The sequence below is a fragment of the Saccopteryx leptura genome, chromosome 1 (assembly GCF_036850995.1).
Source record: "Saccopteryx leptura isolate mSacLep1 chromosome 1, mSacLep1_pri_phased_curated, whole genome shotgun sequence".
Lineage (NCBI taxonomy): Eukaryota > Metazoa > Chordata > Mammalia > Chiroptera > Emballonuridae > Saccopteryx > Saccopteryx leptura.
The window spans coordinates 148,362,633-148,505,276 of record NC_089503.1 but is presented as its reverse complement, the minus strand read 5'-3'; the positions used below and the strand labels follow the sequence as shown (position 1 = coordinate 148,505,276).

The 142,644-nt window shown below is 46.3% G+C and overlaps 1 protein-coding gene across 2 annotated transcripts; it reads left to right on the top strand.

Annotated features, from left to right (window-relative positions):
• Window positions 1–30,760: 30,760 nt before the first annotated feature.
• RAB3C (RAB3C, member RAS oncogene family) lies at window positions 30,761–123,093 on the top strand. Of its 2 annotated transcripts, none has more exons than XM_066377465.1 (5): window positions 30,761–30,831; window positions 51,250–51,477; window positions 79,008–79,126; window positions 108,242–108,366; window positions 115,279–123,093. In XM_066377465.1, exons 1-5 carry the CDS (start codon window positions 30,814–30,816, stop codon window positions 115,464–115,466), a joined length of 678 nt encoding a protein of 225 aa, XP_066233562.1. In that variant the 5' UTR covers window positions 30,761–30,813; the 3' UTR covers window positions 115,467–123,093. The 2 variants fall into 2 exon arrangements, with proteins under 2 accessions (XP_066233562.1, XP_066233552.1); XM_066377455.1 differs by lacking the exon at window positions 30,761–30,831 and adding an exon at window positions 31,564–31,685.
• The last annotated feature ends 19,551 nt before the right edge of the window (window positions 123,094–142,644 follow it).

The following is a 142,644-nucleotide window of genomic DNA, read 5'->3' as shown; positions in this document are numbered from 1 at the left end:
ACCCCGGAGGGGCAGAGCATCACCCCCTGGTGGGCAGAGCGTCGCCCCTGGTGGGCGTGCCGGGTAGATCCTGGTCAGGCGCATGCGGGAGTCTGTCTGACTGTCTCTCCCCGTTTCCAGCTTCAGAAAGAAAAAGAAAATAAATAAATAAATAAATAAATAAATAAATAAAAAAGTCTCAAATAAGAAGTTTTTTGCTGGAATAATCAATACCCATGCCTACCTAGCACCCAATCATAGGCGCCAAAGTAGGCAGACAGAGACCCCAGCGGTGCCTGTCCTTGGTCGGTGCTGGGAATCAGCTGGGGAGAGCAAGGGTTAGCACAGGGCAGCTGAAGGGAAGGATGAGTGTCCCTAAGGAAGTGACCAGAGAGGTGGGCGAGAGAAGCAGCACCAGAGGTTGTCGGAAGGGTTTTCAGTGGCTTAAGCTGGAGCCCATTCAGTGCGGGGTCAGTAACAGTCTGGGGCAGATTGTTGTTACTATGCACAGAAGGGTAAGGCAGATGGAAGGGAAATGTTTGAGGGTAAGATGCCAGGTGCTGGCCGTGGTCTCGGAGATGAGCTCCAAGTCACAGGATGGAACAGCCTGCGTTTCTGTGAGGACTCAGCAAAGCCACACTGGGCGTCTTTTCTCCTCTGCCCACCCCCAACATCCTTCCTCTTAATTGTGGTGCATGTGGTTACTTTTACTAATAACCTAATGCAAAAGCAAACAGACTTTGTTATCTTCTTCTCTCAAGGATAACTATTACTTTGAGACTTTGGAAAGGCAGGCAAACATTGTAATAACAGATGCAGACTGGAGATGGAAATTTGAAGGGGTGCAGGGAAGAAAAGGGAGGAGAGGTGATGAAGGGGGCGAGCATGAGGGAAGGAGAGGAGAAAGAACAGGACACAGGAGAGAGGAGAAAGGGTGGGGCACGTGTACAGAAAAGAGAAACTGAGTCATGTCCATCATTGTCCTCTACCCCCATAACTGCTAGTAAGGTATGGAGTTGTAAAAAGTAGGGTGAAGTGGTTTGCATTTATAACCTGGTTGAATGCAGATAATAATTGGCTGCTAGCACATAAATTGATCATTGCACGTGACCTTGTCCTGAAAGTGTACTTATCACTGACCTTCCTGCCAGTCCCCAAACCTGCCGTAACTCAGCCTGGGATACTCTCCTCCAGATCTTCACTTTGTGAACTCATTCCACTTAGCTCTTCGATCAAAGGACTGCTCAGGGCTGTGAGCTCAGCCTGCGTCAGCCCTTACCACTGCCCCCCGACCCTTCCCTTACTTTAGTGACCACTATCGATAAGCACGTGAGTGACTTACCAGCTGTTCTCGCTCCATTGAGCTGGACCTAAAAATCAAAGTTTATGAGACTATATCATGAAAAATACCCAGACCAGGGATTTTAGAATTTGTCCACTTTGAGTGAATGGATATCCACTGTAAATTCAGTTGTGATCCCACTGATCGGAAGTTCTGCTTGGTAGTTATAGTGCAACATTGTTGAAAATTTCAAAAGAAATTATTATATAACAAAGGAAATTTATTTTACTGAGAAAAATACTTCACAGCACAAATTCTTTGAAGAAGGATGGCTCATGTCTTGAACAAAAGCATCTTTTGGAAATAGACAAGAAGTTGTAGAACACCAAGGTCATGAAATTGATGACTAGTGACTTGAGTGACCCAGGAGGGCCAGGTGATGTCGGTGTGTGCCTGTCTCTCAGGACAGGGGATCCACAGAGGGAGGGGGCTGGCGCACGCTGACACTGTGTTAGAGAAGCACCTGATACAAGGACGCTTTCCTGTGGAAAGTGACACTTAACCCGAGACTGATGTACAGGAGGAGCTAGCCAGGCAAAAAGGCTGCAGGGACAGTGTTCCAGAAAGAGGGGACAGCACGTGCAACTCAGAGTTCAGGAGCAGGGATACAGATAGCTGGGTTTTACCTATTAGCATAGGATTTTAAATATCAAATCAGGAGATCTGAAACTCATCACGCTAATACACACAAGTGTCCTGTCCGGCGGCAGGGGAGGGCCTGGGAGCTCTCTCCAGTCTTTGTTTCTGGGAAATAGCAAGGAGAATATTGAGAGGTACCAGAGCAAGGGAAAATCTGACATTGCTTCTAGAGGAGAGAAACCAGAAGATTAAAAAGCAATAATTACCTTTTAATTTGCTAGATCGACTAATTAAATCTTAGAGCAAGCATTTGGGTGAGGACAGAAAAGGTGTGTGGGGGAGAAAACTTGGAAAAAGGAGGAAGGAGGAGATGCACAGAAAGGGAAGCCTGGATGGGGTCCCCTAATCCCCTCTGTCATAACCAAAGGGGAGGAAGTCCTGTAAGAAGTTGAAAACGCAGACATCTGCAAGGGCCAGGCAGGGACTGACAGCTGTGACTTGGGCTGCTCAAGGATTGGGTTCTGAGAGTCTGGATGCTGAGCAAGAGAAACAGCTGCCTGAGTCCTATTGCCTTTTCAGGACAAACATTGAGGCAATTGCTCCTTAGCCTCTAAATTAAAATGTAGCTCCTTGTTTCTACTGTTTCTAATGTATCCTGCAGGTCTGTGGAAGAGGTGAATATGGCTTAATTTTACCTTTGAGTAAAAAGTCCTATTGAAACATTTTTATAGTACAAGGATACATAGTATAAAAGGAAGTTGGAAAGGAAGTGGGACTCTATTCATTTAAGAGTAATTTTCATTTCCTCTTTTAATTAGCTGTGTTGCTTAACATAGTGACAATGTCTTCACCCACAAGTGTTAAAGAAGACTGCTGTAAAGCTTAAGTTAGGGTGCATCTCCCTGACTGCCCTGACAGAAAATAATTAAAGCTGTGATAGAGATTGTATATTTCAACATGTGGGTTGAGGTCTTGCTCTTGCTCCCTTTTCAAAGCCCAGATGAAACCCCAGGTCATTTATGAAGCCTTCCTCAATACTAGCAATTCAAAATGGCCTCTCATTTCCTGAGTCCCTTCCTTTATCTGTCCATCCATCCATCCATCCACTCACCTACCCAGTTATACACGCATATGTAATATACATACATACATGTATACACATACAGCCATTCACATTTATTCAACAAGCATTTATTGAGGGCCCCTTAGTTGTTAGGCATGGTGATAAGGACAGAGGACTCAATGGTGAATAAAATCATACAATGCTTACAGTCTAGATGAAATACAAAAAAAAAAAAAAATCACACAAATGAGTAATTGGAAACATAAGTAAATGCTATGAAAGAAAGAAACATGATGATATTAAAGCTTATAATAGATCTTGAACTTGACTTATTCAGCCAGGGCACACTGCTTACCCTGGATTACTAATATACTAATTGCAATAAGCAGAACTGACCTAGAAAGAAAACAAGAATTAATGACTGCCTTTCTAATGGCCTGTTATTATAGAACATTATCATTTGTATTACAGCTTGTTTGTGTAAAAGAAAGGGCAAAATCTCAAATTGCTTTGAAGGGTTTGTAAACTGCTATTAAAAATAATTAGAAGGAAACAAAACTATCAGTTGAGGAAATTTCATGGAGGTTTCTTTCTACACAGGTCTGGCGCACAAACAAACATTTCTAGGCAATAATAGAGTGGGAAAAGTAGATGCTAGCACAAAGGAGACCTCTGTTTGTAACACAGTTGTGATGAATATTAGCCCTTACAAAGGTTATTTATCTTCTGAGCCAGAACATCCACAGCTAAGAAGTGTAATAATAAGGAACCTGCAAGGTTATTGTGAAAATTGATTAAGATGATGTGTGAAAACCCCTCAAACATCATGTTATTCGTTGCCTGAGGTGCACGTAAAACATCACTCTGCTGGGTCACTTGTCTCAGTTATGTCACCTGCATGTTGTTGGGCTTTTCTCCACCAAGGACGGCTCCTGGTTTCTTTCTTCAAAGACTTGGTGCTTTGAAGCATTTTCCTCAATAAAGTAAACTTCCTGTGTTATATAATACTCTTTTAAAATTTCAAACAATGGTGCATTATAACTACTAATCAGAACTTCCAATCAGCAGGATCACAACTAAATTTACATATTTTCAAATTATAAAACAAACAAACAAAAAAAACAGCTGCCTGCACCATTCATTCCACTGTGGGAGGGGGACTATATTTCTTTTTTTTCTTCTGCTCAATAATTTTAGTTACCTTTGATGTACAGTAGTATATTAGTTTCAGGTGTACATCCCAGTGGTTAGACATTTATATATCCTAGGAAGTGATCGCCCTGGTAAGTATAGTAGCCATCTGACCTCACACATAATTATTTATACTCTATTTATGATGTAAGGGTATTCATCTGATAGGATCTCTGCCTGTTTCCAATCTGCCACCAGGAGGTGACCAGCAGTACCCACTCACATCACTGTGGGTGTGAGACTCCTGAGCTCTGATCATCACACTCAGCTGACACTTCCAGGAAAACATGGACCGAGTCAGTCCTTTCTCACTTTTAATGTCTGTCCCCTCTCCCCTATTTGTCTGTTTCCTGTGCTAAGGATGTGAGCTCATTCACTGGGACTTATTCCCCTTTCTCTTTCGTGAATCTGACCTTCACTGCAGTTGTCAGTTTCTCCTGCTCAACCTCGGCACTGCTGTGGGGACCAGGGACAGGAGACGGGCACAGCCGAAGCAGACGCACCAGGTTAGCGCTGACACCTGGGAGGTGACATTCCTTCTGCAGGACCGTGGCACAGGAGGTAACCCCTCCTGTACTTGCAGAGGTGTAGGGTCCAAGGAACCAGAACTTCCGACAAACACCAGAAAAGAAAGTTTTGACCCTGAAGTGCACAAAATAAAACTGCCAGATCAAACTTAGTAAGTGCTAATTAAATCTATGTTACATTGACTTAAATGCTATTGTTAACAATCAGAAAAATTTCATTACGTCTGACTATAACTTATAAGTTAGCTCTTCCTGGCTTCGCAAGAATTCCCAAATGTATGTGATGATTATAGTGCTGGGAATTATAGCCAAATGTTATTTAAATGTATTCCCCATCACCAAAAAATTTAAAAAATGAAATCATAAAGCTTATTTAAAATTTTTAAATGAAGAAATGTGTTTAAGGTCACAGGGACCAACTTAAAGTGTTCCAAGTGACCCAAACTAAAACAATTTGAACAATGCAATAGAGTATTATTTAAGTAGGTCATTGAATTTAAAGAATTAAGTATATTTAATGCAGCATTTGAGTAATTTTTAAATGTTTAGAACACAATGGGGCCCTGGCCGGTTGGCTCAGTGGTAGAGCGTCGGCCTAGCGTGCGGAGGACCCGGGTTCGATTCCCGGCCAGGGCACATAGGAGAAGCGCCCATTTGCTTCTCCACCCCTCCGCCGCGCTTTCCTCTCTGTCTCTCTCTTCCCCTCCCGCAGCCAAGGCTCCATTGGAGCAAAGATGGCCCGGGCGTTGGGCATGGCTCTGTGGCCTCTGCCTCAGGCGCTAGAGTGGCTCTGGTCGCATTATGGCGACGCCCAGGATGGGCAGAGCATCGCCCCCTGAGGGGCAGAGCACCGCCCCTGGTGGGTGTGCCGGGTGGATCCCGGTCGGGCGCATGCGGGAGTCTGTCTGACTGTCTCTCCCGGTTTCCAGCTTCAGAAAAAAAAAAAAAAGAAAAGAACACAATGGGAACTCTATCAAACTTAAGAATGCTACATCTTCTACTGCCTTAAGACGTCCGCATTGAGTAAACCGCCATTAAGTTCCCGTCAGCGCTTTAACAAGTTAGGAGCTCGCTCGGGTGACAGCTGACCTGGCAAACACGGCTGCTCTGTCACAGGGCGGTTTCGTGGTTTAAAGCGGTACCTCCTGCAGCACCCCGTAACTGATGGAGGATGTAAATGAGACAGGTTACAAGTGGGCAGTGGACACTGATACCGACGGGCAGCAGGTGGCGCTGCCGCCCAGCGCCGTGGGAGTGGGTCAGCCCCGTCCCGCGCCGCCCCGCGCCGCCCCGCCCCGCCCCGCGCCGCCCCTCCCCGCCCCGCGCCGCCCCGCCCCGCCCCGCGCCGCCCCGCCCCGCCCCGCGCCGCCCCGCGCGGGGTGACAGCTCTGTTTTACCGCCGTACCCGCCGTACCCGCGTCTTCGGGAGAAGGATTTCCCGTTCCGTCTCAGCGCTGCCCATCCGTCCCTCCTCCTCGCGGTCTGGTGCCTTCTCCTCCGACTCAGACCTAAATGCCAGCATCTTCGTTCAGATTTCTGTTTGCCACCAAGGGGTCACCTGCACGTGAGAACTCAAGCTGTGGGGTTTGAACGTAGCTGACAACCTGACAGGGAGCTAGTTAGCAAAAGAAGAAGAAAGGGGTGTGTGTGTGAAAGGATTTGGATTGTCTTACCAACACTTATTGGTTATTACCTACAGCATGATTGCGTTAGGCTGAGCCTAAGCCTTGCTAGACTCACTGGAGGATAAATGGAGGACATCGCCATACTGTACTTGTGCTTAGAACACACCATTGACATATTTAATGTAAAAGTCCACAACTGAGTTTGTTATGCAAAAAAAAAAAGCTTTGCATAAAGTTGAGCGGGCTGTGCTGTTGTCCTGATTAGTTTCTTGTATGTTTGTTTCAGTTCGGACTGAAGCTCAGACTTTGTGTCCACCACCTTCACTGGGTCCCCTTGTCCATAGTTACTGCAGGTTCCGTCTGGAGAGGGACATGTCTTCTTCTGACCACCTATTCTAACCCACGGCACTTTTACTTGCCTTTTAAGTTCATATCATTCACTAGAAAGAAAAATCGTGCAAACAAGCCCCTTTGGTACAGTGAGGGACATAAGTTTAGAGGTTAGGAGCTCTGGAGTGAATGTCCAGGCTCAGGTACTGGCCCAGCCCCCCACCTCCCCGCAGACCTGCAAAGCCTCAGTCTTATCGGTGTGAAGTATGCTGTGACCAGTGCTGCAGCCATTCTCTGTCACCCTCAAGACAATTCCAAGTCACTAGGGAAATCTCCAAAATCTACCTAAAAACCCAGAGTTATGCAGCACAAACTGTTGCTGAAGATAAAATACACCCCAGATTCCTTGTAATTACTTTTTTTTTTTTTTTTTACAGAAGCAGAGATAGACAGGGACAGACAGACAGGAACGAAGAGAGATGAGAAGCATCGATCATTAGTTTTTTGTTGCGCGTTGCGACTTCTTAGTTGTTCATTGATTGCTTTCTCATATGTGCCTTGACCGCGGGCCTTCAGCAGACCGAGTAACCCCTTGCTGGAGCCAGCGACCTTGGGTCCAAGCTGGTGAGCTTTTTGCTCAAGCCAGATGAGCCCACACTCAAGCTGGCGACCTCGGGGTCTCAAACCTGGGTCCTTCCACATCCCAGTCCGACGCTCTATCCACCGTGCCACCACCTGGTCAGGCCCCTGTAATTACTTTTGACCCCCCTGCACTATTTCATCCTGAGGTGTAAGCTTGCTGAAGGCAGGGGCTGTCTGCTGGTCCAGCCAGTTTCTACATGGATCCGAATCACCAGTATTATTCTTTTCTTCTTCCTGACTTCCTGCTTTCTGCCTGTGGATCTGGAAATGGGAGAGACAAGGAGCTGAGAGGGGAATGAGAGGTGTGGACAGCAGGGAGGTTGGAGCCAAAGGTTGTTTAACCAAGATGGGTCATTTGTTTAAATTATTTTAATTGTGGAAACTGAGTAATGGGTTCATGAGTTTGTTATACTATTTTCCCTTTCTTTTTTGTATAGATTTGAAGTTTTCCATTATATGTAATTTATTCCTATATATACAATGTGTGTGTGTGTGTGTGTGTGTGTGTGTGAGTGCACGCGTACATGCACGTGCATGCATACTCAGAAAGGAAGGACGGAGAGTGAACTGTGTGTACAACCTGAAACAGGAACGGAACATCAGGAACAGCAGGGATAAAAAGAAATGGGCAACCTAGTGTATAATTAGTCTCATAGTCTCTGATTGTATCATCGGTGCCACACAGACCCTCCAACAGGCCAACCTTACTGCTTCATCCTGTGCCCATTCAGTGGGAGATTGTTGCACGGTGTTGAGGGAACCCAACACATATCAGTTCTTTTCCTCACCCAAGTTTGCATTAATTATCGGAGTCAGAAGAGCAAAGAAGATGACAAGCACAGCCCATCACTTACTAGCGATATTGGTCTCCTGGGAGGTGTCTGCTAGGCACAGGGGCCAGCCAGCACTGCATCCATGAGCTGGAAGAGTCCCACACTCCATCAGTCACATGAACATCTGGGTATCCACATCCCATCCTTGTGGGAGCCTGTCCCTAGGAGACACTGGGTTTGGAGCAAAGTAAAATATGTGGGTCTCTGAGTAACTGGGTCTCAAGAGAAAAGAGAGACAGGAGCAGGCCATGGACACATGCCCAGTGCCTTGCTCCTGGCGATTGAGGGGTGGCAGGGAGGATCGGGATCAGGGCATATAGGAGCCTCCTTAAATGAGCAGAGAAGCTTCACTTGGGAAGTCCACCACCAGTGTGACTGTTTCACTTGTATAGTTGCAGCCATTGTAGTTAGCTTTGTGGTTAGAGCAGATGTTCTGTTTATTAGGATTCTTTGAAGACTCCTTTGTTGAACCCAGTAAAGTTACCTTAAGCCGTGAATACTTAGAATATGGAAGAACTATAGCCTAAGAACAGAACGTACCCAATGTACGTTTTTTGGTGCCTGGTTAGAGCTGAATTTTGTTTCTGGTTCAACCAGATTCATTGGATGTGTCAAAGGAAGATTGTTCTGTTATATTGACTGTGGTTCTTGGAAGGGTGTTTGAATTTCCACAGACATGTCTGGCACAGGAACTACCGTTATCCATTATTTTAGCATGTGTTTTCCTTTTTTTTACTAAGTGAGAGGTGGGGAGGCAGAGAGACAGACTCCTACAGGCTCCTGGACTGGGATCCACCCAGCAAGCCCACTAGGGGGTGATGCTCACCCATCTGGGGCCACTGCTTCATTGCTCAGCAACCAAGCCATTCTAGTGCCTGAGGCGAGGTCACTGAGCCATCCTTAACGGACTTCCACATGCAGGGCTGATGCTCTACCACTACGCCAGCCGGCCAGGGCCCGGCATGTGTTTTCAAAATGAGTGATCATGTGGATGTTTGCCTTTAACTTGCCCCTGCCTGTTCTTCAGGTACGGTGAAGGACTGAGGAAGGCACACTTGCTCACAGAAACGGTTGGCTGTCACGTGACTGTCTTGTCTTGTGGTGTCTCCTTCCCTTCTGTGTCACATAAGAGATGTGACCTTCTTTTGAACGCTCCCAACTCTTTTGGGATTTTTATCCCCTGGCTTGTCTTATGCTTCCTGGGGACTATTTTTACCAACCTTGCAAGATGAAATGTTCCCAAAGGGCTGTCATCACGGTGCCAGGCACCAAGTGCACATCCAGTGCCTGTTTCTGAGCACGTGAATGATCTCACAGCACAAAGAATGGATGTCCTGTCCTTCATATTCCAGATTGTTTGCTGTGACTTTCTCTTGCTATTCTTCTTTCCTGCACTCTGCCTTGGCATATTTTTTCTGATGCAATTTTTTCTAACCACATGTGGTCTTGCTCCTTCTATTTCTGTATCTCCAGATTGTCTGGGTTTAAAATACAGCCTAGGGCATTGGGCAGAGAAAATAAACTAAATTAGAATTTGTTTTTACTTCTTTGGAACATCTCCTTTATCCAAATAATACATGCACAGCAGTATTTTTAAAAAATCAGATAGCAGAGAAGACATTACAGTACAGAGAAAACTAACTGGCCCTAAATGTCACCAGTCCAAATTCCCCTCTCTACTTGCCCCCACTTCTCATAGGTATAAGCTCTTCTCATAGATACTTGCATTTCTAAATAAGACACTTGGCCCACAGTTGACTGGCTCTTCATGCGATTGACAGGATGTCTCCTCACTTGGACATGCTCTCTCCTTCGTCTGCACACACAGATGTGTTTTCTGTGACTGCCATTGCCATATTAAATAACAAGCTTTTAACCTTTATGCCATCACATATAAATAGTATCACCTAACATTTTTAAGGGCCTGCTATGAACTATTGGTGTCCCCCCAAAACTCGTATGTTGAAACCTGTTGCCTGAGGCTATGGGATTAGGAGGTGAGACCTTTGAGAGCTGATTAGGCTGTGAGGTTGGGGCCCTCATCCATGGGGGCCTCATCCATGGGATCAGTGCCCACACAAAGGAGACCCTTGAGAGCTCCCTCACTCCTTCCACCACGTGGGGACACAGCGCAGATGTGGTTCTCCATGAACCAGAAATTGAGCTCTCACTAGTCACTGAATCTGCCAGCACCCTGATCTTGGACTCCAGCCTCCAGGACAGAGAGAAATAAATGCCTGTTGTTGGTAAGCCCCCCAGACCATGGTGTCTGTCACAGCTGCCTGGACGGACTGAGATAGCGCCCCCATAATTATTTACACCTACGTCCACCTGTTAGCAAGAAGCATGTTTATGTCAGGGAAAGATGCTTCTTCTGACAGCCTTACCCTGCAAGGGCTGATACCCCTTCTCCCAGGTTGAGCTTAGCTTCAGGGCACAGTGGGCACCAGCAGGTCAGCCACACCCACCGCCCTCAGCCCCGCCCTCTCCGCCCGTCAGGAAAGGTACTTTGCTTTCAGTCTTCTCATTGTATTCTGTAGCAATACAGTTACGTGACCTTGGTATACAGGTTGAATATTAATAGAAAGCATTATTAATATTTCTGTGCCAACTGTTATTAACTGTAGGAAAAAGTTATTACATTTCCTTTCTTCATATACCTTTTTGTTTTCTTGAAATTGCCATTTTTCATTCTCTCTCCCCCTCCCTCCCTCCCTCCCTCCCTCCCTCCCTCCCTCCCTGCATGTCGCTTGGGATCCTCCTTCCCTTACCCTAAACTATTTGATCTTACCACCTGCTGCATGCAGGGTTTTTTAATTGTTTTCTTTGGTTGAAGTCATTATTTCCTGGAGCCCGTGTCTTTTTTTTCTTTCTTTTTACTGCTTGATTTACCAGGTTGGAGCAGAGTCTGAAGTAACTACCTACAAGAGAGATAAAGTTTCACATTTCTTGCACATCTAAATTGTCTCCTCTTTGCCTTCAAATTTCCTTGATGATTTGGCTTAGAAACACATCTCTAGATAAACTGCCATTCCCTCAGAATTTTCAACCCCATCCACCCGTGTCCAGGGTGGTAGGTGAGATGTCTGTCCTCAGTCAAATCTCATTTCATCTGGTTTTTCCTCCCGTTTCATCCACACACGTGTTAGCAACGCCCTCTGTCCTTGGCGCCCTGAGATTCACAGTGATTGTCCAAGTATCGCTCGTTTTAAAACCGACTCTTGTGGCATTCTAGTAAGTCTTCTCTCAGCTTCAGGACTTCCCTTTCAAAATGTATTTGGTGGTGTCTTCACTCCATTTCCTCTCCTCTCTATCTGAAACCACTCCAGTCAGATATGTACTAAATTGCTGGTTGCAGACTGTATCTTTAGCTTTGTACTTTTAGCCCCTTGTGGGTTAGTCAGTGCGATAGGTTAGGGACCAAGACCACACGGATTTGAGTGGCAGCTCCCAACTCGTCTGTGTGACCCGTCTGTGTGGGTCTGTTGACCTTACACAGTTTTTTCTTTAGAATGGACAGACAGTGCTGGGCTCATAGGCTGGTTCTGAGGGCAAACATGGTGTCCATCACAGAGTAAGCTTTTGAAAAACTTTTACCTGTTATTTTTGAAAATATTATACCATAGCAGTTAGCTTCATGGGCTCTGGAGGTGGACTAACTCAGTTTTAATCCTGGCCTATTAGCTAGTGGCCTTGAGGAAACCACTCAATCTGTATCTACATACCTGACCCAAAAAGGGCAGCATTCTGTTACCTATCTCTGCTGGGCTCGTTGTGTCTGTTAACACAACACAGGCTCAGAACAGTTCCTAACTTTTTGGAAAATGTTAGCATGTATTTTAAAAAGTTCTTTGACTTTGTCTTTCAAACCTGAGAATGACTTTTATGATTTGTAGGTCATGTTTTTAATTTTCAAGACCTTTTGTGTTCTCCTGTCTCCTAGCAACCTCTCGTGGTTTGTGGACACCCTATCGTCTTACGTTTCTCTTAGCTATCTTGACATTCTGTTCCCATAAAAACCTTAACTTCTCCCTGAGCGACCCTTAAAATGTGCATATTTTCTTATTTTTGTTTTCACTGAGAAGTTTTTCTTAACAGGCCTGGTGAATGCAGTGGGCCATTTTGTGTTTCAGAGCAAGACCAGGGGAGGCTGTCCTGGGACCTGTGAACCGGAGTGGTAATTGTAAAGGTTTCTCTTGCTTTGCAGGGGTGGACAGAAGTGGTCACTATGCTGGAGGTCCTGAGCTTGCTTTGTCCTGACACCTCACACTGTGTACGGGTTCTCCTGGTGGTTTCTGTTCACTTTGTTAGGGAGGAGCCCTGTGTCTCCCCTCGGGAATCGAGGCCTCTCTTCCATCTGTCAGGTGATGGGGAAGCCAGCCGTTCTGGGTGCAGGCCTCCCTTCCTCTCCCATTTTCTCTCCCTCGAAGCCCCAGAGGCAGTCTCGGCCTCTGTGGAGGCCACGTGTGCGGCATGATTCCAGGCTGTGGCTCCTCCCACCGAGGCCCTGGGTCACCCTTGTCTGTCTGCCTGCCTGCTGGAAACATACTGAATCTCCGTTCATCTGAGTCTCTCTCTCCCTCTATCTGTTCTGATGCATGATATTTACATATGTGCATTTTAAAATTTCTTTTCTATGGATGGAATGGGAACCTGGGAGGGAGAGGAGATCAACATAGATGTCCGAGGTTGGAGTGTATTTAAAAGGGTCCCTTGGTTTGTATACGCCCCATTTGACACTTTGGTTTTAATGAATTAGTCCCACATGTTTTAAGATACAAAGTATGAGGTGTGAAAAGGAACATTTAATGTGAAGGCATTTGTCCTGAGTTTGTAGATTCTGGGGAGTGAGGGGGCCTCACCCCTCTCGACAGCCACAGCTCTAGGCTTCTGGGTGCCATGACACCCCATTCCGTCTCATTTGGATTACTGCTGATTTGGGGAATGTTGGTGATACGCACGTTGCAGTTGCTAACGGACACCCCCACCCCCGCAGCCCCGTCTGGTCTCTCGCCCTGGAACTACAGGGTTGAGGACAAAGAGCTTCCCAGGGCACCGCTGCATCCAGAACAGAGCCAGCCGCAGGAAACTCACGCAATTCCTTTCATTTTCTTATTGAAAAAAAGTGGTTTGCATATTTTCCATGTGTGACGCACAGGTCGTGGAGAACAGACAGACGTGGCTCTCCTCATTAGTTTCCTTCTCTAGGAGTCTGGTTACCCCAGCCTGCTTGTTCTTGTCAGCTTTCCCTGAGCACCTGTCCACCGAATGCAGCGCTGTCCCTCTTCTTCTTCCGCAGGGAGAAGAGCCAGCGGGCGTCACATGGGAGAAAGTCTGGATCAGTTTCTCATTCCCACCAAAGGCTGTTCCCACTCTCCTCTTTCGGGGTCTCTGAGCAGGGAGGGATTGTTGGTGGGACATAGGGAGAGTGTGTAACCAGAGGTACCTGCTCAGCCTTTCAGGTTGGATACAGAGGAAGTGGACTCACATTTCCGGGAACAGTATACATGGGCCGTCTCTCTTGTTTTCACCAGGAAACTGGCTCATATCAATGGTGTCTCTGCTTCTCTGTGAGGGATTCCACTAACCTGTCAGACACTCCAATCTCCCTGTCACAGCAGCCTTATAACTGTCACACTTTAAATCCCAGGCACAAAACTCTTCAGATGACACAGCAGTTGTCCTCAGTTTTCTAACAAGGCTGACAGCACCTAGAGGCCCTCCAAGTCCAGAACTCAGCAGAGGGTCTGGGATGCTGGGCAGCTGTCAGCCACGGTCAGCCCAGGGTGAGAGTGAACGATCGTCCTTCTGACGGCCTGGCTGCCAGCCATGGCCACAGGTGCAAGGTTAATGCCTCGACTTGGTTACACAGGTCCATCTGCTTGCTTTTTGTTCCTTTCCACAAGCATATTCTTTTTTTTTTTTTTTTGTATTTTTCTGAAGCTGCTCGTGACCAGAGCCACTCTAGTGCCTGGGGCAGAGGCCAAGGAGCCATCCCCAGCGCCCGGGCCATCTTTGCTCCAATGGAGCCTTGGCTGCGGGAGGGGGAGAGAGAGACAGAGAGGAAGAGGGGGTGGAGAAGCAAATGGGCGCTTCTCCTATGTGCCCTGGCCGGGTATCGAACCCGGGTCCCCCGTACGCCAGGCCGACGCTCTACCGCTGAGCCAACTGGCCAGGGCCCACAAGCATATTCTTAATAGTCTTCTGCTTCAAGCAGACTCTCGGGGCTTACCCTCTTGTGACGGAGCTCTTGAATGCAAAGACAGTTTTCTCTCCAGGGCTGACAATACTCATTCTGCGGAGGGTCCACAGAGGACGTGTCCTTCCAACCCATGAACAGTGATGCCTGCCGAGCTTTTGGTGACTGACTGGTGGGTGGGGCAGGTGGAGAGGCTCCTCCCTGGTCTGATTTGCCAGGATCTGGGGACCCAGCAGCCCAGTTAAGGGACAGTTCAGAACGGAGTTTCCTGGCCTGTCTCATTCCCCACATGGGCCCCATAGCACCAGGAGACTGCGGGGTCCTTCTGAGGCTGGGAGCCAAGCAACCCACTGGACACGACAGGGGTGCCTGTGGCCCAGAGGACCCTCTTCAACCCAACTCTTCCAGGACAGCAGTAAGAGGCTACAGACCTGTCCACTACAAAATGGCGTCTTTTTCATCATATTTAAGGTTCCCCATTGTTTTTTCCCCAGTCCAACTTATCCTTTCTGGACCCTTTAATCCAGACACTCATCTTTGCTGGCAGCTCACATGTTTGAACTTCTCTAACAGGTTTCTGCATCAAGGGCTCCAGGCAGTTGCAGGAAATTCAGTGGAACAGAGCTGATGAGTCTTCGGGTAGGAGTGGCCTGGAGCCCACAGGAGGATTGCTGGCCTGTGAGGGTGAGTCCATCCTTCACCCACTTCCCCACGAGGCTCCACAGGCCCAACAGCATGGCCAACAGACACTTACTTTCTTGGGACGGGGCTCATATTGGTGATCTGTCCTCTGAGAAACAGGCCTAGAGTGTCAGTGAGTCAGGGAACTTCTCACCTGTCTCATCACAATGGAACCCAGGTGAGTCACATGCAAATTGTCATGTCAGGAAATGCCACTATTAGCAGTTAATTTTAACTTCCCTAAAATGCAGCAACTTATAAGTATCTCAAGAAAGGGAAGCATAGTAGAAACTGTGCCTTTGCAGTTAGTTAGAGATATTGACTCTGTGGTTAAACACATTGTTCGTGTTGTGTTTGAGATGTGACCAACTGTCCAAGTCACTTGAAAGAATAATCTGTTCAGAACTCTTCCGGAGAAGAGGGATTTACATGTTTTGATTATTTAATTCTGCTTCATAAAATAATATTAATATTCTGATATTAAGCAAATGACCTTTTTACTTTATACCAGAGAAGTACCTAGTTCTGCTTTTGTCCATAAAGTTATACTTCTGGTATGCCACTTTCTAAATTCAAAAGAAAGCAGTTGATTTTAGAATTTTGACCTTGATTTGTAGAGAACTGACCTAGCCATTTGACATCCTGGATCTTATGCTAAGTTCTTACTCATTAACTTTGATAAACTGCTCCCTGTAATTGGCTTTATTTTTATTTCTGAAGTGAAGGGTTAAAATGAGCTCTTCTCTACCCCGTTCAGGCATGGTGATCTCAACAGGACCTGGAAGTCTGTGTTGTCACCTCCCTTCACCACAGGGATTATTTTGAGAAACCGCACACTCGGGAGAAGCTCTGAAAACAGTAGAGATGCCCCCCTTTTAAGGGAAATCTATATTTATACTGGACATTTACAATAAAACGGCGCCGTACCGGGGAGAGATATACCCGAGGTAACTTTTTCACTGGGGAGACTTTGCTGAGTCAGGGCAGCCTTTGTTTATCGAGCATGTCCTCTCTCTCCTTCCAGTGAATCGTCCCTTCCACCCAAATCTTCCTTTTGTCTTTCCCTGAAGCTGGTGTTTAGGATGGCGGCTTGGTCATTTCAAGGAATTACTCATTTTTCCTGGGTATCTCCCGTGTATACATGAAGTATGCATGTTAATAAACTTCTGTTTTTCTGTTGTTAATTTTTATTACAGGGGATCTCAGCCAAGAACTCAGAAGGGCAAAGGGAATATCATTTACTACTGCACAATGTTTAGGGACCACGAGGAAACACCTGAGGACAGAAGTAACAACCAGCGCTGGCCGTGGGGCGTGACCTGGTGGACCCGCTGCTGGGAACCCTAGTGGGAGGGACCAGAGAGAACCAGTGCTTTCTGCCTTTGCAGACTCAGCTGTGGAGGTAAGGTCGTTTCAAGGGTTTGGCTCCTTCTAGCTTCAGTTAATTTAGCTGATTGTGAGACAAGGAAACTGCGTCCTTGCTTTGAATGATCATCAGCATTGAGTGATATTTTCGGCGATGATTTATATTTAGAGCTCATAATCTGCAAAATTATTTAGAGATTTACCGTCGGAAAACACGTGCACACACACTCACATAGTCACACACACACACACACACACATTTTCACGCACACTGCAAGATCTAAACTGTGTAGCATTTGCCAGGAAGCAGAGCTATAACTCAGTAAAACGTGAGCTTCAAACCTTGGCTACCAGCATGGAAAGGCCTCCTTGCTGAATCTTAGATGCCCAGAGGTGAAGAGATCATTCATGTAAATTGCTTTTTTCACTATGTAAGTGATTGCTCAGGTTCCCTGCTTCTTTAGGCTTGATAATGCAAATGTTTTATTTAGTGAGAGTCACCATGAATTTATCAAGTGATTAGCTAAAAAGCATAGAGTCATAGATTAATTTACACTAGAATGCGTTTAGAGTTTAGATTAAAGTCACCTGGGAAGTGTACACTAAAAAATGGACAAACTCATAATTTTGTGTAAGGTATATTTTGGCACAATGATAAAAATCACCTGGAGAGTATTAAAACAAATGAAAGGTGGCCCTGGCCGGTTGGCTCAGCGGTAGAGCGTCGGCCTGGCGTGCGGGGGGACCCGGGTTCGATTCCCGGCCAGGGCACATAGGAGAAGCGCCCATTTGCTTCTCCACCCCCCCCCCTTCCTCTCTGTCTCTCTCTTCCCCTCCCGCAGCCAAGGCTCCATTGGAGCAAAGATGGCCCGGGCGCTGGGGATGGCTCCTTGGCCTCTGCCCCAGGCACTAGAGTGGCTCTGGTCACGGCAGAGCGACACCCCGGAGGGGCAGAGCATCGCCCCCTGGTGGGCAGAGCCTCGCCCCTGGTGGGCGTGCCGGGTGGATCCCGGTCGGGCGCATGCGGGAGTCTGTCTGACTGTCTCTCCCCGTTTCCAGCTTCAGAAAAATACAAAACAAACAAACAAACAAAAAAAAACAAATGAAAGGTAAGCACCTGAGCTCCACCCAGATGTTGGGATTTAATTGCTCCTGTGTGGAAGGCATAGGTATTCCTTAGATGCTCTACAGATCATTCTGACGTCTTGACCAGGTGACTCCTTTCTCTATCAGCCTCTTTCCTTGGCAGGTTCACCTTGCTCACTGGTGTGACGCCCGGACACAGCTCTGTCTCCTCACTCCCTGTTCCAGGTCCTCACTTGTTCCCCATTATTGGGCCATTTTCAACTGTTTAAATGGTCACTTCTATAAATGGGAAAGGCTTCATTGTGTCTCATACTCAGTCCTTAGTATTAATGCTGGGAAATTATTTTAAGTTTTAAAAGACTGACACAGAGCATGAGATGTAACTCTGATTCCCAGGGTCAGAACCAGGTCTATAGTTTGCAGAAGAAGTGGTTACCCATTGGGATGAAGAACTTCTCACTTGGTGGATGAGGTCTAGGAAACTGAAATTCCAGATGCAGACTTCCTTCACATTAACGTGCAAATGTCAATGAGCAGCAGGTCTGACTCAGGGTTGTCTGTCTTTCTACCTGGAGCACTGACTCGGAGGAGGATGTGACAGGATTGGCAGACAGGCCAATCCTAAGGACACTGGGTGTCTCCTGGGTGTTTCCAACAAGTCCCAGAGGGAGAAGCCATGTAAGGAAAGGAGTGAGAGTCAACATTCCCTATGACAGTTCTGCCTTCAGGGTGTGTGTGCACTTCCGTGTGTGTGTGTGTGTGTGTGTGTATGTGTGTGTATACACATGTATGTGTGAGCATACATGTGCACTTTTGTGCATGTGTTCACATCCATCTGCGTGTGCATGTGTGTGTTTGTGTGTGAACGTGTGTCCACACATACTTGGGAACTATGCATAATAGAGTCGAACTATGCATAATAGGGGGAATATCACTTAAAACCGTAGTTTCCCAAGATCAGACAGTGTCATTTTAGATAGCAATCATTTAGTTCAAAATTTTCAAAATGAGCAAGGGGGAAAAACTTGCTTGATTAAATATTAAAAAATACTATAAAGATTCAAAAACTAAAATGTCATGAGAGTAGCTCTGGCACCTAGAGAGAGCTAAGTGAGTAAAGTCAATGAACATATATTGTTTGTTATATATACATATAAATAGATGTATATATTTATATACACATGTATAATTTAGTGAGTGATAGAGCTGGCATAAAATCATAAGGCCATTGGCCCTGGCTGATTTGCCCAGTGGTTAGAGTGTGGGCCCCGCATGCAAACGCCCCAATTCGATCCCCAGTCAGGGCACACATGAGAAGTGACCATCTGCTTCTCTCCCCCACTCCTTCTTTATGGTCAGCCTGCAGTCTCAAATATGTCTGCTCAGGCCCCACAAGCACATGACCAATTCCCTGCATGGGGAGAGAGAAACAGAGAAGACAGACAAAGACCTGGTCCTTGGCGATTGTTTGGTCTGGTGGAGATGGCGTGACAGTGGTCAGGCAATCACAATATAATCTCATGATGGTAGAGGCACAGAAAATATACTGGGAGTAATGAGTGAAGACTTCAGAGTGGAATGGGTAAGAAAAGTTTCCAGCATGATGGAAAGTTTAATTTGAGGGTTAAAACTGTTATGAAGAAAGTAAGTGTGTGTGTGTGTGTGTGTGTGTGTGTGTGTGTGTGTGTGTGTTGCGAAAAGATGTCCTGAGTCTTCCAAGCAGAAGTCTCCTGAAAAGTCAGCTATTAAATGCACTTGTCGACATTTGCCTCAGAACAGTGACTCAGCATTCCTGGTCTCTGGGATGTACCCTGATCCATAGAGACAGACCGGGAAGAGGCAGCCATGTAAGCTGTGATCATTCACAGGCTATAAGATGTAAATCTCAGAGCTTTTTCCTGCGTATCCATGTCACCCTGTTCCCAAATCATTTGAGCTTGCATGGACCAGACTCATAATTGTTCCCCGGATTCCAAGCTAAGGAGCTGAGTAGCTGCCACTTTCTTGGTTTCAACTGTTAGACCAGAGAGTTCTTCCAACATTATACATTCCACCCACCTCATTTCCTGAATAAGAAAATCTTTTCCTGCAAACCTTGTATACTTTTTACCTTTGTTCTAATACCCACTGATCCCTTTTTCTACAGGCAAAAACAAGGGACACAGTAAGGAAGTAATGCAGCGAATTTAACCAGAGCTGAATGCGCCTGGGTCCAACTCCAGTTGGGCTGCAGTGCTCAGGGACAGAGCTGTGTTTCAGCCCCGGTCCCTCTGAGGGATGGAGCTCACTCTCCCTCAGGTAGCTTCCGAGAGCTAAGAACAGCAAACCGACAACCACAGATCACTCCTCCGAATTGTCTATGATGAAACGTCTGAAGGGAAAGCTCCCTGCTGAGAGGTTCTCACAGCTAATGGGGAACTCTGAGAACCAATTACTGTATAGTGCTAGAAGCAGCACAACCCAACAGAGTGAAGAGTCTGGCCTCCCCGGCTGCTGTCAGCAGGGTGAGTGCTGTTCTGAGAAGACATGATGTTCCGTTCGTTAGTCGAGGGATGGAAAAGCAGGATCAGAAACAACACACAGCTCGAACACAACCTTGGCTCGGTTCACAGGCATAGCCGAGTGCACAGGAGTAGGGCCAGCTCCCCCCAGTTTACCTGGGACTCAGGGGGACCTCGCACTCAGAGCCCCAACAAGTTCTCCACCCTGGGCAAACCGAGAGGGTCACTCACCTGCCTCCCAAAGCAGGCTCATCCCACCCTTAGTTACAGCTGTATAATCCCAGGGTCCAAAAGCCATCACCACAAACACATCTTTATCAGCTTGAAATACAGCATTTGAGAAAAGGGAGGTAGAATCATATTCGTAAAATGATTATGGATATGTGGGGATCATGAACACATTCTCAGTTTAGTGCTAGAAGTCAGTAAGTGAAGCCTTGCACAGAGAAGGGCAGCCAGACAGGCACATTTCCCTGGGCTTCATGCAACCCCAGCAGCGGGCGTGGGGGACGGGTGCCCCAGAGTGGGGTGGGGGACGAGGACGAGGACAGGTCCTGAAGGCACCAGAGGGGCACAGCAGTCTCCTACAGAAAAAATGTCTCCCGTGATCATATTTGCCTTGGTTTCCTGTAGCAAAGACCTAGTCTCCTCTCAGGTACCCAAAGACCCTGTGCAAGTCCCCAGTGCCCCTCCCGCTGTGTCTGTGAAACCCTGTTTCTTCCCTCATGCTCCTCTGGGTGACTGTTGTCACAGAGCTTGCCCGGTCCTGTGACCTCCCTGGTGTTCGTCCTCTCACCCCTTACCCCCTCTACAGGGGGGCTGAACCTCTACATACCCCTGTGAACCTCAGTGTGTTAGAATACAGTATTTTATGTCTTTTTATTATTCAGTGATTCATCAAAACGTGCTAAGCACCACTGTATGCCAGGCACTCTTCCAGGTACTGGTTAAGAAGTAGTGAACAAGTCTCCTGCAAATACAGTGCTTTATGTTCTGAAGCAAGAGCAAAGGCCTTGACAGGTGCAGAACACATCACATGTGTGAGCCGTGTCCTCCATGGCGCTGAAGCGACGGTGCTCATGTCAGGCAATTAGTAAAGAGCCATCGACTTGAAAATTAAAATGCTGAGTAGTAGAATTGCTTGCATCAGCAAAAGACCATCAGAGCAGATGACAGAGGCTGTCTGTGGGGCTCCCCTATGGGGAAGCCAGTTCCCGTTCTCCTGTGTGGCCTGCAGATGTTGAGGACAAGAACTTTAAATGAGAGAAATAGAATTTTGGAAAGTAGTCATTATGATGAAAATATAAATACTTTCTCTTCCCTTTATCAAGCTCGATAAAGTTGTAAGTGCATAGAATGCAAAGAGAACAAGACAGATCTGAGATTAGATTCTCTTTGGCCTCCGTGTCCCACAGAAGTTATTGTTTCCTTTGATTCTCAATTTGTCCATCTTTAAATGAGTGGATATGTTGTTGCCTCTTCTTGGTCCTCCTCTACCCGACCCTGAGGATGCGGCTACTTCTCTGTGGTTCTGGTTCTGTTAGGGTCCAGCCGACAGGGAGCCGGGAGCGAGCCAGCAGGGATAGTGGGCAGGCAGGTTTCTCTCCCTGCTGCCTCATACTCTCCTGGTTCCAGGAAACGCTGTCCTCTTGGGCTTGGCCACGGGGCTGTCCCCTCCCTGGTTCCCTGTTTCCATCCCAGGGTACACTCCCTGCAGCTCTGCCAAAAGTCCCTGCACTAAATTTGGTCCAAGTGACCCCGGTTGGCAGTGCACCGCTCCAGCTGGTACAGTAGTCATACTTGCTCTCACTAAAGTGAGCGTGAAGTAGAACTCTGTGAAGTGTCTAGCACTGTCCTTAGTGAAAGGAAGTCTTAGATAAATACTGCTCTCACCCTCCTCCTCCTTATAGAACACTCTGGCCCTCTTAAAGACATAGTGCTAATTCTAGTGTGGAATCTATGCCAAATGTGGCTTTTAACAGCTTAATAAACTTCTCCTTTAAGAGGTCTTCGCTACTCTAAGGGGAAACTACCTATTCTTTACATCAGAGTTGCTAATAAATAAACTCAAGGAAACACACCTTTCAGAAAGCCATGGCAGCATAAAGAGAAGTGCACTTCAACGATAACTGCTTCACCAGGTTAAACGGGTGCTTTGTGGGATAACGTTCCTCCTCTCAGGAACCCATCCATGCTCAGACCATGAAAGAGCCAAAGGATCAGACAGACGAGAAAGATGTTTGACATAAAGAACACTTTTGTGGACAAGGTATTGCTTATAAAAGTTTTTTGGAGATGACAGATACTATTTCTAGTTTTTTATAAATTTTGAGGCAGGGGAGTAACTGAGAATAGCTGTGACATAGCAGATGTTGAGAACTGACCGAGTCCCCTTCGTCCCCACCCGGTGATCAAGAGGAACAAAAGGAGTCCCTTCCTTGGTGGTGAGGAGGCTGTGGCTCTTCTGTGCAGGAGTTCTTACCTCCACCCCGGGAGTGGTACGCAACCTGAAGGAGCAGCTGCGGCTGGGGCGAGCTGGAGGAATGTCCTGAGCCCATTTTTGTTGTTCAGGGCTTAGGTCCATGTCAGTAATGAGACTGATTTCTCAAAGGGAGAATCAATCAACAGAAATGCAGTGACTGAGGGTGGAAGAGAGCCTGTGAGGTTGACAGAAACACTGAAACCAGGAGGGAGGTCGCTGTGTCAGCAGCAGCAGGGGCCTCCCTGGGCTGCAAACCTTTGTAGGGAGGTGGGGGGCTGAGCCTCGAGGCAATGCTGGCCTGTGGGTAAGTTCTAGCAATGGCCACATTCTCCACACCCTACAGGGGTCCCCAAACTTTTTACACAAGGGGCCAGTTCACTGTCCCTCAGACGGTTGGAGGGCCACCACATACAGTGCTCCTCTCACTGACCACCAATGAAAGAGGTGCCCCTTCTGGAAGTGCGGTGGGAGGCCGGATAAATGGCCTCAGGGGGCCACATGCAGCCCGAGGGCCGTAGTTTGGGGATGCCTGCTAGCATCTGAGTGGTTTTGAAACATAACTTTGCAGTTCCTCTCAAGAAATCAAGTTTATTTCTCCACTTCTTGCATCTGAGCTGAATTGTGACTTCTAGCCAAAGGAATTCTATGCCGTTTTGATGCTGGGTCCCTAGAGGTCTGCATGTTTCGCCTCTTTCTCCTAGAGCCCTGAAAAACTGCCCTGTGTACAGAGAGCTGACCAGCAGACGAGAGACACGGGGCCGGACCCTCTGCCATCACTCATCCAATCACCCAGCAACCTCAAGAAGCAGAGCCATTGGCTGACTTGCTGGTGGCTGCAGAGGTATGTGTGAACCCAACCGAGACCAAGAGGCCTGCTCAACAAAGCCCCATCCCCACTGTCACCCACACAATCACAAACAAACAAGAATTGTTGTTTAAATCACTAATGTTTAAGGTTGTTTGTTAGAGAGCAAAGCTAACTGATACACTATGTGCTTGTGACCTTGGGGTTTTGATTTTGATCAGGATTTCTGAGGCTTGGCTTGCCTGCAAAAGGGCCATGCTAACCTGAAAAAGAACAACATCAGTGACCATCAAAGATGTCCAGCATCTACCATGTTCCTGTCCTGCCTTCCCCCAGGGTTCTCGTGTAATCGGAGGAGAAAAGAAGGAGAAACCTTGCCCCCAGTCCTGTCAATCAGCTGAAACTAAACTATATAACCACCTGAATAGGTGGGGACTTGGGTCAAGTTTAATTTTAATTAGAAAAATAATAAAACTCTGGTTCTGTAGCTTAATTATTGTCACATTTTAAAAATAAAAAATTAAAAGTATTTTATAAACCCTTATTTGAAGAAGTATTATATACTCCCAACTCTTCTTAGATTTTATACCCTGCATCTCAATCAGCATAGGAGAGATTACTATCAGACACATATCTTTTGGGAAAAGATTTTTGACTTCTCATTTAAGATGTGTTAATTTCCTGATTTTTCATCAAAAGTTCTGTCAACTTACAAGGTACAATTCAACCATCACTACTTTGAACAAATGTTGAATTGTATATGTACAAAGAACTCTGGTTTTGATGTCATGTGAACTGCCTATTAGTCCTGGCTATGGTATTAGTGTGATGTTGGGTGCGTCCTTGCCAGTCTTTCAGCCTTAATTTTTTACCTGAAAACTCAGAAAGAAGAGCTAAATCATCTTTAATTTCTTTGGAGGCCTGAGCTCTCTCATTCTGCCCCGTCAGTTGGACGACCGTCTAGTCCGGAGCCATTGCTGCCCCCACCGCCCCCGCATGGACTGCTCTCAGTGCGTCCTCGGAGCCATACTGACCATGCGCTGCGCCGGCCCTGGCCCTGCTCCGCCGTCTCACTGCGGCCTCTTGTCGGCTTCCTTCCTCCAGCAGGTCTCCGGGGCCAGTCTGGAGTCCCCTGGGGAGGAAGACAGAGGTCCTTTTTGGCTGTCCATTTTAAACTACAATATGTCAACCTAAAAATAATTCAATGAAAGTTATTGATACACATTAAAATTGATTACATCAATAACATACTTTCAGAATAGTCTTTTATCCAATATTTGTCAGAGCCCAAGAGCATCAGGTGAACTGTGAGGCTGTAGGCAGCTCTTTTCACTTTCCTGGGACCTAATTGGTCACCCACGAAGTGGGATTGAGCTGGTTATCTGTGAGATCTCTTCTTCCTGTGCTCATCTGTCCTGTCTTACAGAGATGTGTGTCATGAAACTTATTCCTCACTGGACGTGGTTCTGAGCTGTGCAAGGGGACTGAGGGCTTGCAGGGCAGCTGTCCCAGGTGCCTGCCCCACCTCCAAGTCTCATACACACACACATGCTACACACAGAGTACACACATGCACTCCATACACACTCCATAGACACACTCCACACGTGCACTACATACACACACTTCACACATATGGTACACACATACACTGCACACATGCATTCCACACACACTCCACACACATGCACTACATACACTACACACACACTTCACAAACACCCCATACACACACTCCATATACACTCCACACACATGCACTCCCACACACACTCCACACACATACACTACATACACACTCTACACACACATGGTACACACACGCACTCCATACACATACTTCACACATAAACACACACACTGTATACTTTTGCAAGTCTTCTGAGGGATTCTGTTTAGGGCCATCCTTTATTCTGTTTTGGTTGGAAGCCTAGAGGCAGAAAGTTAATTATCTAAACTGTACATGATTAAGTTGGGCCTTGATTATAAAATTGTTTTCAAAATTTGTACTCCTTTTAAGAGTGAGTAATGGTTCTTTTTTTTTATAAATAAAATTTTATTTTAATGGGGTGATATCAATAAATCAGGGTACATATATTCAAATAAAACATGTCCAGGTTATCTTGTCATTCAATTCTGTTGCATACCCATCACCCAAAGAGAGATTGTCCTCCATCACCTTCTATCTAGTTTTCTTTGTGCCTCTCCCCCTCCCCCTCCCCTTCTCTCTCCTTCCCTCCCCCCACCCCCCATAACCACCACACTCTTGTCCATGTCTCTTAGTCTCGTTTTTATGTCCACCAATGTATGGAATCCTGAAGTTCTTGTTTTTTTCTGATTTACTTATTTCACTCCGTATAATGTTATCAAGATCCCACCATTTTGTTGTAAGTGATCCGATGTCATCATTTCTTATGGCTGAATAGTATACCCTAGTGTATATGTGCCACATATTCTTTATCTAGTCTTCTGTTGTTTTTTTACAGTGATTAAAGCCTTTAAGCAAACTCTTGGCCAATACAGCAAGAATCCATAAAAGAGTAGTGTCCTTAACATGTTCACCAAGTCCAAGTTGGCCCCAACACCATGCCAAATCCCTGAAAAATGCAACCTAACCCCAGTTCAGTCTGTTAGGAGCTGTCACAAGGAGGAGGAGTCCAGGAAAAGTCCACACCCAGGAAAAGTCCGCATGGCACTGGAATTGTTGTCACCATTCTATACTTTGCAGCTCACATCCAAGTCCCAATGACCGCTGCTTCTAGCTGGTAATGATTCAGGTAGACTGGAAAAGCCATCTGCAGCATGTGTGGATATGGAGCTTCTGTTCTCCTCTGCCTGTAGAGATGAGACCAGGTTGCTTTTCCCTGGAGCTCTGTGACTGTGGCATGGTAAAGAGAACCTTGGGACACACTAAGCTGGGTGGCAAAGGTAGATTCATAATAGAAGTTGGCAAAAGGGGGAAAAAGAGCTTTAAATTAGGAGTAGGTCCCAGCCTGAAAGAGTGAGTAATGGTTCTTTAAAAAGATAATTAATGATATCTAGGCCCTGGCCTGTTGGCTCATCGGTAGAGCAGCGGCCCAGCATGTGAAGATCCAGGGTTTGATTCCCAGTCAAGGCACACAGGAGAAGTACTCATCTGCTTCTCCATCTTCCCCCCTCTCCTTCCTCTCTATCTCTCTTCCCCTCCCACAGCCAAGGCTCCCTTGGAGCAAAATTCGCCTGGGCCCTGAGGACGGCTCCATGGCCTCCGCCTCAGGCGCTAGAATGGCTCCAGTTATAATGGAGCAATGCCTCAGATAGGCTCAGCATCACCCCCTGGTGGGCTTGCCCGGTGGATCCCGGTCAGGCGCATGCGGGAATCTGTCTCTGCCTCCCCACTTCTCACTTCAGAAAAATACAAAAAAATATAATAATAATAATAATAATAATATCTATTCTTTGGAAGTACATCATGGCTTAATAAAGACAAGACATAGGTCCTATAACCTTTACCCAACATTACCAGTCTAAAACATGGTGCTGAATAATTACTTTTTATGAATGTGGGAATTATTGTTTAGTATTCCTCTATTTTTCTTATAATTTGTATAACTATCTGTTTATTCTAAAACAGTCTTCTCTGAACTGGAAATGTAATATATAGACTTCACCAAAAAATCTGAATTTGATACAAGCTCAATAACATTTCTAGTGCATCAAATGAATTGGTATTGATCTGAAAATGTTGACTGTTTTCAAATTAAAAAGTGTTGTATGAAAAGATATAAAATTAGTAATTCCATGAGAGGACTGTAAGTAATATCTTTATTCTGAAGCAAAGTCAACAACAAAATCCAGTAAAACTTCTTTGTAAGGGATTATAAAACATATTATTTTGAAGCAACATTACTTTTTATGAGAAAAATTATGAGGGGAAGTGTGGGCTTTGGAATCACATAATCTTGAGCTTTAAGTCCTGGCCCAACATCTTACTAGCTCCATGTCTGTAGGGACAATACTTAACCTCTCTATTAGTTTCTTCTTTATGTCTTTGCAATATTATTGAGGATTAGATGGAATAATATATATAAAATGCCTCCCACAAAATAGATAATGAAGAAAGGGAAGCTGTCATTCATTGTATCATATTCATGTCGTAGAAAGAAAACAATATTTCCTTTTCATTCAATTGGAGTGCATTTATTTTTTTAGAGCACCTTACTTATATTGATTATGTGTGGGTTGGAAACATAACAAGCAAAAATGAGTTAAAATGATTTTTCCTTTTAATTAAAAAGAAATCAATAACATCACGGGGATGTTTAATTTCTTCCAAAGAGAACATGAGACAATCAATAGCTTTTCTTTTTAAAAAAAATTTATTTATGGATTTTTTAGAGAGAGAGGAATGGAGAGAGAGAAAGAAACATAGACCTGTTTCTGTATGTGCCCTGACCAGGGATCGAACCCACAACCTTTGCATATCAGTATGATGCTCCAACCAACAGAGACATCCTGACAGGGCACAGTAGCATTTCTTGATACAACTGCTGCACAAAGTTGAAGTAAAAGCCAGCACTAACATCATGAGTCAGTCAGGGTGGCTCAGGCTGGAAGAACCTCCTGTTTGATTGGAAATGGTCCTGGATGGAGATGTCCAGAATTGGACACCAGCTGTATCCTTACTTTGTGGGTTTGCATAAGGCTTGCATGAGGGAGTGAATCCCCAGGGGCACCCTTATCTCATATATCAAGTCCTAGGTGTTTATTTTTCAGTGTAGGTCCTAACAGAGGTAGTAACACTGATGAAACCAAATGTCTATTTTCATTTTTTACTTAACCAACATCATTATTACTAATCAATACTAAAATAACTATCTTTGTACTTGGCTCTGTTTTAGTCAAATAAATCATACCCATTTGGCTCTACTTGGTAAAATTTCACTGTTTAATAGAGCTGACACAGACACAGACTGAGAACAGCAAAGTGAACAATAGGTAAACTAGGTAAATACAAAAATCAAAGTGAATATTAGTAAATATTAGATAAACACGGTCACAAAAAGCCAACCAATAATGACTAGTGATGTGGGACAAAGAAAAAAAACTGAAACCAAAGACAAAGTTTGAAGAGGTATCATCCCAGCTATCCCTCTAATGATCCAGGTGACTCTGGGTTCTTTCTGGACCTCAGGACTTGAAACTTGTTTTGCATTCTAATATGGGGAGGTGCTCATGTTGCAGACTCCGTGACACTCACTTATGGCCCCTTTGCTTTTCATTAACTATTATTTTGTCTTTAAAACCTTTTTTCTATCAACTAACCCCAAATTCATATGTAAGTGGAGAAGGCTTCCCTTTCTCCCAGCTCTCAACAAAAGCAGGAATATTTTAACTTTCGGGCAATTTCTTGATTTTAAGGCTTTGATTGTTGTTAAATTAGAGAGAGCCTTGGGAATGGGTAATTTTCTACATAGGTATTTACATGTCAATACAATAGCAAAGGTGGAAAAAAGAATCAATCTTTATCTTAGAGTTTCTGATGCCTGTGGTGGAGAGTACCAGCTGCCTTCAAATACCTATTCTTCTCTCTTTTGTAACAATTTCTGATGTTCAGCTGGACACACATTCACCCTAAATATGGACTACATCTTCCAGCCTGCCCTGCACCGAGGTGTGAGCATAAGGTTAACTTCTAGGCACTGTAATGTAAGAGTCCCACTGTACTTAAAAGGTGGGAGGATGCTCTTCATCTTTCTTCCTTCTTGCCACCCAGAAGGTAAATGTGAGAGCTGGAGCTCCAGCAGCCATCTGGTGACCTTGACTCATAGATGATGGCCTGATTTCCCACAAAACTAAAGTGCTCTTGCTTTTACTTCAGGGAGGAAGTCAGCTCTGGTCCATCTTTGTTGGTTTGGTTGATCCCTGGACAGAACTAAGTTCCCCTAAACCTCCTGCAACTCAAATAGTATTCTCAGAACTAAATTTTCATGGGTTCTTCCACAAATAAGAGGAGAGTAGAAAACTGAATGGGTATATATATCATATAGTAAAATGTCAAAAAGAGATGGACATTTCAAAGAAGAGTACACCTGTAACACTTCAACATTTGTAATATTTAGCAGCCTCTTGGAATTTTGAGAATTTCAGAAGGTGATGATAGTACCAACATTACAGGAAATTCTGAAGAAAGACCAATCATAAGTACCTGTGTGATTTTTTATTATTAAATGCCAAATAATTACATACATTTAAGTGTCAGTATTATTTTTTGGCACTTCTGGAAAAAAATATATAATGAGGTGCCAAAAAATATATAATATATATATAATATATATAATTACATGTATCTTTTAAAAATTGCAAAGTTCTCATTTCTAATAAGCTGCTACTATAAAACACTACACTGGAGTCCCTTTTACCTTTTAATTTTATTTTTTATTAGTTAATTTAAATGCAATTGATGTAACCATCATATCACCTCAACTAGGAGGGGAGCATTTTAAAATGTATTTTCTGAGTCATTATAAAAACAATTTACCCAGGTGATATCGCATTACATTCTCACTGATGTCAAGATTAGAAGACAGATCTTAGATTTCCTAAACAAAAACAAAACAAAACCCTGAATTAATGGGACATAGTAGGTTCCTAACTTAAAGTCTGTATTTTTAAAAAACTCCTACATGTAAATTCTTTTAAGGCAGTGTTTCTCGAATGATGGCAAAGGACCACTTGGATCAGAATTACTGAAGTGCTTGTTTAAAATGCTAGTGAATCAGAATCCCTATGCAGGCCTCGAGAATATAAATTTATCTCCCACCCCCATTCTCAAGCACATTTAAGTTTAGAACCTCCGTTCTACGCCTTGTGTAACGAAATAAAATTTCAAGCTGATTCAAGGTACTACTTCCATGTCTCTGTGCTGATATCAAGTTCATTCCTTTCCCACTCTGCCTAACAATCATTTGGACCACTTGCCAAAGGCAGATCATTACTGGACTGATGACTGTTTACTGTTACGGAGAGAGAACTGTCTGTAGAGTAGATGGTACAGGGAACATAGGCAGTCACACGTTAGGCAACTGAGGGGAAAGGTAAGTGTAATAAAAGTGCAGCGGAGAGATTGGAAAACCATTTGGACTCGTGTGGGAGAAGCAGGTTGTATGTAAGGCAGGACAGGGTAACGCAATGATGTCTCCGGTGTCATCCTGTGCAGGTGCCCCGGATTTGGAGATGGGCGGTTCCCTTGGCAGGACCTGCTTTGGGTGAATAACCCGGCGCGCCACTGGCTCCCGCCCGCGGCTGCGCCCCGCAGGGACGGGGGGACGCGGATGGGGCCAGGCTGGGAGGGGCAGCTCCGCGCGGCAGCGCCCGCGGCGCTGGTCCTGGGAGCCTTCCGCCCTTTCTGGGCGCTGCCGCCCGGACTTCACGCTCCTCCTGAAGGAAGAAGCCTCTGTCCCGGTCAGCTGTGTGCCGCATCCCGTTTTCTCCCTCCGCCACCACCTCCGCCCCCACCCCACCTCCACCCTTCCATTGTGCTGTGCGTGTATCTGCGCCTCCTGTGCGAGGAGTGGCACCGAGAACAGGGACCTCGCCTTGCCATGGAACTGTACGGAAAGGTGAGCGAAAGGCGGCCCCTGCGTGGTCTGCGGGGCAGCGCGCCGTGCGGACCTGGGTGCGCGCGTGTGTGCGTGTATGTATGCGCGCGCCCGTGAGACAGTGTGTGCACGTGCGTGCGTGTATGCATGTACGCGCGTGTGACTGTGCACGCGTGTGTGAGTGCGTGTCAGTGAGCGTGTTAGTGTGCGTGTATGTGTAACTGTGAACGCGTGCTCCCTCTTAACGCGAGTGTGCGGGTAACCCACTTCGCTCGTGTGTGTGCCGGCCGCTTTCTCCCCGCGTTTTGGGGTGACATTGCGGCACCAGCCCCTCTGCCGCGGGATAACTTTCGGGTTCCGGACGGCAGGTCTAGGGTGGAGAGTCGAGATGCCGCGCCGGTGTCGTTTTACTTGGTCATGAGCACCGAGCAGCGCATTTCCTAACCGGGAAATCACTGTGCGGCTTCGGAGGCCACAGGTGGAAACGAGAAATCTGCGCGGAGCACTGTTTTCTCTGGGGTCACGTCCGCCCGCCCCTGGGGAGCGATGGGTGACGAGGCTGAGAGCGGTCCCTGCAGAAAGAGGCGCCCGGGCCAAGCGCCGCTGGAGGGGTGGTGGCCTGGGCGCTGGATCGCCGGGAGTTGTAGTCGGCGGCTCGCGGGTTCGGAGAACGGATCCGGAGTTTGGACTACAATTCCCAGGAACACGCGTACGCCAGAGTGCGCATGCGCACTAAAGAACGGACAGCGCCGGTGCTGATTTCGGGCGGGTCAGCGAACCCGAGGGTGCGGAGCGGGGAGCGCGCGCCTGGCCAGCGCTGTTGTCCCCGAGAGCAGGAACCGCCGAGAACAATGAGACACGAAGCTCCCGTACAGGTGGGTCCTGACGCAGCGTGCGGCCGCGCCAAGGGCTGACAGACATGCTGGCACCTTTGGTCCAAGCGGCCACCGCGAGGAGCCGGCTCCGACGTGCTCCGCGGGCAGAGGGTCCCGCGCCATGGGCTGTGACCGGGCTGTCCCGACGGGGGGCACTTGTCATCTCCCGGGCTTGGCCGGGACGGGCACGCGCCTGTGTGTCCGGGCGCGGGGCATGTGTCATCGTCCTGGCTCGGTGACCGCGGGCACGCCACAGGCTTTGGGCGGCGGGACCAGGCGCCGGGCCACGAGCGGGAAGGGGCAGCGGTGTGCAGCCCCCACAGCCCCGTTCTCGGTCAGGGTCCGGTCGCGTCCGCGCACAGGAGCGAACACCGCGGGCTCGGCGCACCCTGGAGTTCCTTCACTTCTGACCCTGGCCAGCTCACCCCCGCCCTTCACCTCTGACCCTGGCCGGCTCACCCCCGACCCAGGCCGGCTCACCCCCGCCCTTCACCTCTGACCCTGGCCGGCTCACCCCCGCCCTTCACCTCTGACCCAGGCCGGCTCACCCCCGACCCAGGCCGGCTCACCCCCGCCCTTCACCTCTGACCCAGGCCGGCTCACCCCCGCCCTTCAACTCTGACCCAGGCCGGCTCACCCCCGCCCTTCAACTCTGACCCAGGCCGGCTCACCCCCGCCCTTCAACTCTGACCCAGGCCGGCTCACCCCCGCCCTTCAACTCTGACCCAGGCCGGCTCACCCCGGCCCTTCACCCCTGACCCCGGCCGGCTCACCCCGGCCCTTCACCTCTCACCCAGGCCGGCTCACCCCCGCCCTTCACCTCTCACCCCGGCCGGCTCACCCCCGACCCAGGCCGGCTCACCCCCGCCCTTCACCTCTGACCCCGGCCGGCTCACCCTCCCCTTCACCTCTGACCCAGGCCGGCTCACCCCCGCCCTTCACCTCTGACCCCGGCCGGCTCACCCTCCCCTTCACCTCTGACCCAGGCCGGCTCACCCCCGCCCTTCACCTCTGACCCAGGCCGGCTCACCCCCGCCCTTCACCTCTGACCCCGGCCGGCTCACCCCCCCCCTTCACCTCTGACCCCGGCCGGCTCACCCCCGCCCTTCACCTCTGACCCAGGCCGGCTCACCCCCGCCCTTCACCTCTGACCCAGGCCGGCTCACCCCCCCCCCTTCACCTCTGACCCCGGCCGGCTCACCCCCGCCCTTCACCTCTGACCCAGGCCGGCTCACCGCCCCCCTTCACCTCTGACCCAGGCCGGCTCACCCCCGCCCTTCACCTCTGACCCAGGCCGGCTCACCCCCGCCCTTCACCTCTGACCCAGGCCGGCTCACCCCTGCGCCTTCAAACCCTTAGCTCCCCTGAGCGTTGGACCCATTGCTGCGCGTTCGGCCCCTGAATCCCACTTGTTCCTGTCTGTAGACTCTGGTGCCTGAGCGTCGTGATGAACTTTTGTTCTCAAGGGTCTAAGATGCGGGACCTCAGCACCAGGCGTGTGGGGAGCAGTCCGCGGCCGCCCAGCTGGTGAGCCGGTTCTGGGGAGAGCTCACCATTTGCAGTGAGTCCTTCCTTGAGAACCTGCCTTTGCTGCAAGGCCGGCAGTAAAAATGCCCTTAACTCCCGCTTAAGCGTTTTTCCATGATCTTCTTTATGAATCAAGGACTTTAAATATAGGCATCCATTTCTTTTCATCTATTTTGTAGGTTACGTGCACTAATGTATACAGGAATTGGACTGTTAATGAAAAACAAGTCTGTGGAATTTGTTTGTTGACGGATTATACAATGGAAGCCCTCAAATCACCTTATGAGTTATTGAAAATTTGATTTGTTCCAGAGAGCAGGGATCCATTGTCTGTTTCTAATACCTCGGTTTGTGACTTGGCTTCTCATTCAAGTCTGATGTGGAAACAATCTGGACAGACAATAAAGGTACAGGCTGTTGCAATCAAGATATATTGGCTTATGGTAATTTTCATTACTGGAGATACTGCCAGGAGCCAACTGGCTAAATTAGTCATTTTTGATTATAAGTAAACATTGACAATAGAATTTAAAGGTAGATTGTTAGAATTTAAGTCAATACCGTATAGGCACTGAAGTCTTTCTGTCAAAATAGATTACTAAAAAAATTTAACCACACTGCATCTGGATTTTTATTTTTATACAAGACTTGCTTAGACTCTTCAGAGGGTCATTAAAATATTATAGAACTATATGAAATGAATGCCTTAGGAAATATTTTAAGTTATTTTATATCAACTACATAGTAGGCACCTTAATAAAGAAGTAATATAAAAATAGGAACAAAATTAATTTGCTCATGGATGGAATGATTTTCATATTTATGGTGCACTTTATTCATTTGACTAGATTTTTGAGGTTTAAAAATCTAAATGCCCAAATGCTATCATGAGTAATAGATACATTTTAAGGAATCAAAGACCATTTTTTGTAGTATATTTAATTAAAGCACATTCATTGATTCAATTTAACAAGTAAATTGTTGTTTTGGTGATCCTCTCTTATAATCAGGTTTTCAAACATCTAATGATAAGACGAATAAAAAATATAAACAGCTTTCTATTTTTTAAGTGGCAAGCCCTGTCTCAGCAACCACACTTCTGAAGCACAATCACATTTCAGGAGACTGGCACATGCAAGTGCAACAAAAGAAACAGTTGACATTTTTTTCTTCCATTTAAAGACTGAATGAACAACATCATCATTTTAAATATATGCTCCCAAATTTTACTTAGGTTTCTGGACAAGCAAAATCTCATTCTATAGCTGCATGATCCCAAGAGATTCTTTTCCCCATGTAAAGACTTAGTTCATTTATTGATGTGAATCAAAATTAGCTCTTTAATTGTTGATTTCCTAATTTACTTTTATATTTTCTTAAATCAAAGAAGGCTTTTAAAAATTATACAATGTCTTTTAAAAAGCATTTGTAGTGCCTGTGTCTTGGTGTTCTGTTCAAGGTAGTTGTTTTTGATATAGGTATATTTTTTAAAAATACTGCTCTCTGAGTTGGTGCAAAGTGAGGGATAATGAATGTTTTTATAGTGACTATTAAAATAATACACAGTAATAACATTTAGTATCTGTAACTAAATAACCAGGAATGGCATTTGGTAAATGTTCCAGATGATGGGCTAGAATTTTAATGCAGGAGATGGTCATTTTGTGCCTTCTAATTCAGTGCATCTATCAATCTCGAGGGCCAATGAAATGGGCAGTAGCAGTGCTCATGAGATGAGGGAAAGACTGATGAACAAATTGTCATTTGATTCAGGGGACAGACTGAACAGATTCCAGTTTATTTAGTGCTTTGTCTGTGTCAAGCACTGTGCCTTGCATTCAGGTGTGTGTGTATATATATATATTAGTAAAATATAAAACAATCCTAGGTGTGTGTGTGTGTGTGTATGTGTATTAGTAAAATATAAAACAATCCTAGAGGTCATCATTACTACTTACAGTAAAGATAACTGGAGCTTATTTAGAATAAATAACTTTCCAAACATGGTAGACTTAAGGTTCTCCCAGATCTCTGTCTAGAAGTCCTATATTCTTTCTTTTGTTATTTTGGGATTCCCCAAGAAGATATAGGAAGGGTGTTATAAAGAGTGAGGGTTCTATTGATATAAATTGATCCATTCATTTGGTTCAGAAGAAAGAGAAATTGTCTCTATTTTCTGTTTATAAAACAAACTTGAATAAACTAAACCAAATATTTTGGAAGGGCCAATGTTTTAAAACACCTGCTTTTTGTTTTCTGGATTTGAATTTTTTGCAGATTTGCCTACTCTCTTGCAGGACCAAAGTGGAATCCATTGTCTCAAGACTAAATGCTTATGGATAAGCATAAGCTTTTAGGTTATCTTATAAATGCAGAGTAAACTTCAAAGAAAAACATATGAAGCAGAGTGCCAAAAATAATAAAATAAAAAGAGGTTGTTTGGCTGAGAATTAGGAGGATTGAAGAAAGAATATAGATGTAGGCTGAAGATAAAGTTGAGGTGAAAAACTATAATTGATATTAAAAGCAGTCAAGCTGTATAGAAAAATGACTTACAAAGATGTGAAGTCTAAATATCATTGTTTCACTTAGCCATGAAAAGTACATGATGTTCTTGCATTTCATTATTGTTGAATTTCTGACAATGTCCAGCCTCGATGATGATCCCTATGTCTTTATAAGAAACAAATTTAGTTCCGGCCCTGGCCAGTGGTAGAGCGTTGGCCGGCGTGTAGATCTTCTGGTTTGATTCCCCGTCAGGGCACACAGGAGAAGCGACCATCTCCTTCTCTAACCCCCCTTCTTCCCCTCCATGGCTCGAATGATCAAGTTGGTCCTAGGCCCCAAGGATGGCTCCATGGCCTCACTTCATGCACTAAAATAGTTTGGTTGCCAAGCAACGGAGCAGCTGCCCCAGATGGGCAGAACATCAGCCCCAGACAGGGTTGCTGGGTGGATTCCGGTGGGGCACATGTGAGAGTCTGTCTCTCTGCCTCCCTGCCACTCACTTATTAAAAAGAAAAATTTAGTTCCCATCCCCTGTGGAAATGAGGAAAACCTCTGGTTGACATTGGAGAAACAAGAGCTTCTTTAAAGCTTTCTCCATTTGAGCAAATCTCTGACGTATCCACTTTTCCTCTATAAAGGACAGTGGAGAATAGAGAGGGAATTAACCTATAGCAAAAATAAACTTCTGTCGTGTTAAAATGGTTTTCCATTTCCACATTTTCAGTCCAAGAAATTGTGGATTTATTACATGTATAGCCATAATTTTCCCCTGCCATTTTAAGCTTATAGTGGAACTAGAAATTCCTTTCCTCACCATCATACTCCAGGAAGGAACAATTATTTTTGCTAAGGGATGGGTTTTTCTGCAATTGTTCTGACACCAAGGACACTCAACTGAGTATAAGCAGTTCTGCCACCTGAAAAAATGTTGTAGTGGTTAAACGTTTTTCCCTTTTTCATTCATTAATTTGGTTCAGAGGTACTAGAAGAACCATCATAATAGGTCACAGTTTATTACCAAGGGTACTGTGAACTGAAAAGTTAAGATAGGGATTCTTTTGTTTTTTTTTAGAGAGAGAGAGAGAGAGAGGAAGGGAGAGAGATAAGAAGCATCAACTCATAGTTGTGTCACTTATAGTTGTCCATTGATTGCTTCTCTATGTGCCTTGATGGGATTTGGTGGGGGGACTCAGGCCGGCAACGCTGCACTCAAGCTGGAGAGCATGAGCTCGAGCCATCGGATGAGCCCACACTCAAGCTGGCGACCGTGGGGTTTCAAATCGGGGACCTCGGTTGATATTCTATCCCAGGTTGATACTGTAGCCACTATGCCACCACCAGTCAAGCTATGAGCTGTGAGGTTTAAATCTTTCAGATTTCTTTGGAATTATATAGATTTTTAGCATTTTTCAGTTTATTTATAGTTTTTAAAAGATATTTACATACATTGAAATGCAACAATCTTAAGTGAACAGTTTGATAAACTTTGATAGATACACCTTGTAATAAATACCACAATAAAGAACATTTCTAATCAACCCCAAAAGATCCTTCATTTATGTCCTTTTTTCACTTACATCAGTTCTATTCTAGAACTTTCTGTAGTTCCGTAAAACATACACTGTCAACATATTGTGCAACATACAGTACGCACTCTAGACTCTGGCTAATTTTGTTCAGAATAATGCACAGAGGGTCATCTCTGTTGTTGCATTTCCCAGCAGTTCTGTTTCACTGATGACATTGTCCTGCTGTCTCACTCTGCCATGCTCTAAATGTGCTCCCCTGTTGGTGGACTTTGAGGTGATTTCCCCTAAGGCTATTATGGCGAAGGCAATAAACATGATCATCTTGGTCTTTTTGTAATAATATGTTTGTGGGTTTTTTTCGGGTAAATACCTAGAAGTAGGACTGCTGGGATGAAGGGTAAGTGCATGTTTAACTTCATGAGAAATAGTAAAATCTTCAGCCAGAGTGATAGCAGCCTTGTACGCTCCCACCAGCAATGCATGAGCTCTCGGCTGACTCTGCAGCCTCAGCAGAGTGTGCTGTCAGCGGCCTTTCCAGTGTTGGCCTCTTTAATGGGTGTTTTGTGGCACCTCGTTATGATTTGCATTTGCATTTTCCTGATGACGAAGTGATGTTTTGCATATTTTCATCTGTTTACTGGCCATCTGTGTATCTCCCATTGTGAAGTGTCTATTTAGCCTTTTGTCCAGTTAGGGGGCTTTTTACTGTTTGTTTGAAGGAGAGCTTTATAATTTTGAAACTAATTTAAAAAATAATTTCTGCCCCATCTGTGGCTTGAATACTCGTACTCTTCATAGTGTCTTTTGATGAGTTTTTTATAAAATCTGGGTTATTAAATACAGGGGTGATCCGTATCTGGACTTCACGTGTCCTTTGTTCTGTTTTTTTTTGGGGGGGGGTTGTTTGTATTTTTGTATATTTCTGAAGTGGGAAGCGGGGACACAGGGAGACAGACTCCCCACATGTGCCCGGCTGGGATCCAGCCAGCATTCCCACCAGGGCGCGATGTTCTGCCCATCTAGAGCGATGCTCTGTCGCAACCGGAGCCATTCTAGCACCTGAGGTGGAGACCATGGAGCGGGCTAACTTGTTCCAGTGGAGCCTTGGCTGTGGGAGGGGAAGAGAGAGAGAGAGAGAAAGGAGAAGGGGGAGGGTGAGAAGCAGATGGGTGCTTCTCCTCAGTGCCCTGACCAGAAGTCGAACCCAGGACTTCCACATGCTGGGCTGACGCTCTACCACTGAGCCAAAGGCCAGGGCTCCTTTGTTCCGTTTATGTAAGAAGACCTTGCTACATTTAATTGTTATTTCTGGTAGGTTTTTGTTTAATATTTTTAGAAATTAGTCTTTAAGAATTTTTACATACACAAGCATATCATTCGCAAAGAGAAGCAGTTTACTTCTTCCTTTCCAGGGATCTCACTTTTTTTGTCCTATATGTTATTCCACAGGCTAGGACAGGGGTTAGGAACCTATGGCTCACAAGCCAGATGTGGCTCTTTTGATGGCTGCATCTAGCTCACAGACATATCTTTAATAAAAAATAATAATAACGTTAAAAATATAAGAAACATTCTCATGTATTACAATCCATTCATTTCCTACCACTCATGTTCATGGTTGTGGGTGGCTGGAGCCAATCACAGCTGTCCTCTGGGACAACACCAAATTTTTATTGGATAATGTGTAATGTACACGGGTCATTGTGTGGCTGTCACGGAAGTACATTTTAAAATATGTGGCGTGCATGGCTCTCTCAGCCAAAAAGGTTCCCGACCCCTGGGCTAGGACATCCAGTATGATGTTGAGTGGAAGTAATGGGCTGACATTCTCACCTTGTTCTCAGTCTTTGGGGGAAGCCTTCCATCGTTCACCATTAAGTATGAGGCCAGTTGTTTTGTTGTTGCTTTTGTTATAGATACCCTGTCATATTGAGGACATTTCTTTTGAATCTTAGTTTGCTGAGAGTATTTGTGTTAGAAGTGGGTGCTGAATTTTGTAAAATACCTATTCTACACCTTTGAGTGATCACATGGTTTGTCTCCTTTATCCTGTTGGATGTTACTTGATTTTTGAGTGAGTTTGGCATTCTCTAGATAAATCTGTTAGTCATGATGTGTTGTCCTTTCTATGTACTGCTAGAGTCAGTTTGACTGTATGTGTTTGAGGATTTTTGCATTTAAGTTCATGATGGATATTGATGTATGATTTTCTTTTAATGTTTTTATGAGTCTATAATATTGTAGTCATGCAAGCCTTATACAACAAGATAAATGTTCTTTCCCCTTCTGTTTTGGTATATTGATAGATATACTTGGTATTAAAGTATTTGATAGAATTCATCGATGAAGCCAGTGGTACTGAGAGTTTTGCTTGTGGAATTTTTTCTTTTTCTTTTTTACAAATTCAACTTTTTAAATATGTATGTGTGTGTGTGTATATATATATATATCCATCATCCAACTATTTGTCCTATCTCTACTAACCTACCTACCAGCCTATCTACCAACCTACCCCATCTCTCTCTATATATATATCTATTCATCCATTTATGCATCCATCCATGATCTATCACCTTTAGTATATGATGATAGGCAGAATAGTACCCCCTCCCAAAGATACCTGTGCCCTAATTCCTGAAACATGTGAATAAATTAAGTTACATAACAAAATTTGCAGATGAAATTAACATTACAGACTTTAAAATAGGGAGATTAATTCCCTATTAATTAATTATTCTCAGGTTAATCCAATCTAATCACATGACCCCTTTGCAAGCAGCATACTTCCTGGTGCTGGATTCAGTGAGACGTGGCAAAGGGGAGGGCAGAGATTTGAATGAAGCATGAGCATTGTTGGCTTGAAAATGAAGACATCTATGTCAAGGAAATAGGGACCTCATTTGTGCAACCACAAGCAAGTGACTTCTGCCAACAACCTGAAAGAGCTTGGAAGTTGAATCTTCCCCAGAACCTCCAGGTAGTAACCCAGCCCAGCTAATAATACATATATATAAAATTTTCTGTTTCATCTTGGGTCAGTTTTAATAAATTATGTTTTTCACCTAATTTTTCAAATTTATTGATATAATGTTGTTCAGATATTTTCATTATCTTTTAATTTCTCCAGCATCTGTACTTATGTACCCTTTTTCATTATCAATATTATTTATCTTCATATAACCAACTTTTGCTTTTTTAAACATTCTGTTGTTGTTTTTTCATTGATTTGAGCTTTTAAAAAAATAAATGTGCCTGACCAGGCAGTGGTGCAGTGGATAGAGCATCGGACTGGCATGCGGAGGACCCAGGATCGAGACCCCGAGGTCGCCATCTTGAGCGCGGGCTCACCTGGTTGGAGCAAAGCTCACCAGCTTGGACCCAAGGTCGCTGGCTCCAGCAAGGGGTTACTTGGTCTGCTGAAGGCCCATGGTGAAGGCACATATGAGAAAGCAATCAATAAACAACTAAGGTGTCGCAACAAAAAACTGATAATTGGTGCTTCTCATCTGTCTCCATTCCTGTCTGTCTGTCCCTATCTATCCCTCTCTCTGACTCTCTCTCTGTCTCTGTAAATAAATAAATAAATAAATGTATCCCTTGTACTTAGTTTATATAACCTTTTTTTACTGAGCTTCTTGAGTAAAAATTTACATCTCTAAATTTAAATGTCTTTTTCTCTAATAAACATAAACATTTAAAATGTTTTTCTCTAAGCATGGCTTTAGTTGACTCCCACCAATTTCTGAGTAGTATTTGCATTATGTTTTATTTCAGATTGTTTGCCCCTTTTCTTACGATGTTTTCCTTAATTCATGAGTGTTAGAAGTGTGTTGTTCAATTTTCAAATACCTAGGTATTTTTAACAATTTTGTTGATATTGATGTCTTATTAAATTCTATTGCTACTAGAGAACATATTCTTTAAGATTTCTATCTTTTGAAAATGTTCAGACTTTTTTTAGGCCCGCATGTGGTCTCAGTTCATGACCTTCCATGTGCACTGTGTGTGGCATGCTGCAGTGGGCAGTGCCGTGGTCTGCACATGCCAGTCAGGTTGTAGTGATGTAGGCATTGCTGAGATCATCTCCATCCGTCCTGGGTTTGGTCCACATACTCTGTCAGTTACTGAGGAACGGTTTTAAAGTCTTTAACTGTGATTATCAACATACCTACTTCTTTTAGTTCTCTCAGTTTCTGCTTTATATATTTTGAGCTTATATTATAAGGTCTGACATATTTGTAATTGTGTCTTCCTGAAAAACTTTTTATTATTATGAAATGCCCTTTTTATCTCTGGTAGTACTTCTTGTCTTAAGGTCTATTTAGTCCAGTATTAATAAACACATTCTTGCTTTTTAATAGTGCTTTCATGGTATTTTATATATGATATATAGCCATATTTTTACTTTCAACCTAATATGTATTTTTATATTTAAAGTGTGAATCTTGTGGTCAGAATCTAGCTGGGGCTTGCATTTTAATCCAATTTGGAAAATCTCTGCCTTTTAATTGAAATTTTAATTCTTTTTCTTATCAGTATGGTTGGCTTTAAAGCTACTTATTTTGCTATTTGTTTTTTATTTCTCCTATCTGGGGTTTTTTTTTTTTTTTTTTTTTTTTTTTTTTCATTTTTCTGAAGCTGGAAACAGGGAGAGACAGTCAGACAGACTCCCGCATGCGCCCGACCGGGATCCACCCGGCACGCCCACCATGGGGCGGCGCTCTGCCCACCAGGGGGCGACGCTCCGCCCATCCTGGGCGTCGCCATATTGCGACCAGAGCCACTCTAGCGCCTGGGGCAGAGGCCAAGGAGCCATCCCCAGCGCCCGGGCCATGTTTGCTCCAATGGAGCCTTGGCTGCGGGAGGGGAAGAGAGAGACAGAGAGGAAAGCGCGGCGGAGGGGTGGAGAAGCAAATGGGCGCTTCTCCTGTGTGCCCTGGCCGGGAATCGAACCCGGGTCCTCCGCACGCTAGGCCGACGCTCTACCGCTGAGCCAACCGGCCAGGGCCTATCTGGGGTTTTTTGTTCCTCTGTTTCCCCTTCCTGAATTCTTTTGCTTAATTAAATACTTTAAAGTATTTTATTTTAATACTTATGTTGGCTTTTTTAACTATAGATTTTTTGCATTTTTTAGTTTTTATGCTAAGGATTATAATATGCATCTTCAACTTATTATATAGTCTACTTAATATTTTACTATTTCACATAAAATGTAGTAACTTTCCAATAATATAATTTTATTTACTTTATCATCTGTGAAATTGTTGGCATATATGTTAAGTCTACATTTATTATAAACCCCCAGTACAGTTTTATCATTTTAGCTTTAAACATAGATTTTTTTTTAATTAAAAGAAGAAATGAAAAATGTGTGTGTGTGTATTATGTTTGCCCACCACCTATTTGCCACATCTGGCCTGAGTTCTGTCTGGGGTTGGTCTTCTTCAGCCTGAACAACCCCTTCAGCATTTCCTGCAGGGCTGAGCTGCTGGCAACAAGTTCTCTCGATTTTTATTCATCTGATAATTTTCTTATTATGCCTTCAATTTTGGGTGCTGATTTTTCTGCATATAAATATTTTGTTGATTTCTTCTTTCAGCGCTTTGTTTCAGTGTCTGGGAACTACAACATAATCTGAAGTCAGCTGTTCTTCATATTAGTGTGCCCTTGTATGTCACAGGTCACTTTTTCTCTGTTTCCAGGATTTTCTGTTTACCTTTGAATTGGAACAGTTTGATTGTGATGTGCCTAGTTGTAGTTTTCTTTATAATTAGTCAATTTAGGAATTTGAATGAGCTTATAAGATAGGTAAGTTTATGTTTTTCATCATATTTTAAAAACACGTAGCTAATATATCTTCCAATATTTTTCCATCCCAGTTTTTTGTTTTTGTTTTTTATTTTTGGTGAGAGAGAGGGACAGATAGACAGGAAGGGAGAGAGATGAGGAACATCAATTTTTTGTTGTGGCACCTTAGTTGTTCATTGATTGCTTTCTCATATGTGCCTTGATGGGGGTGGGGGAGGTCTATTTAGTCCAGTGACTAAATAGAGCCAGTGACCCCTTGCTCAAGCCAGTGACCTTTGGGCTCAAGCCAGTGACCATGGGGTCATGTCTATGATCCCGCACTCGAGCCAGTGACCCCGCACTCAAGCTGGATGAGCCTGCGCTCAAGCCAGCGACCTTGGGGTTTCTAACCTGAGTCATCAGCATCCCAGGTTGATGTTCTGTCCACTGCGCCACTGCCTGGTCAGGCTTTCTCTCTTTTCTCTTCTGAGATTTAAGATATTTTTGCAGAAATCAGTGAGGCACTGCTCATTTTTTCTTTTTTTTTTTCTTCCCTGTCAATTTTGCAGTTCCTGTACAATTATCTTTGAGTTCATTGACTCTTCTGCCATCTGCAGTATGTTGTTAAAGCCCATTGAGAAATTGTTCATTTCAGTTATTGTACTTTAGACTCCATGTTGGCTTCTTTTTACACTTAGAGCTAGACGTACTCTCCGGGGATGAAAGGTTTGATTGAGGAGTGTGGCTGGAGGCATGGACAGTGTTGTGTAGACCAGGCAAGCACAGTGCGTTTCTTACATCAAAGGTGACATGGGAATGTGAGCTCCTTCGTACCCTGGTTACTGCTTATACATTTCTGGGGAAAGATTTATGTTTATGTTCTAATTTCTATCATTTAATTATATTTCTAAGATCATTGTTTTTGTGATGCTATAATTTCTTCATGTTTTTCAAATAGAATTGTGGGATTCATGACACTTTCAAAAATTTGAATAAAGTGAAAAATAAAATAATTTTGACAATTGCTTTCTTTTGCCAACTAACATGTTTCTTAACCTCTTGAACTCTGCAGAAACAAATTGCCTTTTCCAGTACCAAGCTGTTTCAAATTGGTTCAAAGCATTATGTCAGTTTTATTGGGGTCATGAAATACTTTTCTGTCTAACGAATGAAATCATAGGGTGAATTTTCTAGGTCTTCAGCCACCTAGTGAACGGGAAAGCACTTCCCTCATGCCCTTGCCAGTAGGCTGATTGGGCTGGGTCCAGTACTAGGAGTTTAGGCCTAGCATGCCAAAAAGAATCTCATTCTGTGCTTACTTGGCTTCTTAACTGAGAACAACCTTGATCAGAGTCTCTGTGCTCCTACGCTCTCCACCTTTATGGCCTAGAAATCCAAATCATAATGTAACTTTCAGAGGTGAGGCATTGAGCCTCTTATCACTAGTATGCTGCTTTGAGTTTAACTTTATCTCATCAAAGGGGTTTACTTATTAGTCATCCAGTGGCCCTGACGCATGTCTGAGTCTCATCGATGATTGATGAACAGTTTCTGATCCAATGGCTGCAACCTGAGGAGACTTTAAGAGCTTGAAGAAAGAATGTGCCAGTTAGCAAACTGTGACTCTTATCTGTGGTGTTAGTGAGAGATGATGGTTTTTCTTTTGAATGTTTGATTCACTGAACACCTGCCTGAGGGGCAGGGCTGATGGGAAGGGACAACGGAGAGCACATCTGTGGACTTGAGCATCCTCCTATTAGCTGCACAGCGCTTGTCCTCTGTGGTAAATAATAGCAGCAGCTTTTGGATGAAAAGCTGGGATGATTATAACTAGAAAAGTGTCGCTGTAAGTCATTCAGATTAGGGACCTGCGTAGTCTGGACATGCAAATACGCAGACTGCTCACCCACCAAGTTCTTCCAGAATGTCCAGGTAACTCCTCTGTGTCGTCAGCATGTGGACAGTGGGCATTGCTCTACTCATGGCCTGCCTGCGTGAATGGAATGAAGAAGAAAATGCCATGGTTTGGAAGTGTGGATGAAAAAGGACCACATGCTACACTTAACAAGCTCAAGGGGAGGATGCCAGGATCACCACATGACTTCAGAGTTGCTGGGAAAGACAAGTATGGTGTGTCCCCAGCTCTCTTCATTCCTGCTGTGACTCCTCTGCCTGACCCTGCAGTGGCTCGGTCCTGGTTGCACCCCAGGACTGCCCTGAAGGGAGGAGCTCCACCACAGACTCCCTTCCCCGCAGACATTTCTACCCTCTTCTCTCCAGGTCTGGGGCCCCATACAAAGCCCCATACCACAATCCGCTCTCGCCTCTGGGAGCCCTCAGTGGCCGCAGCAGGAGAGAGCTGCCCTGTGGCTGAGAACCCTGGACTTGGATACCAGTGGGTACTGTCTTCACACGGTCTGATGAGTTCACTTCCTTATACTCGCACCAGCAGAATGCATCTACCTCTAGGTGTCAGGAGATCCAACACCAACATGATGAACTTTCAAATGCTGCAGGTTTAGCTCCTGCGTCTCCTAAACAAGGGAATGGATGTTTTCTAGAAGCACAGAGAAGCCCTCTCACCTCATCCCAGTTCCACTCAGTGAGTGAATTGGAGGCTGTTAGTTTGGTGAAGAGCAGAGTGAACTCTCGGAGCCACATGTTCATGAGTCTGGGAGAAAAGCTCTGGTACAGTATCGGAGCTCAGTCTGCTGAGAGAAAGCAGGAGCACCGGGCCCCCTGCTCCAGCTCCCTGTCCACACCTTCATCACACCTGTTCCATGGGGTGAGCACGGGGGTTTCCTGTTTAATGTGTAGGGAGCTCAGACGTTACTCATCCTCACACAAGAAAGGAGCTGAGCAAAGTGAAAGGTAACAACTCTGCTTAGATTCATCCGAGAGCTGAGGTCACAGGGAAAATTGTTGCCCTCCCACCACGCTGGAGAGGCAGACAGGCGATACCAAGAATCACAACTCAGTGGAATGGAAACCTCCCTGGAACCAGTCGTGATGGGGACAGGAAAACTAAAACTGGAATTCATGAGTAGCTGGGGCTCCGTGTGGACATGGAGATAAAACTCCAGGGGCCCAGTTTTGGGGGTCCCACACTGTCGTGAACTTTACCTGCAGGAGCCCCTTCAAGTCCTCACAGTAAATTGAGAGAAAAATTCCCCACATGTCTGGCAGGCAGAGGGGAAGCAGCCATTTAAAATACACCCAGAGCAAAGTGTTCCTCTAACACTCAGTGACGCCTGGGGACAGGTAGGACGGGGTGACACCGCACACAGTGCTCATATGGCCGTTGCCTCAGGCATTTTCCATTCTGCTTTGTGTGAACTGAGAGTCCCATGTGAGAGCTGGAGGTCCAGAGACGGCAGCAGGAGTGCTGGGAGATGTCGTTGAGGGATACCTTGAAGACACGTGACTTGATCGTGAAGCTCTGCCAAATTTGGCATGCCATCCTGTGCATTCTCCTGTGAGCCCCATGAAATGGAAATGTGGTCCTCTGACAGGGAGACAGAAGCATGCTCTGCTGCCCGTACTCAGGGCCTCCTGAGGAAGCCTTGGCCCTTCCCGTCCCCTGCCGTGCCTCTAGGAGCGTTTTACTGCTTCTAATGGGCTCTTGCAGAGCAAACATGGAGAGACGGCCAGCTGCCGGAGAGCGTCCTGTTCCCACAGTCCGAGAGGAGCAGGGGCGCAGCACACTGCACAGACACAGACTCCACCAAGAGAGGCCGCCAGGACTGGATGGCAGATGCTTGGAAATCCTAATGTTTAATGTTTTCCTTCTTGCAAATCTTTGGAGCTCTCAGAATAATTATCTTTATTATATTTTCTATCCTTTTCCCCAGGTAACAACAACAGAGATTTGAAACTACTTTATGTATTTCTGCACGTCAAATGTATATGTTCTGTCAAAAAACTGCATTTCCCTTTCTGGGCCATTTACCCTCTTTCTTCCCATTGCCCCTGGGTTGTTATCGGTAGAAGAGCTGGAACACAGAACATTTAAAATAACTTATTTTTGTATTTCTCATTATAGCCACAAAATGGCTTAGATAAGACTAAATTCTTAAGTGCCCAGGGGTTCCTTGAAAATAATTTGCTGTTCCCATGATTTTGAAAAACAAATGTCAAAAATTCTGGAGTCATCTGTGGTTGCATCTGTTAGTCAGTGGTGGTCAATTTGGTCTCTAGTCAGCAGGACTTCTGGGGAAATGAGAATTGAAGTAGAACATGGTCCATCAGCCAAGTGCATGACCTGTCCCCCTGCCATGGAACCAGGCATAGGACGGGGACAGCACAGCACCTTCCACAGCCCCAGCTCCCAGGCTCAGGGTTTGCTGCTAACTGTCCACAGTCCTTAGTGACACATCGTAGAGGCCTCCGGCATAGATTTAGATATTCAACATGGTTAGAAATTCATTATTATTTGTCTATAATCTGAGTAGCATTTTGCTCAGTGTCTAAAATAAACATACGTATTAAATTCATATCTATCAAATTTAGGAATATCAATAACTTAATATTTTTGATGAAAGGACATAAAATGATCAGATCAGAATTAAATTGCAAATCAAACCAAATAAAATGTAATAGGGTCAATATAAAGATTGACACTTCCATTAACAAATAAATTGCCCAAATGTGGAGTGGGGATAGCAGAGACCTGTGTGTCTAACCATTAATGTGGAAAAGGTGCTGAGCCTTTCAATAGACTTCCTGTTAGGTCAGGTCCGATTGGATATAATAGTCTCATTTTACTCTGTGCTGACAAGGTAAATGCCTGGAATCTTGTGACCAATTGGAGAAGCCATGCATGGGACTTGGACACCAGGAGAATGTCCACTGTAACCTAGCAGTTGGGATTATCCAAGCCAGAGGAGAAAAAGCTTGTGGGGCCGTGGTTGGTCCCCAGGACCCCTGAGGTTCTCTCAGATGGGAGGGGAATCAGAGACAGAATCCAGAACACACAGGCAGAAGCGACAGGGGAGGAAATTCTCACGGAAAGCTAAGAAAAATCTGTAGCAGTTGCAGTTGTTTATCAATAAAACAGGCTGCTTCACAGCCCGGTGAGCTTTCTGTCCCTCCGTGAGCAGGGCCAGCCCCTGCTGAGAGGCCCTGTGCTGGGGGAGGCTCCCGGGACGCGTGGGAAGTCACGCTGCCTGGAGAGCCTTTTCAACTCTTTTTCTGGAAATGAATTCAGATTAATGCAATTTAAAGGGTTATCTTTTCTATATCTTTTATGAAATTAGATTTGCTCTGTGGGAGGTTACTTCATGCCTATGCATGCTTTCAAATTTCAGCTATATTTTTCTGTGAAAATTTTAAAAATCTTCACACAACTCAATATTCAGGCGTGTCAGTAAGTTCACACAGCAAGTGTCTGATTCCCTCTGAGGTTGCTGTCGGATTGCTTCATTTCTGTTATCAGCAAGATATTAGGGCATCTCTTTCTCTACCCTCTGAGCCAGGATTTATTTATTATTCTAAAGTTTAATAAAACATATACATTTCCAATGCACATCTTTTTGGCTCTCTGTGAACCTTATTGGGAATATAAATCAGGAAATAGTAAAAAAAAAAAATCTCCCTGAATAGTGGGTCAGCAACCTTCTCTGATCCATCCGTCAGAGATCTGGGCTCACACACCAGCAGCCCTTCTAACCTTGCCCTGGCACCTCTGTGCCCACCAGCTTCCCTGCTGCCAACACAGCCTCAGCCTGGAGGTGAACAGATTCAGTTTCTCATTGGAGAAAGCCCCACTGATTGTTCCATCCATATCTCCACAATTATATTTAAAAGTCTATATATTGAAGATGTCTATATTTCCACAGGTTTTGGAATCAGTCTTATTTTGGAATAGGACTTGGGATATATATATCAGCAGAGAGCTTATCACATTTTCTTTTGAGGCAACCATAACTCGGCAACAGGACTCGGGCATCACCAGCTTAGGGTCATGGGTGCTCTGTGTGGCCGGCTGGCAGGAGGGCAGGTGCGCAGCTGTGGAAACCTGATGATGGCTCAGCCAACTATTGTTCATCCAGAGCCTGAGGTCTGGCTGGTTCACAACAGAGAAGGTGACGGGCCTTCAAAAGGCCCGTTGCAGGCCTTGTTGAACTCAGTCGCTCCATGGGGGTGGACATTAATTATTTAAAGGACTGTGTCTGTAGGAATGTGCCAAACAAAGCAGTTACCTGGCTTTCTGGGACATCTGGCGTCATCAAAGCAAGACATCATTGTTCAAACTGAAAGTCAAGAATTGCAGTCCTGACTTTGTCCTTGGCTCGTACTTGTGTTGGGGGAGGTTCATCTTAGCACGTGGACTCCGGAACCAGAGAGGACAATGGTGCTGTCTGCCCATTTCAGTGGCCCAGTTTTCCCACAGGCACATTGGCAAACGCTTGTTACAGGTTGTGCCTCCTGAAGACAAGGTGTGGTCATGTGGACTAAAGACAGAAATGCTGAAGCTTGCACTTAATTAAGGAAGTGTGAAGTGCAAACAGAATTTTTATTGTTCTTAAATTCTATGATATAATATATACAGCTTTTCTTTGTGCTCTTATACATATAATTTTGTCCTCTTACTGGCAATTGGGACTTGTAGAAAGGAAACGTGTTATCTTACCATCTCCTTTTCCCATTTCCCTCTGTTGTCATACCCCTGACTTCAGCAACCAGTGTCTCAGGTGAGGCTGAGTGCTCTGACTGCTCCTAGCACTCCATTCCCTGCTGGGGCTTCTCTCTGTCTGTCACCCAACAGAAAAATTGAAATTATTAAGAAGGTTTTATGGGAAATGAAAAAAGGCCATCTAGCATACCCCCATTCCCTAGAACTTTTTATATTTGTGACAATGCTCTGTGCCTATCCTGTGCAGTGCAGTGACCATTGACCACCTGTGACTCATGCAACAGAGGAACTGACCACTTACCTTTATTTAATTTTAATTAAGTGTAAGTAGACATATGTGACTAGTGGCTACCTTACTGGACAGCATAGTGATTGCTAAAGAACCCCTTGCATCAGGACAGGTGTCAAGGAAGAGGCCTGTGACTTTTCTTTGTTGGGCCACGTGGCACTTAGAAGTGATGACGCATAATTGTTGGCAGATGTTAGGATGCTTATCAAAAATAATGAGAAATAAATCAACATCCACATAAAGCATTTATAATTAATAATAGAGATCATTCTCTATGCTATGCTAGGTCTTTTACATATCTGCTCCACATGACTGTTACTTTCTTTTTTTAATGTTTGTTGATTTTAGCGAGAGAGGAAGGGGGAGAAAGAGACAGGAACATTGATCTGTTCCTGTATGTGCCCTGATCAGGGGTTGAACTGGCAACCCATGAGTATTATTTTCACAAGCGTTCCAAGTTAGAGCATAATTTTTTCCATTTCACGTAAGAGAGGGAGGTGAGGCGCACCAATTAAAAATAAGAAACTTAAGCTTGCAACGCTGGTAAGCGGGGAGCCAAGGCCTGAATCCCAGCAGATTCCTCAAAGGCGCATCTCCCAGGGTATCCCTCACCATCGTCTTTCAGAGCAGATATGCAGGGTTCCCTCCTCGTGCGTGAGACAGGTGGAGGGTGGGACCAAATCCTGCCCCATGCATATCACTGTTTGCAACTGAGCACGGTGCGTGATATTTCTAAGCCTCAGTTTCTCCTTCTAATATGAAAATAACGCATCCACCTCAGAGGGTGTTGTGAGGGTCAAATAATTAACAGTTCCTGGCACAGGGTTTGAACCATATGTGTTTTCCATCATTATTCTCTTTAATTTGAAAGAGACTGCCACGTATGTTTGGATGTTGTTTTCATGTGATATTAATGGATGGAAGAGAGATATGCTTTGGGTGGTTGTCTGGAAAATGAGAGACTGATAATTCACATTCTTTAGTAAGAAACATCCTGCTGTTTGGACACTGGTATTTCTGTCACGAGGACTGGGAAGTTGCAGAGCCCACATGCCTAGCCAGTCCTCCTAGTCTGTTTTCATGTGACCCTAACAGATGCCCCTCTGGGGCTTTGTGTGGCTCCAGATGCTGAGTGGTGGCAGATCCCCACCCGCTGAGAGAGCTGGAGGTGTGCTGCCCAGTTCAGCAGGGAGGGAGGACGGGAGCCTTGTCTCGGTGGTCTAACATGTTTCTGGCTGGGAGCTTCACGTCGAGGGGTAGACTGATCCCTCCCTCTTTTATTTCCACCAGATGGCCTCTGCCCAAGATGCCAGGTATGGCCAAAAAGACTCTTCCGACCAGAACTTTGACTACATGTTCAAACTGCTCATCATTGGCAACAGCAGCGTGGGCAAAACATCTTTTCTGTTCCGCTACGCGGATGACTCCTTCACATCCGCCTTCGTCAGCACCGTCGGGATCGATTTCAAAGTGAAAACTGTATTCAAAAATGAGAAGAGAATCAAGCTTCAGATTTGGGTAAGTGACTCTGAGTGTGCTTCAACACACATGTGTGTGAGGGAGAGCATCCCCTTGTCTGTCTCTAGGCTCCATGGCCTCCGTTGCGGGGCCTTTGCTGGGGACATTCTGTGTCCGAGACAGTCCAGCGAAGCCTCTTTGAGGTGTGGGGAGTAAATCATCCCTTGTTGTCAAGTGATGCTTCTTAACGAGTCTTCAGAACAAAGAAAATCTGGAGATTGCTGTGTTGGTGGAAGTCTGGCTTGTCCTTTATGATCCCTGTGACCTTGAGTAGGGTTGTGAACCCTCCACACCGATTTTCTGACCCACAATGCAGGCTAAGTGGGTCTTGCTTTTATGCCACAGGAAGCAGCTGTCCTGGGCGTTAAAGAAGAAGATAAACAACCAAATGTAGAGAAAGCTTAAGTCTAGTCCCTTCCAAAAGCCCCAGATGTAACTTTGAACATGATCATTTGTACTAGACAGACTTTGTGTTCTCATTTCTAATAGTTATATTAATCTACATAAGTAAAGCAAAACAAGTGAAGCAAAATTCATATTTTAAAATAGGGTTTTCCCCCAAGCACAAGGTTCTCCCAGTAAGTTTTGAAACCGTTTGGCTAGCTTCCTGCATCTGACCAGCCCTGCAGAAGACCAGAGTCCTTAACTAAATTGCTTGGGATAAATTTAGAATAGCAAGTGAGAAACAGGAGAAAAATGTATGTGGCTAACAAGTTGAAGATAATTCAAGTTAATATGAGAGATGAAGTGACCGAAAAATTGATTACAGTAGATGATTGGGTACGAAGCATTCTATGTATTGTAGTAAAGTACAGGTCCACTGGTTGAGTATTGTCCAGTTAGTTTTTTAGGCCCTTTTTCCTGGTCATTTCACCTCCGCCGCTGAAGTTGATTTGAGCTGTAAAGAGGCATTTCCTAAGAGGTGAGACTTCCACCTTCTGAGACAGTTCTGTTGCCACCTGCTGCTGGTGCCACACTGATCTTGGACCAGTGATGAAAATCCCTCCTCAAATACGACAAGTTGAAAGAAAGACAGGCCTCGGGGTAAAGTTTCGTTTTGTTTTGTTTTAGTGACAGGAGGGGAGGCAGAGACAGACTCCAGCATGCGCCCCAACCAGGATCCACCCGGCAAACCCACTAGGGGGCAATGCTCTGCCCATCTGGGGCCCTTGCTCTGTTGCTCTGCAGTGGAGCTCTTCTTAGCACTTGAGGCAGAGGCCATGGAGCCACCCTCAGTGCCCACTGCCAACTCTCTTAAACAAATTGAGTCATCACTGCAGGAGGGAGGAGAGAGAGAGAGAGAGAGAGAGAGAGAAGGGGGTTAAAGAAGCAGAGGGTCGCTTCTCCTGTGTGCCCTGACCAGGAATCAAACCCAGGACATTCACATGCCAGGCCAACGTTCTACCACTGAGCCAACCAGCCAGGGCCTATTTTAACATTTTTTAAAATAAAAGAGCCCTGTATTAAAATATTCATATAACATGAATGACCTTTACATATTTTAAAGCTCCTAGGGGTAAAATTTAAAGATACAAATAAACAAGCAGGTATGCTCACAGGTGGTTTGCAATAGATTGTTACTGTTTGCTTATTCTGACTCTGGAGTCTTCCAAATCAAGTTACATCTCAAGTGAGAACTTGGAGAAGTAGGCCTAGTACCTTTGACTTTATCATTCAGAAGTATTCTTAAGTATAGTGCTATTTCTATGAGGATGGCAGTCTTACCAGATGCATTCTGGGATGTTGGAGGAGATGGAAGAGTTGAACAACCTCAGTGAACTGAGGTGTGCAGAGGGCAGGGTGGCGCGCCTCTGTATAGGTTCCTGTGACAGCTCTAGGACTTTGCTTCATGCAAAGTGAGTGTTCTGGAAATACTCAGTGGTGTGCAGCTTCTATTGTTTAACGACCTCAAAAAGTCATTAATGTGGGAAAGTATTTGACGTTGACAGTTTGTCGTCTCATTGCATTTTGATTGCCAAACAACTGTTTGACCCAGCTTATAGTATTTTTATTATCTTATATTAATGTGTGAATAAGTTATTAAAATGTCCACGGTCACCTCAGCCTATTCTACAGTCTCTTTCTACTCACCACACTTCTGACACCAAATGTGTGGGTTTGGCAGACCAGGCGATTCTTTAATTCTGTCGACACTAACTGGGAATCTTACGATCTGTTTCAGTTCTGACACTAGCTCCCTGGATTAGCTGAGACCCCACAGTTAAAGTCCTTAGTTCCACCACTTCCTCCTCCCCACACTTCAGAGACCAATCACAAGTCTGGAGGTCTCCACAACTCTACCCGTCATGGTTGATGATTTGCGAGAATAGCTCCGAGACTCAGGAAAACAGTTTGCTTACTATCTTTGGTTAATTGTAAAGGATGGAGCTCAGAACAGCCAATCAGAATAGAAGCATAGGAGAGAGTATGGGGGGTATGGGGTGCAGCCACCATGTCCTCTGTGGTTGTCACCTTCCCAGCACCTTGTGTGATCACCCACCCAGGTGTGCTCCACACCTCATCCTTTAGGACTTTTATGGACATTTCATTCCATGGCCTCAGTTGATTAAAATCAGTGACCATTGGGGATTAACCTGTTTTTCAGTACCTGTCTCATCCAGGAGGTTGGGGGTAGGGCTGAAAGATCCACCCTTTGATTACATGGTTTGTTCTGGCAAAAGTCTTCATCCTGGATCCTCTCAGGGGCCACCAGGAGTCACCGCAGTAGTGTGAACTCTGGAGTGATGGAAAGGGACTTAGGAGTAATCACCAACGATGACATTCCAGGGCTTGCAGGGGCTCTGTGCCAGGAACCAGGAGGAAGACCACATCCATATTCTCGTTCTGTCCTGATATCGCACTCAACTATGTGTTTCAAAAGGAGCAAAGCAAATGGTTTCACAGTAGAAAACCATCGTGACCTTCACCAGGATGGGCTGCAGACGTTGATATGGTTCTAATCATTTCTAATTTTACGCTGCCCACAATAGAACTACCTTCAGGAGAGGGAACCGAGGTGGAGAGGTTAAGTGACAGGATAGGGCAGAGCCCCAGACCCAGGCCTGCAGCAGGCCGGTGTGCTTGCTGACACTCCACGGCCCATGCTGTGTTATGACAGGGGTGGTACACCCCCTGCCAGGCTGAGGGGCCCAACCGGGCACAAGAGCATCCAACTTGAGGCCAAATTTCAAGTAGGATGTCTGTGTCCAGGGAGGAGCTGGGGGTGTCCCTACTTGATGGCTTGCTCCCCACATGTACTGCACAGGGTTTGGGGCCACAATCTGGATAACTGGGTTTTCAACAGTCCTCCTTCAAGTAAAGTGTTGTAATGGCTGCTAGAAACATGGCATTTTTCTCGGACAAGTCACCCTTCCTTCCTGTTGAAGGTCATTACTGCCTGGGAATGAACTCTTTTAGACATACCATCGCTCCTTTGGGTAGTTATACAGACTTTGGATCCCGTGAGTAGTAATAACTCTGTCCTCCTTTTCTGCATTAATGTTCTTGTTGCACTTCTGTTGTATTATCGTTTTTATGATACTCAGATCAAACGTTTTAAAATTGTAGAGATTCCAAGTATTTACACTGCTTCTTTTTTTATTTTTGTATGTTTAATGCTGTAATGAATATATTGGAGAGACATTTATGTGTGTGTTTTTTTTAATTATAAAAAAATATTTCCCAGCTGGGGACAATACTATTTTGCTTCTAATTTTAAAGTAGTTTAGCCTCAAGAATGGCTGTGTAGGACGATTCCTTCCCTGTGAGAAGACTGAGAATAACCAACACCATTGCTAAGAATGTCTTCTGTGTCCATTGTCAGCACAGCTGTCCGCCGCGTGCCTGGTGCTGGCAGTGGCTGAACGGACCCATGGACTGGGCTGTACTGGGTCCTGTTTTCTGTGGGTCTGCACTGTGCACGTCCGGAATCCATGTTGACCAGTGGAGGGTGTGCCAGGTCACAGTGAGCAGGGCCAAAGGCAGAGGGATTACTGTCTCCTCAGGATCAGCACCAACATTCTCTCGGTCTTCCGTCTCTCTCTCCACCACCGTTCTGAATGGCGGTTTTTCCTCTCTCATCCCATCTCTAGTTCTGACTCTGGCTGAGCTGGTAGGAAACGCATCCTCCATGCTTAGGGGCCAGAGCCACCACAGGCCGTGGGCCTTGCTGTGCTTGGGTTCTGTCAGCGAGGTGCCGTCTGCCTGTCTGAAAAACATTAATCTCCAACATAAAGGAAGCAGGGAAACTCAGAACTGAAACATAGAGCAGCTTTGAATGTTTGGATGAAGTAGGGTCACGCAGAATCGGGCATCATTCTGTGAGCGGTGTTTGGTTCCCCCGAGCTGGATGGTGTCTTTGCTTCGGAGGGCACATTACATTCGGTCGATACTTTGTCACTGTCGTGAAGGTGTTGACTTAGGCAAATCAGACCTGCTGAGAGTCGGATTGTCTCCTATCCTTTGTAACCTGCAGGATCTGCAGCAGTAGCAGCGACCCCATGCTATGATGTACCAACACCACCTCTCAGTGAGACTCAAATGCTGGCCTCTGCCAGCCCTGCTCTCAGTACCACTGACCACGTGCTTAATCATGACGGACACCACCTGCATTTTTCTAGGGTTTTCTGTCACTATTAAATGCGTCAGTACGTGGAAGTCTGAGTTGTGTTCAGAGCGGCAGTGCAATGTGGGAGGTGTGGGAGAAGGTCCAACGCGGGGAGTCGCTGTCCTGCCCTGGGGCAGTTGGCAAGGAGCACCTCAGGTGTCAAGCACGACTGAGACCTCGGGGTTCCATTTTTACGAGATTATCAAGTTTGCAGATTCTGTAACTTACCTTGAGATACAGATCTAGGAACTGGTGACCTTTTTTAAAAATTTATTTATTTATTTATTTATTTTAGAAAAGAGAGAGAGAGAGAGAGAAAGAGGGGGGAAGCAGGAAGCATCAACTCCCATTTGTACCTTGACCAGACAAGTGCAGGGTTTTGAACTGGCGACCTCAGCATTCCAGGTCAATGCTTTATCCACTGCACCACCACAGGTCAGGCTGGTGACCTTTTATAATCAATTATTTTCCCCCAGACAAATAAAAAAATCTATTGAGGATCCGTTATGTGCTAATCTGGGTCTCTGGTTGTGAAAGACCCTGTCCTGGGCGTGACAGCTCAGGGAGTGTTTACTGTACTGTGAGCAGCACATTTGTACCTGCCACACACTCTATATAATAGGCTACTTTTAATTTACTGTCACAGATCTGGCTTATTTTGATTCATAAATCTTTTAGTAGATGGATACTTCTCTTTGTCATGTAATTTTTATATGTCTGTGTTACAACAATTTAAAAGTTGTGAATATGGCAGCTGCACTGACGAGTGAAGACGAGTGAACCCCTGTGCCCTGTCCTGCGCTGTGTCTTCTCATCCCTGGACTGCAACACAGGACTGGGTTGTGAGGCTGTGCGCACTGACCCCACACGGGGCGCATGCAGAACTGACGTGGGCGTCACTGCTGCCACAGAGGAGGAATTTAAACGTGATCTGTGTGGTGGGCCTGTCTTGCCGCTCATGGGAGGGACACAAAGAGGGTCCCGGTTCTTCCCTTGGCCATCCTGGAAGGGTCTGGGACAGCTGCATGAATGTCTCGTGTTTCACTAGAAACTTGGGTTATTGAAATCCACAAGCAGCCTGACTAGGCGGTGGCGCAGTGGATAGAGAGCATCAGACTGGGATGTGGAGGACCCAAATTCAAAATCCTGAGGTCGCCAGCTTGAGTGCGGGCTCATCTGGTTTGAGCAAGGCTCACCAGCTTGAGCCCAAGGTTACTGGCTTGAGCAAGGAGTCACTTGGTCTGCTGGAGCCCCCGGTCAAGGCACATATGAGAAAGCAATCAATGAACAATTAAGGTGCCACAGGAAGAATTGATTCTTCTCATCTCTCTCCCTTCCTGCCTGTCTGTCCCTGTCTGTCCCTCTCTGTGTTTCTCTTTCTCTCTGTCTCTGTCTCTATCACAAAAAAACAAAACAAACAAACAAAAACACAAGCAAATGACAGTGTTTGATGGTCTCAGCTTTGGGGGTGAAATGTCATGCTCGTCCACGTTTCGTTGAATGATGTAAATTTTCATGTTTTATTTTAACAAAGCCATTGTGATTTGACACTGTTCAAAGCCAACAGTTTTAGAGTTTGTTTCTTACTTCTTTCGCTTTTCACTGATTTGCCACCTTTCATTTGTGACAATTGATTCTCTCCTCCTTGACCCTCCCTGGAGGCCGAGTGTCCACACCCACTGTCCTGTGTCCTTCATCTTCCTCTCTACATCTTGCCCCGTGCTGTGGGCTCCAAGTGGTCTTTCCCTGTCATCCCAGTTCCAGTGGGAGTTTCGGGCTCATTCTTCCATTCTTCCCAGCATTTCCTGAGCCCCCTCCTACGTGCCAGGTGCTCCTCTGCGCAGAACGTGGGAACAGGGAGCTCAGGACAAACGGGGAGCCTGCCACATCGCGCTGCCTCCTCGCGGGGAGACGGGTGGTGGTCTAGTGAGTAAGGCACACTCTCAGCACTGGAAGAACAGGACTCGGGAGCAGGTTCTTGTAGGTGGGTTACTTTTGAGAAGGGTGTGTGCTGAAATGCAGATTCTGAGAAGGAACAGCCTGGCGAGACACAGCCGAGCCTCAGGCTGGAGACAGGGCTGCTCCTGACTCCGTTCCACAGGGCCACGGGCCACTGTTCTGGGTCCACCTGGCGGGAATGAAGGGGGTCAGCCAGTGAACATCACGTGGGTTGTTGTTGATCATGAAAGAGTTTGGGTTGTATTTCAAGTTCAATGGGAAGACTGTAGTTTTAGAAGACTCGCTGCGGTGAACACACAGTGTGGCTGGCTCTACGTTCTTCATAAATGGACTGAGGTTTCTTTCTCCACATGGAGAAGAGCATTAACAAGCAGCGTGCTGGGGACACAGATGGTGTCTGCTGGTGCATACTGGCCACATCCACAGGGAAGGGGGAGGCCGGGAGAGAAGTAGGGAAGGGCGCGGGCACGTTGCTCTGAGGCCTCTGCAGACACTGGGCACTGACGGTGCAGGGACCACCCGACCCTCTAGCAGCCTCTGAACACACTGACGGAAAGGTGCAGATGGACGGGGATCGAGTGTGGTCTGCAGATGTGGTAGACATCTCAGAGACTGGTGTGCGTGGGGGCATCTTGGTACAAAGTGTCTTCCAGGGATCTGGCAGCCCCATCAGGCGGGCCTGATGTGTGTGTCCATCACTCCGCCTTGTGCCCAGCGCACAGATACTCAGGGAGCACACCGTGGATGTGTTATCTCAAAATATGTATTTATATTTATACAATTTCGTTTTGGACTAGATTTTATATCATCTCTGCTCACCTCTGATGTCAGTGGAAAAATACATCAGCGAAGTCCCAGTAACACCCTGATCACAAATACTCACTGCTTTCTCTCCTCTCTTCACAAATGCGATAGTGTGCTGGGGTTGATGGTGCATGCACATTCAGACGGGAGAATCACATCCAGACTTATGCTAACGTAGCACAGAGACACTTTTTCAAGGTCAGAGTACCCAGGGGCAGGCTGCTGCACTGCTCCCACTAAATAGTCACGTGTCACAGCCAGCATGGGAATGCACCCAAATGGTCGGACACTTAACACCCACCAAAGCCTGTGCAGTACGGTCATGACAGTCAGGTTGTATGTGATTTAAATCCCCAACTATAGACATTTGCCTTTTTATTGCAGTATTTTATAAACTCCAAGCTCAGCATTCGAAGTATGCTTAAATACTCAGATTATGCATATATCAAAAAGTAATAAATTGATGTATCATTTATCAGAAATGTGAGTTTATATTTGCTAGTTAGAAAATAATGTTCAGGGAAAAAGAAAGACTAGGCTAATGTTATGTTTGGAAATGAATCATAAGCTCAGGTAACACCTTTTGCTGGTTGTTGGGATTTTTGGGGGGGTTGAGCCAAAAGTTTAGCCACTGTCATCAAGACACATCCGCTGAAGTGGGGCAGCAATGTGGCCATTAGAACACGTGACATTTGTTCTTGTCCCAACACCAAGGTGACAGCGCCATTCCATCCAGAGACACGAACACCACCAGTGTCCGGTGACTCTCTTTGGGCCATTTTATAATAAGTCACATTATGTATAAGTTACATACACTACGTATTCATACATGTATAAGTTAATATTAGAATCTTTACTAGAGAATGACAGTGACGCTTGGCAAAGTGTGAGCTCTGCCATTGTCCCCATGGGGCTCTTGTGATTTCCTGGACCTCCGTCACAGCTGCAGAGCTTTTCTGACCACAACCCACAGTACGAAACATACTTTACATCATGACACACACAGCCTCAGACACACACTACAGTCTGCAAAAAGGGCACTTGTGTGATGCATTCTGTCATTTTCTGTTATATCCTATCAGTTTTTAAATGCTGGTCATGACCGACCTCACGGAGTTTCTGGCCCCCTAGTGGGGTGCAAGTAGTTGACACTGCTGCTCTGTAGGATTTGAGTGTGTCTGTGCAAACTCCCAGTCAGTGCCAAACAGGCCCATCTCCCACGCCCTCTGCCCTCTCCCTCCTCCGTGTGCTGACTCAGCACACTGCACTGCCTCCTTCAGAAGCCGCTCTGGACCTCCTCTTGCAGAGGGTGCCGCCCTGTGCAGCTGTGTGACCTGCGCTCCAAGCTCCCTCTCTCTCTCTCTCTCTCTCTCTCTCTCTCTCTCTCTCCCTCTCCCTCTCCCACTCCCTCTCTCTCTCCTCTCTCCCTCACTCTCTCTCTCCCTCTCCCTCTCCCTCTCTCTTCCTCCCTCACTCTCTCTTCTCTCCCTCTCTCTTCCTCTCCCTCTCACTCCCTCCTCTCTCTCTCTTCCTCTCTCACTCCCTCTCTCTCTCCGCGTACACACCCCATCGCCTCTAAAGGAAACATCATAAAAGAAGCAAGTCTCTATAAAAACTAAAATTACAGGAGAGTAAGCAGAAAATAAAACCCACTATAAATAAACCCTCCAGACATAACTGCTGATATTTATACATTTTGAGTTAATCTTCTTTGATGTGTAGATCTATACACTTAATTTTTTAAAAACTAGGATCATACCATAGAATTTGTAACCTGTGGGGAACAGTCTTGACATTGATCTGGATAGTGAATATAGGTTACAGCCAGAAATTTTTGACAGAAAATCCAGGGCAGCCCATTATGTTGGGTTTACAGATGTAGCATAGATAGTAATTAAAGGTGACTCCTACAAGGAGAAGAAACAGAAGGATGTTTAATGAGAGGAGAGAGGGGTGATCGGAGACTGGACACCACAGCCAAATTTCAACTCTGATGAATAGCATGAAGTTTATTCTTTCATAATCATTTTTCTGAGGGCAAAAGCAGTCTTTATTTTGAGTGATTATGTCTTTTTATTATTCAGTGAGAGAAAGGGAGGCCAAGAGACAGACTCCCACATGTACCCTGACAGGGATCCACCCAGCAAGCCTACTAAGGGGCGATGCTCTACCCATTTGGGGCATTGCTCCATTGCAATTGGAGCCATTCTAGCACCTGAGGTGGAGGCCATGGAGCCATCCTTAGTACCTGGGGCCAACTCACTCCAATTGAGTGAGCCATGGCTATTGGAGTCGAGAGAGAGAGAAGGAGGGGTGGAGAAGCAGATGTTTGCTTCCTTTGTGTGCCCTGACCAGGAATTGAATCCTGGGCATCCACACACACCAGGCCGATGCTCCACCACTGAGCCAACTAGCCAGGACCTGGAATGATTGTGTCTTAACCATTCTATAGAGCAGTGGTAGTCAACCTGGTCCCTACTGCCCACTAGTGAGCGTTCCAGCTTTCATGGTGGGCGGTAGCAGAGCAACCAAAGTATAAATAAAAAGATAGATCTAACTATAGTAAGTTGTTTTATAAAGATTTATTCTGCCAAACTTAGCGAAAATCCAACATAAAATACTTGGTAAGTAATTATTATTATATGCTTTAACTTGCTATAACTCTGCTTTATAAATTTTATAAAGTAAAGTTACTTACCTACTTTATAAATCACCATTACTGTGGAACTGGTGGGCGGTTAGGAAATTTTACTACTAACAGAGATATAAAAGTGGGCGGTAGGTATAAAAAGGTTGACTACCCCTGCTATAGAGGCACTTTTTCTAGGGAGTAAAGCCAGATTTTGAAGAAATGGCTTTATTTCTTTTAAGCCCCACATTCAGTCTCCTTGTGGCCCAAGAGCACCTGCGTTGGAATTTCCAGGGCTTCCCTATTGTCCTGTGCCTGTCCCTAAGGTGGGGCCCTGAAATGCCAGTTTCACTGGTTGAGATGCATAAAACATTTGAGAATCACTGCACTAAATTTCATAAAACTTTTAAATTTTGATGTGCCAAACAGCTTTCTAGGGGCCTACAGTATGTGTTCATATAAATTCTCCCAAGAATTCCTTAGAAAGACTCAACCTTAAGTCTTTAGAATCAGGAGCCATTACAGTTGAGCGATTCTGTCATGTCGCTGTACAAACAAGGACACTCGAAAGGAGATGGAAGCTGCCCGAAGTCTCAGGATGAGTGTGGGGAGGACGGAGCCTGGCCCTGACAGGGCTCTGACTCCAGGTCCAAGCTTGCCCTCCCCCATCCTGGAGTGTGATGCCTGCAGGGCGGGTCACTTACTCCGAGCCACGGTTCAATCACCATTCATGGCATTTTAATCCTTGCTTATTTACAGTGACACTCCCTGAAACCAGTTTCTTTATGAAAACACTTTTTTTTTTTTAAATAATTGTGTCAAGTTATTTTATTTTATTTTTTTACAGAGTCAGAGGGAGGGATAGACAGGGACAGGCAGACAGGAACAGAGATAAGAAGCATCAATCATTAGTTTTTCATTGTGCGTTGCAACACCTTAGCTGTTCATTGATTGCTTTCTCATATGTGCCTTGACCGCGGGCCTTCAGCAGACCGAGTAACCCATTGCTCGAGCCAGGGACCTTGGGTCCAAGCTGGTGAGCTTTGCTCAAGCCAGATGAGCCCGCACTCAAGCTGGCGACCTCAGGGTCTCGAACCTGGGTCCTCTGCATCCCAGTCTGACGCTCTATCCACTGAGCCACCGCCTGGTCAGGCTGAAAACACATTTTGATGTGTAAAGAGAAACATGCCAGACTTTAGCACGATTATGAAAACTGCAGAGCCATGAAACCTTGCTAACAGCCTATGGTTGAGTCTGCCTGTCGTGCACGGCCATGTTCCTGAGTCTGCCTGCCGGCGTCTGGGGTGCACGGAGCAGCAAGCTGCAGCGAGGGGTTCTGGTAGGATGAGCAGCATGGCCCTCTCTGTCTCCAGGGAAGGAGAGCCTTCTCTTGATTAGTGAGGTGAAAAGTAATCTAGTGTTATAGAGTAGCAGAATGTCACCCCAAACACAAAATCTGCAGAGCTCTGAGACCCGCCGTCACGACACAGACGCATGCTGTTTGCACACCAGTGTCACTCATGGGAGCCTGTAGGGAATGGATGGGACAGACTGACAGGCGCTTGCTGAGTGGGCCAGAGAACGGCAGAGCCGTGAGGGGGAGCAAACTTGCCGCTGGCCGATAAACCGGTTCTGGAGTCCAGCGCACAGCATAGAGGCATACAAGCAGCATTTATTGTAAACATAAGAGTTACTAAGACACAAGATACAATCAAACAAAACCATAGACAAGCCAGCTGTGCTGAGTGCATCTGTGCTGGACCCTCTTAGAGCTGCAGTCCTGAGAAAGGGGCACGTGAGCGTATGAAGGTACCCTCACTGGATCTGAACTGTTCTGGGTGCTGGCAATCAGCATCTGAAGGGGCAGCTCTCCCTCTCTTTCCTGCTGGAACCTTTCCAGTGTGACCACTGCACACACAGACAGCTGCTTTGCTGGACACGCTGTGCCTGCCATTGATTAACACTGTGAGAAACCATGCTGCCAGATCAGAGCCCAAGCAAGTGACTGCAGGAGGCAGCAGGTTCCCAGCGAGGGACGCGCAGCAGCGTGTTCAGAGCCAGCTTCATGGAAGCAGAGGTGGTTGTGACTTATTATTCTCACAGTCACCACGACCCTCACTCTCCCTTTGGTCTTCACTGTTCTCACTACTGGCTGTGACATCATGTTAGGTGAAAAGATACTTCTTCAGGGATTCTCTGCTCTCAAAGTGCTTTTAGACTGGAAAAAAGCTTACTGGTAAAATCACTGTACATCATAAAGGGTGTTTATTTTCTTAAGCTCTTACTTTGTAAGTAAGCAAAGCAACCTTTCTCTCCCAGAGGCAGTGCCATTGTGGGAATTGGGGAGCAGTGGTCCATCACATGTGACCAGACTCTTTTGTCAGGAGCTTAGCAACAGCGTGGTGGTGGTGGTGGGGGGGGTCACTGTACGTCTACAAAGAATTGCCTTTTTAATGAACTCGTAGACATTTGATAGTAAGTTTGACATTGTGGCATTTGGATTTTTTATTTATTAGGAAAGGAGGTAAGATGTACTTGAATTCAGAACCCAAGATAAAATAAATATGTGTTGCAGTGAAAGTTGATACGGTTGTAGAGAATCCTGTTTTGGGGGGAGCCTCAGTCTCTCGGTGCTAGGTTTCCGAAGTAGAGTGAGTGTCACCCAGACTCACGTTGGAGGCTCTTCCAGTGCAGTGACCTTCCCTCCAGCACCTTGGCCCCCCACCTGCCAGCTCGCTCTCGCTCTGTCTCCCTCACTGCCTGTGTCCGGAAAGGGCCCTCTGGCTCCTAAACTAATTTAACTTGTTTCTGGAAATGGAGCAAATCAAATCTTGCACAATCAGTGCCCGTGCCTGCAGACTTCCTCTCCCCGTCAGGAGCCTGGGCTGCACGAGATCCTGGGTTAACCACCTGCCCCTCTCGCCTCATGCTGCCAGGGGCCCACAGTCCACTCACTTCCAGGAGGAGCTGGCCGTTGTATCTTTGGTGCCTCCAACATGAAATCATGACATTGCAAGTCTTATAATGTTTCTCTAGTGGCTTCAGGTATGTTTGAGACAGATTTTTAAAAATAATCTAGTGCCAACAACTGAGTGATCTAGGAACACGTGTGAAGGAAATACCAAGTACAGAAACATTTTTTGTGTCAGGGGTACTGTCTCACTGAGTAAGAACAGTTAGTCCGTGCCAGCCGCAGGGTGTGGGGCAGTCAGTGATCATGGAAGGAGAGCTTGAGCATCTCTGAATAAGCATATTTTTAACCTTTCACTTTGGGTATCCATCCCAAATTTATAACTTTACTTATAGGTAAATGGCTGATCCCCCTTTGAGAACTGTTTAAACTTACATGATAGGAAAAGCAGAAAATCAGTCATCAAGAAGTTATTAGAAGAAAGAGCAGATTCTAATGTATTAAGAACCTCCTTACAGATTGTTGATTTCAGAGCCTCTCTGGGGCTAAAACACCACATGTCTAAAATCTGAGCTCCTTGTCATTTCACGGATTAGCAACTTCTCAACTTGTGGTTGTCAAACACTGGGCCTTCCAATACCCAGTGTTTACAGCTTTGATACCATCTACTGCTTCCATCCTGGAATCTCGTGGTTGTGTCATTTGACCCCTCTATCCAGGGCGGTCTGCATACAGAATGCAGACCAGCCTCAGTCACACTACCAGTGCCAGGACGCCCGCGGTGCTCGGAGAAAGCGCCGTCCCCAGACTGCACTGCCAAACCCTTCCGAGGTGAACGGTGAGAACCCGGAGCCAGGTGCCCCCTCCTCGCTGACCTGCAGCAGCCGGTGAGGAGGTGGTGGTTTTGCTTTGTGCTCACTGTTGTCAGCCAGTGAAACTAAACCCACCTGGAAAGAGAGGTGGGCGCTGAAGAGCAAAGCACACAGGTGCCTCAGTGTGCCAGGAAGGAGCGCATTCTCCTTGATTAGTGAGAGCACGGCACTTATAAATAAGCCAGCTAGGAGTCAGTCTCCTAAAAGTTCCCTGAAAGTGAGGGGCAGCCCTGCCCTGTGTTGGTTTCTCCGAGACCACTCTGCGCTGCATCAAAATCTATGGCTCTTGGTTCTGAAAGGGAAGACGCCCCCCACCCCAACCCACATCTGGTCCTCGGCAGCTGGTCTTCGGGTGGAGTCGTCCCTTTGTCCTGGGAAGGGTGATGGCTCTGTGCAAACCAGCCTCATGGCCTTGCCTTCTCCCTGCTCCTCATGCTGCGCAGCGACTTGTAGCTGGGGGGGGGGGGGGCGTGTGTGAGCGGAATGAAGAACACGGACCAGCCCCTGACCCTGCTGGCACAGCTGTAACCCTTGGGCAGGGCTCTCAGCTGAAGAAGTTCCATCCTTCCTTCAGGAGAGGGGTCAGCAGACGTAGCATCTGCTCAGTCTGCAGTCAAGGCCAGGGACCTGGAAGGAAAAGTGCTCTTGTCTGGCCCAGGCCATAAGGGACTCCTGGTCCTGAAAGTGGACAGCCACGGCTGGATGCTCACATGCAACCCCTCCAGCGACACCTCGTCAGTGAAAGTTAAAGTGAAGAGATGTGGTCATGGCCACCAGGCTGTTTGGCAAACACTCTCGGTCTGCTTGGTCTGTTTGTAATGCAGTGATTTGAGTAATGTTTTACTATGAAAAATAAGAACAGAATGTTGCTCTATGCATGGGTTTTGTTTCCCCAACAATAATACTGTTCTTAGGCCCTGGCCAGTTGGCTCAGCGGTAGAGCATTGGCCTGGCATGTGAAAGTCCCAGGATCGATTCCCGGCCAGGGCATACAGGAGAAGCGCCCATCTGCTTCTCCACCCTTCCCCCTCTCCTTTTTCTCTATCTCTCTCTTCCCCTCCCTCAACCAAGGCTCCATTGGAGCAAAGTTGGCCTGGGCACTGAGGATGGCTCCATGGCCTTCAATTCAGGTGCTAGAATGGCTCTGGTTGCAACGGAGCAATGCCCCAGATGAACAGAGTATCGCCCCCTGGTGGGCGTACAGGGTGGATCTCGGTCGGGTGCATGCGGGAGTCTGTCTCTCTGCCTCCCCCTGCTTCTCACTATGGAAAAATACAAATAATAATAATAATAATAATAATATTCTTAGTCCATTCAATACCTTTCTTCTTAAATCTCGAATGCTGATGTCTGAGCGTCTTACACACTCTGACCACACTGCCCATCCACCTTCTTTCCAACGACTCAGTCAGCTTGTGCCATTTGATCGGGGCATGATGTGGTTGGTTTGTTTGTCATGACTCCTAGAAATCTTTTTCTGGTTTAGAGGAAAATTTAATCCCCAAGTAGAATTCAGGTTGAATGGATTCTGTAAATGATATCCCAGGTTTAGATTCTGTCAAGTTCTAAATGAGTTTGGCTTCTTGTTTAGATTTTGTTCTCTTTGGGTTCTGTGGTTGGGTTTCCCACAGTAACAGAGTTAAAGGGCTGAGTTCCCACGGAGCTCCCTCCCTCTGCTGACCCTTCCGCTTCCGCCTCCCCAGTCCCTGCAGCCAGGGAGCTCCCGCATCAGTCCAGTCCTGTGTTGAGTGAAGATATATAAAAAGAGCCACATCCCGTTCTTTCAGAAGACTATTATGTCATCAGAGCATGTAGGAAGTCACTCTCCAGACTTCTGAGGCTTTATGAAGCCTTGAATTGATTTCCACAGGCACATCTCTCGTTAACCCCACAACCTAACTTTGCGCCTGGCCTCTGACCTCCGCCTCGGACTTCTGAGCAGAAATGGCGGAAGGGGAATCGCCTTAGATGATGCCTGAGGTATCTTTCAATGGATTCAGCAGAACCAAAAACGTAGGCAGAAAGCCAGAGTTTGTCATCTTCTTGGCCCTGTGATCATGAAGGCTTATTTGCAATTACTATAGACCTCAGGAGGCCTGGGTGACTCTGCTTTATAAAAAAAACTATAGAGTTTCATAGAGAAGCGTGGAGCCACAGTGGTTCCCCAGGCTGTGAAGGGCCTGGGTTTGCAGGGCATTTCCTGAAAGCCAGGCAGGGGGCTTAATATTTTCCTGCCAACTCAACAACTTGTAAAACACTACTGAGCACCTCACATTGCCCTCGATGTGTAAGTATTCCATTTGGATATAATATCTTATTATACTTTTTTAAATTATTTAAGATGAAATTTATTTATTTAAAAACTACCAAACATATTAGGCCATTTCCCAACTGCGTCCCTCAACTGAGACAAGTGCCCTGGGCACAGCCAGCGCCTGCATGAGCACCAGTGAAGTCCCTGCCCTGTTCTCACGGGCATCGGCTTTCTGCGTGGTCATCTCGCTGTCTCTCGTGCTTTTCAGAGACTTTACTCATTGGACATAATACATTCTGTGAAATGATTCTTTTCCCACGCATGGTGAGCTTGTGGGAATCACGGTGTAACTGTAGGCCTTTTGTCTCAGTGATGCCAACATAATCATAGAAACAAAGACTTGCAGAGACCTTATAACCAGGAGGTGTGATCCAGCGGCAGCCATGGCAGGGTGTCCTCGTGTGTCTCATCTCTGTCAGGGCTGTGGAGAGAGAACGTGAGGGTGCACAGGCTGTGGGTGATTCCGAAGGACACACATCTTTATGTCCTCTTGTCCCTAGGGGACGGGGTAAGTAAGGACCGATGTTCTACTGAGCAATCCAGGTGCACACGACAGCCACCTTCTCTTGGGATTTGACATGCGAGGCTCAGTTTGTTACTATCAGTAATGCAATTGATACCAAGGACACTACCCATAGCATTTTGTAGCTACATAGACCTTTTCTCATTTGCAGCACACAATTCAGATGGGCTTAGGTATTGATTTCATGTTGGCAGTCTGCAAACTGATGCTCAGATTGGGTAGGTGATACTTCTAGAGCTACACAACAGGTGAGTCTCGGAGCCAGAGTGGGAACCCAGATGTTCTGACACCAAAATCCTTGTTCTTAGCTCCACACATTGCTGCTTTGGAAAAGGAAAACAAAAGAAAAAAACCAGGAAGTCCAGTTTATTGCTCACCAACTATATAAAGAAGCCAACCATCACAACAGCCTTGGGGAGGTGGATGCTGTCATCCTTATTTTAGCTGGAAAGTGATCAGTCAGAGGGGTTTAATGACCTGACCCAGCTGGCCCAGGGCCACAGATTCCACTTGCTCTCTCCCATGACACACTGCAGACCCTACGCTGGAAGAAACCAGAATCTGTTCTGTCTCCCCCTCCTCCAGACACTGCAGCTGAGAGAGAAAATAGAGAATCCTGTGTCTGTTTGCATCACCTGTGAACCTAAAACTACTCTAAAAAATAAAGTGTGCTAAAAGAAGTTCAGTATAACACGGTGAACTGAGGAACAGAATAGAGACAGACGCAGGGCCACAGGGATCAGAGGGACAGCTGTCAGAGGGAAGGGGATAAGAGGATGGGGTCAGAGAAGGTGAAGGGATTAGTGAAATTATATATACATAACACACAGGTACAGACAACAGGACAGCAAATTCCAGAGGGATGGGGAAAGGGAGACAAGAAAGGAGGCAAAGGGGGTGTAATGGGGAACACATTGTTGGGAGGTGAGGGTGTTATATTGAGTTGAACACTTGAATCCATGTTAACACAATAAATGAACAATTTTAATTTAAAATATAACCAAAAAAAGAAGCTCAGTATTGTTGAGTCTAGTTTAAAATGCCCTTGTCATTGCCAATTTAACATTATTCTTCCCTTATCCTGAACATGGCTGCGTTCCCAGGGGTGGCCATGTCCTGGGGAGAGGGTTTCCAGTGGATGGTGGCCAGGAGACAAAGGGCAGACAGCTCTCCCCACTGGACAGGAGCCACGGCTCTCTTGGCTTCTCTGCCGACCCCCGCCAGCTCTGCAGGCTCAGACCCTGCACAGCACAGGAGAACAGCTCCATCGTCAACACAGACCGCCCTCCACCCACCCATGAGCACTAGCTCCCCTCTGTCAGGTCTGCGTGGGGTCCGCTGCCTGGTGTAGGGTGGTCATGACGATCCTCAAAAGCCACCACCCTGACAAACAGGGCACTTGATGCATGTGAGCGTTCTGAGTGCATCGATGAGAAAGCAGCCACCTGCCTGCCTCAGCTAGAACCCTGCTGCCGGGTGTGAGCACGCGTGCCCCAGTGTGACAAAGTCGAGCGTGACCAAAGTCCCACTGGGAAGAAGTGTGTCAGAAAGATTAATTAGGAAGGAAGCAAAAACAGTGTTTCTCTGCCTTTGTGTTAACCACTCTTAGAAAACAAACCCTTAAATAAAATGAATAAAAATCCTTCACACAGTTTTGACTGTAAATCTCATTAACAGTAATAACCTGAATATTTAGATAATGTCGACTGAAAAATGTCTCCAACTCTCATGAGCAGAAACACACAATTGTTAGGGTCTCACTGGCATTGGGGTCAAAGGTCCTGTAATAGCTTCACACGACTGCTCCCCTCCTCCAGGGTGATGGATTGCCATGGCAACACTGCAAGGAATAATAGGTCTTCTTTCATCCTTCTGCCTCAGGCTCCTTTCACTGGGGTTCAGTCAGAAGTGAAAGCCATTGTGCAGTGAAGGTCTGGGTGCTTCAAAGCTAAACATCATGACCAGAAAATGTGATCAATAAAATCAGCTGATGTGAAGAGGATGGATGAAGGACACCCACACTGATGGAAGACTGCTCAGAGGAGGTTTATTAATGCTCTTTTCTAAAATTTAGGCTGACTTACCAAATGCCCGTACACCTAAGTGTGTGTATGTGAATATAAACCAACTGCTTGCCCAAGATCAGTAGGGAAAAAGGTTTGATAAATTGTTTTAACGAAAGATTAACTGCCATAAGGAAATAAAGTTATTTCATTCCAAAAATAAATATGCGACAAGAAAGCATAAAATATGTAAGCATCCTGTTCAGCTTACTATTTTTATAAGACAACGTTCAGTGTTGCTTTATGCCTGCCTCATTATGGAAGCGAACAAAATAAAGGCACCTTCAGAGGAAGTAACATCGTACAAAAGAAGTGACGTGTACCAGTAGGCTTCCGTTGCTTCTGTGGGAGGTCTCGCCTCCACCCACCTGTACCAGAGCTCTCTGCCCAGCGTCTCGGTCATCTGGGGTGAAATCTCGGGGTGAAGCAATATGCAGTGTTTGTCCTGTCAACCAACATTGCTGTATTTCTAGTAACCACACATGTATGTATGTACAGATCTAATATATATGCACATCCATATATAGTATATATGTAAAGACCTGCTTTTTAAAACAGTAAGGTATATCACCTCACCTATTTTTGAACAGAATTAATTTTACATAAATGAAATATATTAGTGCATTTTAGCATAACACCTTTAATGAATTCACATAGTGAGACTAGGTTAGACTTGTGCATAAACTACCTTTAATTTTTCTACATTCTCTGATGAAGTGGTGAGCGGGTGTGTGGGAAGCTGTTAGGTCTATGTGGCTTCTGCCCTGACATAAAGATCACAGACTGGGTCATGACGGACACTGTTTCCTGGGTCTGCTGTACAAAGTGCCACAGAAGGGACAGCTCAGAACTACAGAACTTTTTGATCTTGAAGTCCTGGGAGCTCGAGATGCTGAGTGAGGGAGTTGGAAGGGCCCTGCTCCTGCTCAGGCTCCGGGGCAGGGCTGCTTCCAGACATGTCCCAGCCTCTGTGCCACCAGCCACCTTGGCCTGGGCTGCATTATTAGAATCTCTGCCTCAGCCATCGTGTGGTCCCTGCATGTCTGTTTCCCCCCTAGAGGGACCATAGTGGTAGGGTCAGGGCCCGCCCTGATCCAGTGTGAACTCCACTGTCTCCATCTGCAGAGACCCAACTTCCAAACCAGCTCATGTTCACAGGTCCTGAGGGTTGCATTTCAGCACATCTTTTCTTGGGACACAATACAGCCCATAAGAGTGTGAATCAGACCTCACCGCTAGGTTGATGGTGGTGTGGTATCAATTGCGATTTTAAATTGCTGTCCTGTCTGGTTCTTTAGAAATGATATTTTTACAATTTTACCTAATATTTTATAGACATGTAAGGAATATGATACTCTGATTAGTGAAATGCTTTTATGTGTAGAATTTTAAAATATACAGTAATGTGTCTAGAATAGAGAAAATGCATTTAACACAGACCCATCACAGTCTCTAAGTGAACAGGCATTCACTAAGGGTTTACTGAATGAATGAATAAATGAATCAGCCATTATATAGTCTACATATTGAACATGACTTCATCTTCCTTTGATAATTAAAATAATTCCAACAGGTAAATGTAACAGTGTGCAAGTGAAAGGGTTGCTTTTCGCTCAAGTGCTAAATGCCTGAGGGTTTAGTTCATGTCACATGCTTGTGCCTCTGGGCGCTCACTGGCCAGCGGACCTATCGCGTCAGGTAGCAGTCTTCGCATCCTCCCCGTCCAGTGACTTTCTGTGTGGGTTGTTACATCTCCTTTCCTTTAACTTATTTAAATTACTTTTGTGACCAGTTAACATCAATGTGTTTTGGTTTGGTTTCTCCAACTATGAAATACCTGCTCTGTCACATACAAGCATTGTCTGTCCTTCAGTCTGTTTTCTGTCAGTAAGTGTATTTCCATTGTGATGATGATATTTGAGTTATGCTTCTTTACTACTGGCTACTTCCACCTTCAGTTTGATCCAATACAGAGAAAAGTAGCCATCAAAACAAAAAAGCAAATTACAATATAATCTCCTAGACCAGTGATGGGCAATCTTTTGAGCTTACTGTGTCAAAATTTGCCAAAAAAAAAAAGCATAACTTGGGTGGTATGTCACTTCGAGAAAAAAACCATAATTTCATGATATTTAACAAAAATGTATAATTGTAATATATAACTGTATTTAATATACCAAAAACTAATTATTTAACTGACCTGCTTAGTGACTTCTTTGTTCATCTGTCAGTTGGCTTCCTTTGTTGGTCTTGATATTATTTAGCTTGTGTGGGGTGCCGTGAACTAAGATAAGTGAGGGGGAGGGGGAATTCTTTAACTAACCTGCCTATTAGTGACTTTTTTGTTGCTGAATTTCATCGGCTAAATCTTCAATTGAAGGTTGGTATTTTGTACACTTCAAGCCTAAGCAAGCGCTACTAACTTCATCTGTCAATCTGTTTCTTTTGTTGGTTTTGATATTATTTAACACTGAGAATAAGGTCTCACAAAAGTACCTAGAGGGAAAAATTGTAAGTAAAGCCGTTGCAATATTTTTCAGGGTGCTAAAAGTGTCTGGTAATCGGTTCCAGGCACTCCAAATTTCCTGTTCGTAGTGGCACTCCTCTTGATTCTCCAAGCGGCACCTTTCCAGATTCTCAAGCTTTGACCTCAGGTCGACAAACACCTGAGCCCAGATGCAGTCTTGAAATTCTGCAAGTTGCATCTTAGGTAAATTAAGATGGCTGCCGCTATTTCTAATGGTGGAAAACGGCACCCATAGCATAGGCCCTCGCTTCTCCCAGCCTCCCCCTCACTTATCTGAGTAATGATGGTCAATTAGAAATCCACAACACCCCAGAACAGTAGATTGGATGATGGTTGTTGTGGTTATGTGATTGCTGATAATGGCGACCACAGGGCCCCCAGAGATGCGTCCCCCCACGGCATTCCACTGCTCCCTCTTCCGCTGACAGGAAGTGAGGTCAAAGATCCCCTAATGGCCCCGGAAGTCCCAGAACTAGAAGCTCTGTGCTGGAGTTCTTTTGTTTTGGCCTACAGACCTCCAGCATAGAGTGTCTACACTACAGCAAATGTTTTATCCTCGGCTACTATACCTGGCCGTGCAGGAGCTGAGAATGAAACGTCCTTCTGGGCATGTGGCCCCATACTTCTCTGATATGCGGCCGCATGTCATCGAAATGGCTACGTGTGTCAGTGCTGACACGTGTGTCATAGTTCGGCATCACAGTCCTAGACCTTACAAATGAAAGTTATGTCCTCAGTATTGAAACTGCATCCTCTCTCTGCATGACTTCCAAAGGATTTGAAAATGTAGTTAATGCAGTTAAAAAGAAAAAAAATTATTTTAATTCAGTGAGAGCCGGGGAGGCAGAAAGACAGACTCTCACATGCACCCCAGCAGGGATCTACTTGGCAAGCCCACTAGGTGGCGATGCTCTGCCCATCTGAGGCCTTGCTGCATTGCTTAGCAACTGAGTCTTTTTTTTTAGTTCCTGAGGCAAAGGCCTGGAGCCATCCTCAGTGCCCAAGGCCAACTCACTCCAGTTGAGCCATGGCTGCAGGGTTGGGGAGGGAAGGAAGAGAAAGGAAGGGTGGAGAAGCAGGTGAGTGCTTCTCCTGTGTGCCCTGACCAGGAATCAAACCCAGGACATCCACACACCAGGCTATGCTCTACCACTGAGCAAACTGGCCAGGGCCAAAAATAAAGTGTTTTATAGAGAAAAAATTCAAGGCAAAGACAAAAATGCCAAACCTGAAACTGAAAATGTTTCTAGCGACTCCTTATAAAGCTGCTATTTTCAGTTTCACAGCTCTTTTCTTGACAGATATTCAAGTATTTGCTAATCAAACCAATTGTTAAAATCAAAAAATTTTTCTAAAAGCCTGATTGAATAATCAAAATATTTAAACCAACTAAAATGATCTTATTTTATTCAAAAGAAAGGGAGATGAGGCCCTGGCCGGTTGGCTCAGCGGTAGAGCGTCGGCCTAGCGTGCAGAGGACCCGGGTTCGATTCCCGGCCAGGGCACACAGGAGAAGCGCCCATTTGCTTCTCCACCCCTCCGCCGCGCTTTCCTCTCTGTCTCTCTCTTCCCCTCCCGCAGCCGAGGCTCCATTGGAGCAAAGATGGCCCGGGCGCTGGGGTGGCTCTGTGGCCTCTGCCCCAGGCACTAGAGTGGCTCTGGTCGCAATATGGCGACGCCCAGGATAGGCAGAGCATCGCCCCCTGGTGGGCAGAGCGTCGCCCCCTGGTGGGCGTGCCGGGTGGATCCCGGTCGGGCGCATGCGGGAGTCTGTCTGACTGTCTCTCCCTGTTTCCAGCTTCAGAAAAATGGAAAAAAACAAAAAACAAAAAACAAAAAAAAAAGAAAAAAGAAAGGGAGATGAAAACTAGCTCTCATGGAAAAAAGTTTTCTTTTTCAGTTACATTTTATCCGTGTTTTCTCTGTGAGAGATTCCCACTTGTGGTCTCCAATTTTGGAAGCCTGTGTTTATAGAAAATCATCAGGTTCCCAGTTATGGGACTCAGCCGGGAGGGAACAGCACAGCCAGGATGTGGAGCCACAATAAGAAGAGGGGCCATTTTCCTCCACTTCCTTCTCCCTGCTCCCATTCGATGATGTTGGCGGCAGTTGCTGTTATAAAATGTTCTTGTCTTTCAAATGGGACCTTCTATCATCATTATTAAGTACCAAATTTAGTGAAGTGTTTTTCTGACTTCTTTTTCTTCCTGGTATCATAGGAGAGAAATTGCTAATGAGTTTGTAATTGTGAAATTTCAATACCCAAACCTAATACAGAGCCAGGATGTTGTCTATTTATTTGAAACTGGGAACACTGGTGTCCATGCTGCCTGTCAGCACTCAGCCAAGTAAGGAGAGACAGGATTGACTTTATGGGCGCTTTATTCGGATGGCCGGCCACCTGCGAAGATAGTGGCTCTGTACCCTAAAACCTGTTTACACATTTCATTTCAAGCCAACCTTCTTTATAAAGGGAAGAAGAGGTTAGGCAAGGGGTTTAGAATTTAGGGAAAAGCTAGTTAGATAAAAGTTGCAGTCCAGAGATTTTTCTAGAGTTTCTTCATCTGCCAACCAATAATTCTTTGTCTACGTCCTCATCAGTGGACATTCTGTTTGGGACTTAGATACCATTGGGCGTCTCCTGGGTCTGGAGCGCAGAGGTGGGTTGCTTGCAACCTCGTGAAGTCATGTAGGCCCTTTCATGTTTCCAGCTCCTAGAATAAAGCTTTGTATTCGCAGTAATCATTAGGCCTATTGTGACTAAAAGTGGCCATCACTAAAGCTGAAACTTTAACTCTTAAGTTACTCTATTCTATTGGCTTAGTTTTACTCTTTTCCTTGACCTTTGGAGAGGAAATTTCTTCTGTATTTCTTTTAATTGACTGATTTTTTTTAAGAGAGAGAGGAAGACAGTGACAGAGAGAAAAAGGGAGAAGAGAAGCATTCAGTTGTTGTTCCACTTAGCTGTATGTTCATTGGTTGCATCATGTGTGTGTCCTGAATGGGATCAAACCCACAACTTGGCTGTTTCAGGACAGCGTTCCTGCTGACTGAGCCAGCCGGCCAGGGCCTCGTCTGTGTTTCTCACTGACTCCCCTGCTTGGTGCATCTTTCATTCCCCCTGAGAGCGGTCATGTGACCGCCACCTCCAGTCAGGCTGTGTTTCTGGGTCTTGCTCCTTTACGTGCCATCTGATGGCTTCTATTTATTTTTCTTAAAAGCTGTGGTTGTCCTCCTGTCTCTATCTTTAAATTGTGATACATGATAGCTATCCTGCCATGTTTTTTCCTGTAACATTTCAATCATAATACAACAGGACCTGATTTCTGCTCTTCCAAAGATAAATGTACTCACATTGTAGAATAGACTTGTGGGTAACACTGGCACTGGTTTCCTTACCATCAAAACGAAATTAACATTCTGAGACAGGAGCTACCACTGAGGAGGCCAGGAAGCAAGAGGCAACATCACAGCTCAGCACAGTATCAGCGCCTGCTGAAGGAATCCTGACAGGCCGTCTGGATCACCTGCGGGCCCTCCTCCCCTCTGTTGGCTGCGTTCTCGTGTGGAGGGACCGGGGAAACTGTCATGGTGCAGCAGGTCAGCAGGAACGGGGTCCTCACCCTGTCAGAACACTACTTAAACAATGCCAAAATGACGTTTTACCAGGACAAAGAGAAAGTCATTTAAAGTTAAACAACAATAGGGAGAAAGTTAAATTTATAGTAATTGGAAAATCTGAACTCAAGTCAAATGGAGGAAAGTTTTAAATTGAATGACTAGTTATAAGGGATCTGTTCCCCAAAGAGCTAAGATATTACACAGTCTCTGATGTACCTTGTTTTCTAAACACGCACAGCCTTTGGGAATTTGTTCTCTAGCTTTCCTCTGTAGTTCACAGTTGGATACACAGTTAACTGAATCCAACACACATCCAGGAATATCCAGATAAGCTCAAGATTGGCTTCTTCCTGCCTAATAAGTTTGTGTATTTGTCCCAATTACATGCAGTTTATGATATCTATGTTCATCTCTAGTATCTACACTTTCATGTTTATAGAATTCCAAGCTAAGAACAAAAACTATGTAAATAGTGGCTAGGTAACTTCTGTTATCTGGTGTGAAACTTCTCAGCATTGCATTTCTATTATTGTGCTTGGGGTTCAACTTTTTTACCAAATAATTAACTATGGGCCCTGGCCAGTTGGCTCAGTGGTAGAGCGTCGGCCTGGCGTGCAGAAGTCCCAGGTTTGATTCCCGGCCAGGGCACACAGGAGAAGTGCCCATCTGCTTCTCCACCCCTCCCCCTCTCCTTCCTCTCTGTCTCTCTCTTCCCCTCCCGCAGCCGAGTCTCCATCAGAGCAAAGATGGCCCGGGCGCTGGGGATGGCTCCTTGGCCTCCGCCCCAGGCGCTAGAGTGGCTCTGGTCGCAGCAGAGCGACGCCCCAGAGGGGCAGAGCATCGCCCCCTGGTGGGCAGAGCGTCGCCCCTGGTGGGCGTGCCGGGTGGATCCCAGTTGGGCACATGCGGGAGTCTGTCTGACTGTCTCTCCCCGTTTCCAGCTTCAGAAAAATACAAAAAATAAAAAAATAATTAACTATGTGCTTATTTACAAATAATTTTAAATAGTAGAATATTTAATATATTTCTTAATGATTTCTAACACCACTTAGTGTCTTAATGATATTAACCTTTGGTCTCTCTGTATAATGCAAATATGGTTCTCAGTTTATCATTTGATTGTATATCATTTCCATTTTATTTATGACATTTTTTTCTGTATTCAAGGAATTGTCAAGTTTGCATGTGGTGAAATCTATACTTTCCTTTTTTGTTTTCTGCCATTGGTGCTGCGTCCTAAAGGATTTCACCACTGGTTTGGCTCTATTTTTGCTATTTTGGGTACTGCCACATTTTCGTCTTGCCTTTGGAAGCTTACTTCCTTAATATTATCTAGTAAACCCCTTCTGACCAGGTTCGCCCCAGTGCAGTCGTAGCTCCCTTGTGAGAAGTTCGCCCTGGCCGACCTTCAGCTTCCATCTCACAGCTCCATGTTCTCCCCAAACCACCTGCAGGTTGCTTCAGTCTTCAGTCACCCACTCTGAACCACAGCGCCAAACAGACTACGCATCCGCAGTTAGGGGAAATGGAACAGTCTTAGATTCCCACTGTCAGAGAGGGTCCTGTGGGAGCAGAGCTGTGTACCCACAGGAGCCCGTCCCCAGAGTGGCCCAGGAGCCGCTCTATTCATCCAATGATAAAGGATCTATTCCTGGGCCACCCAGCACGAGAGCTTTCCCTTTAAGGTTGTTCAGTCTTACGGTGATTGGGGTGCACGCTGTGTACGAAGGAGGTGTCCCTGGGAGAAGGGGAAGAAAAGGGTCCAGACTGAAGTCCAAAGGAAGACAACACTTCTGTGCAGAGTGAGCTCAGAGCACCTGTGGTGCCGGGACAAAGGCAGAGCCCCGTCAGCGGGTGGAGTGCAGAGCCCAGGGTGTCCCTGGTCCTGCGAGGCTGATGGAGCCGTGGGGCAGTTTCTCGAGCTGCCCTGCACAGTGTCCGTGACACACAGGTGGTCTCAGGGGTGCTGAGCTGACCTGGGATGGGCCAGCTCTTCTGCAGCCCTGTGCCCGGTGTGCACGCTGCTGTCCACCTGCCCCATGTCAGCCTGGCCGCCCCAGACTTCAGGCACAGCCAGTATTCGCTGTTTACTGACCACTTTTGTGTGCCAGGCTTTTCACATGCATGTTCCATGTGACCCTGACAAGCACACTGGGCACACAGAGGTTTGGGTCCAGCTCCTGAAGCAACAGACAGGGACTCCGGGTCTGTCTGAATCAAACATCCTCACAAAGAAGGTAAAATGATCTCACCCTACAGTTGAATAAACTGAGACTAAATGCATTCTTTTAAACGCAGAGACCTTCTCCTAAACCTGTTGCCCCACAGGGACTTGTACTCAGTAGACGGACAGTAGACACGTGAGGGACGACCTAATGTGCTCTTCCAGTTTTCAACTGTACACAAGCCACAGGGTTTGCTATGTGTGGTCTTCCTTTCTGTTTTATTCCCTGCGGTGAGATGCTGCTTAATGGGAGGGAAACATGCAGGAGGGACTTTGAGCTGGATCTTTACCCCAAAACAAGATTTTCCTGGTTTGCAGAGCTGCCCTTTGAACATCACTAGGAACACAGGACTAAAGAGGAGATGTAGCTGTACATGGTGGTACAGCTAGGCTCTGGTACAGTGGCTTTGGGAATCGTTCATCACTTTCCACAGAGGCACTGCCTTATTTTAAAGAGGTTGTCATTGTTATTTCCAGGACACGGCTGGCCAGGAGAGGTACAGGACCATCACCACAGCCTACTACCGCGGGGCCATGGGCTTCATCTTGATGTACGACATCACGAATGAGGAGTCCTTCAACGCGGTGCAGGACTGGTGAGTGAGCGCAGGCACTGACTGGCACTGACCCTCGTGGTCGTCACACAGGTCTGATCTTCCTCACTGTGGCCACGCTGCCACGTGATGTGTCCGTGTCACATGCTCTTGCCCTGCTCGTCCTTCATGGAGCAGCGGTATGGCGTGCCACCACATAGCTCAGGGCTGGTCAGAAGTGACTGTGACTTTCTACACGTTGCTCATGTCAGTCTGCACCCTGTCCTCCTTGCTCTGTGGGGCCCATTGTGTGTGCTGTTTCACACATAGATGACGATGGCTGGGCAGCCTGTGGTCTGACAGGGACCTGGAGACGGAGCTGCAGGCCCATCTGGCCCAGGAACCCAGTCCCTCCCACCGCTAGTTGTAGATGAAGCTGAGCTGGCACAGGGCCAGGTTCACGTGCCCATGTCTGAACAGGAGTCCGCATGACCCCTATGGAGATGGGGCACAGGCACCCAGGGGCCTAGGAAGCCCACACTTTTTCCATCCAGCTCTTCACAGTAAACGTTTGTTGACCCCTTATTTAGATGTAAGTAGTTTTCAGCTTTTCTTTAAATTGAAATGTTTCAAAGGACTGGGATGAAGGGAAAGATCAAACCAAAATCTTTCCTGGCTCCTGGCTACATACGCTGAATGAAGGCCCTCTGCATGGGGTGCGCTGCCTCAGCCTGTGTGTCCAGCTGGGAGGTGACACGGGCAGCCGGTGGCTGTGCCCATGAGTCCAGCAGCCGGGCTGGCCATGGCTGGTCACCTGTGGGAGAGGCCAGGGTGTAGCTCGAACTCTGTGTGGTGCCAGGAGGAGATGGAGCTCCTGCGGGTGAGACCAGCTCCGAACAGACCCCACGCCGTCCCTGCAGTCACGGCCAGCGCTCCTTCACGTACGGAGCAGCAGCACGTCCTCACTGTGCGGTTTGACATGGAGTCCCATCCAGGTGGTGCTGTCACATGTAGTCAGCTCACCAAAGGTCTCATGTTGGTCAGAACTTGATTTGCTTTGGATTATTTTCTATGTTAATTTTTCATTTGAGAAAGTACCTACATCTTTCTTGTTTACACACAGACACGTTCCCACCCTCACACTTTCAGTGCAAATAGTAGTACCGTCGACAGTGGCAACTCGAAAGGGAGATACATAGCTACAAAGCAAAAGACAAGCCTGGGATGTATATGAAAAAATAACTATCTCCCACTGAGGGACATAAAAGAAGACTTAAGTACCCTTCTTTTTAGTAAAAAATATTGTAGAAATCCCAGTTCTTTTCAAATGAATTCATAAACTCAAGACAATTCCAATTAAATACCAACCGGTTTGGCACCTGAACGGACTGAAATAGTACAGATACAGACACACATCTAGAGGAAGATTTAGTTCATGATACAAGTAGCATTTCCAGTAAGTGACCACAGCTGTCTTCAGTTAGGAGTGTGGTGACACCAAGGCTCGGGCTTCCGCATGCCAGCGGGGTGGTCATTTCTCCTTGACACTGTGCTCTCTGGAGGTTCGGCTCCAAGGCAGGTGGGTGCCACATGTCAGGGTCCCAGAGGCTGTCTGCTCCCAGCTCTCGCCTGTTTCTGATGGGAGTGATGTGACCCCTGAGGATACACAAAGGTACCTTGAGCTCATTAACACCAAATGGGCCAGGCCCTGGGGTCAGGATGCATGTTCCAGAACTTCTCATTAGGATGTTAGGACGGCTCCTTGTTCTGCTTCCTTGATGTCACTCCCAGTGGGCAGACTCTCTGTGTCCCCTGGGCTGTGCCACCTACTCACATACGTCATCATCACTTGTACCAGACACTTCCAAGTGACATTTCCACCTGCCGTCCTGCAGGCCCCTCTGAATCACACAAAATTTCCTTCACATGAAACTGTTTCCCTTGTTGACATTATGATTTCTGTTCATGACGACCACGCGTGTTGTCACCCTGGGTGCAGCCTGAATCCAGCTCTGACGTCCAGCATCCCAGCCTCAGGTGCATTTTTTTTCCAAATATCCTCTGAACCCCCTCCTGCCTTTCCGATCCTCTGTGACTGTCACCAGTCAGTGTCTTACTGTCTTTTGTTTCTGTCTTCATAGGAACCTCTGCCTGATCTTTCTCCCTTTAGATTTCTTTCTGTACCAGGTCGTCCTGCCGTGCTCTAGGGCCTTCACATGCACCTGACAATCAGGGGAGACCCGGGCCCACAAGCCGTGGCTCGCTGCCACCTCATTAATAATGAAAACACACCGCATCACAGAGCCTGTCTCCACAGTCTTGCCTCCCAGGAAGACCTGTTTGTTTGTCTGTTTTCACGGACCCTCTGCTTTGTGTATCTTCTTTGCAATCTCCCCCTCCGGATCCCCAGACACCTAGATCTGTCAAACATCCATAAACTAACTCACTTACTTTTGTTCATCCACAATTGTGTGATACTTGGCTTATGAGGGTTTTCCAAATTCATAATGTGTATTGAGCACTTACTCCTTGATGGTGGTTGGTACCCACACTAGTGTTGACCGTCCCAGTACACGGATCCTGCCGCACCGGTGTCCTGGGTAAAAACTGAGACTACATCAGACTTGTTCCTCTCCCACCCCTTACAGCCCACTGATGCCATGTGCAGGAGTCTGAGATCTGTTTCTCTCCAGGGTCCCTATGCCATTGTCAACCAGACTGTCATGAGCTCTTTAGAAGCCTCAGCAACTTACTCTCTTGTTCTTACTGTCAGGTCCCCATCCCTGTTGCCATCACAGCTAAGTGAACCTCGATATGTTTCTCATCTTAAAAATGAAACTTTAATAACATCTTATTATCTATAATAGAGATTCTGGGAGCCCATCTGAATCACTCTGGGGTGTTGACAACGTGAGGAAGTGTACAGCAAGCTCCCTCTGGACGAATGAAACCACACCTCCAGGGACAGATACTGACATATATATATTTCAGAGCTGCACACGAGATGCTGAAGCCCATTCTGGTTTGAACCATTGGTTCAGAATGAACTCCAAGCTCTCTCTGTGGTGGACAGTGTAGCCTCCACACACATCACATGCATATCATCTTCTCCACGGGCCTCTTCCAACCACACAGGACTTTTCTCTTCTTACAGATGCTCCGCCCTTTCTCTGCCTCTGTGCCTCAGCCTGAAATACCTTCTGTAATCTTTCTAAATTCCTGTTGGCCTTTCAAGTCCAGTGCTAAGACCTCTGAAGCTCTGAAGATGTCACCACCCACCCACCTCCTCCCCTCACCGTTTCCTCCCCAGGACACAGCGTCCCTCACTCCCCTCTCTGCTCCCGCAGGGCAAGCCCGGCTGACTCTCTTCTTATGTGATCACATCTGTCCTCTGTATTGCACTGTGAGTCTGTTCATTTTTTCCAGTTCTGAATACAGTACAATCCTAGATAAATTTATTTTCTAAAGTTTTACTTTGATAAAATATACATAATTTAAAGTTTACAGCCTTAACCATTTTTAAGACCTCAGTTCAGTGGTATTAAATACATCCTTACTGTTGTGCACACATCACTACAATCCATTTAAAGTACTCAACATCTTGCAAAACTGAAACTCTGTCCCCATTAAGTAATGGGGGTAGCTTCCCATTCCCTTCCCCACTCCTGACACCCCTGTTCTGTTTCCATCTCTGTGAGGATGACTCTAGCACCTCACGTGAGTGGAGTCACATGTGATTGTCGTCTGTGACTGGCCTCTCCACTCAGCAGTGTCCTCCAGGTTCGTCCCTGTTGTAGCAGGTGTCAGAATCCCTTCCTTTTTAAGGCTGAATAATATCCACTGTGTGTATTGACCACATTGACCCAATGTGCAATGTTTTGATGATGCAGAGAATGATAAAGGATGGCATGGCTCCGTAATGTCCTCGCACAAATACAGAGTCACTTCAGGGACACAGTCTGAAGTTGATGATGCTACTCCCTCCCCCTCCCCCAGCAAAGGTTTAACCTTGCCCCTGCTGTGCTTCTGTGGCATTAAGTACATTCAAGTTTGTGTCACTCTCAATTATACACTTGTCTAAATCCCTAACATTATAAAGTGTTTGTAGGGAAAGGACTTGTATAGCCCACTTATCATGGTATCTGGCACAAAATGGGCATTTTAGACATTATTTTGATTGAAAAAAATCAACCCATAAGAAACCTTAAGAAATGTTTATGTAAGAAAAACAGAATTATACAGTCATTAAAAAAAGACCTGTTTGGAAAACTCCAGTTCAGCAGGTCATAGTTGCTGCACTTGCTACATAGTTATATCACTAGCAGGGGTGGGAGGGAGCTATTCAGGTGGCCATTATACCAAAAGACCTCCAGACTCCTTATTGAGCTTTTGAACACAGCAGACAAATCTTGCAGCAAGCAGGGCAGCCCCTGGGAGAGGCGTGGCAAACACAATCCAAGCATAGAGACCTCTTGTGGCCTCACATGACCCAAACCCGAATGGTAAACACTTGAGAGAGGGCCCAGGTGCGTGCTACCTCACTCTTCCCCGGGATCATTTTCTGTCTCATGCAGTGGGAGCTCCTGCTCTCTGAAAGGCCTCAGGGGCTTCTGTTGTGTCCACCCTGTTGGAGCCAGGTGCTGACCTTATGCTGTTATGCTCATAGAGTCCTCCCACTTCCTGAGCTTCTTTCCCTCGTGCCTCTGGGATCCCTCCTCTGGACACCAGCACTGCCTTCTGCAGGACACTGCCCCCTCAGCCCCATGGACCAAGCTCCTGTGTCTGCACCCCCATGCCTGGGCTGCTCTCCCCTGTGGTTAGTGTCTGGTGCCACATTCGTTCAGCTGCTCCTGTGGCAGTTTCTCGCAGCAGCACCCCGAACACACACCTCACATCAGGGCTGCGCGCTGTTACTTCCGTGTCCCTGTGGGGCCCAGGCTCCGGGGACGAGGCCCGGGCATGACTGAGGGGCCACTCAGGAAACCCTGCGGAAGGAGACACGCATGGAATGTGCACATCTCCGAGGTTATCTGGGTCGATCGCATGTTGTGATGTGACATGGGGAGTCACACTGGAAGCTGCTCTGAAGCCCCATGTGCTCCTGTCTTGTCCTGCTACGAGATGTGCATCGTCCTAGTCAGGTGTGTGGGCTGAGTCGCTGGGCCCGTCTGCTCACACCTGCAGAGTGCTCAGGAGAGAACTGGGGTTGCAAAGTGAAGATGAGTGATTTTGTAGCTCCATAATTTTGGGAAAATACACGTACTCTGAATACTTTTTTGAAAACAGTATTCTATGCTTTCAATCCTTGAATAGCTTTTAATTAAGAACTAAATTAAATGATTTATTAGAGAGACAGGTTCCAAGTAGATGTAAGTAGTTCTAGCAACATGATGTCACCAACAATATTGCTTTTACTGTTGTTGACATGCATCTCAGATGGGCTGTGGACCAGGAGCCCTGGTCTCAGGTGGAACGTGACCTGGGGGCGTGGAAGCTAGACTGGTTGTCCGATCTTTTTCCAAACTTCCAGCACCAAGACTCCAATGCCCATTCATGCTGCCACACACTTGAACCTGCCTCAGCATCTGCCCATCCTGACTTCTCTGTATTTCTGTCTAGTACGGCCTGGCCACTGGCAGCTGCACCTGCTGGGAGGATGTCTCCAGCCACGTCCCCACCTTCCATTTACATCCTACTTTTCCTGACACAACGAGGAACTGTAAATACAATGGTGCTTTTAAGGCAGGGAATCTGGTGAGCAGACTGATATTTTTAAAAACCAACAGACTGAGTCCAAGAGTCTGACAAAGGCTCCCACCAATATTGGATAATTTATATCTGTGATGTTCAGGGCACCATAGCCAGGATGGAGTTTCACCTTCAAATCTTCTCTCTTTTTTCTCCAAAAGTGTATAATGATAGTAAGAAAGGTGACCTCATGTTAAATGAGAGAGCGTCAGCCTGGCACTAACACCTGAGTGTGGTGAGCATGTCTGAGCCCTTGTCCAGGTGTCTTGCTCTTGTTTTAGGGTCCTCTCAGCTGCACACTCTGGTCTGTCACAGCTTGGAGGGGACAGGGACAGGGTCAGAGCACCGGCTTGTGGCCCCGAGTCTCACCACCACTCACCCTGGGCATCCAGGATTTTGTCCTGTCCCTGGAGCCTGGTGGCTGCATTTCTTGCTGCTGTTCTGACCAGGCACAGAGCACTTCCCTTAGACAGACAGCCCAGTGTAACCTCAAGTTCATGTTCAGAGGCAGATGCTCCTGCCCCACAGCTCCTTCTGGAGAGATCAGAGCACCGTTCCCTCCACACAGCTCACCCTGCACTGTCCTTTCCATCTGTAATCCCAGGTTGCAGAGATTCTTTCTTGGTGACCCAGAACTAGCACATGGTTTGAAGACTGAGGCATGACGCAGTGTTAGCAACTAGTGCAATGTTGTTCAGAGGGGAGACAGGGACCCTTTTGATTGTGGGCTTTGCAAATGGGAATTATACCCCATAGTGTTGGCACTGAAGGGAAGGCGGGAGCTGCCCCCTTTCAGGGGAGGCTGTAGGGAGGTCAAGGGCAATGATGGACTGGACTCTCGTTTTATAAACACATTGCTCTTCATCCTGCTTCCCTTGCTCCCTGAAAATAGACTCCTCTGTGCAGTTTTGTGTCACAGTATTTATTGCAAATGCTGGCAATTACTCACAGGATTTCCTGGTTTCTATTTATTTATTTATTTGTTTGTTTGTTTTTCTGAAGTTGGAATCGGGGAGGCAGTCAGACAGACTCCTGCATACGCCCGACCAGGATCCACCCGGCATGTCCACCAAGGGGCGATGCTCTGCCCATCCGGGGCATCGCTCTGTTTCAACCAGATCCATTCTAGCGCCTGAGGCAGAGGCCACAGAGCCATCCTCAGCGCCTGAGCCAACTTTGCTCCAATGGAGCCTCGGCTGCAGGAGGGGAAGAGAGACAGAGAGGAAGGAGAGGGGGAGGGGTGGAGAAGCAGATGGGCGCTTCTCCTGTGTGCCCTGGCCAGGAATCGAACCCAGGACTCCTGCACGCCAGGCTGACGCTCTACCACTGAGCCAACCAGCCAGGGCCTCTATTTATTTTAATAGACCTTCTTTTAAATTCGTTGCCTGTCTTTGGGGAGATTTGTTGTGAAGGATGATGATTTATACCTGTCACTTCAGTCCTCAGGGAAGGAGGTTGTGATTAGAGCTCATTTTTAATCCCTGGGTGTTCAGCCTAGTTCTTGGGTGGATTGTTGGTGGTTGTTTAGAAGCAAATCTGTGGGAAAGTGAGGATCCAATGTAAAAACAGAGTCTGGGCTTTGAAAATGCACAGTCATGCTCATGGCTCACTGGGCCCTTTGATATTTCCAGCTCCACCATCATGTGACAATGTGGCCTCCCCAAATCTGCTTTCCACCTCAGTGACTGCATTGAGTTCCTCCTGACACAGGTGACTGTCCTGTTTTCTAACTGCCCAGGCAGCACATGAATGTGCACTCAGCACTGTGTCATGAAATGCGCAGGAAGGCCGGCCCTCCCAGGTCTAAATCAATACGGTCCTAGTCCAATTTCTGATCCCTCTGGCTCTGTTGTCCGGTGAGGTCCCTGCTCTGGCTGCAGGGTTCTGGAGCCCAATTTGTTCCTTTACTGTTGAAGGGGGTAGACTTTGTCATCTGTCGTTGCAGTTCAATTCATTAAGATAATTATCTTAATTATCACTGGTAAACCACACCTCCAAATAAATAAATAGACATTAAAGGAAACTGTTCAAAAGAGAAAAGTAGGAAACAGCACATTAGAGAAAACCGGTCGTGGCGAACAGTGTGTGCTTCCATTAACTGTAGACAGACCCATGAAGCACTGTCACCTGCCTTTCCCTTCCTGCGTATGTTCCCAAAGCAAGGGCAGGGGCCACACCCTCAGAAGGAGAAGCTACATGTGCTGGCCAACTCCATGTTGGTCTCCAGGCCCTCAGGCTCACGTTCTTGATTCACAGTCCTCATTTCAAGTGTGTTGTGTCCTGTGGCCTAATTTTGTTTATAAATATCAGATTTGTACATACTTGTCCTTCCCAAAGCACAAGGAAAGCAACAGCCAGTGGATGGCAGGTGAGGGAAGAGGGTCCCAGGGCCTGAGTGGTTTCCTCAGTGGTTCCGAAACAACTTTTGAACCAGTCCTTCTAGCAGTTGAAAGTGTTTGCGTAGTCATCAAAATGTATGTCTGCCCAGAGTTAGCTGAGGTCAAGGGCACCGTCCTTCACAAGGCTGGCCTCACTTCAGACACAAGTTTAAGTTTGGGGTCCCCAGGGCCACCCTCACTCCTGACCAGATGGCTACAGATTCAGGGTTTCCCATGACTGCTTTCAGATTTGATTTCTCTAGAATGACCTACAAGTTCAAGAAAGTGTTATACTTACACTGTAGTTTTTGTTTGTTTTTTAGTGAGAGAGAGACAGACAGACAGGAAGGGAGAGATGAGAAGCATCAATTCTTTGCTCTGTCACCTCAGTTGTTCATTGATTGCTTTCTCATATGTGCCTTGACTAGGGGGCTCCAGCTGAGCCAGTGACCCCTTACTTAAGCCAGCCTCCTTGGGCTTCAAGCCAGCGATCATGGGATCATGTCTATGATTCCACGCTCAAGCTAGCGACCTCAGGGTTTTGAACCTGGGTCCTCTGTGTCCCGGGCTGACATGTTCTATCCACTGTGCCACCACCTGGTCAGGCTGTAGTTTTATTATACCAAAAGGATACAGATCAGAACCAGCCAAAGAGAGACATACGGCACAATCTGGAGGATTCCAAACAGGAAGCTGCTGTCATCCCCAAGGACACACTCTGCTCCTGACACATTGATGTGTGACTACGCAGAGTACTGACAACCAGGAACGTTCACCCATCTCTGCTGTCCAGCATTGTCCCTGGGGCTTCACTGCCTGGCAGGATTGGTCGCACCATTGAGCACATGGCTGATCCTCCTGAGGTGGCTGATATCACATGACATGAAAAGCCAACCATGTAACCACACGGTTGGTCTTCCTGGCACTGCTACCCCTCTGTATTCTGAGTCCTCAGGAGCATAAATAACCAGATGTGCTCTGTGAGACCCACCACGCGGAACAGCCACTGCAGTCACTTGGGAAGAATCAAGGGTTTAGAGGTGACTTCTCAGAACTGGGGACAAAGACTAACCAGATTCTTGATTGTACGATATTCATCTATTTATTCATAAATAATCACACATCATTGTGCCAGTCTCTAGTGCACATCACAGAACACAGGAAACCGGATGCTGAAGAATATGGATTGACTAAATAGAGCTTCAAATACTGTATTGTGTTGTGTTCTGTGGAGACCACTTTGTGGAAACATTCCTGAAACCCCATCAGGAAACCTGACAGGTGAAGAGAGGGGTGTTCACCTGCCACACTGACACCCACCGGGATCCCTGGTCTATCTCTCCCCATGCTCCCTTGCCCTTGGCATCCTCCCCACTTTTGCCCTTGTTTGCTCCCCAAATGCAGCTGTTCAAATCAGTTTCATGCCACTGGAGTGAAACATACTGATAAGGCCAATGTGACAGGGTCATGTGGATGCAGCCTTCATCAAAATGCAGACGTCAACATGTCAAAACACTCTTCTTTTTCGGAGCAAACAGTAGAACAACAAATATTCTTGCATCCTTTTCCATCCCTGACCCTGTCTCTGATCAGATGCCTTCTTCCCTCAATCTGAATTCTGTGGATTGCACTGGGCTTGATCCAAAACATGACATTTTTGATGGAGTTATTATCTGGCATTCAAGGAGTTAAGTGCGGCAGGCTGTGGCCCCCACCCAGCACGTCCTAATTGCTTGTCAGATTTAAGCAATGTGAGAAAATGGAGCTCTGTTGGAATTGAAATTATTTTCTTATCTTTCTGTTCTTCACAAACTGGTAACTTTAAAATGTGTATTAATATGGTAATTTATGTAAATCTTTGTCTTCACAGCTTGCACTCTGGAGCTGAGCCCTTTCTAAATTGCTAGAGCACAGAATTTCATCAGAATCCTGTGACCTTATGATATGTTTTGAAAAGAACCAAAATTGACTTAATTTATGTAGCTGGATAAAACAGCTTATTTTAGGAGAAATTTCCTTAAGCAAGAAGGAAAGGTTGCCTTCAAAAATGTTTCCTCAATTTAAAACCAATGGCAACGGGGTCAGGGGAGGGGATGGGAAAGGCAGGGAGGATGGGCTCCCTCAGAACGGTGGGGTGGTGGAGGGGTAGGGGGTGGTTCTGGGCTGCTGGCCATTCCAGATCCTGACCTGAATCCCACACGTGACAAATCCCACACAGATGTAACTTTGGAAATCCCATGGGTCTTCTCTGCCTTACCTGTCTTTGAAACGGGAAGAATTCCTACCTGACAGGTGATTATCAGGAGTACAGACTCTCTAAAATCCAGTGTGGTGCAGACACGAAGGGCTTGTCTGGCCCAGAGAGCGTCAGACAGCAGATCTCCGCCCGCCCGTACTGCAGATAGGGGCACCTGGCGCCAACCCCCAGGGCTTGCTTTTCTGCTTGTCAGTAGAGGGGTCTGCACAGCAGTCACCATGACAGTGCCTGACAGTGCCTGACAGTGCCCTGTGGATCACAGCCTGCTCCCCCATACCTCTGAGTCCTTTGGGGAGGTAGACATGCAGGCCCTAGTCACCAGGCCAGTATTGCAGAAGCCGTCTTTGGCCCCTTCTACCTGTGGGGCGTGCATGCTAGCACCCTCTGATTCCCTCACTCCAGCTCCCTAGCTGCTGTATACAGTGGAAGTGGAAGTGGGTAATGACCTCACTCCGATCACAGCAGGCCGTGGGTCATCACTCAGAGGTGTGCTGCTCCCTACTGCCTTTGTTGTCCCTCAGGACAAGGGTCTTGTCCCTACTGCAGACCTCGGGTCCTCCTCCTCCGGAGCTCACCTCTCACACTCCCCTTCTGTGAGGCTGCGCCGAGACCACCACCGGACAGGCGTTCAGTGGATGTCAGTCATCCTCCCTTCCTCCTGTCTCCTGGTCATGGGCAGGTGCCTCGTGGGGGCTCCCCTTGCCTATCACGGGCACATGTTTCATCCTGCCATGTGTTATCCTGGTTCCCTTGTGCATTTGTTCTATTAGGCTGTAAGGTTTCTGACAATTGAATATGAGTTGGAGTTATTCCTCTCTTACCCGAAGATCTCTCAAAGACCCTCATACCCAGCAGGCACTCAGGTAGTAGTCAGTCCTTGAATGAGTGAATGTGTGAATGGATGGATGGATGGATGGATGGATGGATGGATGGATGGATGGATGGATGGATGATGGATGAATGGATGGATGAATGAGAAAGTGAATGGTTGTGCAGCCTTCGCCTGTCCAAACTCTCCCTTCCACAGGCTTTCTCCCTCCAAATAACTCCTGTGAGCTATCTGCACTGCTCTTACCCAGGGACTAATCAGATTCAAACAATTCACAGAAGATGTAAGTTGAAAACTGATTTGCTAGCACAGACGTGAATATTTGCACTTTAGAAGGAGAGTTTTATACCCCAAACTGATCTCATTTCCACGGGACTTATGATGAATGTAAATAGCAATCTTTTTGTTTCTTGGTGAGGCAAGAGAAGCAAATAACTGAACAAAAACACTTCACAGGCCCGGCACCACCCTCCCTGACATGAGCACCATTCTGTGGCATTTCAGGCAGCGGACTACTCGTCCCCGTCACCTTGCAGGGCCTTGGTGACCCGCGGGAAGGAGGGAAACTAAGACTCACAGTGAGGGGAGAGGACAGTGTCCTGCTGAATACTGGATCTGTGAATCAGGAAGCAGCTAACTTCCAGGAGTGAGAGAGGCATGCACACGCGTGGACATCCTTATGACATTTTAGAAGAACTACTTGCTGTAGCCTGAGTTCAAGATGTGTAGCCTCTCTTTAGCAGCCACGGTGGCACCCCTGTGACTCAGGGCCACCTCGCACAGCAGCTGGCTCACCGTGAGATGCGTGTTTGCCAGCTGGGTGGGAGCAAGACTTGTTCCCGCACCCATGCAGTTGTGTAGGAAGGTCACACGGCTCCTCTGAAATCAAGAATCTTGGCCCTGGATGGATGGCTAAGTGGTTAGAGAGTTGATCCCTGTCAGAGCAGACAGGAGAAGCGATCATCTGCTTCTCTACCCCTTCCTCTCTTCCCTTCTCTCCTCTTCCCTTCCTGTAGCCAATGGTCCAAGCGTCGGCCCTCAGTGTTGGGGATAGCTCAGTTGGTCCGAGCATCAGCTTCAGGCACTAAAAGTAACTCAGTTGATTTAAACATCGGCACTAGATGGGGGTTGCCAGGTGGATCCCAGCTGGGGCACATGCGGATGGGAGTTTATCTCTTGATCTCCCCTCCTCTCACTTAAAAAAAAAAAAAGAGAGAGAATCTCATGTCCATCTTCCTGAAGTAGAAAATTCCACAAGGGTGGTTTGCAAACCAATATATTCACAAAGTCTAAGGGGATTCAAAAACTGTAACACTCTGCAAATATAAAGATATTATTTTATTAGTTACCGGTTACTGTTGTATTTATTTCCTTGATTGCTGTTTCTAGACCAGAAAAATGCTTGATTAGTTCTGTAAGCTTAATAGTTAATATGCAGAATACAGAATGGGATACCCAAGAACCAGGTAGCAGCCGGGGGCGGGGGGGAGGGGGACAGGGACCTGGACTAGAGCCGTGGGCTGGAGAGCTCTCACTGGGAGAGAAGCTCGCGTCCTCTCATCCTCCCGAGCTGACCAGCGTGAGCAGATGCGCTCTGACACTGCAGCACCTACAGTGAAACCCTCTGCGTTTTTCTACCACGGTTCTGACTAAATCTGTTTTTAATGAGATTTTTAGGCAACAACAGACATGTTTTATGATAATAGTTGAAGGCTTCAACTGGAGCTTTTAGTAGGGTTCCCAGATGCAGCAAATAATAGTCTCAACTGTCTAGTTAAATTTAAGTTTCAGATAAATAATGAACATATTTTTAGTATAAGCATTCCCAGGCTATATTGGGGAAGTGCTAACACTAAGAAATCATTTAGTGTTTTCTGTAATTCAGACCTCACTTGGCATCCCATATTTTATCAGGTGACCCTGTTCTTTAGAGATCTGTAGACACCCTGAGTGTCCTATAAAACAAATCACTCACATTCTAACATTTTTCTATTAAATTTCCCCTTCACTGCTTCCTGCCATCTGCCTCTCGCATTTTTCTGGGTCACAGCTGGTAACCAAAAGCATCTATTATTTAGTCAAAATGTTTATTATTTCTGGCAAAAGCATATGAGCTTCCAAAGGCTGAGGTGGGAAACTTCCACATAGAAAACAGCAACTCATTCTATTTCTGTTATTTTGTGTGGATACTTGATCACTCTGTTGGGTATGTATCCCTTCTGTTCATCCACAGAATTATTACATTTTTCAGCTCGGGACACATAAAGTAAAACTCTATTAACCTAACTATATTTAACATCAAATCATTAGCTTTATAAGTGCTCAGTAAATATTTTTTAATGACTGCAAGTATTAAATTCAAGACCATAAAGAAAAAAAAGGGTTTAAATGGCTTCAAATGATTTGTTATTGCCTAAGTCCAACCCTCCTCCTTATTAAATAAATTTTTTAATTTTTTCAGACATTCAAAAAATACACTTGTCATGTTTTAACAACAGAAGCTTTCATTGTGACTGTGTGTGGTCGTGACATGACTTCTGTGTGGATGAGCGACAGGAAGGTGGGACCTGCCCACGTTTTCTGCGGCAGCCTCATCTTGCTCGTGGGGAGATGAGGACCTCTCCACGCCACTGGGCACACCGCACTCTTCACACTGAGGTTGGGGCAAAGCATGCTGGAGCCGCCGAGTCTCAAGTCTCATAGGAAACACAGGTGACCCTTTTAAGCATCAGCCCCTGCCAGGCTTTGTCACCTTGTCTGCCCTTGGCAGCGGCATCCTCACCACTGTGTCTTTATCTCCCTGGGCAGATTGTTTTGTGAGCTGACGGGAACCACGCTCACGTTTTGAGTGTTGCCTGGTTCTCGTCTGGGCATCACTGGTCTGGGAATCACTGGTCTGGGAACCATTACTCTTGTGGGGAATGGAATTGCAAGATAACATGTCCTTGGGAAGAATCAGACCACTAACCCTGTTGGCTTGTTGTAGCGCCAGCGTTGTGTTTTCATAAGATTCCTAAGTCATATGTGTGTGTGTGCACATGAATACGCATATGCATCTTTCAGAACTTAAGTGTACACAGATAATTAAATACATGTGTATAAATGTGTATAGATAGCCACTTGGAAAGAATTGGAAAGAGTTGCAGGAAATATTCTGAGGTCAAGGCTGCTCAGGGACATCGGCTTCTCTGGCACCAGGAGGGCGCCTGTGATCCCTTCTAGCCCGACTGCCGACTGCTACGCTGGCACAGTGGTGACACCTGAGTTTGCTGCACCTTCCCTATTTCCTCTTTCAGTGGGCGATGTAGCAGCCTGGCGTAGCTCAAGATGGTGGAGCTAGAGACAGAAGGGGCCTGGCTTTCCAGAATAACTCCTGGAAGGAGCTTCCCACCCGCTCACTCAGGCCACTCATTTTGGAGAACTTGGGCGCAAAGAGTTAACTTCTGTCCTGGTTGAGCTAAAGGCCTGTTTGCTCCATAAAATGGCCTCACTCACAATATAATGTAATAGACTTTTACTTTTTACCTATTCACTTGTTTTTCTGTTTCATCCTCTCTGGACTGCATTCCTACATGTTACCCTTCCCCACTTTTCCTTAGAAAATGCCCCGTATGGAATAACCATGATTCTTAAAGAGTTTCAGAGTGTCTGATTTCATGTGAATTTTCTCCTCACTACACAAGCATTTTCCCAGCGTCCATTGTGTGGAGCATGCAGCCTGCTAGGCCTGGGGAATTAGCTGACAAATTAGCAAAAGCAGCAGACGCATAGAGAATAGAGGGCTCGGGAGGCAGTCTGACCTGACAGCCCTAGGGCTGGGACCTGGGAGCAGAGCAGGCTCCGTCTCTGCCATCATGGAAGGGGGCGCAGGCCAGGCCTTGTCAGGTGACTGAAGTCTGTCAGGGGACAGGGGTCACTGGGATGTCTTTTAACTATTTATACACAAAGAGAGAATTTTTATTAAATTCTATTGCTTTGTTCTGATAAAGTTGGTCCTATTCATCAGAAATATCTATCCATTGTTTTACATTTAGCCTTTTGCTGAACAAAGTTTTTAGTTATTAATTTTACTACTAATTATGTTCTGCTTCTGTCACCATGATCACAATCATAACTTTTTAAGCTTGAGAATTTTTTTAAAATCAAATTCTTTAGTCCCTCTAGAATCTCTGGTTATTCGGTCCATTGCTGACCTGTGTGTGAAGCGTCACTTGTCTGTCCACTGTTTTATTTCATGATGCATTGCAGTAGAGTGACCTCGCAGGCTCGGCTCTATTCCCAGGGTCTCTCTTCTTCACTGTTCCTGTGTTCTGCCCTGATGGTGTCACAGGATCTCCGCACCTGTGCTCACGCATGTGAGGGGCAGGTCCTCAGTGAGTCCTCTCTCGCTCTCCCCAGCTGCACGTGTGTTCACTTGGGGAAGGGCCCACCGCCTGCAGGCCAGAGTGTGGAAATGAAAACGTAACCAGGAAGGAATTGGGAAGTTTAGAAAGAAGGGACTAGAAAGCTAGGTAGCCGTTGCTTCTTGCTGTTGGGAGTGCTTCAGGGAGAGCCCTTCCTGTTCTTTGTCACTCTGCTTGAGCCTGTGGGGCACAGCTCGTTCTCTGCGCGCTGAGCAGGTCCTCACTGGGCCTACTCGTGGTTTTTGTGTGTCAGCAGCTGCCCCCAGAGACTGGCTGGGGAAGTGTCTCATTCAGCCACAGGTTGTGACGGACACAGAGACTCCGAGAAGCATTTATTAGAAATCATTGAAACTTTGTGGTTAAAAGGCTTTGAGAAAAAAGAAGAAATTAGATTGCTGCCTCTCGAAGGTGATTAGCTGAGTATAAGAATCCACTCTGGGTTCTTTCAATATGTATGGAAATTGTTTCCTATTGTAAAACACACTTTTTATTATAGCAGCTTCTTGTAACACATGTCTTCATTTCAAAGTAAGATTTAAAACTAGGAAAGGTGCTATATTTAGGAAAACAAAAATTTGTGTTGCCACACACAGATCTTTACCACTACTGTGCTTGTGGGTCTGCTGTACAGTGTGGGTCAGAGGAGACAGGGGCTGCTGTTTGCCACAGGTCCCTGGGAAATACTCGGTGAACATATGCTGAACGATTGACGAGGTGTCAAGCATGTGACACAGCCAGATCTATGAAGAGTAATCAGAACTTTAAGTTTGGGGCTGAGAGGTCAGGGACTGATTGGTGGGAGGGGCACGAGGTTGGACAGAGCCCCAGGACGTGAAGGGGTAGAGACTTTCCAGCTTCAGTTATATTTGAGAATGAAGAGCTTATTTGACTGGCCTGACCTTGTATTTGTGAAACATTTCATTGTTTTTTCAAAATGCTGAATTAAACATCCTGTTTTAGTATTTTTAAATGAAGCTGTGAGGCCTAACTGGTGGTGGCGCCATGGATTGAGCTTCAGCCTGGAACACTGAGGTCCCAGGTTTGAAACCCCAACCTTGCCATCTTGAGTGCAGGGTCTCCAGCTTAAGCGTGGGATCATAAACATGAGCCCATGGTCAGTAGCTTGAGCCCAAGGTTACTGGCTTGAGCAAGGGGTCACTGGTTCAGCTGGAGCCCCTCAGTCAAAGCACATATGAGAAGCAATCAATGAACAACAAAGGTGCTGCAACAAAGAATTGATGTTTATCTCTCTCCCTTCCCCTCTGGCCCTGTGTGTGCCTCTCTCTCAAAAAAATAATAAAATAAACATAAAAAAAGTTTGAGCACTACTTTGGGTAGAATAAGTGCAGAAAACTCACAGGCCCCACTGCAAAACCGCCACTGGCGAAGGGAGAGAAGGGTCCGTGCGGCACGTTTGCAGGGGCTATCTTAAATGGCGGCTCTCTGGGGTGAGACTCCGGGGAACCCCAGCCCATGAGACCTCGCCGTGCTGTCCCGTGTGCAACAGTGGGACTCGCGCTGGCTGGTCCTGGTGGGTGTCTGCAGGTTCCCTGGCCATGAGGGAAGTGCCCGCAAGACGAGATATCACAGCGTCAGGGGGAGGACTGAGCTCCCAAGTCTACACTGCTCTGCTGCTCCAAATGCAGAATATTCACCAGTGTAAACACAGCATGGTGTTTGAATAATGCCCTCATATGCCAGCTTGCCGAAGACCAGATTATGAGATTCACTCCCCGTGTGGATGTCGCTAACGGGCTGCGCCCCCCACCCCATGGTGAGAGCCCTGGTTTCGGTTCCCCAGGGCTAGCTATACCCTGGGCCTGAGAGACTGGAAAGGAGTCATTTAAAAATTTTTGTTCATATTGGAAACGTGGTTGATAGGATGCTTTGAGCTTATTTAAACTTCCTTCAAGATTCATAAATATTCATTGACTCCATTAGTTATTCTAAGCTTGATGTTTAGCTGCAGAACAAAGACAGTTATCTGCTCTGGTGGGCATCCTGTCTCCCCTCTGTGCGTGTGGAAATGTGTGAGGACGAGGGTGACCCCTGGAGCTCACTCTGCACAGAGGCACCTCCTGCTTGAGCTGTGGGGTTCACCTCCTCTGACCAGAAGGAACCAAGAATTAAAAATAAAGGATGGAGTCTCACATGTCAACTCCTGATTCCTGAGTCACAGATCTTAAGAAGTAGTCACTTTTTAGAAATAAACTTAAAGAAATGCCCAGTAAATTTCTATGTATAAAATGGAGTAAACCCTCAACTATCCAGAACCCGGTTTTCCAGAACCTCCAGTTCCCTGGAATTGTTCAGATCCCGAGCTACTGCTGCACCGTGAACACTGCTCACCGGCAGTCTCTTAGGGGAAGGAGCAGCCCCAGGCCCCCCCGGGAACTCAGCCTTCGGGAGCTCCAGGACCAACCACAGCTTAGCGGGCAGAGGCCCAGACAAGCGGTCTCCGACTGCAGGGCCGCAGAGTTTTAAAATGTGCACTACCTATTTAGTCAGGGGCACTGACCACTTCTCTCTTAGACTGTCAAATAAAAGAATGACAACAGCCAACACAGTAGCCATCTAGTCTGAGTCAAAATTGTACCTATTTCATTTTTTTTGTCAGAGTGGCAAAAAAATATAGTTTTGGTGTGCTGCAGAATTTTAGTAATTTTTGGTGCCATGAGATGAAAAAGGTTGAAAATAGCTAATCTATAACAATGGTTTTTACTTATATTAATTCCACTTTTTCATAAATGGAAACAGGTTGAGTTCACTCAGCTAGTACCTGCTAGATCTCAGCGTCCAAACCTGACTCTGTCAGCTCTTCATGAGTTTGGCCCTGGGACAGTGTGAACACCATCGATGTGAAGTGGTCTTCAAAAAGACAGCCATTTACTTCCCCAAGTTTCTCAGCTCATGAGGGTCCCTCCCTGGGAGGTGAGGGTGTAGGCTTGGCTTCGTGGAGGCGCGTACTGGCCTCCTCCCCCGCTGTCTGCTTAAAGAACAGTCACTTCCTTCTATAAGAAATGACTTAGAATTTACTCACGTCAGATATTAAGGCCCATCTGTGGAATGCTGGGATCTGACTCAATTCTGACTTCTCCATCTCAGGACACAAACCCTGCCGGGTTCAAGAGAGGGAGCCCCAAGCAAGGTAGCATCGTGCCCCGAGCGTGGGTGCATTCACCCTGCTACGGCCTGAAATGAAGAAGGTGTGGGTAGGGCACTTCCTCAAACCCACCACCCCTTCCTTTATAGACTTGAACCGTTTATGAAAACAGTGATCTATTATGTCTGGTGAAGAGGACGGGAGTAGTCACATAATAGGTGCTTCAATTGGATCTGACAGTCCCTATCTCAGGAAGGCCTGTTTGTATCCATGCGTTAAATAATATTGCCAAAACCCTGTGACCGGTGTTTGGGAGTTTTCTGTAACATGAATGTTGCTGCATGGTGACATACTCTCCCGGCACATGAGAGGGACCTCATCAAATGCCTCTTGTCAGTACAACCAGGACCAGTGAGAGCTGCTGTTTGGAGGCGTGGGCAGCAGTCCTGCATTCCCAGCAGAAGCCCCTGTGTTTTTACTAACATTTAGTTTTGGGATTTGGATTTGGAATTGTGGAAGGGAGCCAGATCTGTTTTTGGACAGTGTTTTGGGAAGACAGGAGGAAAGCTCATAGCTGGTTGATGGTGTCATTAGCAGTTCTGTAGAGAGAAGGGAAATGTAATCAGGGTTTTAAGTTATTAATTCCATCGGCCAGCCCCCTTCCCACCAGGAAATGTTTATTTTCCTCACCCCTGCCCCTGTCCCTTTCCCTACCCCTGTCCCTGCCTCTGTCCCTGTCCCTGCCCCTGCCCCTGCCCCTGTCCCTGTCCCTGTCCACCTGATGAAACAGCTGAGCCCATGCTGCCTGGGAGCGGCTGGCATTCTACCCCACGGAATTTAGTATTTCTTCCATGCACACAGTGTTGCAAGTGCACGGGCACCAGCCTTTCCTGGGCACACTCTGTATTTTTACTGTGTGGAACCTTGCCCTGCTGACTCCTGGGCCAGCAGGTTTCTGCTAGAGAAGCTGCTAATGTTAGTGTCTCTCGTGGAAGCCCCTGCATGAGGGTGGGGAAGCCATGAGCACTGCATGTTCTACAGGCCGCTGTTTTCTCTGCAGACAGGATTTTTATGATCACTGAATTGCTGAGCTCATAGAGCAGGAGGGTTGATTGTGTTGCTAACACTCAGGGAAACCTAGTGCCTTCCGCGGTTTTGACCAGACCTGTTTCTAAAGATCATTTGTAGTCCCAGTAAAAACAAACCACAACAAACAAATAGAGGACCCACCAGGTAGAAAAAAATAATTCCTTGAACAGACCTTTGAAAAATGGTTGGGCTTAAGTCTGAGTCAAGTACAAACCAAATGGAGTAGCATCTCTTCAGAGTCATTTTATTATTCATCTCATTATAAATTACTGAATTGTGTTGCAATTCTAAGAAATTAGAAATGAAACCAGTATATTTGGGCTGCTCGACCTAGTGACCTATCAGCACAAGGATGCCTGGCAGGTTTCCCTACAAAGCCAACCCAGCATGTGGAGAGACTGGGGAGGAACACTCAGCAGTCTGATTGGGGTGTTAGCTTTTATCTCCTGGGACACAGACCACTCCTGAGGTCTTTAATTTCGTCCTCAAGCTCTTGGACTTCTCTGTGGAGTCCGGCGGCCCATTGAGAATGTCCATTCCCTCTGCAGCTTCCTCTGCGCTCGATGCCCAAGTCACAAAAATGCTAAATCATATTTTGTCAAATTATATTTGTTTTGGCTGAAGCCAGCTATGGTGATATCAAATACCTCAGTTAAGACGAGGGTTTTAGAATTCTGGCTAAATTACTTTTGCTGAACATAGCCTGTATTTTCCTGTGTTTCTTGGTAGTCATCTCTCCTTGTAGATAAATATTTTTTTTCTTCTTTTTAAATTTATTTCATTGGCTTGTGCCCCCTGTATAGTAACTAAGACCTGTTGTGTAACCCTCTGTTCTCACACTGAGGACATACGCTAAGTGTTATCTCTCTGGACTTAATACATTACTCCAGGAGAAACTCTAGTTACATCACATTTAGTGTTTTCCATTCCAACTTGCTGAGGCAGATGAGGCCTCCGAGCAGCTGGGGAGATGAAGTGGTCGGGACTTTGGGGGTACTACCCAGCACCCAGGTTTGTTTCCTGCGTGGAAACTGCTCAGAGGCTAACAGCATGCCAGGGTCCAGCACAGAAGACAGATCTTGGCCAGGCTCTCCACAGAGAAACTCTCATCCTAGTAACTAGAGGCAGTGAGACATCCCCCCCTCTCCGTTGCTCAGCTGCTTGGGTTTGAGGGGGCATCCCGAACCCGGTGAGCCAAGAGCTGGAATTGCAAAACAGCTGCCCTTCTCAGAGGAGCCACCGCTGGAAGCAGGGGGGGCACCGAGCTGCTCCCCAATCTGTTCCAGCTCCTGACCACATCTCCTGTTGGAATCCAGCGGGCAAGGCAGCCCCCACAATGTGGGGAAAGTAGGCAGTGATGGGGCTGGGCGTGCTGCTCAGGAACGAGTGCTTCCCCTGATGGGAAAAGCCTCTTTCTGTGTGTGTACATGCGTGCCTGTGTGCAGGTGTGGATTTGTGTGTGTGCATGTGTGTGTATCCATGCACACATGGGTGCATGAGTGCGCACGCATGTGTGTGCATGTGTGTGTTACATTTTATTAGAGTTCATTGGCCGTTTTGTTTTTATTTGTATTGTGATTATCTCAAACCTGGTGATCTTGGGCAGTTTTTTTTCTGAAGTGAGGATAGTGGACAGGTATGTCCTTCAAGAATGTACCTGGCCCTGGCCAGGTGGCCCAGTGGATAGCGCATCGTCCCAGTGTGTTGAGGTTGTGGATTTGATCCCTGGTCAGGGCACATAGGAGAAACAACCAGTGAGTGAACAACTACATGGAACAAGGAGTTGATGCTTCTCTGTCTCCCTCTCCCATCTCTCCCTACTCCCCCTCAAATGAGTGGAAAAATTAGAGGAAAAAAGAATGCACGTCCACAGCTCATGCGGTGCATCTTCTTTAGTTGGTGGGTTGCTCTTACTCATCAGTTGTATTTGCCCTCCTCGCCAGTTTGAACGGTGAACTTCTGGAATTTGCCCCACCACAGTGGTGTCGCCATGGCCTGGTGTGTCCCCTGGGATGTGAATGAAGTGTGACCAGGACTGAATCTGAGCACCGAGCAGAGCATGGGGTCAATGAGGCCCGTCTGCACTGCACAACTGAGACGTACAAGAGGGCTGTGCTCTGTGTGCATGGCCTGTGCTGGTCTTGACCCCTGACCCCTGACCCCATGTGCAGTCTGACTGAGTCGCGCTTACTCTCCAGCAGGAAGGTCAGCTGTGGAGTGTTGAGCCTTTTCATATTTTCAGGATTTCATGAGGCCAGAGTTCTCTACATGACAAAAGAAACACTGTTGTAAAGGTCAGTGTGAGTGTTGTGCACGTGTGTGTGTGTGAGAGAGACAGAGGCACAGACAGGTGCCCTCTAGAGAGTGTGGACTAGGTCAGGGACAGCGAGAGGCAGGAACAGGCTGGAGAATGTGCCGGCCCAGCCATCCTTCCTGCCCATGTCCGTCTCCACAGTCTGTCCTGACAGTGGCTCTCAGCCCAGTCACTGGTGTTGGAGGCATGGAGGCTGTGTGTCCAGTTTTCTTACTTCCCTGCTCAGAAAGGGGGTACCAGTCCTCGGCTTCATTTCTCCTTTGCTTACGTTTCTTCCTCCTAGTCCCCACTTCTCCTATTCCTGCAGCTCCTCTTCCAAAGTCCTGCAGACAGTGGTCTCATCCCCCTGCCCAGAGACCCTCCCTCCCCACAGGAGGAGGAAGTCCCCTCCCCCTTGGTCCTGACTGGCTGTCATGCGAACCTCGGTAGTCAGGCTGTGGCTGAACATTTGTGGAACATCTGTTTTGCTCGGCCAGGGGCTGGGAAGGGGCAGGAGAAACTTCAGATGGCTGAGTGAGGAGGAAACAGATGCTGAGTCTAAGTTCAGCCCACCCTCCAGCAAGTCTGTGCCCTCACCATCACCCTTAAGAAGCAGGTCACCTTGTCAGACTCTGTGAGGTTGTCCCTGGGGACAACACAGTGTCCTATCTGAGAAAAACCGCTCACACATGGGTCTCAGCTTTGTCATCTGTGGGATGGACCAGGACCCGCCAGAGCAGCCTCCATGTGCCGCCGCACTCCCTGAGCGTCCACCCTGACTCCGTGCTGGAGCAGAGGGAAGAGCGACCTCTCAGGCCGGATGGCAGCAGCGGCGGTGTGCCCCATTGGTTGCTGTGGACAGGACAGGTCTGAGAAGCTCCGCTGGCCGTGTGTGCTGACAAGGGTGTGGTGCTGGGACTTCACATTCCTGATGAGTCCTGCGTGCTGTTTATCTCCTGCTTGTGTTCTGGTCACTGAACTCCTCAGGCACTTTTGTCACATTCAGTCTGTTGTTTGATTTTATCTGATCACTGATTCAGAGTAACTATTTGAGAACGCTCCTTGTGTCAGACAGCTGGCTGCATGCCAGAGGCGTGGTGATGGACAGGCATGGGGCCTGCAGTCCGGGGACAGAGCTGAGTGAGAGGTCGCAGTGAGGTGCAGGGCATGTGTGACACACAGGGGAGTGTGTGCAAGACCAGGTGAGCCCAACACAGAGACACAAAATGTGTTTTATTTTATTTTATTTATTTATTTATTTTTAGAGAGAGAGAAAGGGAGATAGAGAAACAGAAACATCGATTTGTTGTTCCACTTATTTATGCTCATTGGTTGATTCTTGTATGTGCCCTGACTGAGGATCAAACCCACAACCTTGGCGTATTGAGACAATGCTCTAACCAACTGAGCTAACTGGCCAGGGCTCAGGAACGTGTTGTAGAAGTGCAGGCACTTATGAGGCTATGGGTAGATTTCTTGTGAAACTAATGAAGCTTAAATCTCTGCCCTGTAGCATTTGTTAATTTTATGGTGTAAACACTCCCTCCAAAGTCAATGTCAAGGTACAGTTTAACTACCAACAGAAAGGAGTCCTTAAGCTCTGACACCAGTGCTTTCCAGCCTGTGCCACCAGCCCAGAACCTGGCTCGTAAGCTTTGGGCCCCTCACTCAGACGAGCCCCTTCAAGTGTCTCATTTGGCTCCCTGAGAGGAGGCTCTGAGACAGAATTCAATACAAGTGGTTTATCTGGGAGCACAGAAAACACCATGGGGGTGGGGAGTGAGCTGCAAGTGGAGGCCGCTAATGAAAGGTGTGTTTGTACCACGGATGGGTCACTCGAGCTGAATAGTGCCTGGAGGTGCTGGGGTTCCTGTGGCTGACGTTGGCTCCTGGGGAGTTTTCGCTGTTCTGTTTGACTGACCCTGATGGTGGAGTGGCCTTTCTTGGAGAAGACTTTAAAGGCAAAGGACTGCAGATACCAGCAGCTGGAGGTCGGCACCGATGTGGGAAGGCCTGGGGGTTACAGATAGCAACCACCAGCATCGGCTACAACTCACCTGTGCCGAATTTTGTATTTGTAGTTTTCATTTTTTTCTTAACCTAGTCTTCAAATTTGTATTAGGTGTCAGCCTCATGAAACCTACACCCACCCACAGTGACAGCTCTAGCTTGTTGAAAAATGCAGCGTGTGTGGAACATTCAATGAAAATCCCCAATCTACATCGGAGTTGGGAGGAATAAAGGCAGCCAGAGGAGAAGTTAGGCTGGTAAGCCAAGCCACGTGGACTCAGGTTACACTGGGATCTTCACGGTTTGGCTGAGATTTGTGCGTCTCCATGGACCTCAGCAGGACATCTCCTGGCTGCTCATTCCATTCCGAGAAAGCCACCTCCCTCTGGGCCAATCTCTCCCGCAACAGGGCTGATGGGGACCACGGTTCTAACGGCTGCCGCTCACCAGGGCTCCTATCCGCACACCAGTCCTGAGCCAGCAGGGCCGAGACGGTTAGTCACTGACCACTCACTGACCACGAAGGAGGTGGTGACTAGTGAGCTCAGGAACACGGTCAGACTTTCACCAAAGTGTTAGTAGCTGTTACCTGGGGGACGCAAATTTCTGGTGATGTTTATTTTTTGCTTTAGCTTTTTTTTTTATCAGAATTTTTAGTGAGAATAGCAATTTTATCCAACAGTTAAAAATGATAGTAATAATAATAAAAAACATTGGAGAACATTTAATCGCGGATAATTTTTTAATGCTATTACTGTAGCATAAGTGAGTTGTTGGATATTAGATGTTCCTATTTTTGTTTCCTTACTGCTGCTCAGTTTAGGTTGATTATGTGTCTGTCAGGTTATTTTAAAAACTGGGAAGGAGGACAGGTGTGTATGAGTCGATGCTCATGCTTGTCACCTGGAGGGACCATTTTTAATTCCAGTGGTGGAGTCCTTGGAGGTTCTGATTTAATTGTTCTAAGTTGGAGTCATTTTGCAAAGCTGTAAGTGTTAAGGAGAACTGAATAAATAAATGATTAAATCAGTGAAAACATAACTGAAAGGCCGTCCTGTGTGGTCAGCAGCAGCTTGATTTGCCTCACAAGTGCCATCGGCTGAGCAGCTGGCATCTGGGGTGCGGCCGAGCCATACAGATGGACAGGTGCACGGACAGATGCTGTATGAGGACGAGGGTAGCCATGGCCAGTGCTGCGAGCCTCTGCTGAGTGGCTTTCTTCTCCTCTGAAGCCCCCTCCCCACAGGCGGCTAGGTTAGACCCCGGAGACAACCGCTGTCAGGGTCACTGAGGTCCCCTGGCACGCGGGGTGTGTTAGATAGAGCACCATGACCTGTGGCTCTGTGAGAACAGGCTGAGCTCACTGGAAATCAGTTATACAAGAGAAGGAATAGGAACTTAATTTATTCTGTGCAGAGTTCAGTCATTTATGTGTAAAACAGGAAAAATTCTTTTCCTCTCCCACCGTCTCATAATAGAAAACAAAAACAGAAAAAACCTGTGTGTGTGTGTGTGTGTGTGTGTGTGTGTGTGTGTAGAAAGAGAGAGAAAATATATAAAAATATAGAAAACATATAATACAGAGAGAGGAGAGAGGTTGTTTTTTGGTTTCAATTTTGTTTTTAGTAAATGACAGCAGATTTTTAATAACTAGGAGCGGGCAAGGTCTGCGCAAACTGCCACTTGCTAAGTTACCATGGTGACCAGCCTATTGCTTCTGATTCCATTAATCTTATTGAGTTCAACAGTAAATCCCAAAGGATCTTCCACTGTGATTCAGAAATAAATCATCTTTTCACGTGTATATTATTTGGTGACAGCCACTTTCATTAAATGTGTCTCTCTAACCAACAAAGAAATAAGACAGTCCGTAATGAGAAAGAAAAACAACCCCCAAATAAGAAATTTTACAAAATACCTCAAATGACAGAGGAGTGGACACAGAGGCGCCGTGTGGAAGGGGGACCCTCTCATGTCCCCAGCCGATGGAGCTTTCTCCCAATCCTACGATACGAATGAGAGACAAAACTTGAGATTTTTAATATTTAGATTGTAGGGATGAAAATGAATTGAGCTGGACTTGGGAGGAAGAACTCCCTGATCTGGGACTGACGTGTCTGTAAAGAGGTGCTGGCAGGTTAGAGTGGAGTGTGACCCGCCCGACCGCATAGGTGCCTCAGCCGCCCTCCAGGGGAAGGCCCCGACACTGGGGAGTCAAGAGTGAGCTCCACACTCACGTTGTGTTGGAGCTTCCTTCTCAACTGGCTGAACACATTTCACATGTTGTGAAGGTGAGGGAACAGGGATCGTTGGGTGTGAACCTGTGTGATGGAAGCTGAAGCCGCTCTGAGTGGAGCCAGGTTACAGCACCAGGTGCTTTCGTCTGCTCTGAAGGCCTGTGCCTGGGGCTGGGGTGCTTGGGGACGGGGCCCTCCTGCCTCTCAGCACCCCTCTTTCGTCAGAGGGGAGACAGCGATCACACCTCACTGAGAGCTCCCCTGCTGCTGGTTAAAGCTGTTGCTTTCTCTTCTCTTTGCATGTTGAGAACAGCTCATCACTATTTCCCATCTAATACTCCTGAAGGATTTGAAAAGTGCCGCTAAGAACATCCCGAAACCTCTCTTTTTCACACTTTGCCAACCTCTTTCTTTAAATTTTTATCTTGCCTTCAGCTTTTCAACATTTTGATTTCTGTTCTGACCACTTACTGAGCAGTATGTCTTCTCCACTGGAGATGGCTGTCCTCAAATAAGAACGCTGACAATATAAAGGGAGGATCAAAGACATGCTTCCTGTCCTCCTCCTGATAACAAGTGCTCCGAAGGGCTGGAGAAAACCCACGTCTCCGACCTGCCTTCCTTCATTTGGATGCACATGCGAGAGCCCAGGCCTGAGGGCTGTGCTGTGGGTCTGACTTCCAGGTCTGCCACTTACTAGTCGAGTGACCTTGGACAAGTCATGTAGCCTCTCCACACCTCATCGTCCTCAGCTGTATAATGGGGATGGGAACAACATCCCCTCTGAGTTACTAAGGATTAAAGTGATAAGATATTACCCACAAATATTAATGCTCATAATTACTATGTAAGGTGAAGTAGAAGGATGGTCATGTGTGTCATGATTCACACCAGGAGTTTATTCTGAATTCTAGATCCTGTTTATCGTCACTTAAAGCATCAGCCTATTCTATTCTAATTTTTATATTAATCTGGCATTTTTCTCTTAAAAATATAAGACCATGTGTATATTATATCTTGTAAGTAATTTTTTAAAAGATTTTATTTATTCATTTGAGAGAGGAGAGAGAGAGAGAGAGAAGGGAGATGGAAGGGGGGAGGAGCAGGAAGCATCAGTTCCCATATGTGCCTTGACCAGGCAAGCCTAGGGTCCTGAACCAGCAACCTCAGCTTTCCATGTTGACGCTTTATCCACTGCGCTACCACAAGTCAGGCTCTTATAAGTCATTTTTTTATAATTATGCCTGACCAGTGGTGGTGCAGTAAATAGAGCATTGGCATAGGACTCTGAAGGCCCCAGTTCAAAACCCTAAAGTCACCGGCCAGAGTGCAGGTTGATCCAGCTTGAATGTGGGATCGTAGACATGATCCCAAGGTCACTGGCTTAAGCCCAAGGTCTCTGGCTTGAGCAAGGGATCACTGGCTCAGCTGGAGCCCCTGGTCAAGGCACTTATGAGAAAGCAGTCAATGAATAACTGAAGTGAAGCAACTACAACTTCATCTCTCTCCTCCCTCTCCCTCTCTCCTCCTGTCTCTCTCTTTAAAATAAAATAAAATAAAATAAAATTATTAGTACCTCCAGATTTCCCAGGCCCCAAGTGACTTAGTGTTTTAAGTAGTTACAGTGATGAGGGAAACTTGTTTTTCTGTGAAGAAGAGGTGTAGAGTGACCAACCATCTAGGATTTCCTGGAACTGAGGGGTTTCTTGGGACAGGGGACCTTTACTCACAAAAGTGAGACAGTTTGGCGTGCGGAGGACCCGGGTTCGATTCCCGGCCAGGGCACACAGGAGAAGCGCCCATTTGCTTCTTCACCCCTCCGCCGCACTTTCCTCTCTGTCTCTCTCTTCCCCTCCCGCAGCCAAGGCTCCATTGGAGCAAAGATGGCCCGGGCGCTGGGGATGGCTCTGTGGCCTCTGCCCCAGGCGCTAGAGTGGCTCTGGTCGCAATATGGCGACGCCCAGGATGGGCAGAGCATCGCCCCCTGGTGGGCAGAGCGTCGCCCCATGGTGGGCGTGCCGGGTGGATCCCGGTCGGGCGCATGCGGGAGTCTGTCTGACTGTCTCTCCCCGTTTCCAGCTTCAGAAAAATGGAAAAAAAAAAAAATTTAAAAAAAAAAAAAAAAAGTGAGACAGTTTGGGCAAACTGGGATGGTTGGCCACTCTGACTATAAAGGAGGTGGAGGGAAAAGGAGAAGCAATAGTGATATCAATGCCCCAAATACAGAAGGATTCCTTTTATAAATATATATATATATAATTTTTATTTTTAATTTTTCTGAAGTGAGAAGCGGGGAGGCAGAGAGACTCCCGCATGCATCTGACCAGGATCCACCCAGCATGACCACCAGGGTGTGATGCTCGCCCATCTGGGGAGTTGCTCCATTGCAACCAGAGCCATTCTAGCACCTGAGGCAGAGGCCATGGAGCCATCCTCAGCACCTGGGCCAACTTTGCTCCAATGGAGCGCCAGCTGCAGGAGGGGAAGAGAGAGAGAGAGGAAGAAGAGGAGGGAAGGGGAAGAAGCAGATGGGTGCTTCTCCTGTGTGCCCTGACCGGGAATTGAACCCAGGACTTCTACATGCCGGGCCAATGCTCTACCACTGAGCCAACCAGCCAGGGCCCAGAAGAGTTCTCAGTGCAACACCATATTGTATTCACCTTCGAGCCAGGCCATCCCTGACGTGTAGCTAATGGGTGAAATTCTACTGAACTAAATACTTCCAAACTAGGTCATTTTTTGCTGTTATCATCATTGTGAGGTATATTTCTTCTTCATTTTATGTTCCACTTTCCTCTGATCAATTTTTTTGCCTGTTTTTCTTTTTTTAGGTCAACTCAGATCAAAACATACTCTTGGGATAATGCCCAGGTTATCCTGGTTGGGAACAAATGTGACATGGAAGACGAGCGTGTCATCTCAACGGAGAGAGGCCAACACTTAGGAGAACAGCTTGGTAAGAAGCAAATTACCAAGAAGGAGAGCTTTGTAATTGTGTGCAATACCATCCAGAGGCCCAGCTAGTTCTCCACAAGCAGGGAGTGGTTTCCTCCCACAGTCTGTCGCCTCATTAGGATCCAGCACAATTACAGAAGCAAATAGATGACCAGAACTTTATCTAGTACAAAGTATTCGAGTTCGTATTCCATGGGGAAACAGGACATGCCTGCCCTGCTGTGTATCAGGGTTTTCCCCACACAGAGTGTGCATCGAATGGGCACCTTGACCTCTTGTGTGAGTGCTATTCCCCAGTCTCCACTGGAGGAGGAGATGACACAGAATAGGTCACATTACAGAATCTGACTCTTGGGAAACCACATACAGTCCTCCGTTACAAAACTCTAGAGACTTATTCTCTTCATCTCACAAGAATGAGTATCAGATGTCTACTTCACCAAGTCCTGTAGATGAGATGAGCTGTGATAACAAGTAGACATGACAGAGCTTTAGAAATGGCCCAGGCTTTCAGACAGAAAACACTGTATCTAAAGAGAAAAGTGCTGGCGTGTGCATTTGGAGTTTCCACGCAAACGAGGAAATCCTTGATTTCATAATTTAAAGCATTTTTACTGAGCACCTGCTATATGCCCTGCAGTGTGTCAAACATCACAGGGGCCACAAAAGGTGTGTCCACAATCCCCAGGCCCGAGTTGCTTTCACCAAGTGGGGGACTAGAGGTAGATACAGGAAAGCAGAAATAATGGGCAATGAGTGATGACCTAAGAGGTGGATGGCCAGAGGGGAGCGGCGGGCAGGGCCAGCAGGGAGAGGCACCAGGAGAAGGTGTGGGCATGGGGAGGGACGGGACGCAGAGCAACGCAGGCAGACACCTGGAGAGGAAGTGTGTGCCGTGAGCAGGGCAGCTGGGAGAGGTGAGCGAGCTGAGGAAACAGAGAGCATACATGTTAAGTGGCAGCGTAAGACTTGAAAAGATTCGGCTTTCCAGCCTCACTGCCCAAAACCTACAATAATAAATGCAGCTCAGTATGTCTATACACAGAGAGAACAAAACCCAGTTATTCTTTCTAGATGAGGTTTATTATGACACTTTCTATCCAGTTATTTCTTCTTTTAAATAATGGCCTCAATCCATTAAAGTGATCCTAGGACCCAGTAAGGGGCCTCAGGATAGAATTTGAAAATGCCGTATGAAGGGTTACAACTCTCAGTGGGTCACTCTGCCACTTGATCATCTCATAAATGAACTTGCACAGCCCAGGAAATGGCAAGTGTGACCATTTCCTTACGATATGAGTCTCATTAGACCAAAGGTCATCTTTCCACCAAATGGTTTCAGAGCTGCATGTAGTCACTCAACTGTTGTCTGGTCTCTCTGGCTGCCCTTGAACCTCTATCATCTCGTTCATAGAGCCTGTCCCCATTCTATCAGTTTAACAAGGTCTTCAAAAATGTCTGAAAAACTTTGCAATCTTTTCTTAATCCTCCAAGCACCTTAGTAAGTTAAGGATGGTGGATAGTGAATCCCCCAAAAAGAGAGAAAGGAAACCTTGAAGAGGATGATCAGTGTGGCTTCCTGAGACTGTCTCTTCCCTCCCTGTATTTTTTTACTAGTCCGAGGTGTGTCACATGGGGAAAAACTTCTACACGGATGTAAATTACCCCCCCATACACACACACACACACACACACATACACATATTGGTTCAAAGAATTTCAGATCAGAGCCAAAACTTGTTTAATGTCATCAGTGAAAAAAAGCCAGAAATTGGCTAATTTTTTTCCCCTTCTAAAGAATTACTTGGGTCTTAGGAAATGCACCCAGAGGGTGCCCCCTCCTTACACTCCCCCTGCCTGGTACAGCCCAGACCCTCCACGTGGTGTGGAGGCCTAGGGAAGTTTCTAAACTTGAGGGGCAGAAGTGCTTTGTGTTCCAGCGTAAGTTTTTTAGTGGTTTCTAATTGATTCTTTGCTCTCTATTCCATGAAAGCTAGCAGTTGCCATGGCAGCCGACACTTGTGAATTCTTAGAGGGTCGTTTACCTCCTTTAATGTGGTTTGTCTCATGACGACCCATGCTTCCACAAAGAATCGCGGGAGCGCTGTAGGGAAGAAAGGACGCCCTCACGGTCTGAGGACAGGCTCTAAAAGCCGAATGGCTGGTGAGCGCCATTGTTCAGAAATCCATCACATGCACACAGAGGCTGTGGACGTTTTTAAATGTCAACACCATATCTTGGCAGATGGCTCAAAGTCACTACACTATCAATTCGGTTACTATTAATTCTGCTTTGTGCATAGCTGTCTGCATGTAGCATTTGCTCATGCTCATGAGGGTGCTTGAGAGAACCAAGTTGTAGCTGAGCCCTTTAAAATTCTTGCATGGCCACTGCCTTTGCCAGTTCAATTTAATTTGCCAACCATTTACTGGTGTTTCCAGTGTGTCAAGTTCAGGGAATACAGTGACAACCAACCTTACTTTCCAGGAACAAGCATGGTAGTGTCAAAGACATGCCCTATGGTCATCCCCTTATCCAAGACCCCCAGTGGGTGCCTGAAACAGCATATAGTAGAACCCCGATATATATAAACTATGTGCTTCCCTGTACATACACACGTGTGACAAAGTTTAATTTTATAGTATGTACCGTAAGAGACTAACAACAACTGATAGTAACAGAAGAATTATGACAACATAGTGTAACAAAAGTTATGTGAACATGGTCTCTCTATCTCTCTCTCAAAATATCTATCTATAGCCCTGGCCGGTTTGCACAGTGGTGAGCGTCGGCCAAGCGTGTGGATTGTCCCAGGTTTGATTCCCGGTCAGGGCACACAAGAGAAGGGCCCATCTGCTTCTCCTCTATCAATATGTAGTAATGTTTTAGATTTTTATTTTGTATCAGATTTATAATATGGTAATTATATATGTATAATCTCATAACTGAAGTTTTAAATATAAACTGTTAAATATTAAATAAAAAATTGGGAGTGATTTTATTGCAGATATAAAGTTATCTAAAATAGAAATAATTTAAGTGAGAGTAAGAACAAAGAAAGAAATTTGTTGAAGGGAAGGGACTTATATTGCCCTGACGTTGTGGATGAAAGAACAGTAGGACCATTTTTAGCTCTGTAGTGGCTTAAAGGTTAGAATCTCTGAAGTTTCCCAAAAATCTAGTCAGAGATACAAAGGCAGCAGAGAAACCAAAATTACTTCCAGAAAGAAGTGATTGTTTTATACTAATTATTTGAGGATGCAGTTTTTTTTAATTTTTATTTATTGATTTCAGTGAGAGAGTAAGAGAGAGAGAGAGAGAGAGGAAACATTGAGCCCTGACCAGGGATCGAACCAGCAACCTCTGTTTCAGGATGATACTCTACCAACTGAGCTATTTGACCAGGGCAAAAGGATCCAGATTTGAAGGGTGTAAAATTGCATTACTATTTCTTCCTAAAGCACATAACAGACACATATCCCTATTCTTCTCCATTCAAAATGTCATGATATCATGTGCACGAATTCCTAAAAGCTAGACCCATGCTCTGCATTCTTCCCCTGCCCAGCACAGATGCATGAGGAGTTCTGATGATTATAGATATTCCTACACTTTGTTGGCTCTCCAACTTGTAAAATTTGCCTCCCCTTCTTTTCCCATTCAGTGACCTTTTTGTTTTGATTATTCATCTGACAAATATTTATTGAACACCGATAATGTTGTTAAAGATCATAAAACATACATCTCCTCTCATGGAACTGAACTGTGACCTCGCGGAAACACAGAGAAATGTCATGAATACATAAATTATCGGGGGTGGAAAACAAGAACAGGTGGACGTGGAGGGGTGAAGGAGGGGCATAGAGTCCTACAAGTAGGGTTGCTTCTGTGTGAGAACTGTGAAGACTGACTGATAAAGAGGCACATTCTGTGTCTGTGAACCCTGAAATACTGATTCAATAAGACTGGCCTAAGTGAACAATTCCATAATCTCTCAAAGTTGAAAAAGGTCAATTAGAGATATTTGAACAGGATACTCTTCACGTGACAAGGACTGTGCTAGAAGAACAGTTTGTCTCTCAGGTGGAAGGTGGTCATCAGGATATGTAAGCACTTCTCAGAAGGACAGATGCATCACAGTTACAGGGGAGGGGAGGCTCTGTGGGAGGTCTCCGCCTCCGCGGAGAAGAGCTCAGGCTCACCACAGCGAAGCTGTCTCCTTTCTCCAGACAGGGAGCCTCTCTGTGCATCTTCCCTTCCCACTGAGAACAGAGACGGGGGCTGAGTGTTTTGTGTCAGAGTGACCAGAGTGACGGAGACTGGTCAGCTGGAGATAGAATGCCTGTGTGACCCCGCCAGCCACAGCCTTGCGGCACATTTTTTCCAGATTCACTGAGATATAATTGACATACTGCAGTATGTATGTTTATGTGTTCAGCATGATGATTGGACTTACATATATTGTGAGACAGTTACCACAATAAGTGTAGCTAACATCCAACATCTTATATAACTACCCTCCCAGAAGGTGTTTTCTTGTGACGAGAACACTTAGGGTTTGTCTTCTAACTCCTCACACACGGCACACATCAGTGTTCACCACTGTCATCATGGTGCACATCACATCCCGAACGCTAACGTACTTATCACGGAGAGTCTGTACCTTTGACTGCCTTCCTCCAACTTCCCCAGCCACCCTCACCCCTGCCTCTGGTAACCACAGTGTGATCTCTTTCTCAGGTTTGTTTTGGTTATTTTGCTCTTGTTTGAAATTCCACATATAAGTGAGATCATACAGTATATGTGTTTCTCTAGCTTATGTTACTTAGCATACTGTCTTCAAGTACCATCCATGTTATCACAAATGACACAATTTCTTCATTTTTTATGGCTAAATAATAGTCTATTGTATATCTCTAGGACATTTTTATCTACCCATTCATGGATGGACAAAGATTGCCTTCATGTTTTAGCAATCGTAATAATGCTGCTATTTTTCCTTTTGTTTTTGTTTCCTTTGGATCTATTTCCAGAAGTGGAGTTGCTGGATCATGTAGTAGTTTATCCTTAAGTTTTGGAGAAACCTCCATAGTGGTTTTCACAGTGGCTGCCCCAGCTTACATTCACACAACAGTGACAAGGTTCTCTTTCCTCCACATTCTCGCCAGCATTTCTCTCTTGTCCTTCTGATAATAGACATTCTGGCAGGTGTGAGCTGATGTCTCTCTGGTTTTGATTTCTGTTCCCCTGATGGTCATGGTGGGCAATGTCTCCTTATGTACCTGGTGTCCATTTATGTCTCTTTCTTGGACAAATGTCTGTTAGGTTCTTTGCCCATTTTTAATTGGATTGCTTGTGGATTTTGCTGTTGAGTGCATGAGTTCCCTGTGTGTTTTGGATGTTAGTCCCTGATCAGATAGATAGTTCACCGTCTTCCCCCATTTCGTAGGATGTGTTTTCACTTTGCTGATGGTCCTTCTGTTCAGCAGAAGCTTCTAGTCTGATGTGGTCCCATTTATTTATTTATTTTGTTGCTGTACTTTAGGTCTCATAGCCAAAAAAACACCATTGCTGAGGCTATGTCAGGCAGCTCTTTTTCTATGTTTTCTTCTCAAAGTTTTATAATTCCAGGTCTTAAATTTGTATCTTTACATCACTTCAAATTAATTTGGTGAATGGTGTAAGATAGGGGTCTAGTTCCATTCTTTTACATGTGAATATCCAGTTCTCTCAGCACCACTTACATGATAGACCATTTTTCCTCCATTGAGTCCTCTTGTTTCCCTTCTTAAGTAGTATTTGCTTGGCATTTGGTTGGACTCTTTATTCTTCTCCATTGGTTATCAGAGGTATTTTGACGTGGATGCAAAATGTTAGTCTCTTTTGTGTCCTTTGCCCCAGGAGCTGGACAAAATCACATGATTTCAGTCATTCTGCATCCATGTGGCCTCTCTGAGATTGGCCAAATGTGCCCAGAAGACCTACAGGGTGTAGAATTCAGAGTGTATTAGGAAAGCATTTCTGTTCTCAGCCCGATGCTTCCCAAATCAATGTCCCCTGAATGGACCAGAGCAATCCCTGGCTGGTCTAGTGGGTAGGTTGTCATGGCAACTGACTGGCAAGCGTGGCCAGGGAAAGGTGGATGCAGACAATGGGGGGCGGGCCGCCCAGAGCACATCCCTGGCTGCTCCCGCCCCAGCCCGTGTGAAATTGCCCCTGCATCGTCCATACCTTCCCGTGGTTCACAGCTCATTGGAAATTTATCAGAGTGTCCCTTCCTGGAGTTGGGAGGCATGGCTGCTGGTGACCAGCTTCGTGGGAAGTCATTGTAGGTAGAGGCACAGCCCTGGGGCGGGGAAGCCAACTCACTCAGAAAGTTATCCCCGGAGGGTGACACGCGGGCGCCCCCTGGCACCCATGCAGATACTAACAGTGGCCAGAGTCGCTCCAACCCTCTGTGGGGGACTTGGGGTGACAGCTGGGTCACGCGGCATTTGCTGGTCCCTCTCGCAGCAGAATCTGCACGGAAAAATCTAAACTTCAAATTAATTAAGAAAATCAAATCATTTTGGTAAAATCCAAAATAGGAGAGAAAAAGACGCCTCGTACCACCAGCCCCAGAACAGAGTCCGAGAGGCCTCGTGGTACCCGGGGCTGGGGAAGGGGATGGACGGACAAATCAGCACTGGGATGCTTAGTGTGGCCCCACTAACCAGGCCGGGGTGAGCAGGCTATGCTGGGCGGGGGGCACAGACGGGGCAGGAGGTGGAGAGGCAGGGTCCATAGCACTTGAGCCCCGAGCCGCGCATGCTCTGTGTCCACCCAGACCCCGGAACCGCCCGCAACCCTGGCAGGCAGTCCCCTCCGCGGCAGAGGCACGAAGTGACCACGTGCGCTTCCTGTTTCTTCCAGGGTTTGAGTTTTTTGAAACAAGCGCCAAGGACAACGTCAACGTCAAGCAGACGTTTGAGCGCCTCGTGGACATCATCTGCGAAAAAATGTCGGAGAGTCTAGAGACAGACGCGGACGCGCCCGCCGCCAAGCCGGGCCCGAGGCTCACAGACGCACCGCCGCCCGCGCAGCCCGGCTGCGGCTGTTAGGTCCTCTGGCCCCGGTCTTGTCTTTGTGAAGGTCACAGCCCTGTTCCTCCTGCCTGAGATTGTCTGCGGGAGCTCTGCGATGTCCAGGGCTGGACACGCAGTGAATTCTGGCAGGTTCCCTGTGCCGATATGTGGCGAGTGCGTAATCTTAAATTCTAAGGACTCCCCATCCACAAACCTCTGGTATTTGCATGTGATTTGTTGTCTTCTAAAGCCTTTACGTTTCAGATTTCTTCTCGGTTGAAGTAACCGCTGGGACCTGAGACTGTAATTCCACTACTGCCGACTTCTGTGCCATGGGTTCACGCCGTGCCCATCACCGGTAGGGACGGTGACCCAGGAATGCTGTGCTAGGAGGAGAGCCGGGAGATCTCAGGACACCTGGTTTGCTTCATTCTTAATTGAAAATCAAGTGGACATATTACACACATTTTCTGAGTAAATCACCAGTTCTCTGGCCAGTTTGCTGTAAAGGAATTGTGTCTATTTTTCAGTGTTATTAATAACTGAGGAGACTATTGACTATAAAGAAAATGAAATGCTGTATGTAAGTCCTTTGCAAGTTTCCTACAAGATTAATATTTACCTGACTGGAGCTAGATTTAAGCAGTGATCTTGGTTTGGATGTTTAAATAAGGAATGCCCAACCCAAGCCTGGGCCTGCTCTTTCTACTGATGCCACCGCCATTTTGGGCATTTAAGGACCCTGACTGACCTCTGCTGAAGGTCATGCATCAGGCGTTTTGACCAACAAGAAAGTGTATGAGTAGCTTTATAATGTTGACCCCAGAGCCCCCCCCACACACACCTGTCGCTTTACTAGCTAGCCCGCACCCCCTCCCCACCCGGTAACACACACCAGAACCACAACCTTCTGGGACCATCACCAACCCTGGAGGGAAGTTAAGTTGAAGCTCGTCCAAGCTCCTCTTCCCATGGGACACAGGCTTGCTTCCTGACCACGCCATTCTCTCAACCTGGCCAAGTGTTTACCTGGTTAGAAGTTATTTAAACATCATCTCAGTGGCTCCCAGTTTGAGAAAAAGACCGTTTTCCTCTCTAACCCTTTTTAATCCAGCTGTTCATAATTCTGAAGCATGTCCCCTTCTGTAAGGCTGTAAAATATGCTTCCATCACTGCCCTGGAGCTGAGCGGGGACACTTTCGGGACGCCACAACACTTGGAGAGAAGGAGGGAGGCCGAGCTGTAGGACCCCCACCTCCTTCCCAGACTCGTGCTGATCTGAGAGTGACAGCGATCTCTCAGTAGGCACCGTGACTGCACTGCAGGGAACTTGGTGTCACGTCCCCGCCCAGCTGTTGACAGTGGGGTCTGCCGGGAGGCGTCCAGCATGGTGTGGTGGAGTAGGAGGACAGTCACATTATGTGGACTTACCCTTCCTCATTGATTGTAGTCAAGATGTTTTTCTGATTTTCAGAGATAGGAAATCTTCCCACGAAAGTAAGAATTTGTGTGAGTTTATTAAGCAAAGATGTCAACAGGAAAACATACGTATGTTGCAGATTTCTAGAGAACACTTCCTACAGTCAGAAAGTAAGTAGGTCGTGTGCAATGTCAGTGAGTTAGAAGATGAAAATACAGGAAAGAGCACACCCATTATTTCTCCTACTTTTAGCCTAAGATGTGCTAACTGGTAATAAATTTTTACTTCAGCACACCACAAGGCAGGCCTTAGCTTAGTGAAGACAAGAAAACACTAATGCTTTATTAGATTTCCATAGGCAACTAGCTTCAAAAATCACAGAAATTAAAAGTGAAGGGAAAGAGGCGGCAGAGGCATCAAAGCCAATTTGTTTATAACTGAAGCCTGTTTGCATGACCCTATAACATTTCTGTACCCTGGACCAGAAGGTGGCCGTGTAGATGACACAGCTGGTAGGGTCACATTACAGCTCACCACGAAGCAGTGGAGCAGGAGGACCCTGCTGGCCTCTCTGGCAGCCCCCCTCCCGCATCCAGTCAGAGGTCAGCGATGGCTTTTTCAGAGGACCTTGATATGTATTATCAACTGAAGAGCAAGGTGAGGGAGGGTAGCTGAGTTTTGTTCTCTTGTGAACCTTTTTCCTGGAGAACTGATCATTATTGAGATGAATTGAGCCTCAGACCAGAGCTACAGTGTCAAACACACCAGAACTGAAATACATTGTGCCAGTCGGGGGCAGGTCATCAGACTTATGTCTGAGTGTCTTTGCGAAGGAACATTTGGAAAACTCCATTTTCCAAACCTTCGTGGAATTGGATCCTTCCTAACTGATCATCGGTGTGGAAACCAGCACCCTGGTGTGAACTTGACGGAGTGAGAAGTTTCCAGAGAGGATTGCCACAGAGCCCGAATGCACAAGCGCCCGTGGGTCTGCTGTGAGCCCTGTGGGAAGAGAAGGGTCTCAGTTCCTAATCTCATCAGGAGATCCTGGTTTTGAAATCAAATTTGGCAAAGAGGAGCAAGCCCAGGGTTAACCAAATGAGGTTCTATTTATTGGCATCAATATATATCACGTATAAAGTGTAGCACTTCAGTTCCAAGGTTTTTCAGCCTCTGTAGCAATGTGTACGCACACGCACACACACAGATGTGCATTCACACATACACGACACCTCCATTCTCTCCACCCCCCACCCGCAGCCTAAGGAACCACAGGTCCTTTTTACTAACGGCCTAACTAAATGTCTATTCAAAAGATCAGGATACCTTAAAACTGCATACTTGTTTGTAAACTTTAGACTCTTATCTTTTGCCTTTGACGCAATTTAATTAGTGTCTCCAATGCATCTCTCTTCCTCTCGACACCCAGCACCTCACCGCCTCCTGCCAGTTACGTTTAGAAACAACCCTTGATTGTTTCAAGTGAATACATCCAAGAGCTTTGGTTAAGGTACATTTCTTTTGCTCCTAATTGAAAAATTGGACTGAAAATGGTTTTATCAAATAGTCATCATGGAGTAGATAGGCGTTGCAGCCTCTAGGAATGGGGACATGTGCAGGAGGTGCGCCTACACGGCAGGTTCACGAGTGCATCACACCTGCAGGCTCACGAGAAGAATTGCTTTGGGACACGGAGTGAGTTCATGGCTGCTGCCCCCACTGAACAGGTGCTATTGCGCTGATGAGCTTTTGACATCTCCCAGTTCCTCACTGGCTTTCCTTGGAGTCTGTGTCCCTTTGCTGCCAGGACGCAAGTGCTAAGACTTGCAATCAGAAGGGAAAGTGTGATGAAGCCCCAGTCGTAGCAGAGATCGGCAGCATTGCAATCATAAATACGAAGTAGAAATTTGACAAAATTACAACCCAAAATATACCAGACATCTATATACTCCATAAACAAACATATATTTCAGCCTCCTAACTCTTGTCCAAATTGATGATAGCTTTTGTGTTGGGCACATTTTTTATTTTTCAGGAACCAATTTAAACTTCCAGTTTTAAGTACATCTATGCTGAGAATACTTTCAGGTACACTTTGTTCTTTATTTAGAGTAAAATACAGTCACCGTTTGAACTTCCATGAAGCTGCATTAATGTTGGGGCAGAGTAGTCAGTGGTCAGTGGCTCATGGTGACGCACTCTGTCCGATGTGTGTCCGAGTGCTGGGTGGTCCTCAGCCAGCCATGTGCATTGGTGGGATGATATTAAAAGTGTCTCCAGACCGTACCACATTATCTCAGGGCCGAGGTAGTGGCTGCATGTGACAGGTAACTCTTAAAGTCATAACTAAAATTGTGTAGACCCGAAAGTGTTTGTTGTAACTGTCACATAGTATTGAAATCCTACGCCAGGAATGTTTGCTGTGGTATTGCGGGGGGGGGGGGGGGGTGTGTTTCTGTCATAAGAACCCTCTGTCCATCAGAGTTTGCAGACTGGCCCCTGGAACTCTTGTTCCCTGGGAGCATCCTGTGTGCTCGTGGCGCCAGGTGAGCAGCGGCCCGTGGGCCGGGAGGACGCAGCCTCCACAGCTCCATGAGGCTTTGTCTGTTGTGTCCTGTCCACACTTCCCAGTTCACAGGGGAAAGGGTGAGGTCTTGCTGAAGGGCTGAACCACGAGGCTCAGCTTTTTAGAGTCCTTTATATTTTAGGTGGATTTTGACCAAAGCCAGTTTAAGACATAAATAACCCTGTTTTATGTTATGGAATGAATTGAAACAAATTGGGTAAAAGTTGAAGGTTGTAACCAGAGAAAAGAAAGCATCTTTCTCCCCACAGTGCACCTAAGGGCTCCAGATTCTAGAAATACAGTCTTCCCTAAGGGGCAAGCACAGGTCTGGGGTATTCACTAAACGATATCTGCTGATTCTCGTTGGTATTTTATAAATAAATGTAATTTTTTCCTCAAAATCTCTACAGAAATGCTTGATACTCTAGTCAAATAATACTTCCCTTTGGTAGATTAAAGTATTTACACTGGGGCCACAAACATAGTGTTGCCCTCCCAAAACACACACACACACACACACACACACACACACACACCTACCTGTCAGGAAGGGGTGTCTTTACACCGTGCTGGCTCAGTGTGAGGAAAGAGGGAGTTCTGGGTGAATTCCAGCTGCAGCGCACAGTTGTTTAAAACGGTCTTTGAAATGGATTCTGCACACTGATGTGTGTGTCTGTGCATGTAATTAATTCCCATTTAAAAGATGATAGAACAAGAATACATTTTGCAAACTTTCTAGACAAAAGAACTTATTTGAAAACTACTGTCAGAGCTCAGATGTTTAGAGCAGACTGTCTAGCTAGCGGACAAATCAAACTTTGTCCTTCCTGACATTTATCATTTCAGTGTTTCAAAGCGCTAACCTCACAGACGGACAGACAGGACCAGGACTAGGAAATGACGCTGGGGTTTCACCACTTACCTCCTGTCAACACTGACACCGGTGGGGTTTCAGCCAGACACAACTTGCTGAAATGGGGTTGGGGTTTCCTGTGCATTTATGTCATTCACTTGTGTTTATACTCTTCTTCATCGTGGACAATTGAGAGTTGGCTGTGACTTTTATTTTTCAAGGAAAATGTTTCCACATTCGTGTTTGGAATTGGCCAGGGGTTGCTTTGGTTCATCAAGGCCATCCTTAAAGACACAGATGGTCTGAGAGCCATACAGACACCCGGCCTCTCAGGGAAGTAAGCATGACTTCCATCGTCTAGTGGTTCATATGCCCCAGAAACGTGAACTCTGGGGTTGTCTGCCGCGTCATTATGATGGTGTTCCACACTTAGTCCCATCATCCTTAGGGTGTGTGCTGAATGAAAAATCTGTAATTCCTGTTAATATATTGTTAATATCAGACGTGATGTGCTACCGTTGGACTGTCCAAATGTACAACTATTTAATGGTGTTTGTGGAACTGAAATGTCTTAAATGTTGCATGAAATATGTTATAAAAAATAGATGTTTTTTCTATTTTCAACACCTCAGAATTGAGGGTTCATGGGCCAATAAGTGCAATATTTAATGACTTACTCAGTGTATATAAACTAGTGAGAGATTGGATTATAATGACTGTGTGAGATGCTTTGGATGGCTGCGTGACTTATCCACATTATTTCCTGTAGCTGTATTTGTTTAGTGGTGCAATTTACAGAGTAAATACCTTACCGGTGTCATGTGAAACCCCTCTGTGCCTACTTCAAAGTACTTTATTTCCTATAAGACCAAACATTTAGTATCTGCCAATATATGACAATTTTGCCTTCTAGAATTGTGGATTTTGTTTTCAAAGACAGAATGGTTTTTTGTTTATTTTATATAGGAGTTTTCTTGTTTAATTCAGATCCTCTTTTAGCCTGTTTTGAGAGGCTAATTGAGATGCCTAAGAAAATATATGCACATAAGAAAAAGTCATTGTTATTTTTTTCAGAAATGTTATCACATGTTCTGTCTACTAGGAATTCTCACTCTTGTAATTGTTTCTATATTTTATTGTAACTCAACCTTGTATATATTTTGTTTGCAAATTTAACACGGTCAACCCTGGAACTACTAATATAATCATGTCTTTTTAGGGTGTAGCTGATGTTATGTTCACCTGAATTCTCAATTGTCCACATCAGGGATACGAGAGAGAGGAAAGTGAGATTCCTCACGTCACCTTGGTATGTCATCCTAGACTCTAGACTCATACCTTCGCCCTGAAACCCCCTTGTTAATCCCACAGTTGGTGGCCTAGAACCTCACTGAGACGCAAAATCAAGACATTAGGCCTAGTTGCTGGATTGAAAAACACTCTTTATGTATGTGAGGTTTAAAGTAGGTCAAGTACCTCGAACTCCTATTTGCTATTCAGTTTTTAAGGCAAAGCATTCATCTTCATATTGTGCTTTTCCATTTTACTTACTCAGCAGGTAAATTGTGACACCCTCAGAAAAGCTGAGTCATTCACTCAAAATGATGAGCAGTTGTTTAGATATATGGTCATCTGTCCATCGTGTGAAGCCTTCATTCAGTTCTCTCCATGCAGTTGCCTGAAACTAACGTGAGGATGTGCCAATCATGTTAAATGGCTTTGGGCTCCCGCTGGGGACGAGTGGTCTGAGATTCATACTCAGCTCTCAAACCCACTGAAGAAGTCAGGTGTAAGTGATGGCTTGAGGCCAAATTAAAAGAGAAAAATGTAAGCAGGTAGTCAACATTAGAATGATGATTTAAGGGTGTGTTTAGTTAGTCCCTGAATGCCGTGTGCTCGGTGCTGATCTTGACGGCTAGAGAAGGAGGGGGAGAAGCTGGGACACACGGTCAGTGCTGACTTACGGCAGGAAGAATGCAGGAGCACAGAGAACAGGGGGCCTCTCAGCACTGGCAGAGTCAAGAAGGACCCCATTAAAGATGTCAGACATGATCCCAGAAAGAATTCACTGTGAGGAGATGGTGCCCAGCGCATGGGTAGGATGGTCACAGCACGTTCTGTGAATTGAAGGATGACACAGCCGCAGCTGGAAACCCTTCTTCTTCCCCGCAGAGCCAGACTGGCCCCTTGAAAGCCATCAAGTTGCCCACTCTCTTTCTCTCTTTGTCCCCATGACGAACAGCTGTGGCATCATCATATTTCCCTGAGCAGCCCCAGACACGGCCACACAACACAAACTGCTTTAGAGCCACATCAGAACAGCTGATTCAGACATTTTTTCCCGAGCACTGGACCAGAAGGCATTGTTCCATCCGGTGCTGAGCAGGCAGCTGTGCTCCCAGAGCCGTTTCTGTAGTCCTGTGTGGCCCATGAAGTGCGCTGGGATGTGCACAGAGGAAGACTTTCCCTTGTAGCCGGGCAGTTTGGGCTCCTCTGTGACTGCACTGTGGAGCTGTTCTTGAGAAAATACTAACAGCTAAATGCTTTCATGTAGTGACTGACATTTTGTTAAAAACTACCGCTGCGCAGCAAACATCATGACTCTTCGTGTGCTGGCAGGGGCTCTCGCCTGGGTTTAAAGCTATGAAGTATATTCACATTGTGAAGTTTTAATTCTCTTTATTGAAATTAAGTGTGCAAAAATTGTATGTGCTATATTAGGTATTAAGTTTGTATGTGAATTCCATATAGAAAGTGGTTTTTGTTCTTTGGATTTATCTTGTTTTAATTTTTGGAGATTACAATAAATATCTAAGAGACTATATTCCTGAATTTCTCAGCCTTAGTCTGGTCATTTTTTACTCTCCTTTCAATTTGAATTATTTTTCATTCTAGAATGGCTATTTCCATGTCTTGTTACCTTACTATTCTAGGGCTCAAGGTTGAAAAATTAGAAACAGAAAGTAAATACGTTTTTATTTAGGGAAAATGGATTTTTTAACATCTGCATTTATACTTTCACATAGAAGTTAATGCAATATTTGTGATATTTTAAGTCAGGTAACTTTTTCTTCCTGAGGGCATTCCAGAGTCACAAAGCTGTAGAGTCAAAAATGGCTGTTAAGATATTCACCCATTTATGTCAGAGGTTGAAATTTTTGAAACTCGATTCTTCAAAAACTTTCTGATAATTCACATTTCTCTTGGACAAGTTCCCAGAATGCCGGTCTCTGCAGCAGTGACCAACCCTGTGCACCGTGTGAGCACACGTACCCTCAGGGGGCAAACATGAAAAACTAGACCTCAGTGGTGACCTTGAGCAGTAGGATATCACTAACTCCCACGTCCCTACCGTTCCAATAATGAAACACGCGGTATCAATGGGTTAAAGAGTCACCTGTGCTAACTAAGGACCACATAACCCTGCACCTGAAGCTGAGGACCCAGAGATCATTTTGTCACCCTACTGGCCCAGCCTAGGGAAGAAGTACTCGTCAGGGACAGTGCGGATCGGACGTGTGATTGGCATGGCTTCATCTAATGCATGACATGTGACAGAGTGATGCTGCAGATGCTGTCGGCCCACCTTGGTCCTGGAGCTCAGGGCACCATGAGGGGCCATCTGTCAGTCTGTGCCACACAGCAGACCCACCACAAGTTTTGAGGCCACTCAGTGTCCTCATTGTGCCACCAGGTCTTTTTCTAAATACCTTCTTTTTCAAATATTCCTCTCAGGGACATTTCCAGGACTCTGCACTAAAAATAAGCAAAGTGACAAGGTCCCAGAAATACTCACACTGGTCCATGTGGGTCAAAGAGCTTCCTGAAATACGTGGCAGGAGAACCACTCACCTGGGTACACAAAGCAAGTAACATGGAAAGGACCCACAATCAAGGTATAAATAATAAAATAGACCTCCAGTTATCATCAGTAAACATTTACAGAATATCTTTTACAAGCTAATTTCCTGGTACACATAAAAATACATACAGTCCTTTTCATTTCGTGGATACCAGATTAGGGAAAGGCTCAATTTAAAAAACTTTTGTAGACAGTCAAAGCTTAAAAAACACATGAAAGAATGTAGTAATGTGAGGAGGTAGGAGAGTTTATTTTGTTGATTGTAAGTTCACTAATAATTACATAAGCCTGACCTGTGGTGGCGCAGTGGATAAAGCATGGACTTGGAACGCAAGGTCACCGGTTCAAATCCCTGGGTTTGCCTGGTGAAGGCACATACAGGAAGCAACTACTATGAGTAGATGCTTCCTGCTTCTCTCCCTCTTTCTCACTCTCCCTATCCTGTCTCTCTCTTTCTCTCTCTCTCTCCCCCCCCCTTCAAAAATTAATAAATAAAATCTTTTAAAAATAATTACATTAAATAGTAACAGAACTCTTAGTATTTTCAACAGTTCAGGGCCTGCACAAACTGTGTTCTATCAATAGAAACCAGTGTTACCATTGGTGAAGTATTGGCCCCAAATGCAGAGGCTACTGGTTCGATTCCTGGTCAGAGCACATACATGAACGGATTAAGGTTCCAGTCTCGCCTGACCAGGCTGTGGCGCAGTGGATAGAGCGTCAGACTGGGATGCAGAGGACCCAGGTTCGAGACCCCGAGGTTGCCAGCTTGAGCGCAGGCTCATCTGGTTTGAGCAAAAGCTCACTAGCTTGTACCCAGGCTCGCTGGCTCGAGCAAGGGGTTACTCAGTCTGCTGAAGGCCAATGGTCAAGGCACATATGAGAAAGCAATCAATGAACAACTAAGGTCTCGCAACAAAAAACTGATGATTGATGCTTCTCATCTCTCTCCATTCCGTCTGTCTCTCTGTCCCTGTCTATCCCTCTCTCTGACTCTCTCTCTGTCCCTGAAAAAAAAAAAGGTTCCAGTCTCTCTTCCTCTCTGGCTAAAATCAATCAATAAAAAAGATTAGAAATCAGTGTTATGTAAGTGAAATTGTGCCCCCTGCAGTCCATCTGAGGAACTCATCATCTGGAAATGTTCACAATCTCAGGGAGGGAATCTGTAGATGGTGAGTTCTATAAAGTAAATGACTAAGATTATTCATTCTCTGCTACATTATCAGAGAGTTATTATTGAAGAGTCATTTGCAAGGAATGAGAAGAAGCAGTGGTTTTCAGATGCCCATAGAGGTTCATCACATGCCCCAGTCTCCAAGGTGTCTCCTGTCCTGTGCCTCTGGACGTGGGAGGCGTCTGTCCACTTGGCTCTGCCATCCCCATGTTGCAAGGTGGATGGCTTTTCCCTGTTTTCTAGTCTCAGTTTTCATGCTGCTTCTTTAAAGACATACTTTCCCTGGTTGTCCATTTTTCTGTCACCACATTTTGCTGTTTTTCTTCATAGCCCTGTCTTAATTTAAAATGATGTATTTATTTTCTTTTTTAAAATTATTTTCTTGCTTTTTAAAAAAGATTTTATTTATTCATTTTAGAGAGAAGAGAGAGAAGGGGGATGAGCAGGAAGCATCAACTCCCATATGTGCCCTTGACCAGGCAAGCCTGGGGTATTGAACCAGCAACCTCAGCATTCTAGGCCAATGCTTTATTTAAAATGATTTATTTATTTTCTACCCAAGTAAACAGTAAGCTCCATGGTCATGTCTGTTTGTTCACCAAAGTGGATTCTGTGGTACATGCCGGTCCCAGCGCTTTAGATTAGAGAGTGCCTACATGCAGTGCGGTAGTGACCTCCCTCACGGCTGCCCTCAAACCGTCCTTCTTCAAGGAACATGGGTATGGATTTATCACTGCCTGTTGCCATGGGTTTTTATGTAGTTTAAAAAATTATTATTCAGTTCAAATAATTTCTAACTTCTATTTTGATGTATTTTAGGAGGTATTTAAAGTATATTTTATCACTTTTAAAATATTTTTTATTGCCCTGGCCAAATAGCTAGGTTGGTTGGAGCATCTTCCCAAAGAGCAGAGGTTGCATGTTGGATCCCCCAGTCAGGTCACATTCAAGATTCCTGTCTCTCTCCCTTCCTCTCTATAAAAATCAATAAAATAAACTCTTAAAATATTGATTGATTTTTGAGACAGAAAAAGAGGGATTTGATGTCCTACCCATCCATGCATTCATCGGTTGATTCTTGTATGTGCCCTAATCAGGGATCAAACCCACAACCTTCGTGTATTGGGATGACACTCTACCTACATGAACTCCTCCACCAGGGCTATAGTAGAATTTTTAAGTTACTTTTTGTTCATGATTTTTTCATTAAATACAATGAGAGCAAGAAATCCTTTAAAGTTTCTTGGAGCTTGTTGTTACATAGTACAGAATGGTCACTTGTAATTGTTCCAAGCGCGCTTCTCTGCTGCCACCTCGTGTGCATCTTGGGAATAACACCTCAGTGCAGGTCTGCAGGAAAGGTGGCTGATAACAGCGGATTATCACAAACACTGAATCCAAAGTGCTGCTGCTAACTTTTTGTGTATCCTTACTGATTTTTTTGTGTGTGTGGGAATCTATTGGTTCTTAAAGCGGCATTCTCAGTCCAGAAGGGGAAAGGTATTGTCTTAAATTTGTTATGATCATAAAATTGTTTCTTTTTTCTTGTAGCTCTGTTCTGTATAACTGGGATTTATATTATTAAGCGCAAATTTGCTAGTCAGTCATAGTCAGTAATATGAAGTGCTATTCATTTATATTAATGCTTTTTTTGCCCTCAAGTGTACTGTATTGTATCATATAAGTTTCAGTTAGTCTTTGTTTCCATATACTACAGGTTTGAGCCAAAGGATGTTTACAGTTGTTCTTATGGGAACAATACAATAGTTCATAAGCAGCAGTCTCACAATAAACTGTGTTTGACATACTAAAAAAATGTAAACCAGCCCGGGCCAGATGGCATTGTCCTGGAGCACAGAGGTTGCTGGTTTGACCCCGGTCAGGGCACATACAAGAATGGATTAATGTTCCTGTCTCTCTTTATCTTCCTTCTTCTATCTCTATAATCAATAAAATAAACAATAAAAATATATATAAATCCACTTTTGCACCACCTCTGTGTCTTTTCCATTCTTTCCCTTTCAATCTCTTTGCACTGTTATGTTTTAGGTAAAGCTGTGTTTTATATTCACAATGAGTAGTTATTAAGATCCAAAAGGAACGGAGTTTGGTTGAGGTTATGATACCGGGTTTTAATATATTTTTCTATTTTCTCACTATTTATTATATGACGCATATTGATTGTTTTCATGCAACTAAAAAGACATCACTATTGTACAAACTTTTCATATAGATGTGCATCTATTACTGGGCATTTTATTCTGTTTCATAATTTTGTGTTGTTAGTATTCAGGGTCTCATGAAGAGGAGCTGCAAAAGAATGAGGCAGCAACAATACTGCAAGTAGAGGACCCCAATCTCTCCAGGACTGAGGTACTTTAGAGAGATCAGCTATCCAAGTTATTAAGCAGAAACATGACATCATGCAGAAGAAACTAACAAACAGAATGCAGTGTACAATTTTATTATTTAGTTTTGCAAAACATTAGATTTCTCTTGCCCTTTCTGAGACATACCACCACACCATCTGCTGTTTGATTCCTGACCTGCAGAAAGCTCCAGCAGGGCCAAGCATCGCATCCTTGAGCCTTCCCTGGACACGACTGCCTTAGTCATGTATGCTTGGTCTCAGCCTTCACTCCCTCAGGATGGGAACAGAGAGTCACTCGGGGCTTTGGCTTTCCTCCAGCATCTTCCCCCTTTTTCTTTAACTCATTCTGCAACATCATGGTGTACAAGGAGGCTCGTCCTCTGAAATGACACAAGTCGCTTCTGCTCTTTCTCTAGACTAAGCAAATACAAAAACTATACAGCAATGACAATTAATGTGCTTATTGTAGAAGCTCCTCATAATTGCAAATGTTTAACAGGGTTTAGTTCAGACAATCCATCAGCAATACTACTTAATAAAGGTGTACTAGAAAGCAATTTTAGTTTTTCTCTGAAAGTGTCATATATATCTTTTTTAGAGCCTCATCTATTAAATACATTTCAGTACAAATGGCCAACAGATATATGAAAAGATGCTCATCTTCTTTAGCTATTAGAGAAATGCAAATCAAAACGGCAATGAGATACCACCTCACACCTGTTCGATTAGCTGTTATTAGCAAGACAGGTAATAGCAAATGTTGGAGAGGCTGTGGAGAAAAAGGAACCCTCATACACTGTTGGTGGGAATGTAAAGTAGTACAACCATTATGGAAGAAAGTATGGTGGTTCCTCAAAAAACTGAAAATAGAACTACCTTATGACCCAGCAATCCCTCTACTGGGTATATATCCCAAAAACTCAGAAACATTGATACGTAAAGACACATGCAGCCCCATGTTTATTGCAGCATTGTTCAGAGTGGCCAGGACATGGAAACAACCAAAAAGCCCATCAATAGATGACTGGATAAAGAAGATGTGGCACATATACACTATGGAATACTACTCAGCCATAAGAAATGATGACATTGGAACATTTACAGCAAAATGGTGGGATCTTGATAACATGATACGAAGCGAAATAAGTAAATCAGAAAAAAACAGGAACTGTATTATTCCATACGTAGGTGGGACATAATAGTGAAACTAAGAGACATTGATAAGAGTGTGGTGGTTACGGGGGGGAGGGGGGAATGGGAGAGGGAAAGGGGGTGGGGAGGGGCACAAAGAAAACAAGATAGAAGGTGACAGAGGACAATCTGACTTTGGGTGGTGGGTATGCAACATAATTGAACGACAAGATAACCTGGACTTGTTATCTTTGAATATATGTATCCTGATTTATTGATGTCACCCCATTAAAAAAATAAAATTATTATAAAAAAAAAAAAAAAAAAAGGAAAGAAAAAAAAAAGAAAAATCTGGTATGGCACCAATCTGACTGAAGATTAAAGTTTAATATTTGTTAATAAAAAAAAAAATACATTTCAGGCGAGTTTTGCCATTGTCTGTGCATCTGAACAGGGATCCAGACTCCTGTTCTAGTTTTAAGTATATACACAGAATCAACAGATTGATAATAATTAATAGAGGAATTGAGACATGTATAAAAAGAACAATTCTCACAGGTAATGAGATTAATTGATTCATTTCAGAACACAGGACCAGTCATGAACATATAAGGTAGGCATACATAAGTCTGAAAGGTCCACCCTTGAAATATACATAGAATAAGGTGATGTGACCCATTTTGTATAGTAAATAACCAACCCTGTGATTTTATCTTTAAGCAATGATCTCCTACAAATGGGTAATCTATCTGAGCCCACAGTATAATTTGATATAACCTGTTCTTCTTCAGGCCTTAAGGATCCACGGCTATCAAATGATCCTGGAAGCCAAACAATTATTAACATAAACAGAAAAAAGGGGTGTCTTTCCAATGAACAGGTTTATTTAAAGGAGGATTAGGAATATGAGTCCAGTAAGAATAGTTAGTTCTGCTCACTGTTACACACACAACAACCAATATTGCCAGAAGCAGAGTCAAGGTTGTTTTTGGAGTCTTAGTCCCAATTAAAACATTTTCTGCCTCCTGGATAAGTTTCTTCAGTTGCCCCAAGTAGGCGGTTCAGCTTTTTGTGTTGCAGTTGTCTTCACCTTCACTTCTCTGATAACCTTTGGCTCTAAGCTTAGTCTCTCCATTTCTTCTTCTGGTGGCTCAGAGATGTCAAATCTTCCTCTCTTCCACTTCTGTCCGACTCATGCTGAGGCTTCAATCTTCTGAAAGGTATCCACTGGTATCTGTGGAGAGAAGAACAAATCCTCGCCCCCTATTTTGCCCACATTGCTGTTGTAAGTCAGCAAACTGTCCCTGTCCAAAAAGCTCATCTTGTGTAATATTAACAGGAAGATTAGCGTTAGCATTCCAATTAGCTTGAATACAAGCCTGATCCTCCCACCAAGTCATAAATTGTAAATATTCTGCTTTTGAAAGAACAGTCTGAGCTAACATCTCCCAACAACAGAAGGAGGGGGAGACCAATTATCTTGGTCTGTTTTAAAAGGGTTAATACTATGTTGAACCTCCATGGCAGAAAGCTTAGACTGTAATTCAAAAAGTCACTCCTTTTACAGGATGTGGCCTGACAAGCAGCCAACAGCTTGAAGCAGCTTGAGATAAATTCTTGAAATGACTTATTAGGGCCTTGCTTAATTTTGCTTGATTCTTTTGTTTCACAGACCTGAGCACCTCTTTACACACAAATGACAATTTACAGCACAGAAACACAATTATAACATATAATTTTGATTAATCCTAATACTTGAATTACTATTTGGCTTCTAACTCCAAACATACCTTACAATGCACCAACCAAATTAGCAAGTCTTAAGGATCCACATTTCTTTCCATTTAAATTTAAATGAGCGCTCCTTACAAGTTCCAATTTTAAAGCAAAAAATGTAGGCATGAAACTTTACAATATAAGAACTGGCATTTCTGATTTTCGCAGGCAAAAACTTAATTCAGGCCTGAAAAATCACATTTTAGACAACATCAAACAAAAACTAAACAGAAACTAGAAGCAGACAAACCAGAGAGAAACCTGGGATTTCAGAGCACAATCGGACTAGAAAGATGCCTGCCTGATCTCAGTCAGGGCATTTTCTGACAGAGAGATTAACGATGGATGGGACTAAGCAAAATCTCCCTGAGGAAAAAAACTCGCAGCTGCTGAGAGATTTTGTAATTGGATTCAGCAGGAGTCCCCCATCCAAATTTCCAGGAAAGAAATAAGAAAGAAACAAAATGATAGTTCAGAGGATTGTAAAGAAAATCAGACCATAACAGGAAAAGCTGTAAATTTCCTAATACCCGAGTCTCCTATCCATTCTCAAATTCTATAGCTGCTGCAACTGGCGGTTCAGGTTGACCATGCTGAGACCTCTCCTCCACCCCTATTCCAGCTGAGCGGCAAACTAAGTTAATAAGTTCTGATAGCCCACTACCATCGGACCAGCCTTTTAAAGGATTGATTTCTCCACTCTGATGAGCTCTCTGGAGAGACTTCATTACTAATCCCCACTGTCATAGATTAAGTAAAATTTTTCCTGTGGAGGTAAACCAATAACAATGCCTTCTAACTAAATACCATAGTTTGTCTAAAGTTTCTTTCTTAACTTTGACTTTGGAACTATGTAACAGTCTCTTAAGCAACTGCGAATAGGCATAGGCTTCGTAGTCACTTGATTGGGAGTTCCCCACTGCTCCACTATCCCAGAGTAAAGACTTACCCATCCACACGAATCCCTCTGGTTCCCTTGGGCTGAAAACCAAAAGCAGTTTCCTCCTCATGTCCCCTGTTCAGGCGCCATTTGTTGTTGTATTCAGGGTTTCATGAAGAGGAGCCACAAAGGAATGAGGCAGCAACAATACTGCAAGTGGAGGACCCCAATCTCTCCAGGACTGAGGTGCCTTAGAGAGATCAGCTATCCAAGTTATTAAGCAGAAATATGACATCATGCATAAGAAACTAATAAACAGCCTGACCAGGCAGTGGCGCATTGGTAGAGCGTCGGACTGGGATGCAGAGGACCCAGGTTCGAGACCCCGAGGTTGCCAGCTTGAGTGCGGGCTCAGCTGGTTTAAGCAAAAGCTCACCAGCTTGGACCCAAGGTTGCTGGCTCGAGCAAGGGGTTACTCGGTCTGCTGAAGGCCCATGGTCAAGGCACATATGAGAAAGCAATCAATGAACAACTAAGGTATCACAACGAAAAACTGGTGATTGAGGCCTGACCTGTGGTGGCACAGTGGATAAAGCGTTGACCTGGAAATGCTGAGGTCGCCGGTTCGAAACCCTGGGCTTGCCTGGTCAAGGCACATATGGGAGTTGATGCTTCCTGCTCCTCCCCCTCTTCTCTCTCTTCTCTCTCTCTCTCCCCCCATCTCTCCCTTCTAAAATGAATAAATTTAAAAAAAAACTGATGATTGATGCTTCTCATCTCTCCATTCCTGTTTGTCTGTCCCTATCTATCCCTCTCTCTGACTCTGTCTCTGTAAAAAAAAAAGAAAAAAGAAACTAATAAACAGAATACAGTGTATAATTTTATTATTTAATTTTGCAAAACTAATTAGATTTCTCTTGCCCTTTATGAGACATACCACCACACCATCTGCTGTCTGATTTCTGACCTGCAGAAAGCTCCAGCAGGGCCAAGCATCACGTCCTTGAGCCTTCTCTAGACATGACTGCCTTCAGTCATGTATGCTTGGTCTCGGCCTTCACTTCCTCAGGATGGGAACAGAGAGTCACTCGGTGCTTTGGCTTTCCTCCAAGAGTTTTGTCTAATCACATGTCATCAACCCACTGTTTTAATTATTATACCTTCATAATGGAATGCAAGTCTGTGTCTAGTTGTGCAAGCTTCTGTGTTTTATTTTGCTTTCTCAGAGTTGTCTTGTGCGTTGCAGGTGCTTCTCGGCGTCCATTCTCTGCATTCACTGCCTGCCATTAAGACCCTCCCTCAGCTCAGGTACACAACAATCCGAAGTGTCTGCATACATTGTGGTTGTCCCTAGGGCCACCATCCACCCGGGGTGAGAATCACTGACAGTTGGAGCTCAGATTATTCTGGAACCTGAATGATCGACCTGGAAATGTAGAACACCCCCCCCCCCCTTTTTTTAATGTAGTGAGTTAACCTTTGAGGCTTGAGGACTAATTTAAACTGTTATCCATTGATGAATAGGGGGGGCTACAGTGCTTTCTGTGTTCTCCTTCAGGTCTCAGTGTACTGGTATGGGGGAAATATTTGCTCACAATCTGGGGGTTATAGTCAGGATACGTTGAGTGAGTCAGCTCTGGAATGACCATCTCTTCTGTTTGGTTGAATGTGAAACCTCCCCATCCACTTCCCCAATGGCCAGGTGAGAGAGGGAGCAATAAAAAGGTGTAGGGGCTCTGAGGAAGCTCGGTTTCCCCGCGTAGCCTGCTGCGAGCAGGTAGTTATTGTCCTCCAGCCCCCTCCATGTGGACCTAGTGAGTGCAGGGGGTGAAACGAGAGGAAGGTGAGGAAATCCAGTCTGTAGCAGAATAACTGTTCTCCCAGATGTTTCGTATACTTTGGGTGGGGTCTCTCTTAGTGGATATGGGCTCTATTTCTGTTCACATATCAGAATCTAAATGCGAAGTGAGCAGTGTGGTCCAGGGGATATTAGGTAAGTGGAGGGGATTGAGGTGAGCGAGAGTGGAGAACAGCTACAGGCAGCTTGTGAGGACCCAAAAAGGGTACCCAGACTATCTCTGAGGTACACACCTCATGTCCCAAATTAGATGAGCTATTCCCACGGGACCACTTTTTGTGAGCCCCTCCTGTAGAGTGCAGAGCAGATTCGGAAGCACACTACTTGTGGTCCCAGTTTCTTGAGTATGGCGAGATCTAACCTCACAGGCTTCCGGGCAGGAGAGCCAAGTCCGAAGCTTGAGTGCGTGTTCCAAGCTCCAGAAAGGTAACTTTTATAAATGATAGGAGAGAGACCCTGAGAGGTTTGTTCTCTGGGCCCACATGTCTGACGTCTGGTGTCCTGGAGTGAGGGGTGAGGGATACCTGGAGGCAGAATTTCTATCCCAATTCCCAGCAACCATAGAGGAGAAGAGGAGACGTCTGGAGAAGGATGCGGCTGACCTTGTGGCAAGTTTTCCATGGGGGCTTGAGGTCAGCATGTGAGGGCAGAGCAGATGTTTCAGTTAAGGAATGAGGAGAGACCCAGAGATGAATATTTATCTCCTCTGCATGCATCTTTTGGAGGGTCTCATGGGAAAACGGGCAAGGAGAGACTGGCGGGTGAATTCTCCCTGCTTGCTCGGGCCAGGGTGTGAAGAGCACAGTGCAAAGACCATGAGCAGGATTCTGCATCTCAGCCTTAGCCAGCTCGTGTGGTGAGAGGGGTCGTCTGGGGCTGGATTTCCGTCCCTGCTTTAGCCAGAATGATGGGCAGGAGGGATTTCTTTAGGGAAGGGCCAGGAGAGACCTGGAGGAGAATTGTTTCTCCTGACTCCAGCCCAGCATCTCACGGGCAGCTGGGGCCTCCGGAAACAGGTGAGGAGAGACCTGGAGCCACTTCCTTCTTCTTGGCTCCAGCAGGTCTGTGCCGGGCTGAGGGCGTCCTTAGGTCAAGGGTGAGGAGAGACCCGGAAGCGGCTTCTCACCAGCCTATGAGAGGTAGTGGGGTTTCTGGGGTGAGGGGTGCACTTCAGCCAGCATGAGTCCAGCCACGCCGCTGCCAGGCAGCCCTGCTCCAGCTGCTCAGCTCAGGTCAGGGCTCACTGGTCCTGAAACCGCCCCCAGCCGGCCGGGTTCCAGGAGCACTTCTCAGATCACAGCCTCTCCCAGCCTCTGCCTGTCTCGCCCCACTTTCCCTCCCAGAGGAGGCAGGAGCCTGCGATCCAGTGTGCACGTGGGCCCATGTGCTGGCAGAAGTCGTCTGGGGTGTCAAGCCGACCGGGCACAGGATGCCAAGGTTCTACGGGAGGAACGTTGATGGGAAAGGGTGGTGATGTCCAGACAAAGAACCTCGAGAGAAATAAGTGACAGGGCGCTGCCAGGTGAGGGAGGGAAGGGGCGAGACAGTGGAGGAAGGAGCGCAGCACTGGCAGGGCTGAGAGAAGGGCCTCGGCTGGCCAGGTGAGGGGTGCGATGCAGGCGGAGGTGGAAGCGGTGCGACCCTGTCACTTCGGGGCTGGAGAAACCCGGGGTGAGAAGGGAAGGGGCTGTGGCCTGTGGCCTGTGGCTGGGAGGGGACGGGGCTGCTGTGAGGGGTGCTATGGAGAGGTGGGTAAGGCGGCCTAAGGTAGAGTTAGGGTGCATTAAGAGAGGACTGAGGCCTCCAGACGGAGAGCCTGGGTGTGGTGAGGTCATGGAGAAAGAGAGAGCGGGAGGAAGGGGAATGGGATGGAAGCCAGGACCACCACGGAGCTGCCCCGCGTGATGTGTCTGGACTCCCGTTTCCCCCGCAGAGAGGAAGAGATAGCAGGGTCCAGCGGCATCAGCCGCAGCCAATTCCAGTTGCCAGGCCTTCAGCTTTTTAAAAAAATGTTTATTGATGAGAGAGAGAAAGGGGGGGGGGGTGTTGTTCTATTTACATAAGCATTTACTGGTCCCACATTTAGAGGACTCGGAGCTGACATGACGGGACCCCCTAGTCTTGGGTGGGACCCCTGCCCCCAATCACAGGGTCAGATCTGATGTGTCAGGGCTCCATAGTCCCTCAGGGAAGACCCCTGGCCACACTCAGAGGAGGCAGAGCCGATGTGACCGGACTGCCCACGCTGTCTGAGCAGAACCCCGCGCACACTGGGTGCAGGCGGCAGGGAATGCCTTCTCTGCTGCCATCTAGCGCACCCAACAGCACTGTTTACTGAGCATCTGCTGTTGTCATGTCGCAAGGACACAGTGAATGTCCAAAGCGCCTCCCATCACTGCAGCTCCCGAAGTCTGTGTCTCCATAATGGTAGGAACTAAAGTGTGTGGGAGAAAGCTCACTGCTCTCTCAGGTGGGACTCCTCTCCACGGAGACAAAAATCTAAAGCTCACGTGACCCCTCCTAGGTTGGGGCCCCTCACCAGTCAGAAGACCCAGCCCTGCCGAACCGTGACTCCTATGGTAGGGCCCCCTTCTTACATCACAGGGTCAGGAGCCAATGTGATCAAACCCAGACCCCCTACTCTCTCAGTTGTGACCCTTCCACACTGTCAAATAAAGCAGAGCAGATGTGACAGGATGCCCTATGCTCTCAGGGAAAGACCCTTCCTTGCACTCACGTGGATCAAAAATGACATGACACCCTCGTTACTCTCTTGGGGAAGGACCTCTCCTCACACTCACAGGTTCCAGAGCTGATGTGACAGGACTCCCCACCCCCGTTCTCTCTGGTGGGCCTGTTTCTTGTGCTCACAGGGAACAGAACCACTGTGACAGGACTACCTGTCAAGCGAGACATCTTCCACAATGACAGGACCCAGAGCTTACGGGCAGGACCCCTTACTGTCACAAGGCAGAGACTTCTTCCTGTGAGAGGACCTCGTTACTTCACTGTTTTGTATGAATATGCAGTCACCTTGAGCATGTGTTATATGTTGAGTATCTCTTGTTCATCTGATTAAGTTCATTTGATTATTACCACAGCTGTTGGAACTTACAAGGCACAAGGAAAATGTGTTGTTTGTTTGTTTTTTGTTTATCCCCCACACTATCGATGAGCTGGGCATGTGAAGATAAAGGCCGAGAAACTAACTTCAGGAAAGTGCTGCAGCTGAGACACGGATACCTGCCAGCTAGGGTTACCGTTATTTTTGTTCAGTCAGCTGTTTGGTTCATTTCTGTAGGGTTTGGTGGAATTATGTAGTGCTCCCTCATTTACACTGGCATGAAAACATGTCTGAGAAGCTAGCTGCTTGGACTCAGAGAGTCATGAGTTTTCTGTATTGAGTCCCAGCTGTGTTCACATCACGAGGATCTAGTTCAGCTCCTGCGTCTGTCGTGTGGACATTTGGGTTCGTTGTCCGGCTCCATGTCTGGAGTTTGGCTGTGGCGTTTTGGTTGCAGATGTGGATCCAGTCTATGGGATCTGTGGTTGAATCTGTATTGAGCTGTGTGGCATCGGGGGTGTGGGGCCCCTCTGTGTGTGTCTCCATGTCCTGGTTTCTAGTGTGGGGCCCACACACAGCTCTTGCCATAAGCTGTGTGGCATCTGGTGTCCAAGTTCTTGTATCCGTCTCTGGTGTCTGGCATTTGGGTTCCAGGGTCTGACTTGGGTCTGGAGAACAGTGTTTGGTTTGGGGCCTGAGGCCCAGGGTTCTACTTTTGATTTGGGGTCTGTTGTTTAGGTGGAGGAACGTAGGGTCTCTGTCTGGAGTCCTGAGTCTATCTGTGGCCTCTGTCCGGTGTCTGTCAGTAATGGTTGTTGTGTTTTCATAGACGTATCTGTCTGTTGGTAGAGAAAGAGAGGTAAGGAACTTGCACATTATATTTTATAATCTAAGAAAGCCTGTTTTAGGAAGAAGCTTCAAAATTCTATTTAGCTTAAGCTTAATCAGCACAAAAGCTCAAGTATTTCTAGGCTTGATGGCCCATTTCAGGAATCCACTGTGTCCTCAGAAGTTCATTGTCCCCTGTGTTCCAGTTGGACAGGAGTGAGTAAAGAAGGCCCAGGTCATCGTACACTGGAAGGTGTCCCAGTTCCTAACCATGGACACAGATAAACCACATCAGCATATTGAGAGCCAACTTACAAAATGAATAGGGTGGAGCCCTGGCCAGGTAGTTCAATGGGTTAGAGTGTCCTCCCAATATGCCAAGGTTGTGGGTGTGATTCTTGGGCAGGACACATGTCAGAAGCAACCATTGAATGCTTAAATAAGTGGAAAAACAAATCAATGTTTCTCTCTCTCGCCCTTTGTCTCCCTCACCCCCCTTCCTCTTGCTCTCTAAAATCAATAAATAGCTTGACCTGTAGTGCTGCATCAAGCTGGAAATGCTGAGGTTGCTCGTTAAAAACCCCAAGCTTTGCTGACCAAGGCACATAGGAGAAGCAACTACCAGTTGATGCTTCCTGCTCCTCCCCTGCCTTTCTCTCTCTTCTGTCTCTAAAATTAATAAATAAAAACTTTAAAAATTAATTTTTAAAAATTAATAGGTTGGAGAGTCCCATCTCTACAGAGACCCCAGTAAGGTCATATGAACTATTGCTACAACTTGAGGATCTCAAATTGGATGCCAGGAAGGAGTTTAGGGAAAAGAGCCCACTGGCCTGTGGGTCCGGCCCCTCTGTGCCATAGCTGCTCTGCTTCCAGGGAAGGCCAAGGGCAAGTCATAATAATGGTGGAGGTTATGGGCACTGAGCAGAGGTGGATTTAAGGGCGGGCACACTGGGCACGCTCCCTGGGCCCTGACTTCTGAAGGGCCTTCAAAACCCCAACTTGACACTTTTTCCTAATGTAAGGTGCCCAGTATTTTCTTTTGCACCGGGGCCTCAACTGACCTTAATCTGCCTCTGGCACTGAGTCCTGCTTTTTTCATCTGGATGCCTTCCCTTTTCAGGTGGCCCCTCAGTGTCCCTCCTTGGACTGTGGTCTCCAAGGAAAGAAGAGGTTGTGAGAGTGCAAGGACCGGTAGGGTGTCCCCGGCTAAGCCTGGGCTTCAGGTGCTCGGCCACAACGGTTTATTATTGGCCTGGATGTCAGCTGGGAATGGCAAGGACAGGGTAGAGGAGAGCCATCCTAAGCCCCAAGGTCTCACAGGCCATGTGGTGGTGGCTGCAGAGAGGAGGGACTGATAGGAATGTCGTATGAGGCATGGGCCAAAAGAGGACAGAGGGAGAGAGAGTGCTGGTCACATGGTCAGCAGGAGCTAACATGCACCACTTTCCTGAATCCTCACAGCCACCCCAGAGGGAGCAGTTCTCCCCATCTGACAGATGAAGAGACTGAATTTTTATTTATTTGGCTGAAATCACACAGCTTGCAGGTGGTGGAGCCAGAAGTCAGCTCTAGACTTCATTCTGAGCCTCCAGGAAGCTCCTGTCAGGTGAGGCCTCAGAGGAAGCACACATGGGTAGAAGCAGACCGGTGCTCTGGACTGAAGAACAGATTTTAAAATGCCATCAGAGAGGGAGAGGGTAGAAGTGGGGAGGGCGCTCTTAATGGGACTGTTGTTGGTTGAGCACCTGGGAAGGGCCAGGCCACCTCCTTCTTCCCCACCTATCCTGTCCCGTTTCCTACCCAAGTTCCACCCCAAATACCACCTTGGGTGAGAGCACGGCAAGCTGGACCATTAGGTTATGTGCAGGTTTTCTTAAAAACATTAAAAAAAAAATTTAAGTATAATATTCAACCCAAGGCTGCAAGGACTACTTGGATTGCTCAATTTGTCCAGGATACTGTGAGTACACATTCTTCTGACCCATCTTGAACCATCAGTTCTGGACTTTGAACTATGTTAGAATCAGTCTTTAGTTCAAATACCTGTGAAATGGAGATAACAATGGTCCCTGTCTCATTTGGCAAATGGGAGCAATAGGTAAGGTGAGGCATGTGAATCTTAAAATAGGAATGTCTACCAGGTCTGGATTCTCACATAATGCAGTGGACAGTGCCGTTGCCTTATTTTTTGTGTGTGTGTCTTTTTTTTCTATTTATTTATTTATTTTATTGAATCCAGAGAGGGAAGGGAGAGAGAGAGAGAAGCATCAATCTGTTCCTGCATGTGCCCCAGCCACGGGTGGAACCAGCCACCTCTGCATCTCAGGACCATGCTCCAACCAATAGAGCTGTTGGGCGAATGAGTTTGTAAAATTTGTATTATTTGAGTTTGCTCACTTTTAGTGTTAAAAATGGCACGGGGCAGCACCAGGTATGTGATCTGTGAAATTGCAAATGACTTTCCTGATGGGGAACGGCCATCGTCTTGCGAATGTTTGCTAAAGGAAGCCATGTTTGGCAGGGAGAAAGAAGCCGGTTTTGAGGAGAGAAACCATGTTTGCAGTGAGAGCAGAGAGAGAATGCAGCGTGCAGAGGAGAAACTGGGGAACCAGAGGTGAGGGGCTTTTGTGAGCTCCGCTGAGACTGGTAGGGCCTTTGATTCTAAGAGAAACTGGAGAAGATTCTCCTGGTTGTGGAACTGGAGAATGTTGTCAGTGACTTTGGGAGCCCTGTGTATGTACTCATTGGCTGGTGCGAGACCTTAATAAAGAAACAGCCCACCATTTTTTGGCTCCATTGTTTCTTTCCTGTCAGTCTGAATCTAATGGGAACCTGCATGTGCATGGCCACGGCAGTCGCAACCCCTTGCTCTACACAAGCCATCCAGCCAAGGCGTTGGCTGCTCTGTTTTGCACATATTTGGATCAACATCACAGGAGACCTGTCTAGGAAAAAAACAAACTACTTTTGTGCTGCCATCTTGTGGACATCTTGAAAATAACAGCTAAGTAAAAGTCACCAGAAGTTTTTCCTCTGCTGCTATCTGGTGTACATTTTGAACTTAAAAACTGAGTGCATGTAACCAGAAACTATCAAACTACTTTTGCACCACCTATGTGTCTTTTCCCATTTTTTCACTTTGAATCTCTTTGCATGCTTATGTTTTAGGGGACTCTGTTTTACATCAATGTTGATGAAAAAAACTTTCCTTATAAATCAGATATGAACCTACAAGCTCAGGGAAAGCCTACATGGTGGCCTTGCAAACTCAGGAAAGTAAGGTAAACACGAGATGGTCTAAATCAAACCTTTCTAACTAAAAGCAGTTTATGGTGACTAGTCATGTCCTAAGGGAAAAGCCTCCTCTAAACAGAGATCAATCAATGCTTGCTTTCCCTCAAGCCTGTCTGCTGTCTTTTGCAGCTATGATAATGCACCTGATAACATGGCTTTGGAATGTAAGGGTCGGCTTCCTTTTCCGATCAGGCCAGACATCCCACCAGAGCAGAAGCCAATGGACTCCTTATTGCTGTTGTTATGTGAACCATTCACTGTTAACTGTCCTGCTCCCACCTATGTAAAAGAAGTTTTGGCATATACTTTCACTTTTTACCCAGTCCCAGAGATTTCCCTGCTTTGGCTTCTCCTGCATCCCTAATCTACCACCAATCCATTTCATGTAACTTCTTCTGTCTTCCCCTTTGATTCTAATGAATAAAATAAGTGGTGAACCTGCCATTTGCCAGAGCATTTTCTCAACCCGTTGAGACTTGGCTTCCCGGCAATTGTCGACAGTTTGGCTCAAATAAACTAATAAAAATTCTTACAGGTTTCAAAGGTTGTTTTTTTTCGTTGACATTGCTTGGTGTAGTGCAGCAGGATTCCAAAGAAGCCCACCCAGGACCACCTTGCAGGCTCAAACCCATGCTTCGGTACCGGCAGGGCCCATTGAGCCCCAACAGATCCTCGTCTTGCTTTTGGTGAACTTGGGTGTTTCTTTTGGAATTCCGGATCTCCCTGTTTTAAGGTAAGAGGCCCTGACTTTATTTGAGCTGTTCTTGAAAATCCTCGAGGTGAACCTAAAGGTTAAGGTTTGAGAACCTAGGTTAAGGCAGGAAAGGGGGATAAATAATGGACAGCTGGTTTGTTTTTTATTTTTGGCCTTTTCCAGTTAGAACAAATTAACTGCTAGCAGAGGCGGATTTAAGGGCGGGCGCACCAGGGGTCCGACTTCTGAAGCTTTAGGTCTCGGTCTCCAGTCCGCTTCTTCCAAAACAGGTAAGTGTTCCGGGATCATTCGTGTCTGTTCCTGACAGCATTCTGTTCTTTCCTGCATAGCAGTTGCCTGAACGTACAGTGATATCTTTTTCTTTATTTTGCTCGCTTAGCCACGTAAACCACGAGCCACAAGAAATCCTGTGCGTGTTGTGTGCCCATCGGTATGCTGGTGTCTATGTACCGGTACCAACATTAATTACTGTTAAAATATTGGCAAGTGAAGGACCTCCCACAGCCGGACTCCGAATGTAAAACCCTTAAAGAAACAGCAGCGTCGCCAGCCAGTTCCAAAGTCAGGTGGAGGACAGTTCCTCTTCTGCCCGGTGGAAGCTCTCCGCACCCCCGGGACGCCGCGGTCAGGCAGCCCTCCCAGCAAGCCTCCTCAGCCGAAGCCTCGCTATGGCGTGGAAATCAGCACCAGCCGGTCGGTTCCGGGACGCTCCTCTGGACCGCCGCCGCTCCCGCCTACCCCCTCCCCTCGGCGGCGCGAGTCCCGGCGCGCAGCGTGGACGCATCTTCACGTCGGCGTTGCGGAGCGGGGTTGGGAGGGCGAGACACCGGACAGCGCGGGTGCGGCGGCGGCCTCGGTGCCGGAAGCTCTTAGGGAGGGGACGATGGCCTGCAGCGCAGGCACCTGGAGAGAAGGCAGAAAGTCCGGGCCAGGTGATGGGGAGGCGGAGGGAGGAGGCGCAGCCCCGGGAAGAGGCAGAAAGGGTCCGGGCCGCGCCAGCGGAGGGTCGTTAATGAGGCGCCGGCGAACGCGGCCGTGGTCCCAGCAGGTCGGGGCAAGAGGCGCCCAGGCCGCGAAGGGAGGGCGCGGGCCGCGGTCGGAGGCGGACGGGACTGCCCTCTGCGGGCCGGGAAGAGCTGGGGGCAGCAGGTGCTGAGCGAAGAGCTCGGGGAAGAGGTTGGGCGAGCGTTCGCTCGGAGGCGGCAGGGGTCGGGGCGGACGGGAGGGTTGGTGCGGAATGGGAGACAGCGAGTCGTCTGTACTTGAGGTGGGCCCGAGGGGGTCCCACCTGAAAGAAACTTTTGGACGGAGAGGGACGGGACCTCCACGGCAAGGGACGGTTTTTTGGCGGGCGGGGCGAGGGGGTCCCTTCTGTCGGTGAAAAGGCCGAGAGAGCAGAGCGGAGCGCGCTGGGTCGCA

Coding starts and splice junctions, on each gene's coding strand:
- RAB3C (XM_066377455.1), top strand. CDS start 31,662: ATGAGACACGAAGCTCCCGTACAG. Junction 31,686..51,249: donor GACACGAAGCTCCCGTACAG/GTGGGTCCTGAC, acceptor TATTTCCACCAG/ATGGCCTCTGCCCAAGATGC. Junction 108,367..115,278: donor ACACTTAGGAGAACAGCTTG/GTAAGAAGCAAA, acceptor TGTTTCTTCCAG/GGTTTGAGTTTTTTGAAACA.